Raw genomic sequence first — 144,179 nt, 5'->3', positions numbered from 1 at the left:
TGAGAACAAGTAAATCACATGATTTTTCCAACTTACAGACTTTTAAAGGTGAAACTCCAGTATGCTTTTCCCAGCTTTCTGAGGATGGGGATTAATTCTCTTTCTTAAAACACATTTGTTTTCTTGAAAATTTTATTTATTTTTCTTAAAAAAAGTTTTATATAGGAATTTCTAAAGACAGTACATCCACAGAGATGAATACAGACCTAAACAGACAATTTAAGCTGAAAAATAAGCAGGGGGTGATCTAGCCCAGGCTCAGGACTCTGTGTACAAGTGTTTGAGTGTGTTTGCATGTGTGCACCCTGTGCCATGCATGTGTGTACACTGGGTATGCCTGTGTGTATCCATGTGTTTATGTGTGTCTGTGCACGTGAGGTTGTCAACAATACATGTGTGTACAGCGTGTATATGTGTAGAGTGTGTGTGCATGTGTGCTGTGTGTGTATCTGTGTGCATGTGTGCGTGTCTGTGCCTGTGAGGCTGTGTACAATGTGTGAATGTGTGTGCATATGTGTGCATCTGTGTGCATGTGTATGCATGTGAGGTTGTATATGTGTGCACGGTATGTGGGTGTGTGCATGTGTGTATCCATGCATGTGTGTGTGCATGTGAGGTTGTGTACGTGTATGTGTGTGATGCATTATGGTTCTGTGATACCCTGCACCAGTGTCAAGGACAGACACCTGCCGTGTGCTCTTTGAGAAGGAGACAAAGAGACACCCACTGCAAATTTCCCTCCAAAAAAATCCCCGTTGTGATGAAACAACTATGTGTCTGGGAAGCTGGCGCGACGGTTCCTCACGTCAGCAGAGACTCGGGAGCTTCGGAAATCCTGCCGGGATGTCCCTTCTCCGAGGCCCACTGTGCTCGCTGGCCAAACAGTGGAGTGGTACTAGTTGGCCCTCCCAGAGGACATGGAGAGGTCAGTGACTCCATGCTGTGTGAGAAGATGAAGGAGTCATCCTGACAACCTGAGTCCCACTGACCAGCTCATCTGGAGGCTCTGAGGAAGGTTCTCTGGGACTGGCTCCAGCTGGGTGGCGAAGAAGGAGGAGCGCAACCTGGAAGCCATGAGGGGAAGAGGCAGTAAAGACCCAGGCTCTGTTGGCCAGCCTGCTTCAGAGGGAAGGGAGATAGATCCCACCTCCCGAAGAGGGTGGCAACATCGTGTGGCCGACAGGACCGCACAGAGGGTGACCTGAGCCAGTGAGAAGTCAGCACACCCGTCTGTGATCACAACGTTCCACGTTGCTGGTCAGTCACCATAGCAGGTGTGGGTGGTAAGTACCTGGGTGGCGCCGGTGGACAGTGGTTCCCAAAACGTGGTTCTCTCTAGAAAACACTCTAGAAAGCACTCTAGAAAACACGCCCTCTCCCGCTTTCAGCTAGGATGCGGAACTAGCCCAACAGCCACACAGTTTGTAACCTTCGGACTGATGCTCTGTGGGAAGGCTTCAGTGCAAAGTTCAAGACACTGAAAAACGTGGCAGACAAAACACGGAGATTTTCCCATCAGAGTCACTCCACCCTGAACCACACACACATACGAATGCCGACGTGCTTTGTTAATCCCTGTTATTCCTCTTCTGCTATGTAATGTGGCTCTTAGGAAAGGAGGAGAAAAGTTGCAGCAAAGTATTTACCCTGACTTGGTCTCAGTGGTAGCTTCTTCAAGACTGTTATGTGAGACAGTGGAATTCAATTTTCTGCATTTTAATTTAGTAAAAGTTCAAGGAAGTCTTGGAAGCCATCCCACCATCAAGGCTGATAGGAGAGGGGCAGGGGGCTCCACAGGACAGCGACTCCTGCCTCTGCAGGGATGTGGGCATCAGAGTCCGCCCACGGTGAGGGAAGGAGCGGGCGGACGGGGTGGACCCCGCAGGAGCCACAGTGAGCCTCCAGCACTCTCTCCCAGCTCACCCCCAGCTTCTAGCTTGACCCCAGCTGTTTTCACATTTTTAAAACTGGGGCTCTGCTTTGCTTTTAGGCCCTTAAAAATGTGGAGACAATATTGTGAAGAGATGTTGGGAGACGGAATTCCGAAACTTCAGAGCCTGCAGACAATGGAGTGAACACAGACGTCTCAAATACCTTCAGAAATAAGTTACCGCTCGTGTCAGTGCTGACTGACAGCTCTAATAAACCCCTCCATTTTCCGCAGACTTACATTTCATACACGCTTCCTCCCCTCTCCCGAGCAGAGCGGAGCATCTATTGTCAAATGCATAAAATAACATTAGAAATGCAAACCTGATGTAGCCAATGGTAATGTGTTATTTAAAACTTATGAACCCAAATGAGGGTTTATTTTCTCCAAATTGAAATTTATAGTTTCATTTTAGAGTGCTAACCTGCATACTGATGGGGCGGAGGCGTGCACTCATATATAAAATGGGAATGCAAAACAAAGCAGGTGAGCGCCAGGCACTGGGGGCGATTATGGAAATGCATGGACTTGAGGTGAAAGATCGGATCCTGTTACTTATACTGATGGCTACAAACTTAGAGCAGATTTTGTGCAGGTGATAGGCAGCCCCGGCTTGCCAGCATTTTATTTGCCTTCACACCACATGATTTAAATGAAAAACAACAGCAAGGAAACTGTCCCTGTCCTTACATCTTCCAGGTCATGGAACAGATCACAAGGACCAGGAGCGTCAGCTCTGCGATCTGATGGCCCCTCCGTTAGATCCCCGTGGGACTGAGGGTGCTGTCACCCTGGCAAAATTATTACAATATTTAACTCATTCCAGTTGGAAGACAAGTCAATCTGCCTACGAAACATTAAAGGGCAGAGATTCAAATCAAGCAGAATAACCTGTCTTCAGGGCGCCTATAATCCAAACAAGGATTCAGCTTTCTGTGTACCTTCAAGTGTCAGAGTGAAACGCACATGTTATTAAATACACGCACACACACACACACACACACACGCACGCAGAGCACGTAACCAGGGAGCACATCAAACAACACAAAATAAAATACACAATAAATATATAAAAATAAAAGAAATTAGAACACAAAATATGTTCAACAAAAAAAACCTAGGTAATCATTGCAATCTGAAAGACAAGGAAAATAGAAAGGTTGATTACACTAAATGTGGCAAAATAATAATGCAGCGTTCCTGAGTATTTGAAATATCTTAGCTCCTGTTCCCTAGAGAAGTCTCCCAGCCCCGGTCCTGGACACGGAGAGCCATTTCCAACATCGCTGTGCGAGCGAGACCCCCTTTGTGGTCTGCATCCTGCTTCTGAGACTGTTCTGGAAACGCGGATCCCCTGGGTCCGTATCCCTCCCTGTAGCTCTGGATGTTTCTCCGGCTGCCTGGGATCCCAGCCTGCCAGCAGCCTGGTAGAGGCTGCAGTTCTAGACATGTGGGACTAAGTTGTTCCCAGCATTCTTCGGGATCAGTGGCCTCCTGTGTCCCTCAGTGTGGAAGGTGCCATGTGGCCCACAGCAAGTTCCCCTGTGTCCCCATTCTGGAAGGGGGGTGACATGGGAACCAGGAATGGGAGAGGAAGGAAGTGTGGGACTGTAGTTCTGGGGGCGGGCCGTTCTCCCCATGCAATGTGCGCGCACACACGCGTGCACACACACACACACGTGCACACATACACACACACACACACACACACACACACCCCAGCCACAAGGAGAACAGCCATCTCAGAACCAGAAGGAGAAGGACAAGCCCAGCCTCAGGTTTGCTGTAGGAGCAGCGAGGGTTCGCCTCAGCCTGTCAGCCCCAGGAGTGCCTGCACCTGCCGCTGTGAGCTCCGACCTGTGGCGGCTTCTGAATCCCTCCAGAGAGAAGTGACTGGCTTCAGGGGCCAGGAAGAGCAGGCCAGTGCAGGAAGGTGGCATGATGGTCACCCTGTGGCATCCCGGAAGGGGTAAGGGCCACACTAGTCCTCCTGACATCAGAGCGGAGCCTGATTTCCTCGGCAATAGGACGCTAGACTCACGATACCATGTAAGCACAGTAATTAATGCCCTTTGCTTAAGACAATGGCCAAACTGTCAAAAAGACAGAAGGGAGTTGACAGGACCTTGTTAAAAAATCAAGATGCTTGTCCATCCTGGTGGGGAGACGCCACGGGGGCCCTGGTGATGTGTCGACCCGCTGGGGTAGTCTCCATTCACATGCTCCTTCCTGGGGAGCCGGTGGCCAGGCAGGTCCCTCACCCCCTGGATCCCTTCTTCTGCCATCGATTTGTGTTCTTTGCTCTTCTCCGCTGAACCAAGAAGCCCCGGGTAGCGCCAGAGTGGGACCATCTCAACTCATCATTCCCCTTACGTGGGAGAGTCAGAGCAGCTCAGGGTGCAGCTGAGGTCCGGCTGGCAAACGCCAACACTGAGACGTGCTCAGTGACAGTTGAGGCCCAAAGACCCGGGAAGACCCTGGACACGGTCACTTTGTCCATGGCCTGCCCCCGGCCCTGGTGTGGGGAGCACGAGCATGGGGCAGAGGCACCAGATTTCTGCTTCCTCTTGTCTTGTACTTTCGTTCTTGTCACGAGCAAGAATGTTTCCAACTGCTTCCTTCCTCTCTGCATCCTCACAGACGTTTTTTCTTGAAGCTCTTTAATGCTTCCCTGTGTGTTGAGATGACCTTGGGAATTTACAAATGCGACACAAGGTAGGACCTCTGCACGCATCATAGCAAAATAAACACTATTTTGACATGCCTGGAGCTACACACTCATGCACACAGATGCCCAAGTTTAATTTCAACGTTGGTCACGAGAGAACACTGGACAGCTGTGTGCTTTTGGCAACTTCCTTAACTTCTCTGTGCCATTTCCCCTGCTATCCAGTGTCATAATGCTGTTTGTTGCATTGACTGAGCTGCTTGTTAAAGGCGCGCTCAGGACGTTGGCATGTATCTTGTTTTGTACTTAAAAACTACCGGCCATAATTTCTAGTATAAATATTTGTACTACTGACTTTGTGAATTTTCCAAAGCAAGTCACTAAACAGCCATAAAATTCATACACATTTTATTTAATGCAATGAACTTACATCCGTCAGCATTTCAGCCTATTTTGAAAGTGGGAATCCTATAATTCGTTGCTCTTACTGTCCTTACAAGTGGAAATCTAATGCTTTCCTGGGGTCACTATGCTCTTGCAATCTATATCTGTTAAAAAGTACAATTTCAACATCAAATGCATAAAATCTCGTTAAGACAAGAGATCTCAGGGGGATCCCAATGAATTACACATTCATATTTGTTCCATTACAACTCAAAGCTCTGTTATAAATTCCTTTTGATCACTTTTATACATGTGTCCCAAGAATAGCTCTTAGGTTAAATGATAAAAAACTGCTTTTTTATATGTCAAAAATGGACAAATACTGCAAATTCATATGCCTTACCCTGATGTCTAATTTGTGAGATAAACACAGGTAGACCCATTTGTGAATTTTATCATCTAAATATCCAAATTCATATTTTGCGGACAGTTTAAAAGTTTGTATGTTCTAAATGAAGTGTAAACAATCCCCATATGTACATCATCACTGTGAATTGAGTAGCTGCCTCGTTTAGGGCCAAATAAAATATTTATGGTAGACCAAATACAGAAGCTGTGTAATGGCTAATTCCTATATCTGGGGACATCGCTGTCACTGCAGGCACCAGTGAACTCGCTCTGGCCTAATTTACTCTGACTTTGGATGTGTGCAAATCACAGGAAAAGGTGAATTGACTGTAAACTGAGAAAATCAGCAAAGACAGAAAATCATTGCAAATCAGAACCTTATCAATATTTCACTAGGGCAAGACCAAACTTCTTACTCCTCCAGAAACGGAAAGCTATTTTTTTGAAACCTTAACATTATGATATAAAAGTTCATTGCAATATCGTTAAATGCTAAGAATTTAGGTTAGACCTCAGAGCCCTTTGTCTAGATCTACATTGTGTGAAAGGGAAAGGTGGAAGTCTAAGGTCAGAATCTGTTCATAATTGAGATTGTTATAGCTTATTATAGTAGGTAAACCCTTAATTAGTCTGTGCTCTGCCCCTTGTCTACAATATACTATTAGAGAGTTGCCTCAGAATCTGTTGGTCACCATTTTCATCCATTCTAACCAGGGTGACCATGACCTGGAACCCACCCAACATCCCATGATTCCTTTTCCATCCTTTCCTAGACCAGAAGGAAAAGAGTGTTTCTTCATGGACTTCTTCAGTGTTCTTCCTAACATCCCCACTGGGGCAGCTCAAAAGTATAAAAACAGACAGGGACCTCCAACCTAGACCTCAATCACAGTGGATTCTCTATTTGATCTGCCTGGGGCTTTCACCAAGGAGTATACTCAACTGCATAAAGCTTTTGAGATAGAAGTCTTTGTTCTGTGATAAATTTCCCTTGGATGGAGTCAAATAAACCAAGAAAAATAAATAAAACATACCAATTAAGGTTCAAGTTAATACTTCACGTAAACTGAGAGAACATTGATAAATTTAGCCACTCACAGTGTTTGGAAGGCTTATGTTTTCCCTTGTCATTTGAGTTTTTGCCTCGAGGAAGAACAACAACAACAAAAATCCTGCCAATGTTTATAAAAGGAGGAGCTCTGCAAGGGAACTGTCTTAGAAACATCAGAAGTTTTGTTAAAATTAAAATGTTCTAGGCAGAAAGGAATGGTCAATTGAGGGAACTTAAAAATGAAAAAAATAAAATAAAATTATCTGTGACACTGGATTTTCTCTCCCTGCCCCAAACATGCACAGTTGGCTTCCTTCCCCCTCCTCAGAACATACAATATGACTCAGATTCTACTGATGACTTGTTCCCTCCTCATTCTTACTCATTCAAGCCTCCCTCAGATGCATCCAGAGTCATCGCCCCCCACCCCCAGGTCCCATGCATCCCTGAACTCCACTGAGCCCACCCAGCAATGAGAATGGATCCAGTGAAGGATATTACCTCCTCTTTCTGACATCAAAAGGTCACATTACAGACAAAAGGTTGATATCCAGGATCTATAATGAACTCCTCAAACTCAACACACACAAAACAGGCAAACATATCAAAAAATGGGCAGAAGATATGAACAGACACTTCTCCAATCCAGACATACAAATGGCTATCAGACACATGAAAAAATGTTCATCATCACTAGCCCTCAGGGAGATTCAAATTAAAACCACATTGATATATCACCTTACACCAGTTAGAATGGCCAAAATTAACAAAACAGGAAACAACATGTGTTGGAGAGGATGTGGAGAAAGGGGAACCCTCTTACACTGTTGATGGGAATGCAAGTTGGTGCAGCCTCTTTGGAGAACAGTGTGGAGATTCCTCAAGAAATTAAAAATAGAACTTCCCTATGACCCTGACATTGCACTACTGGGTATTTACCCCAAAGATACAGATATCGTGAAAAGAAGGGCCATCTGTACCCCAATGTTTATAGCAGCAATGGCCATGGTCGCCAAACTATGGAAAGAACCAAGATGCCCTTCGACGGACGAATGGATAAGGAAGATGTGGTCCATATACACTATGGAATATGATGCCTCCATCAGAAAGGATGAATACCCAACTTTTGTAGCAACATGGACGGGACTGGAAGAGATGATGCTGAGTGAAAGAAGTCAAGCAGAGAGAGTCAACTATCATATGGTTTCACTTATTTGTGGAGCATAACAAATATCACGGAGGACAAGGGGAGTTAGAGAGGAGAAGGGAGTTGGGGTAAATTGGAAGAGGAGATAAATCATGAGAGACTATGGACTCTGAAAAACAACTGAGGGGTTTGAAGTGGCAGGAGGGTGGGAGGTTGGGGTACCAGGTGGTGGGTATTATAGAGGGCACAGATTGCATGGAGCCCTGGGTGTGGTGAAAAAATAATGAATACTGTTTTTCTGAAAATAAATAGATTAATTTAATTTTTTTAAAAAGGTCACATTTTACCCCTTATCTCACTGAAAACCTTCTTCCACATTTCATACCCTTTCTCATCCTTTCCTTTGTGACATGCTCAACCCCCATGGCCTCCTGGCACCCACCTCTAGGCACACCATGTCTCTGGTCCCTGTGGGTTTCCTGTCTCCACCTGCCATGAGTGACTTCTTGCTCCCAGCCTTGGCCTTCTGTTTTTCCCACTGTACACTCTCCATGGGAGCAGAATGCAGGCTCATGGTGTTTCCCATCATCAACAAGCTCATGATTCACTAATAGGTATTTTTATCCCCATATTCTCTCTGTGGCTTTTGAGTTGTGTATCTAGATACCTGGAAATATGGTAGACATTAATTCTGCAAGCTAAACAATTCCAAGATGTTGCAGACATCCCTATTTCCAGGACCACTTCTAACTTGCCGAATTTCATTTCCAAAACGAAAATGCATGATTCCTTGTTAAAAATATTAAAAATTTCAAGGTGACAATAGTAAAGCAAAATCAACCACTAGGTCCCAAGCACATACTCTAGTCAGACACAGTTTCTGATCTTCCTTTGTGCCAGGTAGATCCTTTGACTTGCATCTAAGCTTCTGAAGAGGTAGCTAAGCCCTCCTTGTTAGGAGTCTATCTCATGATATCTATTACTGAATATGCAAATATAAAATGTTTATATTCTCCCAGTGCTCAAAAATAACATAAAGGCTACTGCCACACAAAACAGTACTGAGCCCCCTTACGACATACATCTTCTCCACTGCCTTTCATGACCAATAACAAGGACTGAGTCAGCACACCCTAGCAACTTCTTGGCCAGCAACTGAGATGCAGAACCCAGAGAGTATGTACCAGCAGGATCTAGCAGAGCAAGTGTTCCACTCTGTCCTCAGGGTCTTCTGTCAAAGAGGATAGACTCCACACTTCCATGTCATCAGGGTGCTCCCTAGGGAAAATGCTCTCCCACACAGGATTTAACACTTTGGCAGGGGTTCTTAGCCCCATCGTCTCTCAACATAGTGCTAGGATCCTGCTAGGTTGGCTCCTGGGAGAGGGCAGTGACCCACCCCAGTAAGCAGAGATGCTAGAGTTGTCATGGAAACTGATGGAATGATAGAGGAAAGAGGCAAATGTAAGGCTTAGAGTAGTGGACTAACTAGAATCGTGTGTGTGCCTGTGTGTGTTGGGGGGTGGAGAGCATCTGTCACTGAAATGTGCAAGAATAGACTTGTGAGAAAGGTACCATCAATGTTGCAGTATTTAGTGGCATTTCTGACTAAAGGCTAGATCTGACAGTGGGAGATGTTGTCAAAGAGCTGGGCTTCTTACAGCCACATGGATGAGAATATTCTGAAACAGCAGAAGCCCCATCTGATCTCCCAGACCAAGGAAGGTGAGATTACTGCAGTAAGTGTCAGTCTTGGATCCATATCAGAGAAGCCTTGCCCATAAGCAGGAATAGATATGGTTAATGGAACATGGTGACCCCAGGCATGAGGAAGATGGTCAGTCACAAGGGTGATGTTCAATCTGCACAACCGAAGGAAATGAAACCAAAAGAGCAGGTTGCTTAGCCATCTCTACAAACACCGCAATGATACCTAGCCCCGTTTTCAGATAAAAGCCAGCTTCACAGCATTAATTCACCAACTGAAGGAAGGGCCAGGTCCCCATGAGGAAGACAAAGATTGAGTGTGTGGGCCGGGGGATCAGACTAGAAGCCAGAATGACCACCCTTACTGTCATTCTCAGGGGTTCATTGGGGAGTTTGTGATGCTCCTCGCCATCCTCCAGCAAGACTATAGGTCTAGAAGTTATGGTTCCTGAAGGCAAATACTTCCCACCAGGGTCCACGACAGAGTTCTGTGGAGCCTGATTCCGTGGCTGCTTCTTCCATCCCTTCAGACTCTTCATGCTGATGGCCCAGCAGGCAAGAGAAGGTGCACCATCTGGGCAAGGATTGGGCTGCTCTTACATAACGGACCCTGGGAAACATGTTTGGCCCAAATGACAACTGGAGGATTCTCAAGTGCTCTCCTTCCCACTCTGGTCATTAGTGGGTAAGTTTAGCAGCCGCAGCCTAAGAAGGACAGGTGTCCAGAAGAGGAACTGTCAAGGGGAGGTGAATCTAGAATAGAAAGTGCAAGGGCCAATAATGAGGGTCATCTGCCGCCTTGTGGCCAGCTGCAGCAGAAGATGTTGTGGCTGACTCCACTGACCTTCCTCTTTTGAGTTCTTCCAGGATGTACAACCACCCAGAATCGTGGAGCCACTGTCCCCGTTGCGATCAACTCACTATAAAACCAGTGGACTCAATGGCACAAAGGTTAGCCTGCAATGGGCACCATGGTCCACTGCCCAAGACACTCAATATAGCCAAAGCCTCTGTTCCTTTAGTTGTGGTCACTGCTGTTGTTGCTGGTAACTTGGCGAATTCCCTCTCCAGGGACACTGCCTAACAAGAAGTACTGATCCTTCCCTGGAACAGCATAAGACAGCAAGACCCTGAGGAATTACAAAACCGTGGTGTTCTGCCCCAGCTGGGTCACCTTTGAAGAACCCTGGCAGCATAAGCTACCCCCCCAGGATCAACCAAGGCCTCTTCTGAGTCTGTCTTGTGTTTGCTCTCCCTCGCGACTCAGCCCTCTTCCCCTCACCCTCACACCTGCTGTTCCTGACAGCGCTTCTCAGTTCACTGCCTGAATGCACAGTTCAGCCTCAGAAACTTTCTCTAAGAGCCTAACCTTTGATACCTCCCGTCATTTCTTCCAGAGGAAGAACTACCTTCATGGGAGCACAGGGGATCAGAGAATTATGTCCCTTGCTCTGGAAGAAGATAGGCTACTGACCAGAAGTTCATGTTTCTCCTAGTGTATTGAGGCAGACCTAGAGAACATGCAAGAATGGGCCTCAAGGGTGTTGGGTGAGGGCGGTCAGAATGTCAGTTTGGATGGGGAGAGTTTGCTGACACAGGAAGTGTTCTTGTTACTTGGGCTTCACAATTGTGTTGAGGCCAAGATGAAGAAACCTAGTACAGTCCCATCTGGCTTCTTAAGTCTTAGGCCTATTGGTGGGTTAGAAAAAATAGCATAGAGAAGCTGCAACCTATCAGGCAGGGGGTAGGAGGCTCCAAGGGATGGGCCTGGAGGTAGGTGTATTACATGAGACCAAACACAGGCCGTCAGACTGGGGGCTCTCCTTACCTAGACAGTGAGGATCTTTGAGTAGCTCAGTGGTGGTTCTCATCCACAGGACTGGCTTGCCCGCAGGAAATGCTAACATGGAATGGGAATCCCAAGCACTAACGGGAATGATAGAATTTTCCAAAACAGAGCTTAACCATCAGTGACAAGGCGGACACAGTTCTGCGGCAGACGACAAAGTACAGTGGCAAGCAGAGTGCCTTGACCTGGAAGGGTCAGGAAAGATGCTAATAGACCATGGCATTCCTAGGGGTGAGACATATGGGCAGTCAACCACGGTATTATCTGATTTATAGAGCCAAAAAAGAAAAAGTAACAGACAGAAAGAGAGACAGACAGGCAGACAGACAGAAGGAGAGAACTGAACAAAAAGCCAGAGTCAGCTGTGCATCACATTGTGCCCATTTTATTAGAGTCAGTCCAATAGGTCTAGGTGCCCACCCTGCTTTCCTTATCTGGCCCCGGCGGACTTGTCCAGTACTCCATATTTTCTTGAATTCTGTTTACCTCACCCTGATTGGGACGCCATGACGGCATTTGGTTACCCTGGCATTAGCGAGTGACTCCTCTGTCGTGAGTTCTTGGCCTGTGTTATGTCACATAATAAAATACTCAACAAAACCTTGTGAAGAGGTCATCATTGTAACTGTCCACCCATGAGAGGTGCCCAAGTTCAGGGGTCTCCAGTGGCAACCTGACATCCAGGCTCTTCTTGGGTGTGACTCTGAATGATTTTCAGTCAGTGCTGCTTTCTTGGATTTCAATTCATTTTTCCAGACCAGGATTTGCCTATTTGTTTTAGATTTGTGGTTTTATTTGCAATGACTTAAACACTGCGGCATCCCTTTGATCCCTCTGCCACCGTAACGGCGGGTCTGTCTCGTCTTCTGCCCTCCCTGGGCTACGTTATTCCATCACATTTCCTCCTTGTAGAGAGGGACTGTAGTCTTTTCTACCTACATTTAAATTGTGCCAAAGACATGCAGTTACATATATTTGCTTTGAAGCGATAGTTAATATTTCTTTTGTGTTGTTTTATTTGCTGCGCACTGCTGGGATTATTAATGACAGCTCAGTGAGTGAAACGTTGCAGCTGAATCCCTGGCAGAGTAAAGACTTCCAAAAGATAAGCCTCATCCAAGGCCTTCCCATGGTTTTTCTGCCTTACTCTTCTCATTTGTCCCCCATGCCAGAGGGCAGCGTCCACTGCTGGATACGACCTCTGTGCAAAAAAATAAATAAATAAATAACAACAACAACAACAAAAAAAAAAAAAAAAAAAAAAACAAGCAAAACATGTCCAAAGAGATAGGAAGCAACTACCTCCACTTTGCCTCTGCAACTCATTCTTTTTTTTTTTTTTTCCCTAAGTCACTGCTTCCCTGGGCAGCGTGTCTGTTCCATGTGGACGTGCTCAGATTATCCTGTCTGCATTGCCTAATAAACACAGCCTGCCGATGAACGCCCCCAGTAATGCCGTGGACAGCTACCTGGCCCACGATGGTGAAAAGTGGACCCACGTCTGGGTCACACCTTAGGGTGTCACATACTGAGCTTAACGGAGTTGGATATGATGACTTTCTCTGGGTTAACCTTTCAAAGCTTTATTTTTATGAAGTGAATATATAAATACAAAGGGCAAAAAATACACCAGCGAGCAGGAAAGGGGGAGAGGGTTCTGTGACCACAATGGAGCTGCCCCATCCGTGGCTAATGGAAGGGTTATGGGATACCGTAATCCCTTCACTGAGCTCCTTTACTGCAGTCATGATGACTAAATTTCTTGTGTCTTATCACACTGTCACAGACTGGAAGCAGGAGAAGAGGCTCTGAAGGAAACAGCATGAAAACGAGAGAGACGGCGATCAGATTACCAGCCCCGGATCCGTGAGCTCGTCCCGATCTGACCAGAGCAGGCTCCATTCCAGACCCACAGGGGACTGAAGCCCCCAACCTCGCCGCCATCAGCCCACACACATCCCTCTCTTTCCAATCACCATGGTGTTGTTTTCTTTTTCCTCTTGCCTTTCTGTTATAAATCTTCTAATAAGAGACAACAACACTTCTGGAACATCAGGGGTGGAAACTCAGATGTGTTGATGGATTTCAGATTAGAAATCTTCCCCAGAAGAGTGAATGTCCAAAGCGCTGGAGAGGTGGAAACACAAGCTCTTGGCCCTTCAATAAGTCTGTGTGTCTCACGCAGGCCTTTCCACAGCAAACACAGTAGGTTCTTGAAGACACACAATGTGCCCTCACTGGTTCCAAGATCCTGAGCCTTCACTGGAGCTCTGGAGGGACAGACCAGACTCTGCTATGTGCTCAGTATCTCTGTATTATAGGGGATTCGCCTGTGTTGCACTTGGAAGGATAAAGATTTATTTTGCTTATCAAGGTGGTAAGAAATTGCCCAATGCCTGATTTTTACTATCAGAATTTTGGGGGTATTTTTGGTATTATACCCAAAGACTGATTGTGCTTATACCAATCATGGTAGCATTTGTTTTCAATAATGTAAATAAATCTGCATTACTTTTATGATCGACAGCTGCATCAGGCATGGGGTAGAGGTAGTCCATTGGGTGTAACCTCTTCTTGAAATGTCACAAGGAGCCACTTAGAGCATCATGGAGAACAAAGATAGCACACCTCCTACCGGCCATGTTCCTCAGCCAGGTACTGTCACTCTGAGGCAATCTTTCAGAAGCGTGGGGCCGATGCTCGATGCATCAGGTGAGGAACACCTGTTCCTTGGTCATCAGGCTTTTATAATGGACCACAAGATCAATCCGTGTAAAAAAAAATTATGAAAAGATAATCATGTACAAAGGCTAGAGAAAGAAGACTCTGAGGAAGAAATCATGCACTGGACAAGCAAGCCAGCTGCGCTGTGAAAAGAGATACGATTTGAAATGTTGTGACAGAGACCCTTGAAGAAGCAGCAAGGATGCCAAGAAGTCCTTCTAAAAACAGCGACCCGGCAGTCTGCTCAAGAAGGTGAGTGGTGCCAATGACACAGACCCTGGGGGCAGGGCTCGGTGGGCAGGGGTCCCTCGAGGAGGTCTCAGCTGTGTGCAAAACAGCAAGAAGGGCATCCCCGGGAAGAACAAGGGGGCTTTCGTTCTGTAAGTCATGTGGCAGGGACAGTCCAGTGAGGGCAAGAGCACACATGTGACCTGGGGCCCTGTATGCTTCTCGAGCATCTGTTTGACCCTGTGGTGTTTTCAAGGTGAGAAGAAAACGTTGTTGAGGGCTGAAGAACTTTCTGAAATCCACGGGGGAAGCGGCAGGAGCAGACTGATGGGGGTTCACAGCTGGAGACGAGGGATGAGGACAGGTGGCAGATACTCACGTTATCACGCTCCTGCCCAGAGCTTTCCAATTCTGACGATCACCTACATTTTAGTTGTCTTTTTAAAAAATTATTTATTTATTTATTTATTTATTTGACAGACAGAGATCACAAGTAGGCAGAGAGGCAGGCAGAGAGAGAGGAGGAAGAAGGCTCCCCGCTGAGCAGAGAGCCCGATGCGGGACTCGATCCCAGGACCCTGGGATCATGACCTGAGCCGAAGGCAGAGGCTTTAACCCACGGAGCCACCCAGGCACCCCTACATTCTAGTTGTCTTAAAAGAACTAGAACCCATTGTACCTAGGAAAGTTATTAAGCTTCAAGGAAAATTTTACATATTGGTGAAATTACAATGAATTTCATTAATATGATACAACAAAATATTAAACATTATATTAAACATTATACTCAACTTTGGGGAACTGTTATTGTTTATCTATTAACAAACATTGTCTTTGAAATGATACACATATTAGCCCTGTGTAAAGAATAGTTTACATGTTTAAGTATAAATCGTTAGTACTTGAGAAAATACCAAACATAGTATACTTTGTGGTTGCCAAACAGACCTAGAGAAACTTTACAACATGCAATGTTTATAACACTTTTTAAAAATATTATCTTGACATAGAATTTAAAAAAAAATGTCAGATTTGCAAACCTAGGAAAAATTCATGAGAACTAGGGAAGGAAAAGAAAAGAACATATGTGCATACAGACAATGTCGATAAAAGCATGCCGAGTACTTTTGCAAAATACAAAGTTAAAGAAGGTAAGTATATTTTAGATTAATTATACAACAGAAAATCTTAAGCTTTTAAAACTTTTTTTAAAATGAAGTTAAATAGTATCTATTGCAGATAATACATTATATATATGGTGATGGAAAGCAGGTAGATTTGAAAGTCACTAACTCTGTCTTTAGAGCCTCAGCTTAAATGATGATGCATTTCATCATCTGTAGAAGGGGAGTTCCATGGCTCTTCAAAGGATTGGTTGAAAAACAACAACAACACCCCCCCCCCACAAAATGTAAAGAGTAAAATATCCATGAATATTGGCTATCATTATTAATCATGGATTGTGTGTGTGTGTGTGTACATGGGTGTGGTGATATTAAAGAAAACCTTATCGTAGGCATATAGATAATTGTATAATTGGATAATTTCTCCTTCCCTATCGCCATGTTTCCTCGGAGCCACAGATTCAAAGTGTGTGAGAGAATGTGCGCGCTACTGGCTTGTCAGGACAAAGATGGTTCTTCCCGCAGGTTTGCATTTGCGTAGACCTTGGTACCTCAGTCTCAACGCTATGGATGTTCTAGACCAGACAGTTCGTTGTAGGGGAAGTTCCCTGCTTTTTGAGGTGGTTAACAGTATCACTGGCCTCTGTCCTTAGGTGCCAGTAGCATGCCATCCCCCAGTTGTGACAATCGAAACAGCCTCCAGGTATTTCCAAGTGTCCCCATCGGGCAAGCTGACCCACAGTTGAGAACCACTGATACAGACCCTCAGACAAGCTGCAGGAGGCTGAGAGCAAAGCAAGCCGATTGGTTCAGAGAACAGCTCTGGGTGGCACTAGTTCTTGAACAGAAAGGGTCCTCTGGTGCAGTTGGCTGCACCTGTCTTCACCTGCCACAGGTGCATGAGGACAAGCAGTGGCACCCACCAGGCTGGCTTCAGGTGCCAACCTTCTGTTTTAAGGTGGAATAAAAACATCCCTATACGGTTTTCAAGGGCTCTAGACATGGCTTCTACTTTTTTTTTCTTTTTAGACAACTCTGAGTCTGTGAAATAGTGTTTCTAAAAGGAGAATGAGGTGTGCTTTCGTAACAAAGGGTAGGGCAATATGGCGTGAAGCCTTTACATCTCCAGGAGAAAGCAGCAGAAGAGGGGCATCCTGCTGGTGGTGCAGGGACATTAGCCTGGATGGGAGCCCCTTGCTGGTCTCTGGGGTTTCTGGGCTACAAGAGGCACAGCTCCAGGCTTCAAGAAAATCAAGTGGGATCATTTAGTTATCCAGATACTTAAGAACCAAGCCCATGCTTTGAAAGAGTGGATAAACCTTAGATCGATTTTGTACCTGCCTTTATAAGCAAACTTTATTCAAATTCTTTCATTCCCATTGACAGTCGACCGGCTTCACTGCATGGACTATTGGTACATATCTGAGAAAACCTATAGAATGGTTAGAATCTTGGAGTTGAGAGGTTTCCTGAACTGGCCCAGAAATTTTAAAAATATTCTTAAAAGTTAGACTTTATGCAGAAAGCAATTTATTCTATAATTGATTTAAGATCAAAATATTCTCTAAAAACAAAAGACAATAGTAGCTAAATTACAAAGAAAAGGATTATTGAACTTGAACCATTTTTTAATGAGCCAGTCTCATGTGTATGCTAATATTTTAACTCTGATCATAGCAAAGATGAAAATGTAAACTTGTTACATATTATTTGTTTGACAAGAGAAATAAATGGGGAAACTGCAGTTTAGAAGATTTAAAACATCAGCGGATTTAGTTTGTAATGAAGCCTCCAGGAAATTCAATGAAACAATTCAGAAGGAAAAGTTTGTTCTTCTCAAATATCTCACAATATGGAAAAACAGAAGCAAATGTTTTGTATAAAAATATATTCTTTCACACAACGTTGTACATTCAGAGGAATATGTTTTTCATTTAAACAATTTGATACCCTTCTTTCTAAGTAATATCTGTGAAAAAACAATTTTTTTAAAGGATGAAATTTGCTGGAAGCTCTACGCATTTGTTAATGAATACAGTGAAAATATTTTATGTTGATTTTATGTTAATAGGATTCTTCTGTAATGCATAATCTTCTTTATAATTTTACCTTAAAACTAATTTTTAATTGATTTAAAGATGACTTATTTTGTAAAAAAAAATCTTGAAAGAAAACTTTAGTTTTATGGTTCTGTTTATGATACTTAATGCATTTTTATGATTTGTTTTCTTTAATAATGAAAAGAGGTAACACATAAAGAGTCTTAGAGTATCTTGTGGATTAACTTTTGTACATCTCATTTCATTTAACATATACAGTGATTCTCTGCAGTACGTAATATCAGTAAAATATCATATGAATATATGTTTCTATATATTTACTAAAATTCTCATCTTAAGGTATACATGAATCCATCCATGTATTTTAAACTTAATGTCTGATACTGATTCTTAAATATATTTTATTCATTTCACATTATGTTACTTCTAAATTTATCCCTTTTGTATTACTCTACTATTTGTCTGGACTTTCTTTAGCTAAATCTCTACTACTGAACATTCACTGGACATTATTACCAGTTTTCCCCAATACATAATTCAATATGACATTGCAGCATAAATCTTCTTTGATTATTTCAATCTAGAATTCTATATTATACAAAAAAATCACCTACTAATGTTTTATATCAGCTCTTTTCATAATTACCAAAAACTGGTAGCAATTAAGGTGTCTTTCAATAAAATGGATTAACAAATATACAGTATTTCCATTTAATAAAATACTCAGTTATAAAAAGAAATGAGCTAGCAATCCTCACAATGTGTGGATGTCTTCAATATATATTTCTAGGTGAAAGATACCAATCAGAAAAGCCTACTACTGTATGGTAACACTTGTAGAACACTCGAGGAGAGGAACTATTGTAGAGACAGTACAGAGATTAACAGTGGTCAGAAGTTCCAAGGTTGAATAAGTAAAGTGACAGGGATATTTTAGGACTGTGAAACCGTTCTGTATAAAATTATAAAGGTAGATACATTTCATTATTACTTTGTCAAAATCCATAGAACTCTACACTACAGCAAATAGACATTAATGTGTGCAAATTTTTAAAGTTCACCTAGAAGTTTGAAAAATCCTTTGTTTGAATGCATAATGTTAGCAGAATCTTACTATATTATCAATGTACAAACCTCACTGAGGGGCGGGTAGTGGAAAGGTGCTGACCTATGTCTTTTTGGAAATGAGTGGGGTCTGTAAAGCACACCACAAAAAGGAACTCTGTGTCAGCGCTATACTGTGGTTGATAAAGCTGTTTCCACAGCAGTATTTGTTAACAATTCTGAAAAAATATATGTATTCCACTGGAGTGGAACCATTACGTAAGTGGGTGGTAGAAGGCGGGAACCAGGTTTCTCAGGGTTGGAGTGAGAGCAAACAAGGGAAGGAGACTAACATCATCTAAATAATAACGGACGAGGATTGCAGACGTTAGTAGGAACCCATGGAAGAGTATGCAGATAAGGTCCCATGCAGAAATGCGTGCACGCAAGTCTACATCCGTGGCTTGCTATGCATTCGCAGGTTTCCTCGCTGAGAAGGACCGAAGCTATGACCCCGCAGGAACAAGAACAACTCACATCTGAAATTCATTTTCCTTTTTGTAACTTTTATTTATTTTTATTTATTTATTTTGGAGAGAGAGGGTTTTTTTGTTTGTTTGTTTTTGTTTTTGTTTTGTTTTGTTTTTTTAAGATTCTATTGTTTATGACAGAGAGAACACAAGCAGGGGAACTGGAGAGGAGGAAGCAGGCTCCCCGCTGAGCAAGAGGCGGATGTGGGGCTCGATCCCAGGATGCTGAGATCATGTCCTCAGCCAAAAGCAGATGCTTAACAACTGAGCCACCCAGGTGTCCCTGAAATTTGTTTTCTAAGACCATTCCCCAGTGCAAAGAATCAGGGACATTTGTTAAATTGTTGGTTCTGGGAACAGGGCAGGAAATAGACAAGATAAGCCTAGATTATCTTACATCTTCTTGTGCCAGAAAAACTAGGAAGTGCTCAAAGAAAAAAAAAAAAAAAAAAGAACTCTGCACTGATAGAGATATGTCGAAGGGACACCGAACTCCCTGCAAGCGCCAATAACTACAATGGTAGCAGCCTGAGTCAGCAAACAGATAAAGGGGCAGTAGATCATAGTCCAAAGAACAAAATAAATATCCACGAATTCATACGGATATGCACGAATAAATCAATAAATAAACACATGAATAAATAAGTGAGAAATAATAGAAAAATCTTCTGTGCAGAAAAAATTCAAATAATGTCAATATTTTACCTTAAAGAGGGTGGAGCATAACTTTTCCCACTTGAAGTGGGAGATGCACGTGATGATATCTCAGAAATGACTTAAAAAAAGGGAAGGGGAAAAAGTAACTTTACAGTGGAGACATCTGAGAAGTCCTAGCTCAGCAAGACGAGCCAGACTAACACCAACAATTTTAAGTCACGTGAATACTGTTCGCTGTGTTATGATGCCAATTCACCTGTATTGTATTCTTCCCTAAAACTGTCAACTTGGCCAACCCTGAGAAAACTCAGACAAATACCAACTGAATATTATTCTACAATACACCTGACCAGTGCTTTTCAAAACTCACAAGATTATCAAAAACAAGGGAAGTCTGAGAAATTGCCCTGACTCTAGAAAATAAATGTAATGTGGTATCTTGAATCGAATGCTAAAACAGGAAAAAGAAAGAAAGAAAGAAAGAAAGAAAGAAAGAAAAGAAAAAAAAGCCATCTGATAAAAAATGAGGACATTTAAATAATATATCATCTTTAGTTAATAATAAAACATTAATACTGGTTTGTTAATTGTGGGAAATGAAAATAAGAGGTTACCAATAGGGGGACCTGAGTGTGGGCTATATTCTGTTATTTTCCAGTAAAACTAAAACTGTTATAAAACGTAATGTTTATTTAAGTAACTCACTGGATGGACTTAACACAACATTGGAGTCTACATCAGAAAGTATCATAAATTTAAATATAGACCAACAGAAATTTTCTCACACAAAGAGCAGAAGGAAAAGATACTGAAAAGAAATAAACAAATCCTTAGTGACCTGTGGAAAAAAATAATATTTTCCTAAAATATGTGTAATTTTAGACCCAGGGAGAGGTGAAAGAAATTGGAACAAAAACAAATAAAAACTTAATGATTAAATATTCCCCAAATTTGGTGGAAAATATCAAGCCAGGCAAGAAATATCTAAACCCCAAGAAGAAGGATAAATACAAATAAAACTAAACTGAGGGACAAAATACTCAAACTACTGTGTACTGAAGATGAAGTGACCTGCTGAAACAGCCAGAGAAAAGAAAAGACACATTACCTTTAGGGGCATAACAAAACAAATGATGGCTGACTTCTTACCAAAAACAGCTGACACCAAAATTATACAATAAATTTGAAGAGTGATGAAAAAAATCTAGTCAAAACCTCACCATAAATAAAGGAAAAAGCTTTTCATGCACGCAATAGCTGAGAGATGACGTCAACAGCAGATCTGCTTTAAAAAATTGCTAAAGGAAATTCTTCATGCTACACGAGAACAAAAACAGAATAGAGCACAATAAATGGTCATTTTTGTGGACAGACATAAAAAACTATATTTAAAGACAAAATTTAGTAAAAAAAATAACATATTTAGTGAATATATATACATGACATTAGCACAAAGGACAAGAATAAAAATTATATTACACTAGCAAATTTTTATATTGCACTTGAATTGGCATATTTCATCTTTCTGTATAATGTGGTAAGTTCAGAACATATATAGTAATTTTAAAAGTAATCAGACAATGTGGCTACCTATAGTGGCATATCCAATAGAGCCATTAAAATAGAATATTTAGAAATATTACAATAATCTAAGAGAATCCAGAAATGAGGGAGAAAAAAAGAAAACAAATGAGACAACTAGAAAGTCAACAGCAAGATAATCAAAATGAACATATCAATCATTATATTAATTACAAAAAGAATAAATATTGCATTTAATGACAGAGATTACCCAATATGGCTAAAAAATAGCAGAATCCAGTAGTTTCCTGCCTAAAAGAGATGTACTTTCAATGCAATGGCAGAAATATCTTTAAAATATTAGGATTAAATATTTTTTAAAATGTATACCTTACAAGTTGTGAGCATAATTTTGCCATTGTCGATACATTTGTACCAGGAAAATTGGACTTGAGAACAAGAAGTATTACCAGAAGCAAAGAGGGAATTCTACAATAATAAATGCATGAGATTATTATGCAGTCATAACAATAGTAAATTTGATGTATACCCAAAAGCAGCATATCGGTGTACGTGAATCAAACAGTAACAGAAAAAAGAGACTATAGTTAATTCACAATCATAGTTGTATATTTATTCAGCATTTCATAGAACAAGTAGACAAGCTATTAGTCAGCATATAGATACTGAACAACACTGCCAGCTCCTTATCCTTCAGTGACAGACTTAAGACATGATAACTGACAATGGCAGAATACACATTCTTCTCAAATATACATGAAATGTCATTAAGACAAATCATATGTTGGACCATAACAATTAATATGTATAGAATATCTAGAATATTCTTGAGAACACAGTAGACAAGAAATCACAGAAGAAATTAAGAACAATTTCAAACTAAATCAAATTGAAAATATAGCATATCAAAATTTCATATATATATGAATACATAAACAAGCAAAAACTCCCACAATTAAAATCTAAAATTTCAGATCCAAGTGTTTTTTCCAGTGAATTCTTTCAATTGCTTAATTAAGATATAGAACAAATATTACTTTTTTTCCTTTCTATTCTTTTTTTTTAAGATTTTATTTATTTATTTCACAGATCACAAGTAGGCAGAGAGGCAGGCAGAGAGAGAGGAGGAAGCAGGCTCCCTGCTGAGCAGAGAGCCCAACGCGGGGCTCGATCCAGGACACTAGAATCATGACCTGAGCTGAAGGCAGAGGCTTTAACCCACTGAGCCACCCAGGCGCCCCTCCTTTTTTTTTTTTTGATAGGGAACTAGAAGGGTTGTTATCAATACAGATTAAATAGAAAAAAATAAGACTCTATCAGTAGAAAATACCTTTATGAAAATTATTTAAAATTATTAAAAATTATTTAAAAACTAAATGAATGGACATTAAATTAAATTATTAACTATGAGTTACTATATATTACAAGTTACTATTAAATTAATTAAAATTAATACACTAGAATACAAGGTCACCACAAAAAACTACATGTTTGTCTATGTGTAAGCATGAGCATTTAGAAATAAAATTAAAGCAATACAATTTATAGAAGCATCAAAATATACTAACGTAGACATAAGTTTAACTACATGTTTTCGAAGTCTAAACACTGGAATTTTAAAGTATTGTTCAGAGAAATTAAAGAAGATCTAAATAAATGGAGAGATATACTATGTTCATGGATCAGAAAACTCAGTATTTTTGAGATACCAATGTTCCCCCAAATTTACCAATCATTTCTATGTAGTTTCAGTGAAAATCTCACCAGAGTTTTGTGGAAATTTGACTAACTGATCTGAAAAATGTATATGAAAATACAAATGACTAGCATTATGAAACAAAACAATAAAAAATAGTGTCATAAATATCGACAACATTGTCAAATAAATTAGTAGAAGGTTGTTGTTTTTGGTACTGTGACTTTAAATTTAACGAATTAATGCATTGTATATATGAGAAGAAAGCATGTAAAATCATAATAAACAGTTAAAAATGAAAACTACAATGGAAGAACTAAGACCATTTAATTTCATGACTAAGACAAAACTATTGCAATGAAGTCTTATTGGTGTGAAAGAAGAGTTGCTTAGTTTAATGGAACAGATAAAACAGATTGGAAATGAACATGCGTACATATGGTCAATGGGTTTTGCCAAACATGCCAGGATACTTCAATGAGGAAAGAATTATCTTTGTACAAACAGTGCTGGAGAAGTTGTATATTCTATTCACACACACATGCACACTGAACATTAATTCTTATTTAACATGTTCACAAGGTCTTAACCCAAAATATAGACTCAAATGCATAATCTAAATCTGTAAATTATCTGGTAGAAAACACAAGAAAACTGGATAGCTGTATATTCAATGTAAAACTGTTCCTTGTCTTATAGCATGCACAAAAATTAATTCAACATGAGTTATCTACCTAAATATAAAATCCCAAACTATAATTTTTTTAGAATAAAATATAGGAAGATATTTTCATGCAAATATTACCTAGAAAGGAAACAAAAGAACCAACCATAAAAGAGAAATAAATTGATCAATCAAACTTTATCATATAAAAAAACCTGTTCTCATCAAAAGATATTTTTGAGGGAATGAAATAACTCACCAGAGATGGAGAAAGAAAATAAGCACAATACATATGTCCATATTATGTATAGGTGTTTTATAAACCAATTATAAGAAAAAAACAACAAAAAACAGGTGTATGACTTGAAGCTTCCCTTAACAAAAGAACATAAATGAAATGGCCAATAAGTTCATCAAAATATGTGCCTCACCATACTTTGCTAATGGGACTCTACCACATGTTCCCATCTCTTTGGACAATGTTTGGCAGTTGGCACTAACACGCAGCTTACAGCTATTCTACGGTCCAGCAATTCCACTCTCATGCATTCACCCAGGAGGAATGAAAGCATGTATCCGCCACAGAACTTGCTCAACCATGTTTATTTTGGCTTTATGTGTATACTCAAATACTGGAAGTAACTCAAAAAACATCAAGAGGAGAATGGATAAACAGGTTTTCTCTATTTGTGCAACACTTACACTACTTTGTAACAAAAAATACAAACTTCTGGTACATGTGTCAACATGGATAAACCTCACAAAGTTTACGTTGACTACAAGAAGCCAGACATAAGAGTACGCCATGATGATCCCATTCACATGATGCCTAAGAACAGGCAAAGCAAACCCACGTTGACAGAAATCAGAAGGGTGGTTTCCTATGGGGTGTGTCAGCATATGAGAAATTTCTGAGGACAAGGGAATGTTCTACCTTTTGACAAGGGTATGAGCTGCACAGGCCCATGCTCTTAAAAAAAAAAAAAACATTTAAATGTCCACTTACCAATATTCACTGGACTCTGTGCAAATTTCTTCTTAGTAGATACATGAATTTAATTACTTCTCCATTCTTCCCGCAATCTGGAGTATCTATGCGCCTTGTCACACTACTTGTTTCTGAAAAGATAAAAGGTGATACAAATAATACAGCTTTCTTATTTGAAAACTGTTTCTTTTTCACATGTTTTAATATTATTAGATTTCCATTTTGGTGAGAATATGATTACCACATTATATGCGTATTTCATCAACAGATTATTATCTCTGTACAGTTCAGATTTTTGTTTTAATTTGAAATCTTCACCTGGAGTTGATGCTGCTCCTCTGTTGATGTACGTAGTAAGTCTCTTACTTGTAAATTTTCTATAGTCCTTAGGTCTGGCTTTTCTCTTGTAAACAGGTTTTAGTTGAACTTTCTTTAGGTGTCCTTGCTTAATTCTTTTGTATTTATTTCAATAAATAAATGTTTTTGATCATTTGATTATTACCTTCTCCTATGGTTTGTTTTTATTAGACTCTCTTTGCTGTGTTGGCCTTTAGTGATGTCAAAGGTAAAATCTTAACTATTAAAGTCAAGAATGCCCACAGGTTGCTTTCTTTCTCCATCAACAAAAACCAAAATCGTAGCCACTGTTGTGGGAACACGTGAGGCGAGACATCAGGGACTCTCACTGGCTTCTCCCTATTCCACTCGCTACTTTTCATTAATGTTATATTAATGAGTTATTTTCATCAACATATTATATTTATATTCGCATTTTTTAAATCAAACCTGTATTTGGTGTCTTTGGACCATAATGCTGTTGGAGAATTTAGGATCTGGGCCTGTGTCTCCCAACCTCTGGATTTTAGAAAGGGATTAAAGTAACCATACAGAGACTGTCAATCATGCAGATTCAACACTAGGGAATTGAATCTGTTTCTTAAATTTTATTGGTCAAGCAATTCAAATTGCATGTAGATTTTAGTTTAGGAGGAAAGGGTGTACTATGCAAGTCGCCTATTTCCAAATCTATGAATGACCTGCAAAAATTTAGACCATATACACGCTTCCGCAGCCAGGCAAAGGCGCAGAGAAAGCAGACGACGTGCAGTCCCAGACACACAGCAAACCACCACGGTGGCCCTGCGTTCACTGCCCCGTCTGCAACTTCCACTACTTCTCCACTGCGGGAAGAAGGGTCCCACCCCGGCAGCTCGGTGTAATACGATGTCTAACGGTCTATCAGTGTGGGAGAAGAGAGGTGGGGTTCGCTAAATTTTTAAATAGAATGAATTTTTAAAAAGTGATAGTTAAAGAGAAATCCCTCCGATGTTGAAGATGAGCATCTCTCTGCTCCCTCCTTTGTGTTCTAGCTTCTCAGGGTCACAAATAGGACATCAGTGTCTTCATCCGTAGTCTCGATGCTCTGCTTTCATTCCGAGTGGAAGTGCACGTTCTTGGCAGGTTGATGACTCGGGAAATTGTTTCTCATATTTCTAGCACAGAGAAGAAGTACAGCCACTGCATGTGGTCTTCCCACTCCACTCTTTACTCCTGGAAGAGAGAGAGAGGCACCGGGGAGGTGGTGCTAGATTTTCAAGGAAAGGGGTCACACATAAATGCATGTTTGCTAACAGCGCTGGTATGTTAAATGTATTCTTGTCTATGAATAAAATAAATCACTAAGTATATATCATTAATAAAGACATATGAGACCTTTCACATTATGTCAAATTATTACATTAAAAAGCTTGAGAGAGAAAGGAGAAGCCAATAAAACTTGAATATGCTAAGTGATCATTAGAGCTGGGTGTGATCATTGAAATTTGCTTTGCAGTAATTTCATTAAAAATTCATAAGTGTTCTGGCTCCTTCCTGTCTCTGCTTGTGTTACGAGGAGTCAGTAAAGGATGCTGGGGCTGGACGCACACTGTTGACCGCAGTGCTGAGCACAGGACCCAGGTGACCAAGGTGAGGAAAGGTGTGATACGCATTAGCCCAACGCTTGCTTCGCTCTTGAGTTTCCGTCTGTTTCCTAGGAGACCGTGTGTCCCTGCCATTCAGTTTTAAACTCCTGAGCAAGATACTTTTAATTTATAACCTCATAATGCCTTATCCAGTGTTTTGTGCAATGTCGGATACTTGGCAATTATCCTGGACTGATTAATGTTACAAACTATTTCACCTCTTAGGATGATATATTTTATTAGCTATTCCGCTATTATTATTTTTTTAAATTACATGTGGGAGGAAGTAATTGTCATTAATGTCTTCTCCCTGGTGTCTTCATGAGAAATTTGAGTACCTGGAATGGAGTATGTAAACACCCAGGATATATCATTTGATGCAAGAGTCTGGAAGGATATTCTTTCACAAAGCTGTACCTTTTACCATCTCAGGGTCATTATCAATACACAAATCTGTTTTTGAAAGCTGTGCGTATTGAGTCTGGAAAATCAGTTATGGTTGGAATTCTTCAAAATCCCCTACTTTGTGTTAGGAGGAGTCTCAAGAAATTTAAAATGCATTTTGCTGAATATATTTTCTTTAAAAAAAATAATAAGTCCTGTGTGTTTTAAGGACAACTGACCATGTGTTTTCATTCACTTAAGGTTAGATTACTAAAATGCCTTGATGGCAAGAGCTCTTAGAAACCCAAAAAGCATTAAGAATTTAACCTACTGGTGATTTGAAGCTTTAGCTCAAAAAAGGATAACTCTGTCCACTAAGAGAAAACCAATTAGAATCTCTCATGACTGGGCTTTCCATAAATCTTGAATTTCAAAATGTTTTGATTCTATTACATTCTATAAATGTAATATCCATGGTCATTTTTATCTTAAGACTCTAGATCCTAGATTTCATGATGGAATAGTATACAAATGCTGATCTATTTAAATCATCCAAAATATGTTTCCTAAGAACAGTGATGTATTAAAGGAACAGGCTTATAATTGTTTATTTAATTGTAATTGTATGTCGTGGAAGACAAAGTTGCATCCATTCATAAATTTCTCAAGTGGGATTTGCAATGTTAAGGTCAAGCATTTGACAGATCAGTGCTATTAATGAAATATCAGTTCATATCCCCTATTACTCTATTTTTAACAAAGACTTTACCATAATTTATTTGTCCCAAACTTAGATTTTACTAATTTGCTTTTGCCTTGATGATACATACTGATGCAAAGTGTTTCTCGAGCAGTCAAAACATAAGGGGCATATTAAATAAAGGTGGAAAGTTATTTTAAATTTTGTCACTAATTTTACTTCCTAAGCAAGCAATGATATATAGTCAACTTACAAAGTCTTAGTAAGTAGGAGCAATATATGTTTATATATATACATATATATGTATATATATTAAATACACACACACAGACACACACACACACACATATATATATATATATATATATATATATATATATATATATATACAGGTATAATCTCCAATATTCAGTGAGCAAAAATTTAATACGAATTCCCTATCTTGTTTATTTGGATTACCTTATTTTTCAATCTCTAAAAATTCAGAGGAAACATACAGAACCCCATCAGGAAACTGTCATTCTAGGGGATACCTCCTTCAGAGGCCTCATGTAATAAACTGGAGGAAAATCAAATTGTTCCCCGACAACCATAGTTAATGTAATTTTACAGGACAAAAAAAAAAAAAAAAAAAAAAAAAAAAAAAACTTAAAAAACAAAAACAAACAAACAAAAAACAAAAAACAACAAAAAAAAGTGTCTTCAAACCAGAGTACTGACTCGGACGATTGTTGTGCAGTCATCTGCTCGTCTCTGCATCTCCACACTCATGGAAGACTGGCTCAGGCTCTTGGATTACACTTGTCTTTATCCATTATCCTCACCTCAGCTTTCACGGACGTCCTTGTTCTAGGAACTGTCATTTTTGTCCTTACTACTCTCCAAAGCCTCCGGAGGACATTTCGCCCATTGATATGGTCTGTGCTGAGCACACCACACACTCTGCATTTTCCTTTTGTTCACACAGTGTGTCTAGCAGAGTTGGCAGTCGCCCCTCAGCCAAGAACACTGCTCTGTCTTCACATTCGTGGTGGCCAGGCCGTGCCTCTAGCTCTGATCTGCATTTCAGGACATCCTTAACAACTTTGTGTCAGTGACTCCCTTCCTCTGCCCAGCAGGACTCCCAAGCATTCATATCACTGTTTTGTTTTTTTGTTTGTTTTTGTTTTTGTTTTTTTAAGAAAACTGAGAACACCTTGAAGGGGAGATGTGTCCATCCCTGCTCACTTCCCAGCCCCGGTTCATATCTGCCTTCACTTTTCCTTCTAGTACGTACACTTCTGTGTGCTTTTATACTCTCACATTTCCTTCTTTCGAATGGTTCTTCTTCCCAGTCCGTGTCCTGCTCTCCACATGTTTAACCTACATATATCATTTAAACTTCCCTCCAGGAGGAGACCTTCATACTCTTGTCTTGAGAACTTGCACAACTTCATGTCTCTATAGGATATCTGATACCTGTGTACAATTATCAGTATATAAATCTCTCCCGCATGCATAACCCCCTAAAAAAGCCCATGTGCTGCTCAAGGATAAGGGTTATTTCTTACTCACTTTTGTATTCCCTCACTTTCAAATGAAGATGATCCTGAAGTTTATTTAATTATGTACTATGAGGACCAAAACTTGGTGGTATTTAGTGAATGAATGAAGTATAGTGTCTTTTTTGAGGTCAAAGAAAGATTGACACTATTTTAGGGGCTCATTTAGCTGACATAGTGCTTAAGATTTAAACAGATTCTTGACCATTAATCACTGTATTTCCAGAAGTAAGAATGCTCTTATTTTAACCAATCTGTACTTACTCATTGACGCGCAGGTCATCTTCCTCAGGCCACTCGCTCCCTGTCTGAGTGCCGGCTATCCAAATGGGTCTCCGTTTCTACTACTCAGAAGAGGTCTTCCTCGACTTACCATGATTTTTTTTTTCTCTTTCTACAGTTTTCTTTCTACAGTTTCTAATCCAACCTCTTGATCTCTTCTCTGCAGTGACCTTAAATTCACACTCTTGCTTTTATTTCCTTCCAGGATTGTCTGTCTACTAAGTAACTCTACCGGATGAACAGAAAATCTCCAACTCAATCCATGTAAAACACAGAAGACTCCGCAGAGAAGCTGTGGACCTGCTGCTCAAGGACATAGAGCATGGGTTTGTGGAAACTTGGGCATGAGTCTTGAGATCTGAGTAAACTCCAAAATGTCTCTAAGTGTGTTGTGTCATATAAAAATGTGAGTACCATTGGCCACCCCAAGAAAGGGTGCTGCGAGTGTCCAAGCTAATAACCACACATAGTGCCTGGAGGGACCCCGATCCCTAAGTGGGTCAGCAAGTGACAGATCCTATTGGCAAGCATTCGGGTCTCTGTTGTTTGATTTCCCTTAGACCTGAAGGGTGTCACGGTCCTAGAAAGAGTTACTTGAATGTGTCCATTACAAAATGTTATACATCTGGCTTATTTTCCAGTCTGAATAAATCATAGCTACAATCTTTAACACTATATTCATTAAGAACACCATATCTATGTTTTACCAGATTGGCTAGAATTAATCTGAATCTCCCTGATGGCTAGTACTCGAGGAACCACAGAACACTCATGAAAGAGATTGAGGAAGACACAAAAAGATGGAAGACCATTCCATGCTCTTGGATCGGAAGAATAAACATTGTTAAAATGTCTATACTGCCCAGAGCAATCTATACTTTCAATGCCATTCCGATCAAAATTCCATGGTCTTTATCAAAGAGCTAGAGCAAATAATCCAAAAATTTGTATGGAATAAGAAGAGACCCCAAATCGCTAAAGAAATGTTGAAAAACAAAAATAAAACGGGGGGCATCACGATACCTGATTTCAAGCTTTACTACAAAGCTGTGATCACCAAGACAGCATGGCACTGGCATAAAAACAGACACATAGACCAGTGGAACAGAGTAGAGAGCCCAGATATGGACCCTCAACTCTATGGGCAAATAATCTTCGACAAAAGAGGAAAAAATATACAGTGGAAAATAGACCGTCTCTTACTTTCATTTATTTAAGTGTTTTAATAAAATGCATATAGGTAAGATATTTCACGCTGTGTTTTGATGTACGTATGCATAGCAATCACATAGATTTTAGAAAATCCTAGTCTAGTCAATAAGTAATGTTTTAAACCCCAACAATTCTCCCTACAATAGTAAATAAAACATCTTCTCTATAACTGAGGCCAAAAATGACTGAAGGTGATCTCAGAAGTCAGACTCTGAGACTCTATCTGGCTCTGCTCCTGACATGGGGACCCTTGACCTGTAGGTTTGAGCTGATTGAGCAGAAAGTTTCCTGTGAAAAGCACAGGATGGGTCACACCTGCAAGCACTCAGCAGCTGGTACCGGGAGGGCGGTCCCAGTGAGGGAAGAGCCAAGGTGGGTCCGGGGGCGCCTGAGCTTCTCTACAGCGCTTGAGCTGTGAATGATTAAACTTACCTGGAAAAGTTGTTGTGAGGATTCATTTGGACCATATGGGTTAAGAAGTAGTTTAGTGCCTGGAACACAATCAGCTCTCAAGAGTGGTTAACTGGGGTGCCTGGGTGGCTCAGTGGGTTGGGCTGCTGCCTTCCGCTTGGGTCATGATCTCAGGGTCATGGGATCGAGCCCCGCATCGGGCTCTCTGTTCGGCAGGGAGCTTGCTTCCTCCTCTCTCTCTCTCTGCCTGCCTCTCTGCCTGCTTGTGATCTCTCTCTGTCAAATAAATAAATAAAATCTTAAAAAAAAAAAAAAAAGAGTGGCTAACTGTTGCTCTTTCTTCATCCTGCCTAATTTTCTTAACTTCAAGGGCACTAATGCAATGATCACCACTGACCCAGCAGTGGGACCATGGCATCAGCCACAGTCAGATTTATGTATGAGTTCAATAAGCAACAGCTTTTCTCCTAAAATTTACCCAGAAGCTGCTATTTCATGCTAAGTGTCCCCTTAGAAGATTAAAAAAAAAATTGTTCCTACTTTAAAAAATAATGTTTTCATTATGGGAAATTTTTCAAAACTGGTTCTTGCTGTTTTCACCACTGGAAAACTTACAGTTTTTTGTTTGTTTGTTTGTTTGTATGTCTTACTAATTATGCCTGGTTATTAAATTTAGGGGGAAAATATCATTTAGTGGTCACTACTTCAACTATACCATGTTGACATAACTATTTCCCTATTTTTGTGTTTTTATAGTTATTGATTACTTTATATAAAAAGTAATACTATTATAAAACAAATAGAATCATTTCTTCACTTTTCCATTGAATGTATTTCTATTGGGAATTACTGATTCCACATAGATAACATGGAAATTTTTAATATGCATATATTTTGGATACATTGCTAAATTGATTTTTGAAATGTGCCAATTTTTATTCACACCAGCAGTCTCTAAAGGAGGCTCTAGTCCTGAGCCCTTCCAGTATCAAGTAGTATAATATTCATGCTTTATTAATTTGATGTGTTGAAAAATATTTTATTTTTGTTTTGATTTATTTTATTGCTAGAGATATGAAAGTATTTTTATGGTTATTTCTATTTTTCACTTTCTCTTCAGTAAAATTGCATAAAATGTATATTCATTTTATTTTCCCCATTTTATATTGGGGATTTTAGTGATAATCATATAGGTACCTAACTGCTTTTGTATATTAATGAAATTTCCCATTGCCATATTTGTTACAGAGATGGTTTCACAGTGTTTCCCTTTTAAATTTACTGTTGCCATAAATATATCTTTCCAGTCTCTAAGACACATTAGTGGTTTCCTTCCTTAGAAAATGTTTCCTCTGGGGGCATCTGCATGGCTCAGCGTCTGCGTCTGCCTTTGGCTCGGGTCGTGATCCTGGGGTCCTGGGGTGAAGCCCCACCTCTGGCTCCCTGTTCAGTATTGAGTCTGCTTCTCCCTCTCCCTTTGTCTCTCTGCCCACACTCCTGCTATCTCCTCTCTCTTTCTCAAATACATAAAATCTTTGAAAAAAAAAATAAAAGAAGAAAGAAAAGTAAAAAAAAAAAAAGAAAAGAGAAGAAAATAGAAAATGCTTCCTTGGGGCAGAAAATAGAAAAAGCTTCATAGGAGGTGAATGTTTATTTTCTTTAAAGTTTACAAAGCATGGGACAGTCCTATGTATTGTTAGTGCCTCAGCTGCATGTCCACACCGCTGAGTGTCCACACTGCTGAGTGTCCACACCGCTGAGAGTCCACACCACTGAGTGTCCACACTGCTAGTGTCCACACCGCTGTGTCCACCCCACTGAATGTCCACACCTCTGAGTGTCCACATTGCTAGTGTCCACACTGCTGAGTTTCCACACTGCTAATATACACCCCGCTAAGTGTCCACCCTGCTGAGTGTCCATCCCGCTGAGTGTCCACACCACTGAGTGTCCACACTGCTAGCATCCACATCACTGAGTGTCCACACCACTAAGTGTCCACACCACTGAATGTCCACACCTCTGAGTGTCCACACTGCTAGTGTCCACACCGCTGAGTGTCCACACTGCTGAGAGTCCACACTGCTGAGTGTCTACCTGCTGAGTGTGCACACTGCTAGTGTCCATGCTGCTGTGTGTCCACCCCACTGAATGTTCACACTGCTGAGTGTCCACACTGCTGCCTCTCTACACCACTGAGTGTCCACACCGCTGAGAGTCCACACTGCTGAGAGTCTACACCGCTGCATATCCACACTGCTGAGTATCCACACTGCTCTTCTGTAGTGGTCACTGCTTCTCCCTGAGGCTCTGGGCTCTGGTCAGTGATTCCAAGTTAGGTTTTATGTCTGTTGTTTGGCCGAGGCCTCAGTCACCGCCTGAACACCACAGATGGATTCCTTGGGATTCGATGAGTTCCAAGAAGGAGCCCCTGAACTGAAACCCATGGATTGTTCTGTGGCCCCAGAGGGTCTCTCCGACTCGGGTCTTCCCAAGGCTGTTTCCCGGAATCCAGGGCTGTGCGGTCAGACGCGCCTGCTCGACAAAACGCACCTTCTCAGCACAAGCAACCCAGTCAATAAGTTAATGGCATGAATCGATGGGAAAGATTTGAAAGAGATCTTAATTAAAGAAACAGCTGCTGATACAAATCATGTTTCCGATGAATCGACCGAGGGGGGCGGGGCGGTCGGAGCCGGGCTGGGAGCAGTGGGCAGGCGGGTCGCGGCTTTTCAGGAGCCCAGTCCCTTCCACAGTTCCCGGCATCTGTCCCCGGACAGGGAGGGACTATTGAGGATCACAGTGAGCCCAGACACATATGCATACGATGATGGAGTCCCCAGGGAGTGTATAATTATCCACCCCATGCTTACCTGTTAAACTGCGGGTCCATGACTAGAATTCTCTGTCCCTTCATTTTAAAACAGATATTTTTTACACGTTCGAGTCTATCAAAATAACCGAGTAATGAAGTAGGTCTGTAGTACGACTCAGGGAAGATCATTTTATTCTTCTCATTATTGCGTGATAAGGGTTTTCCTAATGAGCTCAACAAATGTGTCACTGAGAAGCAGCTTCATAAACCTTTGTTGTGCGCAGGAGCGTCGGCTCAGGGCTGCACCCACACGTCGGACCGAGAATAATCACCTTGTCTTCGAGAAAAGAAAATCGAAAAACTGCTCGGGTGAAAAAGAAATGTAAAGGAGACGAGAAGCGGGATGTGGGTGAGGGCGGGCGGGGGGAAGGGGCAGGGAAGGAGGAGCCCTGTCCTGGGGCGGGACACCACTGCCCCCTCAAGTCAGTGGCCGGAGTCCCCAGGCGGTTTCCTCCGAGAGGCGGCGTCCGGAGCCGTCCGTCTGTGGTGCCCGCGGCGCTCAGCACGGAGCTCAGGGTCCTCCTGGATCAATAGGCAGACGGGCCCCCTGGCATGTCTGACAGCCACCGCTCCGGCAGCTCTGTGGGCCGCCAGCGGCCGCGGACCGGAGCCACCCGCCGCCCGCCGCAGCTCAGAACGATGCTTCTTCTCCTGCCCTGGGCTCCCTGGCTGTGGGGAAGGAGCGGGACAGGTCTCAGCCCCCGTGTCCTCAGGCAGCACTGGATGGGAGGTTGGGGGGGCCTGGCGGTGGGTACTGAGGAGGACACGGACTGCACGGAGCCCTGGGTGTGGGGCATAAACCATGAATTCTGGAGCACTGAAAATATTTTTTTTAAAAATGCAAAAAAAAAAAGAGTTAGGAGTACAGAGATATTTTTCTTTCTCTCTCTCTTTCTTTCTTTCTTTCTTTCTTTCTTTCTTTTTTTTAAATATTTTGCTGTTAATTCCGAGATGGACCGAAGTTCATGTCTTCATGCAGTAGCAAAAGAGAAGGCCCACTGAGCAAGCGCCCACGGCTTCTGTTCTTACATCACAGCAGAGAGACCGAGAGAAGCCTGCTCTCCATCTCGCTTGGTAAATCCACGCGCAGCTCAGAGCCTGTGTCTGCAGACTGACCGTGGGAGGTGAACCTGACTGGCCTGCTGTGCTAGAAGGAGGCAATCCTGTCCTGAAGGGAAAGCACACACTCGATCCACACATCAGACATGTGTTGTGTATTGAGGAATCTCATCTGCTCAGGGGATCTCTTCTTCCGAGCTCCCGGGCTTGGGTGCCAGCCCGTGAGAAGCTCATGGGCCCCCAGCTCCGCAGGACGTACCAGCCATGGCAGCCCCATTACACGGCACACATGGACCCGTGAACACTCACCCTGGATTCCCAAGCCATTACCAGGGTCGTTGCCACGGACGGGGGCGTGACCCGCATCCCCCAACACACTCCTGTCCGACGTCCCTCAGTCGGAGCAGCCGGTGGAATCTACGAGAACACAGGGCTGGGGCCGGTTCACGCCACCCCGATCTCCTTTTCCTCCGTTGCTTCCCGTTATGGAAAATCACTCTCGCTCCCAAATGACGTTTGAGTACACGGGTAACAAAGTCCTCATGTGAATGTATAAATTCCGATCTGTTAGGCTCAGACGTGAGGCAGGGAGATGAGCTTGATGAATGTCTCCATGTGGGCTCCCTATGTGATATTACGCCAATAAATCATGGAGCTTGAAGGTCACAACATCCGTTCTACCGAACCCCCGCGTGTTCAGCTCGGCTCCGGACTGTGAGCAGTGAGCGCAGTGCCTCGACGCGGGGACACGCCGCCACAGGGCTGGAGACGGATGCAGAGCCCTCCCCGCCACAAGGGAGAGGCCTCCTGCCCTCCCTGCCTTTACTCACAGACCCCCAACTCGAGAGGAGAACGACAGGGTGGCAGAGATCACATGGTATTTGGGGGTGGCCTTGCTTAAGAGGAACAACCACTCTCTAATCACCCATAAGCCTCGCCCAGATTTTACATTTAAAAATTGGGTCTCATAATATTAGCATTGCGCTTACTGCTTTCAACATTCAGCTTGAATAAGTATCTCCAAAGAGGGAAGAGTTGCAGGAGTAACAAGTCCTCTCTGGGCATGTCAGCCTGTGAGGAGGGAGGGGGAGCTTTTGTACCGGAGGGGCCCGCCCTGCTGGGAGGTTCAGGCACATACAGGTGAGTGTTTCCCTTTTTCCTTTTAACTTCTTCCCCCGCGAATCTGCAGGAACTGAGGGTAAATGCCAGGGCTGGCCTGTGGACCCGTCAGCCGCACCTGCCCGGTGAGGGATGTTTCTAGAGTACAAAGCAAGGAAAGCTCTGCCCCTGGAACACTGAGCCCTGTTCTCATTTCCAGTTCTGCCACGGACATGTGATGTGGATTTGGGCAAATCATTCCATTCCTCAGAGCCCGAGAGTCCCAGCACTTAAAAGGTGGCGAATGGTAATAATCACCATCGACGTGCTCCGTAAGGAACGTGCATTTACTCTTATATTCGTGAAAAATTAACAGCCATAATTTAGACGTGTGTGTACATCAGCACACACACACCATGTTGAACTCTTCCCAAGAAACGTATCATTTAAATGCGAATCGCTATTCCTATTTTGTAAATAATACGAGGATCAATAACGGCGTCATAAGGGAAAAAATATCTCCCCCACACGTTTCATAACTTGCGATAATTAAGGTGTGTATATAATTTGCGCCTACATTGGATGATTCTTTTTCTTATGACTTCTATTATAAAATGCCAACTGTTACTTGGAACAGTTTAATTGGATGATTTACTTCCGACCACTTGGGTCTTCAAAGTGCTGCTGAAGAGAAGAGCCGCGGGGTCGGGCGGAAAGGAGCGAGAAGGAGGTCGCAGAGACAGTGGCGGGGAGCTGCGCCCACAGGCTGCACGAGATGTGTCTCCCAGGTGGGGGTCCTTTGGTTGGGAAGAGTAATAGGCACATTTTCCAAAATTCCACTCTGTGAGGCCATCCTGCCTGGGGCGATTCATCGACGGTTCGGTGTCGAAAGCAAAGGGCGTTCAACGTCCGGAGTCTGAGATGTGTCTCCACTCTCAGAGGGCAGGAACACACACTGGGATTGTGTGTGATCAATCAATCAATCATAGATCAATAAAATAATTCACAGGAGAGAACTCACCATCAGTTTCATTTATATCAAGCCATATAACCAGCTTGACTGCTCACCGCGGCGGGATCCAGGGTACATTGGCTGTGTTGACAAGGGAGCTCAATTCTTACGAAGCCTGAGCCAAAAGAGAACCTGCACGGACGTGAGACGGAACTGGTCCTTCCTCATCAAACATTTTCTTGTAATGGCATCTTCGTGGGCCCTGTTCTCTCTGATTTCATAGATCAGATCCGAGGCCATCCCCGTGTCTCCTGCGCAGACAGCTGTTGCGAATTCCTCTCCCTCTTCCCCGAGGGGAGCACCGGGTGGGCAGTGTTCTCGGGCAGGGAGTGACTCATTCTGAGGCAGAACGTGGGCATCTCTGGGGGAGCAGAGAGCTGCCCCACCGAGGACTCAAACACACTCACACATACCTTAAGAAGAGCCCTCGGACACGCCCCGCCGTCCCTAGAACCCTCGCCCCTCCTGCACTCACATCTTACAGGGGTCATCACGTGCCTCAAGGGCTCAGGTTGCAAAACTAATAAGCAGCAACACCTGAGAGCCAGGCTCCCGGGACTGCAGCCAGACCCCCCTGCGCCAGACTTTCAGCAGGTGCCCGAGGCCCGGTCATAACCCTTCCCGCAGCAAGCGACACACTGCCCACAGCGGAGGTGGTGGTTTGGGCCCCGGGCTTTGTTCCTTAAAGCCCCGCGTGGGACTGGTGATCATCAGCTCTGTTTCAGGTGAGGACACCAAAGCTGAGGGGAGGGGACAGGGTCAAGGCCACTGAGGCCTCCTTCCGCTGGGCCTGGGCCGCACTACCATTTTTAACAAGGAGTGCTCAGTTCCGTTAATGGGCTCAGTAAATTCATCACAGTTTTTAAGAAATCTAAAGAAGCACTAAATCCCAGTAGAAGGTGTGGATTCAGTTAAAATGCACACTCGCACACAAGTAACACACAGACACACACATATACAAAATGCCCCCAATAAAAGAGTGCATTGGGTTTATTGATTTATTTAGTCTTTATTTCCTCTCCATTTCAATCCACAAAAATAAACATTCATGTCCGTCCATGTTTGAAAGTGCATTTCTTCCCTTTGCATATCTTTCAAGACCCTGAAGAAACAGTTCAAGGGTGTTTTTAATGTTTTTATTACGTAAATAAAATGGAGAATTGAATGTTACACTGCAGGGATCCTGGTCCAGGCTTTGGCCCCCCACTCTTTGACCTTGGCACAAGTTTGCCAGGTGGCCGCCACAGGGTTTCTCTGGCCCAGTGTGGGCAGCGTGGGAGGGCCGGGGTGGGGGCGGGGTCAGCCCCACGCTCCGATCCTGAGAGACACCTAGGAGCTCCGTGCCGGCATCTCCTTGTGTCTGGCAGGTCGGCAACATGGGAGGAATGGCTCCTGTTCTGGGTCTGCTTCTCCTTCTAGGAACATCCCACAGGTGCCTTCGCAGGTGACACCCCCACGCTCCTGGCCCCTGTAGCATCTGGCTTTGGCCCTGGGTTAGATGTCAGGAAGGGTTTCAGTGCACGTGCGGTCAAATTCCTGTCACTGGCAGCCCGTCACCTCCCACTCCATCCTATTCTATTCTGACACTTGCCATTGAAGTCAGGAATCAAAAGCCTCAACCCAGGGCAACAGAAAGGAGGAGTATTTTAATGTATCAACTCCTGGCTGTCCCTGGATAGAGTCCTGGGTCTGTCTGGGGACACTGTGTGTACCTGCCTCCTCCAGCCCCTGTTTGCATGGACACCTGCTGCTCAGGCCCTTGGTGACTGTTCCCCCAGGTCCTGTAGTTCACAATCACCGGATGGTCTTCACAGTCTGACATTCAGAGTAATTCTGAGCATCCAACGCCTTCAAAACCTCGAACAGTTCGTTGCTACTTTTCTGAAGCCTTTTCTCTGGGGTGCATTTCTATACCGAGTGTGCCGGAGCGGGGTGAAGTGCCAATAAGGCAATGTCTCATTAAGGAAGAAGTCACCCTTTCTTAATCACACATACAGCGGTCGCACCCAACAAGAGGAAGTCCCCTTCGGCGTACTGTCTGACCCCTGCACCAGTTCTGAGCACGGCAAGTAGAGAGGAGGGAGAAATCAAGTTTGGGAAAGCGCGGTCCACCCAGTGACTTCTCATGAATCTGGTGACTCCGCTGACTGATCGTATAAGTGAATTTTCAGAAGAAGGGGATCATTGTCCATGTTCAGACCGAGAAGTGGCAAATGGATTGTTGCTACCTTGACTGAAATGATGTCCTGAAGTATGTTCAAATGCACCTGTTAAACTCATGTGCTGAGAAGACAGCAGGACGGGGCAAGTTATAAAAGCGATGCGTCTGTTTTTAAACAAACGTCCTACAAAATAAAATAAGGCATCTGGGTATTTACTGGTATCTGTGATCAATGATTTCCCAGGAGTGTGTCCAATAAGGGCTCTATCCGTCTGAAGATTGTAAACTCCTTGTAGCCAAGGCTCCTCAGGGTTCAGTCATCCCGGTGCGGTTGGGGTGAGCTCTGGATGCGCAACTGAGCCGTCCAGGGGAAAGGGGGCGAGGCCTTCCCCCCCGCCCCCGCCATCCCCAGAGAGGGGCCACCCAGGGACCAGCCCGAGCATTGCAGGTGACAGTTCCCCGCGTTTTTAGTCATCATTCCATATGCGACCCCATCCACGTGCTGGGGTGCTGGTAAGCAACAGGTAGAAGATGCTGATGTGCGACCTGGTCCGCAGAAACGTCTCACTCAGAAAGACGGCCGGAAGTGGGGACACACTTCTGTGCCTTTGAAATAACTCATTCTGGAGGAGAACAAAACGAACCCCTCCAAATGAGGCCCACGGCATCTTATCAGAAGCTCCTAACGTTTTCAACCAATCAAATACGAAGTCCTGACTTTCTTCATTCACAAAAGCCCCTGGAAACCTCCTCGGGACCCAGATGGCGTCGACGCCTCCCCGCGCAGAAGAGACCGGGCGCCCTGAGCCGGCAGCGGCGAGGCCCAGCGCTCTCCAGGAGCGCGCATGAGGGCGGCTCGCGCGTGAAGCCCGGGATGAAAACCGGGACGAAAACCGGGACGGGTCCGGCTCACTCGGGGCCCTGCGGCCTGTGTGGACGCCGCCTCCGCGGACCCCAGGGCGGTCCAGCCGCTGATGCGACCACCGCTCGCCACCGGTGGCGTCCGGCCACGGCCTTTCCCCCCTGATGGCTCCAGCGGGGTGCTCGGGTCCACTGGGCACGGCGCCCCGGCCGAGGGGTCGCGGGCGGCCCGGCTCCGGCAACGCGGACCGCGCGCACTGAGAAGGGCTTTCAGGCTGGCCTCCGCGTCCCAGGCCCAGTCCCCTGCGGGTGCGGAGCTCAGGCCGGGTCCGGGGAGCTCCCGGGTCTCTGCTCACCTTTCGACTTCCTTCCTGCTCTGCAAAGACAGGCCCTGGAGGGAAGGGGCTGCTCAGCAGTGCCCACGCTGGGAGAGCGGCCGCAGCGGGTCCTGGACGCAGCGGGTGGTGTCCGCAGCCGCCAGCCCTTCTCGGGCAAGAGGGCGGAACGACAGGCCTGGCGCGGGAGAGCCCAGCCGCGGTCCCTGGGGCCTCCGCATCCGTCCGCAGGTGCGCGGTGTCCGCCTGGCCACTCGCCCTCCCCGCACACCTGCGCGGCCGCGGCACCTGCGCGTCCGCGCGTGTCTTCCAGGAGCCCCGGGGCTCGGCGGAGCTTGCACGAGGCTGCCGCCCTGGCTTCTTCGGTGGGGAAGGGCTTTCCCGGTTACCCGTTCTTCGAGCGATGGCGTCCACAAACGGCCCGCGTCCCTCCGGGAAGCCCGGCCAGCCTCCCTCCCACAGCCACCTCTGATGAACTGGAGGTAATCAAGTGCCTGGCGTAATCCTGATAAAACTCCGGGGACGGGGCTCTGAGCGAGGGATGCGCAGACTTTTTTTTTTTTTTTTAATTTTTTTTTTTTTTTCCAGACAGCCAGATTATTCAAAATTATGGCCATCGGATGCGGGTGAGGAAGAAAAATGATGATATGCTTTACAGAAACCACTTAAATGCCACACGTCTCGATAATGTAATGTATCCACAACTGTTTCTGTTTAAAGCTAATAAAAGTAAACATAAGACATCCCCGTGCTTTCCTATCAAATTTATTACTTTGAGCGACAAAATGACAAAATGATTAGCAGTTAATAAGGCCTTGGCTTAAAAGATTGACTGACATTGCATTACTCATTTAATTTCCGCTTCTCTGAGCTTTTTTTCCTCTTCCTTCCAGCACGGAGGGAATTAATATTATCACATCAAAGGCTTTCCTTTAAATGGGGAGAAAAATCATTTAAAAGGACACAGGCTGTGATTATTCAGACTGGGTTATTTGCACCTTGCATATATAACAATATCACGGAACAACTTCATTTCACTCCAATCGCTGCCAGTCACTAATAGAAGAAATTTGCTCCCCTTCGATCAGCACCATTGTGTGCCGCCGGCGGGGGGAGGGGCGCGAACGCGAGATCTGATAAGAAGCACATGAACCCGAGCAAGGGCCGGGCCTCCTGACAGAAGACGGATTTCTGGACTAATGCTCAGTATGTAAATTCTCCTCTCGGCTTCTTCCCTTTGCTTCCTTCCAATCGGTTCCTACTCCATTCCTCACTTTTTCGTGGAGAACGGGTCGCCCAAATGCCAACCTTCCCTGGGCTTCAGGATGGAATTTCGGGGCGCAGTTTCGTATTTTACTCCCTGCCTTGCTGAGCCTTGGCAGACAAATTATACCAGGGCTGATTTAGTGCCCAAAGAAGTATGTCATATTCTCATAGAATCGTTGTATCGGTGGCTGAGACTGCAAGTGACCCAACGCTTGGCCCAAGGGCCAGCCAGTGATCTATGAGCATTTAGGTCTTGACAGATGGAAAGACTGCCCTCTCTAACTGCAATTGTGTTAGCGCACGCATGACAAACAGCTCGCTTGTCAAATGGTATTCTTTCTTCCAGAGAAATGAGGGGGGTGTGTGCTGACCAGTGGGCGGAGGGGCGCTTTGAGAGGGCAGGGAAGCGGTGACTGGGACCCAGAAGATGAGGCATCCATCACCAAAGTCAGGAGGCAGAACTTGGTTACCAAGGCTCCAGGTGGATCAAATCCTGGGGGTCCTGGGGGAGGATGGGGAGGCCAGCAATCAAGGGAGATTGGAACAGAGTGCCCCCATGTCGAAAGGCTGGAAGACAAGCCTTGTTAATTCAGGAAACCGCAGAGTGGAATTAGTACAGGCTCTGGTGGAAAGCAGTGCTGCCGTATTGTGCCGGTGAGATAAATTTCCCCTCGCCGTCCGACACACCGGCCACTGACAGGACACTGCTGTGCGTGGTTCATTAAAATGTCCAGCTCACAGGAAATTTTAAAAATTTATAACGCTTCCTATGGATGGTGGGGTCAAGTTCAATGGGCAGGAAAAAAAACAGTAAAATAGCTTGGGGAATTATTCATAGATTACTATTCCAACAAGTTAGCATTTTAAACAAAAATTAAGACCACGGTAATGTCTTCTGAATTATAATCCTAAATCACAGAGGTAGACCAAATTTCTTCCCTTCTTGGTGCAGATCTCTCTGCTTGATGTGACCGTGTTGATAAGACGGCCCGTGTGGTGCCAGAAGCACGCTTTTAACCAGAATTTATTCAAATAACGGTGGAGAAAGCGATGTAACATCTGGTCATTACTGGGATGGTAGAGTATGCCCTCAGAGTGGTTCTAGAGCCTCAGCTTAAAAAGAGATGGTTTAAAATGTCCTGACCAGATTTTCCTAGTGTCTTTGGGCTTACTGATCCTGCCGTAAGGTCAAATAAATATCGCCTTCCTGTGGGAGTCTGCAGCTTTCTCAGGGACTGCCTTGCTTAGGTGTGTGAACACTTCCCATAATGTATAAGCTCTAATTAACTATGGTGGTTTAGTTAGTACAAAACTTTGTTTAAAGCCTCAACTACCATGCCCATGTCTTGATTCAGGGTCTTGTAATCACTGGTGAACAGAGGTATTAAACAGGAGTTAGTCAATCTCACTGAGGAGTAGAGACATGGCCATTGGGACCCCAGGAGTCACAGAAGAAAGGTAAGTCTCAGTTTATAAACATTCTGTTCCTGTAGACTCCCCTTGAGTTAATATCCAAAATTTATGAGAAATATCTATAAATCAATAGAAAACATAGTAACCTAATTTAAAAAAAAAATGGGCAAAGAACATGAACAAACATTTCTCCAAGAAGACATACAAAAATGGCCAAAGATAATGGAAAGTTGCTCATCATCACTCAGCAATGAAAATCAAAACGGCAGTGAGATATCACCTCCCACATGTTGGAATGATTATTATTGAAAAAAGAAAGAAAGAGAACAAAAGAGAATCAAAGTTGGCAGGGATGTGGAGAAAAGATACCCTTGTGAACTGTTGGTGGGAATGTAACATGGCGCAGTCTTATGGAAAACGGCATGGCGGGTCCTCAGAAAATTCACAGGAGAACTACAGTACGGTCCCGTACACCCGTGGTATATAAGCCAAAACACACTTCTGGACGTTGATCCAAAATAATGGAAACCAGGCTCTTGAGATATCTGTACTGTCAGCCCATGGCAGTGCTCTGCAGTCGTGAATCAGCCAGTCACAGAAGCAGTGCACACACGCAGTGCAGGATTCCACTTGCACGAGGAAGTGATGCTGACCAAACTCACTGGAGCAGAGGGGAATTATGGTTTCCAGGGGCTGGGGAGCCCCATGGACAGTTGCTGTTTGGTTGCCAAAAAGTTTCAGTTATGCGAGGTGAGTAAGTTCAAGTGTCCATCAATAGATAAATGGATAAAATATATTATAAGTTCCAATATATGATATTTTAATAGCATCGTATGGTGACAGATGGTGACTAAGGTTATCATCGTGAGCATTGAGTAACATACAGAATTGTTGGATCAATACATTGTACACCTAAACCCAATAATGCTGTATGTTAACTATGCTTCGATTAAGAATAAAAAAGCCAAGGGGGGTGGGTAGAGAAACTTTCCCAAATGATAAATCCTTACATGCACAGGGAAAGACCACCCACCTGTCAGGCGCATAATTCCCTGGCCCTCAGTCTGTTCTCAGGTGAGCAGGTTGTAGAGAACCCCCTTCTCCCAGGGCTGAGAGCAGCTGGAAGGGGTGGCCTCTGTCACCTGGGCATTGTTTTCTGAGGACAGAGGAGTCCAGGCTGAGTCCCACGCACTGCCTGGAGCAGACGGCTTCGTTCCCAACATCTAACAGATAGATAAGTCTATATAATTCAAGGGTCAAGCTTTGCTCTGGATGGTCTGGACCTTTGGATGTGGCGAAGTTTCAAATGGCTTAAAATATATCTGGTTTTGGTTTGCTTATGATGTGAGGAAGCTTCTTAATTACCCATTGTAGGGTGATGAAAAGAGTTGCTGTCTTTAAAGGGTGATATGACTTGGAAGTAGAGAAGCAGCTGTGGAGAAGAAGGAAAGTTCTCTGCCGCCGTCCACTCTGAGCTGTGGGTCTGTGTGTCACCTTGGCTGTTCTCTTCTGAATAGAACATCACCTCTAAATGGCCAAATTCAACAGTCACGGGGACACACGTGTAAAGTTCACTGTACCCAGGACTGACGTGGAAAATACTTGGAAATTGAGAGTTAGGGGAAGAAGGACCAAACCCCCAGCAAGTCTGGCTGGTGTTCTGGAAACTCCTGCACCTGACAGTTGTGGAAGGAGGGGCAGATGACCGGTGTGGACGCCCCGAGGTGCTGGGTGAGATGGAAGGGTCCCTGGAACCAACCCAGCAGTGGGGGCTGTCCTGCAGATGGGCGCTGAAGTCCCCTGGAAGCTGGGGCTGAGCCCCAGGCTGGGGCCTCTTGAAGTGTCCCTCTGAGGGGCAGAGGAAGATGGGCAGACCGGACCCTGCTGGGGACAAACAAAAGGGCACGGTGGTTGTAGCCCGGGAGTGGGGCGTCGGGGTGCTTGGCTTGTTTGTTTTTAATAGGAGCTACTTAGGGAGTCTTAGATTCTTGGGGCAAGTGGCCTAGGAGTGACAGGGAGGCTGAAGGATGAGACCCCGGCAGGAGGATGGTCACAGCAAGGCAGGGGGCCCTGGGGCAGCAGCCTGCCCGGGCAGCGCCTCCCTCCTTCCCTCCCCTGGGGCGCAGCGGGACCTGCGGAGCCGGGTTCTTCGGGCTCTTCGGGATGGGGGCTGCTCGGGAGCTCCTGGGGGGAGGGAGGCGCGAGACAGTGCTGCCCTCCCAGGGCCCTGGAGTCCAGCTGACCAGGGAGACGGCGGGAGTGAGGACGAGCCGCGGAGGGAGGGCGGGGGTCCCAGGAGCGGAGACGGTCCAGGAATCCCCGTGAGCGTGGGTGCGGGTCACCGGGTGCTCTGTGACGGAGCCCCGTGCCCAGGGCGCGGCGGCTGGAAAGCCGGCCTGGAGAAGGCTGTCCTCCAACCGTCCGCGCCTGACAACGCAGCGACAGCCCTTTACTTAGTTTCTAAAGCAGTGATAAAACGGATTACGCGTGGGGCTGCCGTGTTCAATCCCACGGAAGGAACAGGCAGCCGTAAGTAAAACAACAGAACCAAACACTCACAAAGAAGGTAGATCCTGGGAGAAGGCGTCGAGGCACCGGGGACGGGGTCTCAAGGTTCCCGTCGGACGGCCAGGAAGGTCACCATCAATTCACGACGTGTAGTCCCGGCGGCGGCCCCGCATGCAGGGTGACAGCTGCTGGGTGAGTGGAGGCTGCCTGAAGAAATGCTCTGTGGCCAGGTAAACGCACCTGTCATCTTCAGTGTCACCGGCTGCTGCGGAGCTTCAGCCGTACAGACGCCCCGAGACGTTTGCTGGCGGTTTCACCAGTGTCGGTCGAGGGTCTTTTTCACTCTAGTAAATTCCACAATACCGACTTCCCCTGTTCCATGAGCTAATTGTTCTTGCCTGCCTTCCCAGGAATGCAAATCAGCCTCGGAGAACGGGCACATTCTCCCGCAACCTCCAATTTTCCCACCGGACCCACCGGGCATTTCTCGGTCTTTTAAGCTGTCATTTGTGGTCCCTGGGTATCCAGTGTGTTCAGTGAATTAGCCCTCTCTTGTGCTGACCTGGAGCTGCGTGACCTGCCTGTCCTGGCTTGGCATTTCCACCCCCGGGCCCCATCCATTACCCGCACGCAGCCGGGTCCCGGGGCCGTGAGTCACGGGGGAGCGGGGCAGCCGGGCTGGCCTTTCTCCCTTCTCCGAGCTGGATGCGGCCGCTTTGCGCTCGCGGCCTGTAGGTCGGCTCAGCGCACAGAGCGGCTGGTTTGGGTCCACAATGTGGGCTTTGGTGCGACCATTCCTCCTTTTCTCTGAATCTACCACAGGCCCCGAGAGAGCTTTAAGCTCCAAATACTGGATATTTCCAAAAATGTCCAACGGTCACAAATGTCCAATGACGCCACCTCACGTCGGTCGGGAACGCATTTATTCTTACTGTAGGTGAGCGGGGTGGGCGGGGGACAGGGAGGAGGGACAGCTCTGGCACCCAGCTCCCTGCGGGGCCCCCGTGGCGCCTGCCCGGGACGTTCTCTTCCACTGTTTCTTCCTCCGGCCCTGTGGTTGCTTCCAACTTTATCTTCATTTCCAGTCCAGTGTGCCTTGTGGGCTGTATCTCCTACATCTCCTCTCAGGCACAGGCTGAAAGATCTTGGCTTGACAAGAAGACCCTCCCTGAGGCCTTGTTCTGGACCAGCCTCTTCGCCAGGACTCCGATAGAGCGTCCCGTGCTTCTGAGGCAGGTGATGCTATTACCGCATTTTACAGATGGGGACATCGAGGCTGGAAGAGATCAGCTCCTTGCTCAAGAGCCCCCCGGCAGCGGGGGCTGGCGCAACGTCCCCTCACCTGGCCGAACCGTCCTTTACAGAGATGGTCCTTCTGGACACCACCGCAGCACGCGGCTTGAAGCACGGGGGACTGTCAGCTCTTCACCACCTGTGGCTTGATCCACAGCCAAAATGCTCTGATTTTGATCTTGGTCCGTCCCATCAAAATGTCTTTTCATTCTGTACCGATTCATTCAATTACCATGTATTAATTTGTGACGGTGCATCCGTTGAGAACACGGAGTGAAAGTGAACATGTTACTCCCGTTGCGTAATCACCCTCCTGTCTCTAGGCTCACACGGAGGGAAGAAGCGTCCCGTATGTTACTGCAGGATGGTCCACACAGGAAGGTGTGCCGTCTGCGTCACCGAGGCAGGTGGAAGGACACGCGGGAATAGGGAGAGAGAACGGACAGAGTCGAGAGAGAAGTCCTTTACCGAGGCTGGGTTTTGGATGCGGACCTTATGGAACAGGATTCTTACAGGATCTTGAGGAAGAACGTACATTAGGAAGTAAAGTGGCCCATGGGAAGGGCTCTGAAGTCTCTGTGTCATTGGGTCCAGGTTCGCTGCACGTTGGAGCAGAGACACATGCTGACGCAGGGAGGCAAGCAGGGCAGCCGCACTGGCCAGGACGAGGAGAGTGGGCTTGTCATGGCGGCGGTGGGAGGTCACGGAGCTGTGCACGTGGGCTTGATATGATCAGACTGGCTTTCTAGAAGGGTTTCTCTGGGGGTTCCGAAGCACCGTCACAGTGGAGGCAGGGCAGCCACCCCCCCCCATGCATGGACCTGCACCAGCTGTGGGCACAGACATTTGCTTGTGCTCACATGTACGCAGCACACACACAGCCTCATGCGTGTGCATGTACACATGCACACAATGCTGCTGCACATGTATGTGCACAGGCATGTGTGCACGCAGGCCTCGGTGTCCTCAGTAATGCAGAAGGGAAAGGGTCAGAAGGGCCCCAGAGTTGCCATGATTTTCAAACGGAAGGGATTTCAAAATCCCTTCACTGGCAGATGCCCAAGAGAATGAGTTTTAAGAAGTAAAGGGCAGGAAGTGGGCAGAGCACAGCTTCTCCGCTGTCTGCTCCCTGGGGCTCGAGGGACAGATGCTCATTTTTGCCACTGATTCACCAAACAGAGACACACCAGGTCTCTGTTTCAAACAACTACATCTGGTTTCTTTTTTGTCATTTTGTCCACATGAAATTACCATCCAGCTTAAGATATTCAGAGGACATAAGCCCTAAAGTCCTTTTTTTTCAAAAGTAATAAACTCCTGTAGATCCAGGGAAGGGACGCTGCCTCCCCCTCGCGTCTCGTTGCTTGAGCGATGCTGTGGGCCCATAATTGTACCTTGTTTTAAATTCATATGTATTCATTTCATAAAAATAGTCTATATTTTATACTGATAAATTTATCAATAGAAAAAAGATACCATGCAAAGATATAAAAAATTACCTGCCAAAATAATGATTTATGCTGGTTTTGAAGCTTCCCCTCTATTATTCATGTGCATAGACTTTTTTTTTTTCATTTTGACATTTACTTCCCATTATAAAAATATGTTCCTCTATGCCAATATCTTCATTTCAATAGCAGGTGTGGACTGGAGTCCTGGCTCTGTGGCTGACAGCCTCTTCAGGATGCAGCCATGTCAGGTCACGTGCTCGCCGACACCGACAGATCAGAGAGGTCGGGCAGGTCTGCAGCCACCGAGTGAGGGAACACAGTCCCCCAGAACCTCGAAGCCTGGTAGGCAGAAAACAATACAAGAAAGTCTTTGCCAATGGCCGATGGGAAACAGGGCTGCTTTCTGTTGACTTGGGTCATGCTTTCTTGAAAGATCAAAGGCATCGTGCTGTCATTAATATTAAATTGGAAGAATAAATTATTTGAGCTTTGAAAAATGAGCTGGGAAGAGGACAGCAGGCAAAACAGAACCTCAAGGAGACAGTCTCTTTCCCTCATTCCTGTTTTCCCACCTGGGGCTTCCACAGTTAGCTCTAAGTCCAGAGAGGGGAGAGCATGGAGAATGGAGAATGCTGATCTGGGGTCGGGCCAGTCATGGGGATGGGCCAGTGGGTCCATTCAGGAGCAGGAGAAGCACGGAGAGAGGACAACAGAAGGGGTTGGGATCAGCATCGGGAAGGAAAAACCTCAATTTTGAACCGGGAGTAGCTCCTGTCCACTGCAGGGAGAGAGGGTCAGGATGGAGCTCTCCTGGGACTGCACACACCTGCTAAACAGAAACTCGTCTCTGGGTTTTGTTTTCTTGCTGGCACGCCATCACCTGACCTCTGCAGGCGCCCAAGCTCAGGCGACATCTTCAGCTCCATCTTGCAGGTGTTCGTGTGCTGAAGGGGTCCATCTCAATATTCGGACCCAAGTGTGGAGGAAACAGATTTTGTCTAGAAACTGGTCTGATTTCTACCTTGAATCATGTTTGCCCTTGAAAGGGCAGAAACCTAAGCCTGAGTCAGAAGGCACCGCACCAGACACATGCCACCGTGCGTATGCTTGTTCAGGGGATAGGGTGCGGTTCCTTAGACTAAGGGACGGGGATTGTCTTGTGCTTGAGCTTCTGTCTCCCTGGATGGTGTTAGGGGAGGGGCACCCCAGTCCTTGCAGGTTGTTGGCACAGGTCCCCTCCCACCAGACCCTTCTTCAGGGACTCATCGTGTCTTGCTTCTGGTGGAGATGTTCCATGAGACCCAGGTCAGTAGGGTTCCAGTTCCTTCACCGCGAAGCTCTCCCCAGAAAATATACGTGATTCAGAGGGAGCCCCATTATGTCTCCCACTCCTCAGCATGCGCTGTGTACACGGGTCTTGCAGCCAGCCTCCTCCCCACACGCACCCCGGGTCCTCTTCTCGGACGTGCTCTGGTCCGCTGACCGGACCCGCCCTGCCTGTCGCCCTCCCTACCCTCACCCGCCCCCCCTTTCTCTTCTTTTCTCTCTTTCTTTTATGTCTGCTTTAAACGGTGTCTTCTTAAGAGAAGATAAATCCAAATCCATTTTATTTACCTTTTTGTGTTAAACCTTATTTATTTATTTACTATTTCTCTATTTATTTGTTTATTTATAAATTTTATTTTAGTTTTTCAGGGTTCCAAGAGTCATTGTTGATGCACCACACCCAGTGCTCCATGCAACACATGCCCTCCTGAATACCCACCACCAGACTCACCCATTGTATTTTGAAAGGCCAGAGGAAAAATGGGCAATGCCATATAACATATTCTATCCTGGGCGTCCGTCACATGTGTACTCATGTAGCTACCAGAGTCCTCGCTGTGCAAATGCCTCTTCCGCTCTTCCTTGCCACCCATGGCCCCACTTTCATTCTCTCGAGGTCTCTTGCTCAATGCCCACATCCTGAGTTACCCTTAGGTAAGGGAAGTTCCTCACAGACCAGTAGGTTGCTTCTGGGTAGCGTGTCAGTCTTGTAATTAAACTGCTTTTGTCGAGGGGTGCCACGTCTCCATGTCCCGTATGATAGACCTAGAGTAGCTGCGTCCTGCTGTCCAGCTCACTGCCGCATTCCCCAGGTGAGCATCATGAGTTTCATGTGGTAGAAGTTTGGAAAATATTCATCTAAATAAAAAGATAAGGACAGTCCGGTGACTCAACTCTGTGAATTTACCTTTATCATTGTTAAGTCCTCTCTACCCTGTATTTCTGACATGGCTTTAAAGTCTAAATTATGTCTGATCCCGAAATATCCACAGGTTTCAGGAACATGACCTCCATATGCTCCTCTGAGTCACTGGTGATGGCAGGACACAAAGGTGCCAAAGATACAAGTTTACAACTCGCACCTTTAGAGGCGGCTGTTCACTCAGGAATGGAAGGACCAACCAGGTCCTTTTGCAGGCTATTTTATTTATTTTTCTGTTTGCTTCTCTACTTACTTTATTCCAGCTTTATTGAGGTGTAACCAGTATGCAAAAAACGACCCATAAATATTGTATTTTATGCCATCTGGTGAGGTTGGACAGGTTAATATACTTGTCCTAGCATCACCAAGGTAAGGTAATTAGATAATCTGTCACCTCCAAACGTTTCCAAGCAACCCTTTGTGTTGTGTTGTGTTGTGTTGTGTTGAGCTTTAACCACTTAACACGAGCTCTGATGAACCACTTATCAAATTTTAAATTCACTATACCTTACTGGTTACTGTACACAGGACACAGCGCAGCAGATCCCAGGATCTTGGCCCTCCCATGTCACTGCAACTGTATGCTCCTTGGCAGCTGTTCCTGTATCTCTTTCCCCTCGGACCCTGCAACCACCTTTCTCCTGTCTACTTCTGTGTGTTTGGCTACTGTATGTCTCTCATACGAGGGAACCCTGGAGCATCTGTCCTTCTGTGTCTGACTCATTTCATTTACCACGATGTCCTACAGGTCCACCCATGTTGTAACTAGGATTTTCTTTGTTTTAAAAGGGTATTATATGTACCTGATGAATCAATAAATTCTACTCTTGACACAAATAATACACTATATGTTAACTAACTTGAATTTAAAAAGGAAAAATATTCCATTGTGGGCATAGACCGCATTCTAAGTCCTGTGACAGCTGCTGACAAAGGCAAGGGCTACAGGATATTGACAATGATCAATAACTGTATGGATCCACAGATCACAATAAAACCCATAACACCGACAGAGTTATAGTTAAAAATAATAGATTTTAATGAATTTTAAGGATTTTGATAAAGACACACAGAAAACATATGTGCAGCCTCAAACAGTCACCTCTTCATATGCGTGTGAAACAGTTTAACTTGTTTCCCCCCCAAGCTATGAACAGGCTAGTCATTGACTTTGAAGGCCTGCCAACTCCGCCGTTAGCCACAGGCCTGGGTTACTGCAGCACCAACCCTAGGACCTTCCCACCTCCCAGGAGTGTCAATAGACTCTAGCTCGGGGTGTGTGACGGTGAGATTTTGTGTTGACTTGGCTGAACTCAGAGGACCCAAGTATTTAATCAAACACTAGTCGAGATGTCGTTGTGAACATATTTTGTAGAAGTGGTCAGTGTCTACACAGGGTGGTTTCAGGGAGAGGAGGTTACCTTCCATAATGTGGGTGGGCCTTTTCCAATGTGTTGAACAACTTCAGAGAAAACCAACTTTCATGGAGATTAATGAATGCAGACCCTGACTGAGTTTCCCTCCTGCAGGTCTCCTAGCAGATTTTGGATACACCAGCTGCCAGAGTTGCATGAGCTAATTCCTTAAAATAAATTCTTGTTTCGGTCTCTGTCTGTCTATCGATCTATCGTCTGTCATCTCTCTGTCTCTGTCCCTGTGTATTTGTATCAATATCTATATGCACACATGTCCCGTTTGTTCTGTTTTTCTGAGGAACCCTTACTGATCTATCAAAAAACTAATCCAAATATTTCTTTTTCCACAGAGCATGTCAAAAACCCACATCACCTTCTTTTTCCTGGACTGAGAGTTTGTATTTCTCTCCTCTTTATTTCGTTTCATTGTATCCTTTAATTCTATTTGATACTAGACTACTTTGGGTTATATTGTATATAATACTCTACAAAGGAATGTGACACTTTCGTCATATCTGTGGTACGGTATCATATCATCATGTCGTGTGTGCGCACGATGTCTCTCTCCGCGAAGGACTGGAAGGAGCAGGACCAGGAAATACGTGTGTTAGCTTCTGTCGCACCCAGTTGAGCTCTTCTTGGCACCTGGCAGTGGCTCCAAAATTCTTGCTTAAAGGACCCAGGGTGAGGTTCGCATAACGGCCTGAGTCGGATGAGGGATAGATGATGATTTGGTCAAATAGACAGGTGATAGATGGATGGATGGACAGACAGGTAGACAGATAAATACACACACAGGTAGAGGATAGACAGACAGCTGGGTAGACAGATAGACTCATACCAGGACGATTCCAGAACCAGCATCAACCTTCAGTCCTTGTTCTGTTTTGTGTCATCTGATATCTCCACTCCAATGCACATCTAGAATCATTTGCTCTTTATCTTTCTTTTCAATTACAAGATACACTTCTTTGGAGAATAACCAGATGTTGGACGTGCATGTGAGTCCATTAGGAAACCATCAGAGCTCCCGCACTCCGACGTGCACAGCCAGAACACGCCCCGCCCACCTTCACCCACGCCCCGCCCACCTTCACCCATCCCCGGTCCGGGACGCCGAGGGAAGACCAGTCCCAGACAGCACTTTTTTTTTTTAAACCTTTGAACAAAAACACAAAAATGCATAACACTGTACTAGTCATATACTTTCTCAGCACAAGCTCACAAATCTGTTTCCAGTGTGATCTGATATTTGACTTCTTGAAAGAAATGTATAAATAACTAATTGACTAGGCATAGATATTTGTCTTTTGTCTTGACATATGCAAAGCAATATTTTCTAAAGTAGTAAAAGGCCAGGCTAAAAGTTGAACTATAAGGATGTGACACTTGAGCAAAGATGCCAAAATAGTGCGTGACCATAAAGAAGGTTAACTGCCCCCCCCAACCAGGAGGCTTTGCCTTCAGGGACCACCAGCCACTGCCTGGGAGTCCCTGCCGGACGGCCAGCGACTTACATTCCCTTAGAGACCTGTGGGCATCCAACTGCAGGGCCCGATGTGTAACAAACACAAGACTTACCTGGGGGTTGAAGGCTCTCAGATGGTGCCAGACAGCCCCTCATCCAGCGGGGGTGTTTCTCTGCGATCCCACCTTCCTGTCTCCCAGGTGAGGACGGAGCCCCATCCTACCCACAGGACAACTGGGCCGGGGAAGAAAAGAAGCACTCTTCCCACGATAGCGGACACACGGGTTGCACCCGCAAAACTTCAGCCCCTGACAGAAGGACTCTTCATTCCCTGAGAAGCGTCTCCTGGCCAGCCTACGGCAGGCCCTCCAGGCTGGGCTTTGGGGAGCCGCCCACAAGGAGAAGGAGAAGATGAAGTCTTCTGGCAGCTCCCCTGGGCGAGGGCTGCAGGTCCTCCACTCGCTGGCCCCGGGGAGCCTGGAAGGCGGGTGTTGTGTGGCCGACCCCCCCCAGCGGGCTCTGGATCGAATTCCTTACGGTTCGCGCACCGTGGCCCATGACAGACCCATGCTCAGGACAGGTGGGAATCCCAGTCAGAAAGAGGGAACGGCTTCCCGGTGTGGCCGCCCAGCGTCCTCGCCAGCTGCTCACCGGCAGAGACTGGAGGTGAGCCCTGGGCGCAGGGAGGGCCGAGCGGGCCTACAGAGCAGGTGCAGGGTGGCGGTCAGCTCCGAGTTCCGTGCGGTATGTTCGGGAACATCATCCCGTCTGCGTCTGTTAACACATCACCCCCCAGATTCCTCACATCCCTTACTGCAGCGTCTTTGGATGTAAAACTCCCGCGAGGGTTCTGTCCCGAGTTCAAAGGCCAGGGCGCCAGGCCGGCACAGCAAGGCACGATCACCATCAAGGAGCTTCGCGCGGAGTGTCCTGATGACAGTAAGTCCCTGCCCTCCACTTGCCGTCCGCCAGCAGCACCTTCCTGCCCATCTTGAGTTCATGTCCCCACTGGCTGCCTTGAGGGGCTGAGCTCATTGTAAAGCCTTTGGTAAGGATGCGATATCAGATCGGTTCCCTCGGTATTCTCAGTGGTTCTGCCAGTGTGTGTCCTGTCCTGGCTCGTATTTCCTTACCCAGCAAGGCCCCTTACAGAGAGAGTAGACCCTGGGCATAGCAGAGGGTCTGCTAACCAGGGTCATATGTTAAAAGCAAATGCTCTTAGTTATGCCTTATTGGAAAAAGTTAACTTCCAGTGTTTCCTCTTACAAGGTTTCATGCTTCAGTCCCCTGCGACGTCTTACGCCCTGGTTTAACTACAGTAACTACTTGCTTCTGAGTGCTGGCACTGCTCTGTGTCCCCAGTCGATGGGTGTTTGCGACAATATGGGAGGAACTAGGTCTTCCTTCTGCCAGGCTTGTTCTGCTCTTGCTGGAAGCCAAGTGATTCCGTCCAGAAAGCTCCGGCCTCTGCCCAAGAAGCTCAGATCTGTGGCTGTGGGTGGGACCTCCTGCCTCAGCCCTCGGCCCTGGGAGGGCAGGCATGGCGGGACCTCGTTGATAGCCCCGGGGACTGGCGGAGCTCTCATTCACCGGGAGGCCAGAACAGGTGCGCCCACAGCCGGAAGGGGTGCGAACGGCTGGCGAGGGCGTCAGGTGGCCCAGCTACAGCGGGGTGGGGGGGCCACAGGCAGGGGGCAGGGCACAGAGAGGTTTGATCTGCAGAGATCAGGGCGGAAATGCCTGTCCCTGGGGTGAAGACTCTTGATTCCATTTTGTGCAGTCCCGAGAATGGCCCTGAAGCCTTCTCCAGCTGTTCGTAAATAAAACGCAGCTCATTAGGAGGAGAAAGGGCTGCGGGTTAAGAGCAAAGATCCCTAGGGCATGTGGTAGAAACATGTGGGTTTTACCCCAGGAGACTTACACAGGCCGTTTCAAGATGATGCATCAAAGTTATCAGACAAGTTTAAATTAAGTTTCACATCCAAGCAGCATTTTTTAAAAAACAAACATCATGTGTGTCTACTAGATGCCTGCCCAGATGCCCGCCCCGCCACCCGCCCCTTTGAGCCGGGGAGAGAAGCGTTGCAAACTTCAGGATGATTTCCATGAAAACACCCAGCGGTTAAAAGGAAGAAGAAAGAAGGAAAGCCAGCCAGTAAGCCAGCCAAGGTAGGAATGAAGGAGTAAGTGCACAACAGCAGAAAGTTCCGCAGAATGGAAGCTGATTTCCCAGTGAGGACAAGTCAAGGGGATGGTCTTGGTTGTTTGTTTTTCCAGCTTTGTGTTTTCCTGGGGAGGGTCTGGCTTTTCTTCCAGATTCCTGGCTTTTATCTGTGAATGTGAAAGGGAGGGAAAGGACTGCTCTTCACCGGGCTCTAAAGATAATGGTGGTGGGGGGTTGATTCCTCCTCCAAAGTGAGTAGTGCCTTGGTTTTAGCAGCAGAGCGAAAAGAAAGAAGGTGCTTTGCAACAGAACAGTTGCTTTGGGTGGGCTTCCTGTGAGGGAGGGGCACAGGCGGCCAGTTCCCGATCCTCCTCTGTCTTCTCTGGTCCCTGTTATGCGACAAAGACAGAGCAGGCACCCCCACCCCTTCCGCTAAGGTCTGAGCTGCTGGGCCCAGTGCCCCCGTCCCTAGAGGCCACCCAGCACCTCCCACACCCACTGGGTCACCTCCCCACCCAGCTGTCTCCTGAGCCCTGCCGTTCAGGGCAAAGAAGAAATCCGGAGCTGCTGAATGATGATACCGGTAGTGAATTTTTAAAAAACAGATAAATAAATAAATAAATAAAAATAAGTGCCAGCAACAACATCCAAATAAAAGGTGGGGGGCGGGTGTGGGAGAAAGCAGTCCCTGAAGAATGTGGAAGATAAATAGGGCCCACACTTTGTTTCATTGTCAGTAGCACTCTGGGGTTATTTGAAGCTCTTATTTATGCTCTGTAAGCAGAACAATACTGGAGAAGAAATGATTAAATACCAGCTCTGTGAGCAGCAGACGTCTCATTGTGGCGTTGGGCTCACCGCTGGGTGGTTCTGATAAAGGCAATCTGAGTTGATAGCTGATACAGTTTGCCAGGAGTCATCTGGGGCTGCTGACAGCTCCGGCGCTTTAATAAAATCATTAGAATGTAAATGTTTTTATTGCGGAATAAAGAGCCTCCAGCGAAGTTGACACTGCTCTCCCTCCGCTGAATGGGAGTGCCGATTAGCATTCAAATGATATCATGATAGGCTGGTTATCTTTATTAAAATTTTTCAAATCGAGTCTTCATTTTGCATGATTGAGTTTTAAACAAATGCAATATCCAGTCGGCTGTTGAGCTAGCCTGAACACTCCTGAAATAATTAAAGTGCTCCTTTTATTTTTTTAAACATGTGTTTCATAAGAAATGAATTGGATTTGCTATTTTAATATGACAATATCTAGTTAGCTTTGCATAAAAACAGGGATGTTATAGCATAATTATTGAAAGTGTACAGCTTTTAAACATATGTTTCATAAAGCTGAATTCAATTTTCGGAAATATGACAATACCAGTCATTTGGTGAAGTGTAAAATCAAGAGATGGCTTGATTGCTGAGATCAATCCTGTGAAAGTCTTCGAAACTGATCGCGGCCCGCGGAGCACAGACATGGTGTTTCAGAAACGGGAGGGTCTTCTTCCTGAACATTGACACCTGCCCCAGCTCCGACCGTGGAAGGAGCCTCAGTGCGCGCTTGGATGATGGGCGCTCGACCATGCAGGCAGCGACTACCCAGGACAAACTCAACCCTCGTTAACAGAAAGCTCCGTGAGTCTTGGGCGGCCGTGAGTGCAACCTCAGGTCCCCCAGTGGGATCCATCAGAGGAAGGCTGGCCAGGGACATCCTTCCCTACACATCTAGTGATGCTTCTCCCTGAGTCTGGGGTTCCTTCCTCTGCACTGACCATTCTCAAAAGCCCCCTTGGGTTACGGACTCAACAACTGTTAGCAGGACAGCTGTGGGTGATTCTCCACTACGAGGACGTGAGAAAATCAATGTGACAAATATTCCTTTAAAGTATGTCCCTGGAGAGGCTGAGGTACTGATTCCAAAAGGGAGATGGTTGCAGCATCGATTTCCTTGAAGGGGTGACTTTTGAAGAAGGGGCCAAGTGTGGGCCATGTGGTTCACAGAGGGAAGGGGGCATGCTGCTCCCACTTCGGTGCAGGATGTTTTTGTTAATTGCTTTTTTGCTAAGGTTTAAAATAAAAAAGGTTTGCAAAAAAATGACAGAATATTTTGTCAACCTATATTACTGTATTAGCAGACACTTAAATTTTGTAACAATATCTTCCTAATCAGGGTACAAATTCTGAATCAGATAGGCTTAATTGATACATAGACTCGTATTTGCTAGTGTGCTTAATAAAGCAAAGGTCAGTGTGCACGTAATAAGCTAAGAGTGCAGGAGATCTGATGTTGGATTCTAAACTGGCAAATGTACCACAGAGAAAGCTGCCATTTCAGAGCAGAGTCCGCAGCGGGGAACACTGGGCATTTGGGGCAAATTGAAACGAGTATTTACATTTTCTTATGACATCACTGTCATAGAGAAGATGTGCTGTGGCCAACATGGACAAATTACACGGTGTTCTGGATTTGTCGGCATTGCCAAAGAGTTCTTAATGTCGTTGCAGGGGACAGAACTGTGACAGGACAGAGTCACGTGCTCCCAGGACCGCTCCTTACTGCTGCCCAAACGGCGTCTCTTCGGTCAGTTTGTATTCCTGCTTCAGAGAGAGAAAGCAGAGAGACTGGCCAGGAGTCACAGAAGAGTCTCCGAGGACAAAGTCCTTGGTGGCCGTTCCCCCACCCTCCCCTCGCGAAAGGGTACTGAAACATATTAGCAACTCAAATGTAGACTGCGAATCAGAAATCTGATGATGCGATAAAGTGAAAAATGACCCTGCTCCTGCGACACAGGCGGGGATTGAGACAGAAACCTCACCTTTCCAAAGCAGGCTGCGGCGTGAGTTGCAAAAAAGACAACCTGGAGCAAAACAATAGCAAAGTCACCTTAGATCTCCTGAGCCCGAAGCCCTCATCAGCAGGGTGCCCGGACCACAGACCCATCTGTAAGTGACTATGCAAGGAGAAATGGTTCCTAAAGGGAGGCCAGCAACAGCTAAGTTTGTAAGTTCCCACCACTTTCTGCCAAGATACCCTATGGGTAAGTCCAGTTCTTTAACCTTTATGTGACCCTCCCTAAAACACCCCCTTCAGGGACACCCCAAGCTCCTCGTGTTCTAAATGTCTCTTGCTGCGGCGAGTAACTCACCTAACATAACTGACTGTAGGTGGCCTTCTACGGATGGCTGCTGGCACCAATCCATTTTGGAAACCTTAATTCTTCCCATTTTCTCAGAGTTTTAGAAGAGGGAAAATCCACCAGTGAGTTGGAATCTGAAAGCCCTCCACAGTTGAAGGACATCTTGGTCCTTCAAGATAGATGGGTAAAGAAGATGTGGTTCATATCTACGACAGAATGTTACACAGCCATCAAGAAAGATGAACCCCTACCATGTGCACCGACATGGATGGGACCGGAACGGATGATACGAGTGAGATAGTCAATCGGAGAAAGACAAGTATATGGTGTCGCTCATATGTGAAACAAGGAATAGTCCTGAGGATCATAGAGGGAGTGAGGGAAAACGGAGTGAGAAGAAATCAGCGAGGCAGACAAACCGTGACACACGCTTAACTCTAGGAAACAAACTGGAGGCCGCTGGGGGGAGCCTGGGGGAGCGGCGTTAAGGCGGGAGCATGACGTGAAGAGCGCTGGGTAGCCAGTGCGACTGCAGTCACTGAACGCTGCATCACAGAGTAATGTCGCATTCTATGTTAGCTAATTCAACTTAAATAAATTTAAATTAAATAAACTAATTAATTGAAACAATGAAAAAATAAAAATAAAAAAATAAAAGTCCTCCTCCAATACCTGAGAGAAGAGAATTGCCCTCAGGCATGCCATAGCGTTGACCCGCAGCACAGAAGATGGTAGACGGCTGAGTGGGGTGTCCCCAATACCGGTGCACAGGGGTTACTCTCTTCATGTGCTCTTCACCCTCTTGATCAAGCCCCTTCTGAGAGCCACGTCCTGGGTCACAACAGATGCCTAAGATGTGAAGAAGACCCCGCTGCCATGGCCGCAGAGCAGACATTAGTCGCCGGGCGTTGGAGTCACTACTACCTACAGGTGTAGCAAAGAGAAAGTGAGGGCAACCTAGATGCTAGCCTGGGGCAGAGAATCTACTGAACTGGGCAGCTAATGAGTAAAGAGGGAGAGAGAAAGATGAGTCATGTTGTGGAATTGCTTGGCTTCCCTACCGGTGATTTCCCTAACAGACCATGTCTTCAAGTAGGACGTTTAATCGGTGTCGACCCACTTTGCACACCATGCTCCACCTGAAGACCCGAGCAGGCTTTCATGTACTTACCTTCTAATAGATTTTTTTCTTATTTCTTTTTCATATAACTTGACTTTTATCTGGCCCTATATCCGGAGCTGAGTTTCATGACTTTTTGAGTAATATTGAACACCGGCAGTGCAACTAATAGTTTGTGTTTAAATTAGAGGGCTTGAATCACAAACGTGTCGGTGTGGTTTACTTCAGAACAGTGGCTATTTGGGGCTTTTTCCATCTTTATATCAGAAGTTTTATTTTTTTTTTTCAAGTACAAAATAAAGACGGGAATGACCACAGGAGGAAGTGTGCCTTTATGCCTCTTACCTGCCTTGGAGGTCTGTGTTCTCTACCATTGAAATCTCCCACTTTGGTGACTCTGGTCTTTACCAGCTAAACCTGTGATTCTTAGGTGTGTGTGTATGTTTTAATTGTGTTGCCTTAAATTGTTCACTTTCAGAATAGAACAAAGTGCTGGGTGAAAATGCTTTGTTGCCGAAGGTTGGAGCAGGATCAATGGGTGCTGTGGGGCTCCTGGAGGATCACAGTCCGGGGGTGTCAGTGACTTAGCCCAACAGAAGACAAAAAGACAGAGACGGACTAAGAGCACAGAGGACTGCAGAGCCAGGAACCTCTGCTCCAGCAGGAAGGGGACCATTCCCTTCAGACTCTTCTAGTCACACAAAGGCCAAGTGATCTCAGAAAGATCCACTGCTACCTCAACAGGGTCCGAGCTCTCCGCATCGTCTACGGATACGGATCGTTCTCCTACAACTGCACGGTTCCGGGACACCCTGGAGGACGGCACGCCGCATGCTGGTGCACAAAGCACCATCGCCCCCTCCTCCAGGAGGGGCCTGAGGAATTGGCCCAGAGAGCAGTGCATTGGGCTAGGAAGACAAGATTCCAGCCAACGTTTAGAGTTTATGATGATTTGAAGTATGAACTCCAAATGTGCCTCTTGGGTTTTATTTTAGCTGATGCGAGTGATGTGGCGTTCCTCTTTTAGCCCGAGAACGGGGAAGGACAGGAGCCACTCAGGTGTGTACCCACCTCTGAAGGCGGAAAACATTCTGGGTCTCCCATCCTCCTTTTCCTTCTTCCTTCCTTCCTTCCTTTCTTTCTCTCTCTCTTTTTAAGATTTTTTATTGTTAACTAATCTCTACACCTAACACGGGGTTTGACCTCACAAACCCAAGATCACGAGTCCATGCCCGACACGCTGAAGATGGCCAAGCGCCCTTGGTGCTTCCTATCGTAAGGGAAGATAATGTGTAACTCAATGCAAGGTCTCATTTGGGGTTTTGGTTCTTTTGTTTTTGTTTTGTTTTCCTGTTACCTCACATACATGTGAGTCTAAAATCAGCAAGTACAAGCATTGGTGTGGTGCACACGTTCCGCCGCATTTCTAGGTTTTGCAGGAAATTGGAAAAGCCCATTTCTCCTACCTGAGCCCGTGCCTACTCCACATGGGTATCAGATTTTCCGTATTGATGTTATCAAGCGTTGGCAGCCTCAGCGGCAGCAACACTAAACAAACTGTCCGGGGAAGGAGGGAGTAGTTTTCTTCTTTTTCCTTTTTCTCCCCCCCCCCCTTAGCGGCTGGACTTAGAAAAGAAGACAGGCATGAAATTTGTGGGTAGAAGTGTTTCAACAATGGCAAGAACTACTGCTTGTGTAATCCAGTTTCAACAGGGGGTTTCTCTTTATCTTAATAACTAGTGAGATGGGTGGACCTCAAATTTCATTTCAGTTTGGAAACACGCCCAGCATTTTGGAGATGTTTATTCCAAACTCAGCCAACGCTAGAAACCTCTCCAAGCTCTAAAATCTTTCTGGGAATTGCACCAACGCAGATTTTTTGCTGAGATTTCTAATCCTTCCGGCTTCTGGAACAGCCTCCCCACCAAATCCTCTAGCTATTCAGTGTCTAATCCAGACCAGAAGAAAGAGCACGGGCTTTTCTGGAGAAGACAAATAATGCAGCCCTGCGGATCTGCGTCTGCATTTCAGATCAAGTTTCAAGGAAGTCCTGACTGTATCCGAATCGTGCCTCCCCTTCTGACAACTTGGGAAAGCTCTTCTGCTGGTGTTTGTGCGCCTTAATCTCAGAGTCTTGGGAAAGAGTAAGTCCCGACAGGGCCGGGTTCTCCCGAGGGAGGGCCATGTGAGTAGGTGGGGATTTTAACATGCGGGTCGCTAGTTTTGCAAAGTGTTTCTTCGTCTTCTGCAGTCTCTTCCGACTCCGTAGATGAGCAGTTCTACGGAGCCTTCTTCATTCCCGAGAGACACTCTCTTTGTCGTGTGGAAAGGGATATTAAGAAGGAACCCTCAGGGGCAGTCGCTTCCCACAGCGGCCAAGTGCGTGCTTCCTTGCTGTATCTGTGCTTGGTTTTAAGGTGTTTTCCAGTCTTTGCGGACAATTGTGTCCAAAGACCCAGGAATGTCGAAAGCACAAAGCTGTACAAGGACAAATAAAGATATGGTTGATGTAATGAGGAGCAGCATGGAAACAAAACACATTGCGCAAGGCGGGGGTGAGTCACTGGATGGCAGACACAGGGCTGGAGGCCCAGCCGTAGTCCAGCAGCAGGTGGGCAGTACGGGCCATGCAGTCCGGGATGGGCGAAAAAAGACAGCTCTGAATGAACGGGGGTGGCTGGCGGGGAGGGGGCAGGGGGCCCGGAGGGCTGCCCATCTCCCCATGGGATTTGGGGACCTGGGAGCTCAGGGTTTGCAGGGGACATTCAAACCATGGGTGCTCCTGGGGGCTTCTGGAGCTTCCACACTGGCCAGCTTCACCATGGGTGGACTCTTCGGTCCCCAGAACTGCCTGTGACCCCTGGGGAGTCGAAGGAGCGGCCAGACGTCGAGGAAGCAGGGTCTCCGTAGGAAAGACACCAAAGGGAATGCAGGTGGGCAAGGAAGACAGGAGGCCCCTTGGCCTCAGCCAGCACCGTGCTGGTGACGACGGGTCCAGGAAACCCCGGACAAGCTGCCTAGTCACTTGGGACTTACAGAAACCAACAAATCAAGAGCCCAGATTTAGGACAATCCTCTGATTCATCCGTGTTTAAGAAGGGGCATCTAAATTTTGAGAGTCTGTAAGTTTTGTTTAAATGATACAAATGGGACACCTGGGGGCTCAGTGGGTTACGCAACGGCCTTCGGCTCAGGTCATGATCCTGGAGTCGCGGGATCAAGTCCCGCATCGGGCTCTGCTCATCGGGGAGCCGGCTTCTCCCTCTGCCCCTCGCCCCTTTCATGCTCTCTCTCTCTCTCTCTCAGATAAATAAAATCTCTAAAATAAATAAATAAATAAATACATAAATAAATGATATAAATGGATTTTGTTGTTTGTTTCTTCAGTCCGTCAGTGTGCACCCCCGGAAAGCCTTCTTCTGCCCGGGGTCATCACCCAGCGCAATAAGGACCAATCCAGCTGGACAGAGCGGCTCCTCTGTTCTGGAGGGCAAGCGAACCCACCGTCCCAGGAGAGTGACACAGGGGGCTCTAGCACCCTAAGAGGGTCCCCAGTGGGCACCTGGTTGAGGCAAGGGTGGGGGAAACAGGGGGTGACGGCCCACAGGCTACGTCTGGAGCCACACAGGATTTTCCCTGAATTTTAATCTCTCGTGGATTCTGTTTATTCCCCAGAGCATCCTGTAAGTGCAAAAGACAGTCAGACTTCACAGATACCCCAGAGATTATGGTCATAACTCACCTGATGTGCTGTAGGTCTCTCCTTTTTACTGGGGTAAACACATACATAAAGTGAATTTCCACATTTTATTCATCCTTAAGGGTGCCGTTTGGTCACACGGGTGCTTTCCCACCACACATCTCCTTCCGCAGAACTGTCCCCACCGAGCACAGACAAATCCCCAGCGCCCCCCCAACCCCTTGTGCTTCTGTCCCTGTGAGTCTGACTCGGCTGGGACCTCCTGTGGCTGGAAGCCTGCAGGATTTGTCCTTTTCCGACAGACCTCTTGCTCTCCTGCGTCTTCGGGGATCACTCATATGATCCCACGGCTATGATTTATTTTCCCGCTTCAGGCCCAGCAACTTCCCATAGCATGCATGGACCACGTCACTTTATCCCTCTGCCCGTCAGTGGGCGCTTGGGGCGCTCCCACCTTCTGGCTGCTGGGAAAGCACAAGTTCACACCCACAGGAAACCTGCACCTGCCACCCTGTCCTCTGAACGGGCACCACCATCCTGAGCTTACTCTTTATCGCTCCTAAATATGTTATGGAAATTGTCAACTTATGTGTGTGTTCAGAGCTATACATAATATTTTATGTTTTATTTTTATTTATTTATTTATTTTTAAAAGACTTTATTTATTTATTTGACAGACAGAGATCACAAGTAGGCAGAGGGGCAGGCAGAGAGAGAGAGGAGAAATCAGGCTCCCCAAGGAACGGAGAGCCTGATGGGGGTCTCGATCCCAGGACCCTGGGATCATGACCTGAGCCGAATGCAGAGGCTTTAACCCACTGAGCCACCCAGGCGCCCCAATATTTTATGTTTTAAAATTAGGTCCCTATCTACACTGTGCAGTTTTGCAAGAGATTCAGTATGCATATTTCTACTGTACAGTATGAGAAAGAGTGAAAAGAAAACCAGGATTTTTGCAATAGTTGAGGTATCATTTTCACTGATTATGCCAATAATTATTTTAGTTTTTATCTCCTTTCAAGTACCTTAGTTAGTTTAGACTTAGTTAGACTCGTGCACTTAAAAGCAATTGTCAATAGAACTTTTAAAAATGTGTGTATGTATATATTTTTATTTCATTTTATTTCTTGTATTCTTTTTTTTAATTTATTTATTTTCAGAAAAACAGTATTCATTATTTCTTGTATTCTTTTAAATTTTTTTGGAAGGGGCAACTGGGGGTCCATGCAGGAGACAGACTCTGGAAGAAGGAACGGAAGAGGGCCACAGGCTGGGACGCCTTGCTTTAATTAACGTCATCCTAGATGCAGTCCAATTCAAGGCTTGCTTTGGTAGGGCTTTATTTCTCCTATGAAAACCCTGCTGGTGGCTGGACGCAGGGGGCGGCTCTTTATGCCCGCAAGGGGTGAGGCCAGCAGCATCCGCCCTCCCCAGCTATCGCCCCCGGGCGTGCTTATCCTGCAGGGAGAAGCGGGAAGAGCCAGCTGGGTGGCTTGCCTCTGGCCACAAGTGGATGGTTAAGACGCAGCCCAGATCACAGCTCACCCGGGGTACTGGACAGTACGCAGGTCGGGAGAGTGGGCATGCCTTCGGGAACAAATGTGGCAGCAGCAAGGTGGTCCCGTCCATGCTCCCTTCACTGGCCTTCCCTCGGACACAGGAGTCCAGCCAGCATAAGTCAGAGCTGGGGGGGTCACTCTGGGGGACTCTGGTCCTGCTGGGACCCCTGTGTCTCCACAGTCTCTGAGCAGGTGCACATCTCTCCACAGCACCCTTCCTGCCTACCTGTCCAGAACCCTCCCTGCCGGACAGCCCAACTTCCATCTTCCCACATCTGTCTTTTCCTTCTGTTCTCCTTCCTGCTTCTGGAAGGTCCAAAGGTGAGGAGTGCGGGCATTGGGCAAGGGGGAGGCCTTGTGGCCCTTTTCTAGACAGCCATAGGCCCGATTCCACGGGAAATGTCGTACACACAGCGGGACCTCTCCCGGGACTGCCCACCCCCCTGGGAGACGCTGAGGGCCTGAGAGCCACATGGGCTCTTGACCAGACTTCGCTCAGAGACCGTCCCATGTATAAACACGTCACCTGGGTGCACAGAGTCAGCCACACACTGACCTGCTTGGCACGGCTCCCATGAGGAGCTCCCTTGGAGTCCCAAACACTCTGCTTCCCAGAAGTCTGCTCTGCCACTCAACCGTCTGGCGGCCAGCGTCAACCACAACGACACACGGACAAAAAAAGAAAAATTTTCTGTTTCATGTTAAAAAGTATAAATATGATATTATTGATTCAGAAAGGAAATGTGCTGAGCGAGAACTCAAAGTGCAGCTGAAGCGAACCCCAGGGACAGCTTACGGGATGGGATATGAGCACGGCTGTAGAATGAAAACAGATGCTGTTTTTCACGAAGAAGAAGAAGAAGAAGAAGAAAGTTTGCATTTTTGGTCACAGCAGCAGCAGGCTAACACCTGGACCAAAGATTTCAACGTGAAAATGTGCGGTTATGTCTGTTCTTGAGAACAGGGCAGAGCGAGGAGAAAGGTAGCGCCCACAGCGTGAAGAAGCAGGACGCCCGTGCAGCCCCGCTCCGTTGGGAGAGGCAGCAAGCGCCTCCTGCAGCCCGGGGTGCATCTGGCGATTGGAACCGGGGAGCCCTCGGACCAGTGGTCAGCACATCCCCTCCGTCTCTGTGCAGAGAGCTCCTGCAGGCACACACACACTTCCTGCCTCTCCTTCCCTGCATACTGAAACCCTCCCATGCTCTGTCAAGTCAACCAGGCACTTTCTTCCCCCGTAAGTTTGAAAGATTCTTTGCCTTCACTCATCTCTCACGGCTGTCATCAGCACTTGGAGCGCTCCGCCCGCAACTCACAACGCGCTTACTCAGGTCTTTTATCCTCCCCACGTCACAGCCGTTTGATACTGAGAGTAATTTTGCAAAGAAAAGCATCCCAGGGGAGAGCTTTAGGAGATGCCTGTGTTTTTAACCTTGCTTCCAGAAAGAATTAGATGCAAACACTTCCACTTAGTTCATTTGCTTCTCAAGTGGAAGGATCGGGTCTGATGTGAGCTTGGTAGAATGGAACACTTACGAGATGGACTCGAGAAGCCCTGCTTGGCTCCCAGAGGCTCGGGCTGTACTGACCAGATGGTGACCAGATTTAAAGCAGTTGTAGTCTCCTGGTCAATGACTAAATTTCCTGTGCATATTTGCTGTCCATTAGCATACAGAATTCATACTAGAGCAGTGTCTTGGAACATGTGAAGCAAAGTTGGCGTCATTTTGGAGGGTCCCTGTTTGGTCTGTGTAAGGGGTGCCCAGCATTTGCCAGTAAAACCAGGCCCGGTCTTGGGCGGTTGTCTTTGTCTCGCCGGTGTGGGCATGCCTGCTCTACAGGATGTCAGCAAGGGGAGCAAAATGGGGGAAAAATCAGGAATCCATCTCAGTCTTCCTTCATGCTGAAGAGGGGAAGGCGGAAGGCCACAGGTCTCTTGACTGGGAGGAGAAAGACCGCTCTTTCCCATCTCGCCCATCAGCCTTTTTAACGTCCCCCACCCCCGCTGTCCAGAGTTGTCCACTCTCACGGTGGAAAAGAAAGACCACGAGCCCCTGTATCACGTTAACCCGCAACGCCAATGGAACTGATGGGCCTTAGCATCCTGTGATCCACTACAACCCAAGTGTGCATCCCAGACCCAGGGAAGGATTTCAAGGGGGCGACAATCGTCTTGGAAGCTCCCAAACGGGCCGTCCGTTTGAGGACACGTACTTCATTATAATGTAAAAAACAACCACCAAAAATAATCATATGAAATCTCAACAATGATAATTAAAATAGCATTCTGCACTCAGTCGAGTAGACCAGGTCCGGACACTTCCAGATTACTCTGCAAGTAACACAGCCATCTCGTCGGAACGCCTGGGTGGCCCAGTCATTGGGCATCTGCCTTCTGCCCAGGTCATGATCTCAGGGTGCTGGGATTGAGTCCCGAATCAGGCTTCCTGCTCAGCGGGGAGCCTGCCTCTCCCTCTGCCCTTCCTCCTGCTTGTGTGCATTCTCACGCTCTCTCTCTCTCTCTCTCTCTCTCAGATAAATAAATAAAATCTTAAGAAAAAAAAAAAGACAACCATCTTGTGCATCAGTGCTCTCAGAGAAGTCCTCTAGAACATCTGAATATCTGAGTAACCTAAATAATGGGACTGATGCAAAGGGCTGAAAAGGATCCCAGAAGAAACAGGTGGCTGCACGGGGACAGGCCAGCATCCTCGTGCACATTAGTCCACCATGCACTCCACGGACCAGCACATGCTCCAAGGTGGCTGCTGCCGCCCTTTCTTGCCCTTTCTTACCGAAGGTGCGGCTGCGGGTCAGGAGTGAGGCCTGCACCCGGCTGGTCCAGAGCGAGAGCCGGACTTCGGCCTCACTGTGATCATCTGAACGCCCGTCTCACCCGTGAAAGAGTGATGCTGCTTTCGTTTGGCTGAAAAGCCTTCGTGTTGCCACCCACCTCCTCCTTGAAAACTCAAGTCTCCAAAAGCAGCACACGGGACCCGAGACATGAGGTAAAGGGCCGATGAGTCGTGCCTGAAGCTGTCGTGTGGCCATGGCCGCAGGGTCTCCAGAGACAAGCCTCGGGCCGAAGGTCTGGCCCTGCCACCTGGGTCTCGGGGCTCCTGCAGCAGGCACAGCCCCCTTGCTCCGACACCTCGAGGGCTGTGAGCCCGGCATCCCCCAAACCAAAGGGCACAGGCCCTGGTTACCGTAGCCATTCGCCCCAGAGCCAGAAAGATGGATTTTGTAGCAAACAGAATAAAAACCATGAGATACCGGGACTCTTAAGTTTTCCTTTTCTTAGCTCTTCACATGCCAAGTCTGACGGAGGCCCAGCCTTCCGGCGGGAGTGTGTTTGCCCCATTCCCCTTGGCTCCGGGGGCTTTGCGGACACAGGACACTGTTCATCACCGTCCCCAGCTCCCGCCTTGCTGGCCTCCCAGGGAGGGCGCCTGAACGGTGCCAGGCTGCCGCGGGGGTTCCTTCTGCTCCACCAGGAGTGAGAAGCCAGGATGGGACCACGGGCATGCACGGAGGCCGGGGCTGTGCAGGAGCTGACTGGCCATTAACCAGCCGGCCTCACGCGCCTCCCCCTGCAAAGACGGGGGTCCCGGCTTTCAATGGGGGATTCGTGGTCCAGCTCACAAAGGCACAGGCATAGAAAAGATCTGCCCCCCCCCTCCGTGGGTCCAGCGCTCAGTGGGCCACATTCGGCACAGACTGACCTTTGGGGAAGTGCTCGTTTGACCCAACTTCAGAAGTGACCACAATAGGCCGGCACAAAGGGGACCGTAAATGGGCAGAAGAACGCAGTGGAGTAGACGCGCTCCCGCTGCGCTGGGGGGCTCCAGGGTGGGCCGATCCGTGCGGGAAGAGCGCGCGGGCCCAAGATGAATCGCGCCCGCATGCAGATGCCGCGCGCCGGGCGGGAAGATAAATGCGGCGAAGCCCTGTCGGACCCGCGGTGTGGCCCGTGTGGCAGTCCGGGGTCAGTAATTGAACTCCGCTCTAATTATCCTGGGGAGATAATATTAACTTACAGTCCGGTGTGAGCGAGCGGCTCCATAACTCATCACTCGATGGGCCGCTCGTCGCCTTGCGTTATTGAAATATGACGGCTCCATTTTTAGCCTGTCATGAGGACAACTGATGGGCTTATTTTCCTTCTCTGGCCTCTCGGGGGATGACGGAATGGTAAGCAAACATTCCTGCTGCCGGAGAGCCGCACTTCATCACGGCTCGCTCTCGAAGCGCCTGGCACAGGGGCTGCGCTTTCCCGGAGCAGAGGCTGCCTCGCCTGTGCCTTGTGCCTTGTGCCTTGTGCCAGGACCAGGGCGGCTGGGGCCGGGCGGGCAGTGGGGGGCGGGGGCAGGCGGGGGCGGGGGCAGGGGGTTAGGGCACCAGGCGGGGGAGGGGGCAGCGGGGGGGCCGGGGGCAGCCAGCGCCCTCCTTGCGCTGCGCCCCAGAGCCCGGCCTCCTCCCTGCCGGGATCCTCAGCGTCCAGGCCTCTTTAATTTACTGTAGTCGCGGCCGAGCGAGCGTCGGGAAGGAGCGGAGACTTACTAGAAACTGCACCGTCGTGTCTCTGCTGCATTTCCGGATCGGGCCTCGGGGCTCCAGGCTCCGCTCCCTGCGAGCGCCCGCGCTGCCGCCGGGTCTTCCCACGCGGGTGCCCGCCCTTTCCACCAGGCTCCCCGCGCGGGGACCTTATCTTTGTTTTCTTCTCACATTTGTGTTTGCGTCCTAGGAGGCTTCTTCAGGAATTATGGACAGATACAGGGTTAAAGGCCTCTCCCCTAAACCTTAAGATAAAGTGCCATAAAATTAAAAATAAACCCTGTCTCCGCGTTTTTTCGAAATGAGGGTGAAGGTATGTTTTAGGGATTCGGAAAGCCAGGTATCATTCGCTCCTGAAACAGAAGGACCGCTGCGGAGGGAGCTGGAGCCCCTTTCAGGTGGCAGGGGAGCCGGGCGACAGCGAAGGCCCTGGCATGACCTGCCCCCTCCCCCACCAAGAGAAGCGCAGGACCCTGTGGGCGGGGGTCCCGCTGCAGAGGCGGCAGCCGGAATGGGAACCCAGCGGGTCGGAGGCGGCAGCCCAGCCCCTCCCGCAGCTGCCTCGGAGATTCATGGAGGTTTGGGTTCTCAGGGAGACGGTGGTCAGAAGCCCTCCACCCTCCCTCTGGGGAAGCGTATATGCATTTCCACAGTTTGCTATTTTAATTGAGAACAGAAAGCCAGGGCAGAATCCGCGATGGGGGGTGGCGGGTGTGGGGGAGGAAGTCTGTCTAAAACCGTCCTCACCCAGTCCTGCCGCTCCCGGTGCTCAAACAGGCCTGGGAGGGCAGAAGGGTCTGCACCCTTGTCCCTCGGCAGAAGTCAGCCGCCTCCAGAGGGACGCGTCTCTCGCTTACATTGTTTGGTCTTGAAGGAGGCTCCAGGAGAGCTTCCCAGTGCGAACAATACGGTCCACAGTGATCCCAGGACCCGGGATGAGACACCGAATCACCGGATTTCTGCCCTCTGGTCCCAGCCGCGGGACCCAGTGCAGAAGGAGCTTGGCATTGTCCGTGTGTTTGTTCCTGGGGAGGCAGAGAGCGCACACCAGCTTATTAACATCTGCCTAGACCCTTGAAGGCGTCAATCCGGTCCCAGGGTCACCATGGTGAGAGTCTCGCTCCTCTCAGGACAGGTGATCAGAAGCTCGTCACTCACTCGTCATCACCGACTGCGTGTTTTCTAATGCGGAAACGGAGGGCTTTCCATCTGTTTCTTTCTGGGCTTTTGGTCAGTCACCTGAACACAGAGATAAACACACAGAGAAGGCACCTGGGCCTTGGAGATAATGACCGCTCAGAGACCTACGCTTCATTGCGGAAAACGAACTGAAATACTGGTACTAACACGGACAACCCGTTCAGATCAGCAGAGTTCACAGACACTGAGGATGCTGGCCTTTCCGAGCAGGCGCCCACGGACTGCGGCAACAGGGCGTTTATTATACGAGTCAGCACCCCCCAGGGCCGCGGGACCGGCATCATCCTGGACATCCGGGGACCCACAGGACAGGCCCGAGGACGGACTTGGGCAAATCCCCTCAGAGGAACTGCCAATCCCAAGCAGCACAGCCCACAGTCATCCCGAAACTCTGTTGACACAAATTCGTTTTCAGTTTCTTAAATATCATTGTAAAACACCCACTTTCTTTAGAGATGTCCCAGTCAGCTCGGAAGACAAAACAGCACTTTAAAAAGACATTCAGTCCGTATTTACCTGAAGAGTCATGACAGCCTAGTAAAGCATTCCTGTCTGTGAAGTGTTATAGATTTTAAGGGTCCTGGTAATTTATGTTTAAAATGTTCTTCCTACACATTTGCAGTATATAATGGGAGGTTCCTATGACATTTATAAAGGAACAGCTACGATCTGCTAGCTAAATGGTATGCAACGTTCTATAAATTATGGTCTGAAATTTGCTCTAATGTTCAAGTATTTCTGTGACAGATTTTTCTCCAAGAAAAATTGGACAGAAATGTGCAAAGGTATAATCCGTTATAACTGTGTTAAAAGCATGACTAGAACATTACTCTCAGAGTACCCAGGGTAGCAATAGGAGGGTATTTATTTGGTGGTTTAACCTACTAAGACTAGACATTTTTATTTATATAGACTGTAGTTGAACACTGGAGGCATCTTAGTAGATAATATGAGGCCATATCCTTCTAATTGCATTAAAGATAATAATGGTTAACTTAAGTCACACACCCCCACACTCTAAAGACCCTTGGTTCTAGCTGGGGTCAGATCATCTGGGATAAAATAATTTCTCAGCTTCCTTGCAGCCCAAAGTGACCCTGTGACTAAGGGTTGGTGAGTCATGCAAATGTCCTATGGCAGCCTGGGTAGGGGGGCAGGAGGGTAATGTCCTTTAGAGAAAGTGGTGTCTGTCCTTGGCAACTCCTTACCTCGCCCCTTCAGCTTGCCTCCTGATGTGTGACCTCACAGACTAGAACACTGCTGGGACTTGTGGGCCCACACCCAAGGGGTGCGAGATTGTAGTGGCTGAAGCCCTGATACCAACCTTGAGATAAGACAGGGTGAGCTACGTGCTGTAAAGAGTCAGAGCACAGAGCTTTTGGGTGTGTAGGCCATGGGGTCTCTGTGGAAACTACTCAGTTCTCCTGCTGTTGGGTAAAAGCAGCCATCTACAGTTATTAAGCATTGGGTGTACCTGTGTTCCAATAAAACTTTATTGACAAAAACAGGAAGGAGACTGGATTTGCCCCACAGGCCATATTTTGCTTGTTCTGTCTGGTAAGACATTAAAATCTCTTATAATTTCTTTGTCAAAAGAAAAATCTCTCACTTGGCATGATACCCCCCTGCTTCATTCATGTTTTCTCAAATGGCAGGATTTCCTCCTCTTTTAAAGCTGAAAAATAGTCCCTTATTTTGTAATATTCCCTTATTTTATAAAATATATATTCCATTAATTTATATATATTTATAATCCACTGTTTATATATAAGTCCATAATTTCCATTGTTCCACAGATAGGCACTAAAGTTGTTTCTAAAGTTGTTGGCTCTCGTGAACTATGTTATGATGAGCCTGGGGGTACAGAGATCTCATCAGGATACCAGTTTCATTTCCTTGAGATAGAGACCCAGGAGTGGAATAAGACAAATACAGAAAGAGAAATACTGCATGGCCTCACTTGATAGGAAATTTCATAAAGTTGACCTCATGGAACCAGAACGTAGAATGATAGTGACCAGGGGCGGGAGACGGAGGAACTAAGGATCCTTGGCTCAAAAGGGGAAAAGTCTTAGTGATGCAAGTTGAATGACTTCTAGAGATTGAGTATACTGCATGGTGAGTCTAGCTATAATACTGTTTTGTGTGCATGAAATATGCTAGGACCGTAAGTCTCAGCTGTCCATACCACACATGGAATTAGGTAACTATGAGAAGAGACACAGACGTCCATTAGCTTGATGGTAATTGACATTGCATAACATATAAGCATATTGAAACATCACCACGAACAGCTTAAATATGTCCAGTTTTTATTTTAAAAAGCCTCTCTTCGGGTTGAAACTTATATTGTGGGTCTTTATTAGGCATCGTCAAACCTGGTCTGCACTGGCACCCGGCCCCACATAGCCGTGTCTGCTCAGTCCCCTTCCTTTCTCCTCCCACTCGGCTTGGTCCTCTGCTCTCTAACAGCACACGTGCCTCCTCCACCTCTCTCTCCTCTCCATCCACACCACGGCCTGCGTCATACACCTTCCTTCTCGCACGATCTCTGTACCCAATCAGGAGCAACCCTGGATTACAGGAGTCCAAAAAGGCTGTGGAAAGGAAAATTAATCCAGCACAGAAAGTCCCCACAAACTCACCCATATCTGGCCTTTTCCCTTGAGGGCTATGTTTCCAAACTTTTGTATTGCTATTTAGAAGGATTCAAAAGAAGAGCAAAATACTGCCACCTGAGGAAAACGAGCACCAAGACCTTGAAGCATGGTGTGTCACCCCGGACAGGGACTGGGCTTTAGGAGACGATTACCATGTTCCTTCCTCTTACCATACTGAGCAGAACATTCGAAGTGTATGAAGTAAGGCACCCAGGAATGGTGCCCACTCTAAGATATTTGGATCCATCCATATAGTGCAATCTCAAAGGCACCACATTTTCTCTCCTTTCTTCTGTCAAAAGGTACATAGAAGTGGGACTGGTCATGGTTCATTGGGTATCAGTCCTCTGCTTCTGATTTATTGGCAACTTTTGCTTGGATAGGAAAAATAGGGATGTGCAAACAAGCAGTGATGTTTGTTGATAATTGTAAAAATGCTCTTTCCTCTGTTTTCAATTCTTTCATAACCAAAGTTTTGCCAAAGTTCTCTTCTATAAGAGTCCAGGAGGAATATCTCATGTTTTAGGGCATGATTAAGAGTGGAGGGCCCTGCTAGAGCCTCCAGGAGGACAGGAGCTGGCTCTCCTCCGTCACTGTATCCACGGCAGGTATGGTGAGAGCTGTCTGTCCAGTGAATAAATACATGGGCTGACAAAACAGTTCCACCAGTTTGCTGACCTTATCATACATGAGAAAGGAGTGAAAAGAGTACTGGGTGAAGTTGACTGATTAGGCTTCCACTGGAGCTGATTTAGTGATGTCTAAGTGTCTAAGTGATAAGCTGTTTCCAAATACAAATGGGGGAATCAGAATGTGAGTTCAAGCTGTACGGATGTGAATGATTTAGACACAGACAGGAGGGACTAAGGGAGAAAATAAATGAGTCTCGGGCACTGTTGACTGCCTTCCTAGGTTCTCTGAGGCAGAATCAGAGCAAGACTTTGGGAGGCAATCCCAGAATGAGCCACTTGGGAAGTTTGGAAAGGAGAAAAAGGAGGAGGTATCAGTCAATAGATTGCCACAGGAGGAAGAGGACTCAGTTCTGCCCCAGGGGCCTGGGGAGCCCAGTTCAAAAATGGACCCCTTGGGAGAGATTTAGGGCTTACCTTCCAACTCCCTCCCATCACTGGATGAGGGCTGGTCCTGGCTCTTGACAGGTTAATTCCCTATGACCTGCAGACAGAGAAAGCCCTCAGGTGGACAGCGCCCATGGTAGGAACAGCGTCATTTACAAGAGCAACGGGTGTGCGGGCTTCATGGGCAAAGGCATCCATGTGCTCTGCTATCACTGTAAACGGAAATGAAACCCAATTTTTTGGAGGATTTGCTTTTTGAAAGAATATAGGGAAATGGCTTTTACAATGTAAGGGGGATATTTTTCATTATTTTTAAATTAAGACACATGTCATCCTGGGGACAATCATTCTTTTAGTCTCCATGGATTACCTAAAATTCAGATTCCACAGGATCAAAGGTACTTGACAGAATTGAAAAAAAAATCAACAAAATCTAGAGGAAGTTTGCAAAATTCAAAGTTTATATCACAGAAAGTATACAATATAAAAATCACTAGGTATGGAAAAATTCAGGGAAAAAATGACCCATCATCAGAAGGGGAAAGAAAAAAAATAAAATCAATAGCCTACCCACGGAAGACAGAGATGTTGGAAACTATTATTCTCACGTCAGGCACTCCCAGGGTAAGAGACAGAATGGGTCGGCAGAGAAATGTAAGCTATTGTGTCAAGGAAGAAAATGCTTTATGAGGACCTGGAAATCAACATTAGGCCAAATAGAATTAATCATTCATTCATCCGACAGACATTCACCCCGAGTGGATTCTTTGCAGAACACTGTTCTGGAGTGTGGGATACGGGGCTGTTGGACAGTTCACATTCTGGTGGAAGACGTAGAATATATAATTACATAAATATAAGGCATAATGTCAGGCAATAATTACATGTGCTGTAGGAAAAATAAACAGGCTGCCGGGATGGAAGTTTTCAAGGGACGCTGTTCCAGATAGCGATTTCCCGGAGGCAGAATCAAGCCTCACCGCCCCCACCCCGCGCCCAGGACCAGCAGGCCTCTAGGGAAGACTGATGTCAGAATGCAGGCAGATCGAGCCACAGCCAGAGTTGGGGACAGCCAGTGGGGCTCCTGGGTGACCTTGGACATACTGGAGCAGGAATTCCGGGTGACCGCGGCCGTGCTGGAGTGGGGATTTCAGGCCGTGGGACAGGGGAGACCCTCCTTCCCGTCCACATCTCGACATGTGCTCACTCCTGGCTCCAAGGGAGAAGAACTCTTCACCAAGGTAAAGCCAAGGCAACCAGCGACTGAGACTTCTGCCCCGCGGACTTCTCCAGGACCAGATGCACAGATACACGCACAGACGAGAACCTGTAATCACATAGATAACACTGGGCTGCTAGGGTGGGCGCTCCTCTCCCCTGTCCCCGGTCGAGCCAGGAAAAACTTGGGATGAGTGAACAGAGTTGAACAATGATTCTCTTCTCCCTCAGTGACAGTGAAAACGGACAGAGGGACGTGAGTGGACACATCTTCTTATCCCTGAGGACAAGAGTCAGACTCTTTTATCAAGGTATAGCTTCACTAGTTTACAAGGGTCAAGGTCATTAACTTTTATATCAGTTTAATTTTCCTTTTTCAGAAAACATAGATGTAGGTCTTTGAAAGGAAATACAATCTTATGGTCAAAAGATGTGTTTAATTTCAAGTCTTTTGGAGCAGTGGGCTCGGCTCAGAAGGACTCTCCCTACTCTCAGGAGACCTGGACTTTCTTCCCCTGTCCCCCGTCATGTCCCCTCTCCAGGGGGGAACCGCAGCCACACACAAGCACACACTGTGCAAGAGGCAAGATCAGATCCTGGCGATGAAGGCTGGTGCCTCATGTGAAGTGTCAAAAGGGCGTGGGGGTCTGAGACACCACAAAGGGATCTGCAAAAGGGTAGACAGAAAAGAGAGCAGAAGGTGGGTGTGCTCGTGCACGCGCACATACACAGGCACACACGCTCACACCCACACCAGCGCTGAGGATGGAGAAGTGCAGGGAAGGGAACTGTGCCCAGAGTTACCACTTGTAATCCACTCTCCTCTGCTTTCCTCATCCGCCTCCTTCACCACCTGTATCCGTTTTAGGAACTATTACTCGGAAATAACACAAAGCGGGGCTGATGGTGTCCCCAGAGTCGGAGTCATCTGTCCAGGGGAAGGAAGGGGAGACTTTGTTTGGAGGGGTGGCTTCCTTCTCGGTCCCAGCCAGCGCACCATCCCACCCCTGATGGGAGACATGCCTTGGTCCTTTTCCAGAGATTCTCCAAATACTTGTTTCTTCTCAGGTCCTTGAACTGTTATAAAGCATAACTGGGAGTCAGCCTCCCGTAGCGGGTTCCAATCTTATGTTGATTAAAATTAAAAAAAAAAAAAAAAAGGATCTTGGCTGGGGTCTAGAGAAATATAAACATGAAAACACAAACTATCCATGGTCCAAAAGGGTTTTTGTCCCCAAATAGGAATAAAATAATAAAATTAAAATATTTCTTTCTACAATCACAAGATTTTCCTGAGTTTAATTCTATGTATATATTTTATAACTTCTTAAAAATTACTTTTTCTACTTGGGTGCTCATTTGTGTGTCAATACTTGTTTCTCAGGAATTACATTAACTGCTACTAATCTATTTTCTGAACCATCGAGAGTTGATGTTTAAACATTGCAAAATGCGTACAGATCACCATAGGTCTTTAAAGTGACAAGTTGTTTTTAGAGATATGTTTCATTAACACATCTACATGCACATGGTGATTAAAGAAATCGATATGGCACACACACACACACACATGTGTGCACACAAAAATAACAGAAAACCTAGTACCGAACACCTGCAGAGGAAAGCCTGCCGGCCGGGAGCCTGCATGGAGCAGAGGAGTGAAATGCATCACATGCGTTTCACATCATTACTTCAGCCACCCGCGGTAGGACGTACATGCACAGCAGCGCAAGGCACAATCATGTATTACGTCACGATTTGGATCTGCTGCCAGTCTGGTCCCTTACCGGGATAAAACACTAGTGCCTCACCCACACCTTTGTTGTGTGCGATTTCTCGGTCATCGCATGTGGGGGACAGACACCACCTGTGGTCAGCGCAGTGAGCAGCGTCTCCCCTACTCTCACCGGCTGAATCGGTTTTATCTCTTTGGGGGAAAGCAACTCCATTTACACTGACCGACTGGTATGTATAAAAGCCTAATGTCAAGAAACCCATTTGCTCTTTAATAAAAGTTATCATAACGTCTGAAACGCCTGATTTATGGGGAGCCTGTCGTCACCTCGACGGCCTGCCACTTTCTTCTTGCCATTAGAAACCCAAGACAGGTCATGACATTTACGCTGTGCCGGAGTAATAACGCGGCTCAGCTCAGACCTGCTCGTGGACGGCTCGCCGTTTGTCTCATTTAAATAATGAACGTGGTTGGTGGAAACCGCAGTCTGTGACCCTAACACACAAAGGAAATGACAAACACACCAGGGTGAATAACGAGCTGAACACTGACAGGTACCACGACCTGCTTGCTGCAAAACGGCCAGCCTTATATTTACTTATTTAACCTTCACAAAGCTGATGTGATAAAAGTCCGGATGGTTAAGAGACAGAAGAACGAAAATATTTTGCTGAGCATGCTCTGATAAGGGACGCTGCTTCTGCTGCTGGTGGTGGCAGCAGGGGTGCCCTTCTGTTTGGGTGTTGCTCTACATGGCCCCCCAAATGTCAGCCCTACTCAGCATGCAGGACGTCATCCCAATGTCACCATCGCTTTGGAACTTACAACACTCCCAGCGCAGCCAGGCCATGCTGCTGCCTGTACAGGATTCCCTTGCGGCCACCCAAGGGCCCCGCTGACCGCTGATGGGGCGCTGGTCAGAGGCGACTGCAGCAGCAGGTGGCGGGGAGGCTGGGCGTGTGCCGGCCGGGGACAGGCTCTCAGGAGGGATGAGACCAACTCCTTTCATGGGTAAAGGGATTGGGATGAAAGCCATGAGAGTGGGTACAGAGGAACCGAAAGTTCTTCTCACACATTTTTGGAACGAGGGTGAAGGCATAGGATCGTGTTCTTAGGAAAGGTTTGGAATGCTGGAAGCGAAGAAGGCTGACGCCATACCTTGCAGGCACTGAACAGGTTTTAGGATGGAACCGCCCTGGGACCTGTGGGCCACATGGCTCACTCACCCGCGACCCCATTCTCCCAGCTTCCACGGCTGAGGGTCCGGCTGCTGCTCAGCCCGGGCCACCCCTGCCAGACGGCCTGCAAGGCTGGGGCCTGGCCAAGGAGGGAACCCAGAGTTCCATGAATTTGGGGGGAGCAGCTCCCGTCCGACGACCCTGGGGTGGGTTTAGCTGCCCTCCCTCGTCCCCCGTGCCTGGCAGGCCACTTTGTACCACCAGCACAAAGCAGCTGGCCTTGGTGGCCTTAACATCTGCATGGCACTGACGTGAACCCCACTTCCCCTCTGGGGACAGGCTGACTGTCCTGCAGAGTGAACATCACGGGTTGGCCTGCAGTGGTCACCTGGTCACCTTCTCCTAACAGCGCCAGTCCCATGGCTGGGAGCTGGCTTCTCACTGCGGAGCTTCACTTTTCCATGTAGAGACTAATAATGACACTGACTTCCCATGAGTTGTTCTAAGGAGCCAGTGAAATGGAAGACATCCCATCCGGTGAAGCAAGGGAGTGCTCCCAGGTGACCAGAAGCCCCTCTCCTTTCCAGAGGCTCCCTCCTGCCTGCCTCCTCCTCCAAATCAGCTTTTACACCCGCCCCCGGGCTGCTGCATCTGCCGGCTCCCTTCGCTGGCGTCAGTGACCAGCACCAGAAGCTCAGCTCCTACATCCCCACTCACCTGGATGGTTTTCTTGGATGATCTAGTCACTCTCCAGAGTCAAAATGTCTACAATGTGCTCTGCAACCATAATTCTCTCCTTAAAAAATCTTCCTCCTGGCATTGCCACGTTGGCTCATGGGCTCGGCCTCCTCCCAGCCATCTGCTTAGCACCACAGCGAGGTTCGCTTTAGCCCATGTGGGTTGGCCGGGATCAGCTAAAACGGCTGAGGAGGAAGAAAGACAAAGGCAGAGAAGAGATCTTTAGGGCTTCGTGGAGGCCGTTGTCATATCTGCCTCGGTGAGCCACCGGCACGAACCTGAGACATTTTTGGCAAGGAGACACACAGCTCCAGGTGAGCTGTGCACAGCAACCGCAGGGCGCGCCGGCACCTCACGCAGTCGGAAGACTCTGGTGAGGCCAACCCTCGGGTCTGATTGCTCCCTGCAGGGGACTCGCTCCTTGTTAGCCCTGGATCAACTGTTTCCTATCTAACCAGTGACTGTCAGTGGGAATGGGACCTACATGCTTAGTGACTTCTGCCTGCATCAGTGTTAAATCATCTTGGGGTTATCAAGGATAATAATATCTGTGTCGTATGCCCAGCCCACCCTGCTTTATGGATATTTTAGAATTTTTAAAATAATGTCACTCTGGTCCAAACCATGAGATTATAAAACAAAGAAGAGTGTGATAAAATATGGCTAATTACTAGGTGATTCTCCAAATACACGTAATCAGAGGTTAGTCCTCTTGCAAACTAACAGCAAGCTGCCGCTCTTTGCTGTTGCGATTGTAGAGATGGCAGCATGTATTTAATCGTAGGGTCGAGGGTGTTGTCCGGCTTGGGTGAGTGACTCGGCATTTACGCTTCTCAGTTAACGCACTTGCCCTCAAGGGTAACCATACCATATATGACACAAAGCAGAGGAAGCCTGTGAACCGGTCCTGAGGTCGCAGTGGTAAGCACACAGTGCATGAGAGCTAATATTATTAGTCACGGTGGGCGTAAGACAGAGCAACAGTACGATCCAATGGTGTCGCACAATCCAAGGTGCTAGTGCCCGCGGGTGTAGTGCACTGGCATCTGTCGGAACAGCCTCGTCCTCACGAGACCACACACGTGTGATTCTAGAGGGTCTGTCCTACCCGCATCGCTCATGCTTGCCAAACGTGGGCTGCACGGGCGAGCACAGGAATGGCACTTTCCGCACGACGTCGTAACTTTTGGAGATGTCCCATTAACACTTTTCACAAGCTAAATGTCCTCAGTCAGTGTAACACCCTCTAGACTGGATTTTGTTTTTCATTTTAGAAACTTATTGGTTAATAACCCATTTCCTGATTTTTTTTTTTTTTTGGTCACTTGACATGAGGGGACTGAACAACGGACAGCAATGATGTCCTACCACGCTGTTACATGGCACATTAGTCCCCCTCTGAACCCAGAAAACTATGCAGAAGAGAAGAAAGGGGGGGAAATTAGGATTCATCTTAACATTGCTTTTTGCCAATCTATTCTAATATTTGAAAAGTTTCTGGCAGAATCCTTGAAAAATTTACATACATTCTGAGCGCTTGTCTGTCAGATACTAGTAACCCTACGTGGTAGAGATGGCGAGATGATTAAACGTCAAATATCAAGGTTAATTATGGGAACTCTGACGAAACCCTAAACTGTGTGTGCAGAGGGGCGGGAAGACAGTCTTTTCTGACATTATAATGGCTTGGAAGCCTTTACGCTGTCAATCACGGGCCATGAGTGGCCTGGAACTCATTTACCGTTAGTGGCTGTGCTAGGGAAGCAGCTAGCGGACACAGGGTTTTCAAATGTAAATCTCTCTGGCATTTCAGACACGATGTAGGTTTTGTTTTCCATCCTCATGTATGGAAAGCCATCAGTATCTGTTGCTACAACAGGCTCTATCCGCTGGCTTTGTTAACACTGTGATCGTTGCAAATGTGACGAAGGGCTTGCTGGGGTCCGGGTGGTGCTTGTGACCTATATGTGCGAGAAATTAGCATATGCCAAACACGCCCTGCCTGCTGTCAGGGTGCCGGGCTCAGGTCTCCCTCATGCAGGGTGATGATAGGACCGTCTTAGTCACCCCGCTACTACTGTCAGTTCTAAAAATAGCTCAGCATCCTCTCCTGGCCTAGCAGTGAGAGTTCTCGGGATCGCTTGAGAAAGTAAGTGGCTATTTTTCTGTGTGTAAAACTGCCAGTCAGCCAGGCAGCCACGCACCCAAGCCTACTCACCAACGTTCTCTTGAAATCCGACTCCCCTTGGACTTGTTTCAGAAATGCTGAAAAACCTGAAATGACGCCTATTTCTTTACGCGGGCATATTGGAACTTTAAAACTTCAAGTGAGATGTCAGGTAGCCCCCTTGAGGCGCACATTCTTATGTCCAACATATATTCTTATGACTATTTAATTTTCGGGGTGGATTCTTCCTTCCTGGTAATGGAGTGACTTTAATCATTAGCTTCACGAGGAGCCACCTGGAGGTCTCCTGGAAGGCGGGAGCCGAAGCTGACATTGATGGGCGTCCTGGCGGGGTCGTGTCTGAGCGCTACTTCACAGGGGGGTTTGTGAAGCAGGCGTGAAGCTGTCGTTGGGATACCCGTGCATTCTAAAGCGAAAAAGTCGGTAGGAGGACAAGTCATCTCACCACCACACTGGTGCAAGAGTCCTACGTCCCAGCAGCTCCTGACCTCCGGGTAAAGTCGGTGACTCAGGATGCGGTCCTCCTACTTCTAAAGGGACCCTCAAGCCAAGAAGAAAGGGCAGCGGTCAGGTGGCCCACAGTGACACAAATGTTCCCAGAGCCAGGCTTCCCGAGGCGCAGCGGCAAGGCTCTGTGCAGAAGTACCTGCCCGGGCTCCCCGTGTCCTCCGGGAGGCACAGGCTCGCCCGCCCAGCCTGGTAATCAGGCCACCTTCCGGGGCGATCCCCCTTCACTGCTCGGCAGTTGGCTTGCCTCCGCATGGGTGGCCATGGAAGGAAATAAAAACTCAACGTGAAGACAGCTTCCGAAGCCGCCAATGAATATCTTTACATTTTAAGGAGAATCGCTCCAACTGCGTGTGAAGAGACACTGTGGGCAGGACTTTCAGAAGATGCTGGAGGTGGGGCGGGGGGACGCGTCTCAGACGCTCCAGGTTAACACACCCATCGGTCACTTGAACAGCAGTCCGGGAAAACTCCGGGAGCCGTGTTTTAGAGAGCGGGTTTCATTCGGAGCGAATGACATAGTACTCAATGGCCTCCTGTTTCGAAGTTTGTAGCATTTTTACACACGAGCTCCCTGGCTTGACAAAGAAAGTGATTCCCTTGTCAGCGTGCGGTGTGTTCCTGTCCTGGGCCCAGGGGAGTCACTGAGAAGTGAGGGTCGAGCCAGGGCGGTGATCCCGACCTTGTCCCTCAGAGCCGTCTGATGGTGTCACCTCAGGTCACATCTCTGGTCTGAACCAGAGGTCTGAACGGTCCCCTCCAAACAAATGCCGTCATGTGAAATAATAACAGTCACGTCAGCTTGCAGGAAGCTCTCACACCTGTGGGCTGGGCAGGATGCTCTGTTAGCACCTGTCGCTTCGCGGTGGGGCGCACCCCAGGCCCGTGGCAGGGAAGCCAGGGGAATGTAAACAAACGTGGGCCTGTGGGTGTGTGGGGCCCGTTGTCACACGCATAGGTGTGTGCAGACTGCGTGCCCGCACATACACACGTGAACACACACGCACACGCGGATTTTAAAACGAAATGTCTTCCAGCTCATCTTGGGATCAAGGAGCACGTCTCGCTGTTAGCTTGTGGCACGTGTGGGATTGCCATTTGATGGCTTATGCTCGGGTGACGGTTTTATAAGGACCGCGCTAATCATGTCTTTATTCCAGGGCCCCGAGGCATCCCAGCGGGCTGCGGATCAGGACGTGCGCCGGCTCAGTGTGAAGAACTCTCCCCTTGGCCTGGACGGCGCACCTGCCCCGCAGGGGGATGAGCGCGGCGACCCGCCCCCACAGCCCTTCTAAACTCTCTCATGGGCTTGGAAATACTTCACCTGTCAAAGACTTCTCTGCAATTTCACGATACTTTCAACTAGAATTTTGAGTGAAGGAAGAGGAAACTAGATTTACGATGTGCGGTAATTGGGCCCAGCTTTCCGCCCAGTCCTGGCGAGTAATAAGCAGCCTCCGCCCTTGCGCAGCGAGGCCCAGGACACAGTCCAGACCTCCCTGCCACCCACTCCCCCCACCTGACCTGCCGTTCACCTTTCACCCCCAGGCTCCCCTTCCGGAGGCGAGGGCTGACCACACGGTCCGAATACCAAGTCGATCCACGGAACCCCAGGGCCGTCTCTAACAGTGGTTGCATATTTGTGAAGAGCGCCCTGTTCTGGTGAGGTCCATGTACTTTAGACCAAAAAGTAGTGTTACTATAAAAAAACACCCAAACATAATTTTTCATCTTTTAATATATTTTTTTCTCAGACCATCTCAATAAATGAAGTCACTTTTTCAAAATCCTGTTTGCCAACGTTGGAGTTTTATTTATTTTCTGTTGCTAAAATTTATTTATTTTATTTATTTATGCATTTCAAAGATGTCTTATTTTGTTGGACGGACCAAAAAAATATTAAAAACAACTATCCCCCAACTATCGTTGATGAATATCATTTTATAAATAAATCTGGTATCATTTTTATTTATTTTTTCGATCACTAATAATAACTCCCAGAGAATTTCCTTTTATGGTAGCTATTAAGAGCAATGAGGGGGAAAAAAAAAGTTGAAAAGGAGGGGCCCTTTTCCGGAGAATTCTTATGTCAACTACATGCCGTCTCTATGCATTACTTTAGGTGAATCCCTGGCTGAAGACCTTGGAAGATTTCATGTCTTTTAAAATTCTCGTATCTCTTTACTTTAATAAGGGGTCGTTTTTCTTTTATCGTTTTTGGCTTGGGAGAGAGAGAAAAGGAAAGGGAGGGAGAGAAGACAGGGAGGCAGGCAGGGGTGGGGCTTGCGGGAAGGGGAGAGGAAGGTGGAGATCTGGGAGGGCAGCAGCAGGAAGGAAGGGGAAGGGGAAGGGAGAGAAAGCAGGGCAGCAGGGGAGGGGAGGGGAGAGAGAGACAGGGGAGGAGAGGAGAGGAAGGGGAGGGGGAGGAGGAAGAGGAGGGGGAGGGGTGCCTAGAAGGGGGGCTGGGGGAAGGAAGGAAGGGCAGGGAGGGGGCGGGAGGGGCAAGAAGGGAGCCCGGAAAGGGTCCGGACAGTCAGGCGTAGGTCGGTGGCCCTGCTCTTGGTTGTCCAGAAAGGAGCGACACCACAGGCCTCCGCGCTGCAGGCCCGTGACACGTGCCCAGACCCCTGGGAAACTCCGCTGGTGACCGTGGACGTGGGCTTGGGGGCCGTCTGGGCAGGCGGGCCGGGCTGGGGCGGCGGCCGCCCAGACGGCCCGTGCCCTCGTCCCAGGGCTCCGAAGGGAGAGCCGGCAGGTCTCAGACGTCGCAGGGACTCAGGTGTCTGCGGCAGGGCCCTGGGCTCTGCGAGACTCGCCATCTCCCTACGTCCCGGGACTCCGCTCTGCCGGGAGCGCCTGCCGTCCCCCAGGGCTGTGCCGGGACCCAGGGCCTCCCACATGCCAGGACTGCTAGAAATAAGTCACCCTGAGCAAATTACCTCGCCACTCAATTTTTAAAATATTTTTAAATGCAGTAAAGTTAACGCGCACCGTCAGGCTGGTTCAGGCTCCCGTTGGGTCCCTGGGCTTCTGGGCTGGGAAACTGCCTCCGCGGGGACCCTCGGAGCCTCAGCTCCGCGCTCCCCTTGCTGTGGACAAGACTGGTGGCGGGGTCTTCCCATGGGACAAGCAGACCCTCGCATGGAAAAGCTCATGGAAGTGCTCACACCTCCCGCTCCACTTCCCTCTGCTTCCTTCTGTCCTGCAGCTCTGCTTCTCCTCCTCTCCGCTTCTGTCTGGGTCTCTTCTTCCTTTCCCTACAGAAAGAGGGGACATCGTCTGTGGGCAAGGCCCTAGAGCGCTGGCCACAGGCAAAGGACAGGCGTCCCCGTGCCCCTCAGCGGGTTGACAGTGCGCCCCTCCCCGGGGCCACGGCAGCCTCCCCGAGCCCACGCAGCCAGCCGGCGGCCCTCGCCTCCAGCCGTCAGTACTGACCCTAGAACTGTCCCTGTGACGGTGCTCCTCCTGCCTCTGCGTCTTCTCAATCACAGATGCCGCAGGTCTTTCATTTCGAACATACTTCCTCGGGCAAGTCCGTGTCTGGGAGGCGGACGGGAGGTTGCGTGTGCACCCGCGGCAGTGAGCTCTCCTTCTGATGGGTCTAGGTGCACAGTTGTGCATCACTGCCCGGGGCCCGGGGTCTGACACTGGGTGCCCGGAGACCCTCGTTGGGGGCATTGGAAGCGCCTGCCCCCCATCTCCATCCCCTCCACACCCCTCTCCATCCCCGCCCCCTCCCTAAGCCCCAGTCCCACCTGGGCACCGAGGCCAGCTTCCTCCAGCTCATGGAAATAGGTCAATGGAGGGACGGGGGTGGGTAGAGGGGTTGATGGAGAACCGCTGCAAAATGTATCCTTTACCTGTTTGCCTAGAGACTAGCTCTGTAACATCGTAACCCCAAAGAGGTACCACAGGCCCCAGGTGGGAGATAAGCCAAGAGCAAATGCACGGAGACCTGTGGACGTGCCTTTGGTCCTCGCCCGCACCCGAGGACTGTCCCATCGCCAGGAGGCCCAAGAGGTCAGATTCTCATCCGTGCACTTACTCATACTGTAGCCTTTAGTAAAGGGCTTCCTTCTAAGGTTTCAGAGCTGAGTAAAATGAGGCACATGGAGATACAGGGGTTTCCTATTTTAAAAAAGATAGCTATCTATTGTTTTGCCAACATGTTGTTTGATTTTTCCTGGAACCAAACTTAAGTTTGTGATCTTGGTGTGAATTGGACAGTGTCATGAAATGATCAATTATTCGAATTTGATGTTTTAGAGCAGACGTTTGCAGAAATAAGGGGCAGAGGGAATGAGGTAGAGACATGTTGCTTTTGATAACTTGACACAGTCACAAAATCTGAAGAATAAAGCTGAATGACTAGCACACCCATTAAGTCGTCTCTCTCAAACACGGACCCTTTCTGTTGAACTCTGGACAGGGCGGGTCCTGTTCACACCTTCTGTGTTCGGGGGACATGTTTATGCCTCCAGTGTGGCTGCATTTGGAGAAGGGATCTCTAGGAAAGCAGTTAAGGTCAGACGAGATCGTAAGGGTGGGCCCTGATCTGATGGGGCAGATCTGAGCGGCCCAGATGGGGCCCCTCAGCCACACGTGGAGGCCAGGCAGAGGGAGGACACAGCAGGAAGGGCAGCAGAAGTGAGCTCCTGCAGGGAGCCGACTCTGCTGGAGCCATGAGCTTGGACTTCCAGCTTCCAGAATGGTTGGAAAGCAAGTGTCCAGTGTGTGAGCCTTCAGTCTACGGCCCTCTGTTATGAGGGCCTCAGCAGACTAACCTAAGGAACAAAGAGCTTGCATTCTCTTTATCAGGTCTCTTTCCCGTTGTCCCCACTGGAAGACATTTCTGGTGCCCCTGTGGGTTGATGAGCCCCCATGTCAAGCACACAGCCTGCCCGCCCCCACCGAGGCAACTCCCCGGGTGTCGGTCAGAAGCAGAGTGTTCTGGGACTGCAGGATAATGCCCAGTAAGCTCCCCGTGGCCCCGTCTGATCTCCGGCAGACGCTCTTCTAGCTCATGGGGCTTTTGGTTCTGTTTCTGCTGGAAGTCACTCCTTTGGTCTCCTCCCTATGAGGGTGGACACTCCACGCCCCTCCCAAGGACTTTTCCTGAGAGCATCCCCATTCAGAGGGCCCCTGCTGTTATCACCGTGTTTCAGCTCACTGTGAAAATTCATCCTGAGACACTCATCGGTCTTACCTTACATGTTTCTTAAAAATCCCACAATGAGCAGATCTGTCCTTGAACTTGGCTCTTCCACCGACTACAAGCCCCCCGAGTCAGTTACTGAACATCATCTCTGAGTGGAGTGGAGAGCGTCTCTGTCCCATCAAAGGTCTGCAGGTTCAAGGGCATCTGACAGACCCCACCTAAGTCGTGTGCCCACAGCAGCAGGGGCTCCCGAAAGGTCACATCATGATCGCACCCTCCTTCCCACCATTTCTGTCTTCCCTGAAGAAGCCCCATGTTTGCAGCGTCTGTATCGAGAGCGTCCGCATCAAGCCTTAGCGAGCTGGTCCCGTTGGATGCAATGTGGCGGCCATTTGGGCCACACGACTGGTTCTTGCCTTGAATGTGCTCCTGCTTTAAAGGTGGACCATTACCACCAGGAAATAACTTACACACGAAAAAATCAACGAATCATGGGGATGACATGAGATCCTTCTCTCTGAGCCACAGGGAACGTGAGTGGATGGCAGGCCCTGCGCTCGGCACGGGGACCTACGGTAGAAGCAGAAACCAAGACAGCTCTGAGAACAGTCTGCACGACCCTTCCTGGTGGGGAGAAGACTTTCCTTTCTGTTTTCAACTTTCCTACTTACAGGATCTCAGTCACAATTCTCCGAGGGCACCTCTCTGCACCTGGCGCAGTAGGACCAACGCATCAGAAAGTGAAAGAAGGAGGCAGCTGGCATTTAGTAGTCTTTGTTTTGTTGTTGTTTGTATTTTTTTTCCTTTCAAAATAAATATTTGTGACTGTGCACGCGAGAGGCCATGAGTGGCGTTCCCCATGATGATTAGCAAGAAGATGAGCAGGGTGCCCTGTTGGCGGACTCCAGTTTCCCTTGCGGGTCCCTCCCACAAGGATCACGTGGGGAGGAGGGGGAGGCTGCAGACTGAGCCCTGTGCAAACCCTCGCCCGCATGCTGACAGAACAGCGGACGGACCTTCCAGATACCAAGAGAATACAGAGCTGTGCGAAGGACACTCCAGCACCTGTCGGGGGCCCGGGAAAACCATGCAGAGGTGAACTCAACCTTGAGCAGTCGCACACACGGGCAGCCGTCTATCGTCATGCGCGCTCAACGAGAGCACAAAAGAAGGCACGCAGCTGCAGGTATGTGCCCTACTGCTGGGTGGTGGGAGCTGACCCACATGGCCCTGGGAAAGGAGGCTGGGAGGGTTTCACCCCATTCGGAGCCCAACTCTTGCATACCAGTAGGAACTTCACAACCATGTGTCCAAACCTAGGTAGGAGCCTGAAGTCACTGTCACCTAGTAGGGGGTCCGTACAGACACCCTTGCTTCTGCGATGTAATAAAGATCTCATCACAGGGGTGAGAGCTGCTTCTGTCGATGACCCTGTGCGTGTCTTGTCCGGAGGGCGGTCTGTGATCCTTGCTTGAATTTACACTGTATTGTAGATCCTCTGAGCTCTGGGATCCACCAGCATGGTCTTTCTGTTGCCATGGCTTACAGCCATTAGCTAACTAGATTGAAATGCAATGTGTAATGTGCCTTTTACTGATTTCACAAGCACGTATTCTTTTATACATGGTCGTGACCTAGAATGTCACACCAGATACACAGCCATCGCCCTTGTGACTGTAGAGAAAGCTCAAAACCTGGTGCCCACCTGCCTTTGAGAGCATCCAGCATGGTACCAGCATCATTGAGCCCAATCATTTGGAGGTGGAGACACCGAGTGGCTTGGGGGGGACATTCAGCACTTGCAGGTCATGTAGGCACAGGGCTGGTGTCACAGGAAGAGCTCAGGAGGGGTAGCTCTTATCACTTATAGACGAGCTGGCACCGGAGCAGCTGGTGGAACCTGCCTTGAATGTATTTCATCTGTGTTTCCATGCCCGTTGCGGTGACACTGAAGCTGCACACCCGGAGGTTACAGTTCTGGGGCTTGCGTCCGACCCTCGTAGGACGCAGGCACAAACAGTCCAAGACACGTTATTGGTCCCCTGTTCTTCGTCATGTTTACATGTTCTGTCTCTTACACAGCCTGCAAGAAGGCCCAGTTGTGCAGACGAAAACCGAGAGTCTCCCTAGTGACCGAGCGGGTACAGCTGTGGGATGCTCCACGCTTCTGCATCTCGTTTCAGAGCAAGCAGTGTGGGGAAGGCTGGCGTCACCTTCACACTCCAGGAGGAGTCAGCATGTGGCGATGCTGACCCCAAAGCCATGGATGGGGAAGGCTGAAACATTACGGAGACGTATCTGCACCTGTTTCTCCCACGCTTTGGTCTTGACGTGTGGCAGCCTTACCAGAAAATGGAATAGTATCTGCAAATGCACAGAGAGAAGGGTAACGGGGCCAAGCGGGAGGCGATGTCTACCCCAGCCTGGAGGCAGGACGCGTGCCCTGAGCATCTGCGTGGTGCTCTGTGATGGTCTGACCGGGGTGAGAGAAGCAGGGACGTTGACGGAGCGTTCTTGATCACTGGCTGATTTCTTCCAGAACTGAGGTGCTCAGAATCCAAGAGCATCTTCTACTTGGCATTGAAGGTACCACACGTGAAAGTGAGATAGGCCACCTCCAGGGAGAAGAATGTATGCAGGAAGCAGTATAGTTGCACGGGACATGCACAAGTGGGCCCCTAAGGCTGAGCCGTGTATGAAGGACACTGGCCGGGAGCAAGGAGTCAAAGACTGTGGGGTTGTGGAAGGGTGTGGTGAGATCTGCTCCTCCCCACAGTGGGTTTACACCATGCTGACACAAATGAACTGCATTTGACTTTGAGCATTAGAAGGGGCGATGGCTGGGCGTGGTGGACTGGAAGGCCAGCTCCGTGCTCCAGCCCTGGACCAGTGTGCGGGGGACCTGCTGAGCTAAAGACTGCATCCCAGTGCCTTGATGGTTTCATCGGATGGTTTCTTATCTATGTGCAGCCGGCACCGCTGTCCCGATGGAGTCAGGGGTCACTTGGAGGAACAGAGGAATGCTCCTGTTCCAGACGTGAGTGCATCCAGTGTGGACAACCCTTTCACAGAGGTGTCGGGCTGCAAGTCCCACACCTAGCATCGGAGTGTCTGCGTGGGTGCCGAGAGAAAGGCTGTTTGACAAGGTGCCGACTATCCCCTCTGCTAGTCGGAGGTTTTTGCTATCACAGGGGGACACGGATGATGACATGGCCAAGATAACATAAAGCAGTTCCCTTCCTGGACCATAAATCTCCATGAGAAGTAGGGAGAGGGGACGTGTTCACTGAATTTCATCACAGTGCTGTTTCTTTCTCTTCCTTTTTAAAGTCCCCTGTTTCTTGTATGATCAAGGCACTGTTGCATGACCTTGGAACCTGCCAGGAATCAGTATGTTGCTGTAAAATGATTTCAGCTTCAAAACATTTGACCAAGGATGACGTTCATCGTTTAACCTGCTATACAAAGATGTTCCCAAAGAATGACACGTCACGCTTGGCCCACCTTCTGGCCAATATCCTTAATGTATATAGGAAAAGAAAGACCAAAGTCTGATGACACTGGAGGTGATCACTCTGAAATATTTGCTAGTACCTTTGTTCCACAATAAGGACCAAAGTATAATTAAGTGTTAGCATCCATAAATAAATGAGGGCTTCATGCACTAAAATATCTACGCTACGTGTATCTCTTAACTCACTGTGCTTTCCACAAGACGTTGTTTAAAAACAAGCATACGGCCTGGTATACAGTAGGCACTCGATAAACCTCTGCTGATTTTGAGTAAGTAATATTGCACACACTCAATTCCTTTCAGATTGCCTTCTTGGCAAACAAAATATATTTTTAGTTTTACTGCCCTGCTGTAGAAACAGGACACACCTACCCATCCACAGGTAACTCTTCCAGCTTTCCTGCCCCATCAAACAGATTTTGTCAATCACAACGTTCAAGATCCTCATTCCTTACTGATGCCCAGATATGCCCAATTGTCCCCAAACTAAGGGAATGAACAAGTCTACTGTTGATAATCTATAAATCTTGACTAACTTATTTCTGACCTTGTTCCTTGTTTTCAACCTATTAGAGTCTTCTTCAGGAGGACATGTTCACATATAAATCAGCTTGTTAAATTAACACATTTCCTCGGAGCACAACTGGACCCTTCGCTTGGACAGGACTCTAAGGGAGCTGGGTGTGCGAGGGACCTTTGTCACTCTTGCAGGCTCAGGGAGGACAAGGGGGACCTGCTTCCTGCAAGCGTGAAGAATAAGGGGAACTCTGAGCTCTGTGGGAAAACGGGATTTTGGGGGATCCGCTCCAAGTACGGGGGTAATTTAAGGAGCAAGCCCTCTTGCAGTGGCAGAGAACAAATTTTGAGAGATAAAATCATATTGAAAGGTCATTGGAATATAAAACAAGGAAATGACTCTATTTTTTGAATGGTTCAAATTTTTGAAGGCAGAGTGATCAATTAGAGATGATTGACAGGTCCCAAATCTAAGACACCCTATCTTTTTGAGTCATGCTGTGTAATCATGGGGAATATTGATCATCTATATTTCCGTTTTCTGACCTTCAACGTTTGCTTGTTGATGATCTTTTTCTTAGCACCTGAGCTAGCAAAAATGAACATGTGCAGAAACAGCCCGAAGTTATATTCCCCTCACGCACGTCACACGGAGATCGCTGAGATAGCATGTGAAGCCAAGATTGAAACCTGATTGGAAAAATAGTATGAAAAATACCACATCTGCCCAAAGCCCCTTAAAATGCCAAACATTTCCCCAAGACCCTATAATTGAAAAATAAAGCAAGAAAAATCATCTGCTGTGATGTGTTTAGAAGTGAAACACTTGCAAGTCCTGCGCCCTACTGTGTCTGCGGCCGTGTGTGCCTCCGTCAGACACCAGGGAGGTGGGACACTCATTGGGATTAAGGGAACGCAGCCGTTCAAGCGCCGTCTCCTCCTGGCTTGTCACACACCTGCTATTCCAGGCCGCTTTCAGCACTGACAGGAGGGCAGGATGGTCGGCGTCCTTGAAGAGCCCCCAGAAAGGAAGAGCTTGGGATTGCCTGTTGAGCCCAGCCTGCAGTGAAATGCCAAGAGAAATGGGAGCAGGAGAACACAGGTGTTCCCGGAAAATCCACGTCTACTCAAGAAGGAGCACGAGCTGATTCTTGGGTAAACATTCAACAAGGAGAGCGGCAGGTGGGCTCTCAGCTGACCCTGAGTCTTCCCCTCCCACCTGGATCCACTCCAGAGAGACCACATGTGAGTTGAGTCCTGGCCCCTTGCCTCTCAGGTGTTTATTGGAAGGAAAACTGACCCCGTGTTGCCATCGCACCCTGGAGACAAGTCTCCCAGTCAAGTCATATCCATATCCCTTCTGCCGGTCAACTAACTTGAGGGCGTGCTCTCAGAGGCATTTCTGACCAGCAGTACGGCTGATAGTGTGGTCCACGTTGCAGGTCGAGTCACTGCTTGCAAAGGTGTGTTGACGTTCTAACTCCCAGGGTCCGTGAATATGACTTATTTGAAAACAAGTTCTTGCGGATGATTGAGTTAAGGTGAGGTCATGAAGGTGAGCCCCTGATCCCGTGCGACTGCTGTCCTGAAAAAAATGAGGCATTTTGAGACACACACATACACACCCACACACACAGGTGCCACGTGAAGATTAGAGTCAGATTGCCACAGCCCATGAATGCCCGATTGCCTGGAAAGGCCCCTGAAACTGTAGGGGGGCTGGTGAGGTCCTCCCTGGAGTCTTCAGAGGGGCAGCCTGAAGACAGTGGACACATCTCTGCTGCTTGAAGGAGCCAGTGTGTGGGTGCGGTACTCTGATGGAGGGACCGTAGCTAAGGAAGTCTCGCCGTAGAAGGAGATCCTTCCCCACATTGGAGGCACCACTCCTGTGACGCACTCCAACTTCCCACGCAGCCTCCACGGCGGAGACAGACGTTGGCATCAGTCCTGGTGTATGGACTCCATCTCAGGGAGTGCGGCAAAAAGGCTGATTTCGCCAGAAAGTCTGGGCTGGATGGTGGCGTTTGCCCGGTCCTCCCTCGTCTCCAGACACAGCTCCTGAAGCTCTCGCCGCCCTCCCTCCTCCCCAGTGATCCACCAGTGCACATGGGAAGCTGAGCCAAAGGCTTGTGACTCACAGCGTGAGACAATCCCCATGGTTAATTCTAGCGTATAGTCACCCCAACTTTCGGAAATGCGGCTTATGGTTTATAACCGTTCATTGTCTGTCCAGCATCTTCACCATGGGGTTGAGCAGAAGAGGTAACTGAGATTCCTGGCCATCTTAACAGTGTGTACTGCATTGTGTCTTATTCACACACTGTTTTCTCCAAGTGAAGGACACATGCCTTCCTCTCTTCCCCGGGATTTGTCGAAGAGGCAGATGACGGGCAAACTGGAAGATCTCACCGCCTTCATAATTAAGGAGTACCGGGTTGTAAAGTTGTGTTTCCAAATATACATTTTCAGACTCACGCATTTCAGACTAGGTGTGCAAGAGAAGAAGCCATTCATGTGCACTCCTGCGTGCTGTCCTGGCCTAGGAAGTGCACGTAATACCACGGTAAAGAGGACACATGGGTGTTCGTGTGCAGGCATTTCCGGGAGCAGTGAGCTAATGATACCTTTGTGATCTGGAGCTGCCTCCAAGGTTCTAGTGCAGGGATGGGGCCTGGCAGAGTGAAGATGGACAAACCCCAGTGCTGTCTGTGCAAGCACATTGAGTGGTTCACAAAAAAATTATTGATGAATGCAGAATGCATGTCTCCAACAGTTTCTGAGTGCTGTATTTGTCACGCACGGTAGAAGCACCTAGAGAAAGCCCCTGGCAGGGCAGTTAGGATGAAAAATTGGCTTCACTGATTGCTTTCCCTGTTACTTAATCAAAATAACTAAATTCAATTTTCTTAAAACATGCTGCGTGCGGTTGATCACCACTCTCATATTTTGAAAACGTTTATGAGCTCAAACACGGACTAAGAGCAAATTCGATCTGATATGACCTATGGTTGGCTGAGAAAAGACACAGAAAGCATGTCTTCTTCCCCGACTGTTACAGCAAACCCTGATAACAGATGACAATATTTGTGGGGTGAGGGATCCCCTCCAGGGCCGGGTCCTGCCAGCCTCAAAGGCTCACTCACTCTGTTTGCATTAATCCCTCTCTCCCTGCCCTCCCTGCTATCTATCCTTAGATTATAGGCATAATGCCAAAACACCTGGCCAATTCCAAGGATGCTCACAGAGGAGGGAAGGTGCCCCAACGACGTTCAGCTGGTTGTTTTGGCATTGTCTAGTTTCTGTTCTAAAGTGTACCAGGTGACATGTTCATCATTGAGGTGTGCACCTTGGACCTTTGCCTGCATTTCAGAGCCTGTGTTGATCTGGAACCCTGGCTGCTGCTCAGAGAAGCAGATGATGAGTGTGGATGAGCAAAGAGCCACCCACACCTAGCATGCCAGCACCAAGAGAGTCAGACTGATGGACTTCTCTGCTTTCAAACCATTTAAGTAATTGTCACAGGTATTTTATTTTCTACTGAATACCAATACATAGCTTTAAATTGTGTTTGTAAGTAGCTGCTGTTTGATGGGTCTCTTAGTGGAGCTCAGCTAAGATTTTAAACTGGGAGATTCTTTTCCAATTTTATTTTAAAATGGGGCCCTGGGAACAATAAGGATCCTCCCCCAGTACCCTGTCTCATAAAGGCGACAACTGTGTTACATGTATATTTACTGTCTTGTTAATTTTGGCCATGCTAACTGGTGTAAGGTGGTATCTCAATATAGATTTGATTTGAATCTCCCTGATGACTAGCGATGATGAACATTTTTTTCACGTGTCTGATAGCCATTTGTATGTCTTCATTGGAGAACTGTCTGTTCATGTCTTCTGCCCATTTTTTGACATGATTATCTGTTTTGTGTGTTTTGAGTTTGAGGAGTTCTTTATAGATCTTGGATATCAGCCCTTTGTCTGTGGTGTCATTTGCAAATATCTTCTCCCATTCCATGGGTTGACTCTTTGTTTTGTTGACTGTTTCCTTTGCTGTGCAGAAGCTTTTGACCTTGATGAAATCCCAAAAGTTCATTTTCACTTTTGTTTCCTTTGTCTTTGGAGACATGACTTGAAAGAAGTTTCTGTGGCTGATGTCGAAGAGGTTACTTCCTTTTCCTCCTCTAGGGTTTTGATAGATTCCTGCTTCACGTTGAGGTATTTTATCCATTTTGAGTTTATCTTTGTGTATGGTGTAAGAGAATGGTCAAGTTTCATTCTTCTACACATAGCTGCCCAGTTTTCCCAGCACCATTTATTGAAGAGACTCTCTTTTTTCCACTGGATATTTTTTCCTGCTTTGTCGAAGATTAGTTGACCGTAAAGTTGAGGGTCCATAACTGTGCTCTCTACTCTCTTCCACCGGTCTGTGTGCCTGTTTTTGTCCCAGTACCATGCTTCTTAGTGATCATAGCTTTGTAGTAAAGCTTGAAATCAGGCAATGTGATGCCCCCAGTTTTATTTTTCTTTTTCAACATTTCCTTAACAAGTTGGAGTCTCTTCTGATTCCATATGAATTTTAGGATTGTTTGCTCCAGCTCTTTGAAAAATTACAGTGGAATTTTGATAGTAATTGCATTGAAGTATAGATTGCTCTAGACAGTATAGGAATTTTACCAATGTTTATTCTTCTGATCCATGAGCATGGAATGATCTTCCATCTTTTTGTGCTTCAATTTCTTTCATGAGTGTTCTATCGTTTCTCGAGTACAGATCCTTTACCTCTTTGGTTAGGTTTATTCCTAGGTATCTTATGCCTCTTGGTGCAATTGTAAATGGAATCAATTCTCTAATTTCCCTTTCTGTGTTTTCATTGTTAGTGTGTAAGAAAGCAAATGATTTCTGTACATTAATTTTGTATCCTGCCACAATTGCTATATGAGTTGTAGTAGCTTGGGGGGTGGAGTCTTTTGTGTTTTCCATATAAAGTATCATGTCATCATGGAGAAAGGGGAACCCTCTTACACTGTTGGTGGGAAAGCAAGTTGGTGCAGCCACTATGGAAAACAGTGTGGTAATTCCCTAAGAAATTGAAAATAGAGCTTCCCTATGATCCTGCAATTGCACTACTGGGTATTTACCCCAAAGACACAGATGCAGTGAAAAGAAGGGCCATCTGTACCCCAATGTTCATAGCAGCAATGGCCACAGTAGCCAAACTGTGGAAAGAGCCAAGATGCCCTTCAACAGATGAATGGATAAAGAATATTTGGTCCATATACACTATGGAGTATGATGCCTCCATCAGAAAGGATGAATACCCAACTTCTGTGTCAACATGGACAGGACTGGAGGAGATTATGCTGAGTGAACTAAGTCAAGCAGAGAGATCAATTATCATATGGTTTCACTTCCTTGTGGAGCATAAGGAATAACATGGAGGACATGGGGAGATGGAGAGGAGAAGGGAGTTGGGAAAAATTGGAGGGGGAGATGAACCAGAGAGACTGTGGACTCTGAGAAACTAACTGAGGGTTTTGGAGGGGAGTGGGGGTGGGAAGTTTGGTGAGGCTGGTGGTGGGTATTATGGAGGCATGTATTGCATGGAGCACTGGGTATGGTGCATAAACAACAAATTCTGGAGGAGGGGGTTTGGGAGAAGGGGGTGGGATTATGGACATTGGGGAGGGTATGTGCTTTGGTGAGTGCTGTGAAGTGTGTAAACCTGGTGATTCACAGACCTGTACCCCTGGGGATAAAAATATATGTTTATAAAAAATAAAAAGTTGAAAAAAATAAAAAAATAAATAAAATTTTAAAAAATGTAACGTGCATTTAAACAAATTTATAATGGTGTATACATGGATAAAGTGTGTGTATGTGTGTGTGTGTGTGTGTGTGTGTGTGTTTCCTCTCTTCATATTTGTCTCTCAATTTCCCTCTGCCCTTCCTTTGTCTACATTAACCCAGCTCCCCTAACCTCAAACTCATCTACCTGTACTTGTTCCTTAGGCTGCATGAGTTACCATCATGTTTTCAGGAATTCATTTCATCACAATTTTGTAGGTCATAAGTCTGGGCACAGCTTAGCTGTGAAGTCTCCTGAGACCAGATCCAGTTGTGCGTAGCTACATTCTCATCTGGACTCTCAACTGGGGAAAGACCTGCTTCTAAGATACTCTGGTTATTGGCAGAATCTGTTTCCTTTCAGCTGTAGAATTTAGAGCAGTTGCTTCTTCAAACAGAGTAAAGAAAGAGTCTCTGTGGCTTCAGATCTCTCACTATAGGACCTGCTTGAAAGTATTTACTCTTTGAGGTTAGGCCCACACAAGATGATCACTTTTTGATTAACTTAAAGTCAACAGATTAGAGACCATCATTAAACAGTCTCTTTGCCTTTGCCATGTAAGTAAGGTAGTCAACAAGAAGTGATAGCCAGTCACTTTTGCCATGTTCAGTTGATGGAAGTAAGACCCATACTCACTTGGAGGAAGGAGATTGTGTAGAGTGTTGAGTGGCTCACTGCAGACTCCATCTGCCTGTCCCGAGGTATCAGTAGAGTCCCTCTACAGGTATGTAAACACATGGGCTCACACGCCGACAGCACCCACAGGAAGTGTCATCACTTTCCACATGATGCAAGAGCTTCAGATGGTTTCAGACACCCCCAAAACGTTTGACCCCCATGCAGGAAGGCTCAAGGGAAGGGATCTAGTAACCCCTGTCAGGGCTTCAGCTATGACCAACAAGAATTGGTGCGTAAATGTCCCAGCTCACACGATCTTTTGTTTGTTCCACTGTCTTCCAGGTTCTGGCAGAACTGAACCCATTTTCCGGTGTGTCCTGAATTGCCTATTCCCTTTCTTGTGTGATTTGCACGTTCCCCTATGGGGCTTTTCTTGGATCGTCTACCAAATAAAGTGCTTGCCCTCGGTGGGCTCAGCTCTGCAGCTGGGAAGTCCATGTAACATAGTTGTCACCTTTATGAGACAGGGCACTGGGAAAGAATCCTTATCGTTCCTAGGGCCCCAGCTTAAATGGTTTAAACAACATAAATGCATTGTCTCACAGTTCCAGAGGTCATAAATCCAAGCTCAAGCTATGCACAGGGCCAGTTCCTTCTAAATCTGTGAGGGACGGTCAGCTCCAGACACCCCTCCTGGCCTCTGGAGTCTGCTGACCTTCTCTGTTGCTCCTTGCTCAGATGCCTCTTTGCCTTAATTTCATATAGTGTTTTCCCTGGGTGTCTCTCTTTGTGTAAAAATGCCTCCCCTTAAAAAAAAAAAAAGTAACTTCTTCAATAAATAAGTTAAAAGAAAATTTGAAAACACGGAGCTGCCTTTCTCTAGCTGTGACAAGGAAACTAGTGTCAGGCCAGCCCTCCCCTCTGCAAACAGCAGACCACAGAATCAATATCCAGGTCCCCTTTCTGCTCAGGAAAACTCCCTTAAAATCTCTCCAAGTCACCAAGGTCATTGCTTGCTTGCTTTCCTCAGACATGGGCCCACAACCGTCCCAGAAGCACAGCTGGCAGCACCACAAGGAACAGGATTACCAAAAACACAGAAATGTTTTCCCAGTGATTACATGCAGTCAAATTGCTGTATTTTATAATCTTCTAGCATTATTGTTTCTGTTTTTGTGGTACCAACTCCTACACAATAGAGTTCATATCTTTCACTTTGTTTTATTATTTTTAGAAATGCTATGAAATTTTGAGACACAATTCCATGATTGCAAAGTTAAATCTATAAAACAAGTTGTATCCTTGCCCATTCTGCATTATTTCTGCACTCATTTAAAAACAGCCCTATTTATAGGTTATAATTTATCTATTTGTTATTTATTCTTTTTTATCTTTATTTTTAATTTTTTTTATAAACATATAATGTATTTTTATCCCCAGGGGTACAGGTCTGTGAATCGCCAAGTTTACACACTTCACAGCACTCACCATAGCACATACCCTCCCCAATGTCCATAACCCCACCCCCCTCTCACAACCCCCCTCCCCCCAGCAACCCTCAGTTTTTTTGTGTGATATTAAGAGTCACTTATGGTTTGTCTCCCTCCCAATCCCATCTTGTTCCCTTTATTCTTCCCCTACCCCCCTTAACCCCCACATTGCATCTCCACTTCCTCATATCAGAGAGATCATATGATAGTTGTCTTTCTCCACTTGACTTATTTCCCTAAACATGATACCCTCTAGTTCCATCCACGTCATCGTGAATGGCAAGATTTCATTTCTTTTGATGGCTGCATAATATTCCATTGTGTATATATACCACATCTTCTTTATCCATTCATCTGTTGATGGACATCTAGGTTCTTTCCATAGTTTGGCTATTGTGGACATTGCTGCTATAAACATTCAGGTGCACGTGCCCCTTTGGATTACTATGTTTGTATCTTTAGGGTAAATACCCAGTAATGCAATTGCTGGTTTATAGGGTAGTTCTATTTTCAACTTTTTGAGGAACCTCCATGCTGTTTTCCAGAGTGGTTGCACCAGCTTGCATTCCCACCAACAGTGTAGGAGGGTTCCCCTATCTCCGCATCCTCACCAGCATCTGTCATTTCCTGACTTGTTGATTTTAGCCATTCTGACTGGTGTGAGGTGATATCTCATTGTGGTTTTGATTTGTATTTCCCTGATGCCGAGTGATGTGGAGCACTTTTTCATGTGTCTGTTGGCCATCTGGATGTCTTCTTTGCAGAAATGTCTGTTCATGTTTTCTGCCCATTTCTTGATTAGATTATTTGTTTTTTGGGTGTTGAGTTTGCTAAGTTCTTTATAGATTTTGGACACTAGCCCTTTATCGGACATGTCATTTGCAAATATCTTCTCCCATTCTGTCAGTTGTCTTTTGGTTTTGTTAACTGTTTCCTTTGCTGTGCAAAAGCTTTTGATCTTGATGAAATCCCAATAGTTCATTTTTGTCCTTGCTTCCCTTGCCTTTGGCGATGTTCCTAGGAAGATGTCGCTACGGTTGAGGTCGAAGAGGTTGCTGCCTGTGTTCTCCTCAAGGATTTCGATGGATTCCTTTCTCACATTGAGGTTCTTCATCCATTTTGAGTCTATTTTCATATGTGGTGTAAGGAAGTGGTCCAATTTCATTTTTCTGCATGTGGCCATCCAATTTTCCCAACACCGTTTATTGAAGAGGCTGTCTTTTTTCCACTGAGCATTCTTTCCTGCTTTGTCAAAGATTAGTTGACCATAGAGTTGATGGTCTATTTCTGGGCTCTCTATCCTGTTCCATTGATCTAGGTGTCTGGTTTTTTTTGCCAGTACCATGCTGTCTTGATGATGACAGCTTTGTAATAGATCTTGAAGTCTGGAATTGTGATTCCACCAACTTTGGCTTTCTTTTTCATTATTCCTTTGGCTATTTGAGGTCTTTTCTGGTTCCATATAAATTTTAGGATTATTTGTTCCATTTCTTTGAAAAAAAAATGTGTGGGATTTTGATAGGGATTGCATTAAATGTATATATTGCTTTAGGTAGCATAGACATTTTCCCAATATTTGTTCTTCCAATCCAGGAGCATGGAACATTTTTCCATTTCTTTGTGTCTTCCTCAATTTCTTTCAGGAGTACTTTATAGTTTTCTGAGTACAGATTCTTAGCTTCTTTGGTTAGGTTTATTCCTAGGTATCTTATGGTTTTGGATGCAATTATAAATGGGATTGACTCCTTAATTTCTCTTTCTTCTGTCTTGTTTTTGGTGTAGAGAAATGCAACTGATTTCTGTGCATTGATTTTATATCCTGACACTTTACTAAATTCCTGTACAAGTTCTAGCAGTTTTGGAGTGGAGTCTTTGGGGTTTGATATAGTATCATATCATCTGCAAAGAGTGATAGTTTGACTTCTTCTTTGCAGATTTGGATGCCTTTAATTTATTTTTGTTGTCTGATTGCTGGGGTTAGGACTTCTAGAACTATGTTGAATAGCAGCGGTGATAATGGACATCCCTGCCATGTTCCTGACCTTAGCAGAAAAGCTTTCAGTTTTTCTCCATTGAGAATGATATTTGCAGTGGGTTTTTCATAGATGGCTTTGATGATATTGAGGTATGTGCCCTCAATCCCTACACTTTGAAGAATTTTGATCAGTACAGGATGCTGTACTTTGTCAAATGCTTTTCAGCATCTATTGAAAGTATCATATGGTCCTTGTTCTTTATTTTATTAACGTGTTGTATCACATTGGTTGATTTGCGGATGTTGAACCAACCTTGCAGCCCTGGAATAAATCCCACTTGGTCGTGGTGAATGATCCTTTTAATGTACTGTTGAATCATATTAGCTAGTATTTTGGTGAGAATTTTCGTGTCCGTTTTCATTAAGGATATCGGTCTGTAATTCTTGTTTTTGATGGGATCCTTGTCTGGTTTTGGGATCAAGGTGATGCTGGCCTCATAAAATGAGTTTGGAAGTTTTCCTTCCATTTCTATTTTTTGGAACAGTTTCAGGAGAATAAGAATTAGGTCTTCTTTAAATGTTTGGTATATTTATTATTTATTCTATAACCTAAGAAGATGGATGCATGCATATGTCCTCATGTGTTATATGTACGCGTGCAAATGGATGTTCTTATGGCTATCTATCCCTCATCCATCCATCATCCATTATCTATGTATGTATCATCTATTATCTATCTATCCATCCTTTATCATTCTGCCTGTCCATCCACTCATCCTTCCATCTGTCCATCCCATTATCTGTGTATGTGTCATCTATCTATCGTCTATCTATCCACATTATCTGTCTGTCCATCCATCCGTCTGTATATCCATCCATCATCTAGGTATTATCTATCTGTTCATCATCTATTGATTATGTCCCTCCATTATCTATCTACTATATCTACTATCTATTTACATATTATGTATCTATCATCTATCATGTTTATTATCTGTCCATCTAACCATTGTCTATTATCCATCTCTCTCTATCGTCTCTCCATCATCATCTACCATCTCTCCATCTATCTGTACCTATTGATATCATCTGTTTGTGAAACAGCTATTACAGATGTTGTGCCACAAGGAGGAAAAGACTGTAACTTCTGACAGAATGGAACCGAACAAGATGGCATTCTCTCTGAGGAGGCATTTTTCAGGTGATGCTGTAAAATGAGCCCTCAAGTCCCCGTAGGTAAGGTGAGCAAACACTGGATCCCAGGGAGTGTGGGAGTTTGGAATTTGAGAGGAGATAACAGAAGAAAAGAACAACACGGAGACAGAAACCTAGAGTTGATATGGGGTCCCTGTGAGTGTCTGGGGGTCAGCCAGCCTATGAGCTGTTTGCCAGATGAGTATGTGGCTAGTGAACAATGGCTCCTAAGAGCTTCAAAGGAAACATCACAGAGCTGCAGCCCAAGGGGGACAGGCAGACAGGGACTCAGACACATGGCTGGATGCACCCAAGTCTCTCCCACAGGAGCTATGGGGTTTGACTCCTGGGTTTGTTGTCAAACTCCTGGATGTTTACCAATCTAATAGTGAGAAAAGATTCCCAACATAGTTTTGATTTATGTTTCTCTAATTATGAGATAAGTTAAGGTCTCACCATATGAGTGAGCATTACCTGCATTTATTTATTTATTTGTTTGTTTGTTTATTTATTTATTACTATGATCTGTTTATTCATATGTCTAAGCCGTTTGTCCACAAGGATCATTTTCCTATACTTTTAGGAGCTTCTTTTTTTTAATGGATTACAGATACTAACTTTTTATTATGATTACGAATATTTTTCCTGGCTATTTATTTACTTACTTTTTTTTTTTTAGCCTACTTATAATGCTTGTTACAAAAATGTTTTTACAAGAGGTGTTTTTTTTTTTTTTCTTGTCTTTAAATGTATCACCCACTTTCAGGTTTTACCAGAATCCCCCAGGTCTTCTTGTACTGCTCATGTGGTTTCTTTCTTTTTCTTTTTTTTTGGGGGGGGGGTTATAAATCTCAAACAAATTCAGAATTTACCCTGGTGTATGGTGAGATGAGTTGATCTGACCTAACCCTCGCTGCTCAGCCAGCCCATTGCTCTCACCACTTACTAAGAAGTCTACTCTTCCCTGCTGGGAAACACCACTCTCACCAGGTTATGGGAGTCCACACCCAGGTGCATCCATTTCTGGGCATTGACTGTGTCACTGACGTGTTCATATCTTCATGAGCAACAACTGTTTTCACACACTGGTTCTATCATGTGTTAACCTACATCCTAATCCTGTCAGCCTTCTTTATGATTGTTCTTCCAACTATCATTCCTCGTGTCTTCTTCCAAGTGTATTTTAAAGTCAATTTGCTTAGTTCTAGAAAAAGGAAGCCAAGGGTGTCATAGTTGGAATTACATCAACTTACAAATAACTTGGGGAGAACGGACACTTACGATCCTGCAACTTCTCGTCCAGGAGCTTGTATAACTTTAGATTGTTTGAGTGTCCTTGTGTGTTTTTTAAGTACAGTTCTCTGTAGCCTCTTTTCAATGTAGAAGACAGAAGAGCCATTTTATAGATAAATCATATCATGTCATTTCTATGCGGAAAACATCCCAATAATGAATACTTACTCTCACTCAGAGCAAAAGGAAACTCTTGCAACAGCTCCGATGCTGAGTCACCCGTCAGGTCTGGCCTCCTTGCCTGCTATTCCTCCCTCCCTCCCAGCACGTATCTCTGGCCTCCGTGTGCCCACTCTTCTATGATGGTCTTCCTACCCCATCTGCTTAGAATCATCCTCCCCAGATACAGAAACCCCTAGCAAACATTTACTAAAGCTGTCTTCTCAGTGAGACTTCCCTGACCGTCTACATAACCAGGAAGCTCCCCTTTGCCTGGAACTCCCCTTCTCCCATTTATGCCTTATTATTTTCCTTACTTCTGGTGACTTGATAAATACATAACTGTCATGTTCATTGATGATCCAGTGACTCATGTAGAACTGAATGTGTTCTCGCCAATGACCCCCAAGCCCTAGAGTGCTGCCTGGCATAGTAGATAGTCAGCAAATGCCGGACAAACAATCTAGTGAACACTTAACACTGAGGACAGCTCTGGTTGAGTCGTCTGTTCCTGAAATTCTGTTGGAAGCACAGACGAGGCAGGTAGACGACCTGCCAAAACCAGGCGACTCTGAAGGGCAGGATGGCACACGGCCTTGTCTCCAGCCACTGTGCTCTCTTACCTTCTCCCCTGCCTCTCCCTGTCCTGGGTCCAGACAGGTATTGGAGGTTAGAGAAGATTAGCATTTCCAAGCCGGAACATGGCGAATTCCCTGCCCTTTTGTCACTGAGCACTCTGTCACTGAGCAGTGTCACAGTCTTATCTGATAAATGGCAACAGTCTGCAAATAAATCCAGACCCAGACATAATAATCAGAAACTATTTTATCACTAAGGAAGGAAACTGTAGTCTCACCGAAGTTTAATTTTCTTTTGTCCTGTGAGAAGTTCAGCTACACCTCACCTCCACTCACACACACACACACATACACACACTCACATGCATGCACACTCATACTACATACGCTCACACACACTCATGCCATGCAAACACTCACATGCACACACACTAATACTGCATGCACGGGCATACACTCATACCACACACTTCCTCACACACTTGCACACATGCTAATACTATAGACATACTCACACACACTCATTCCCCCCCGCACACACACTAATACTATACATGCTCACACACACATACACACTCATACCACACACATGGTCACACACAGATGCACACATGCTAATACTACACACACACACACGTGCATACACACTCATTCCACACACTCACAGGCACATGCACACACACTAATACTGCACACTCACACACACTCACATACACTCATACCACACATATGCTCACATGCTAATATACACACTTGCTCACACAAGTGCATACACACTCATACCACACACACTCACACAATGTACACACACTCATGTCAAACACTTGCACACACACTAATGCTACGCACACACATGCACACACACTCATACCACACACTCACATGCATATTCACACACACAAGTACTATACTCTTGTTTACACACATGAACAAACACACTCATACCACATACACATGCACCAGACTCATTTTAGGCCAACCTAAGCATCCTGCATGGTGGGACAAGTTTTCTATTTGCTCATCTCCCCTTGCCTTCATCTTCCTGAAAAAAAAAGAGAAAGCTTCTTCTTTGACATCAGTATATCCACTAATTTAGAATTTGATATATTTGAGCTTTATTTGAGCTAGTGCTCTGAAAATTTCTTTTTCAGGGTGCAAGTAAGCTGCCAGTATTATGGACACCATTAGGTAAACAGAAAGTAAAGAAAGAGATAATATGTGAACAGTAGAAAAGATGTAGATTTCTGAAATCACTGATTTTTATAGGAATATCACAGATGTTGAGAAATACAATTTGTGATGGAAGAGGCTGAACTTAAAGAGACCACTTTGTGGAGGTTTTTCGTCTGTGCCTGGTGGTTGGAAATAATGAGAAATGTGTGCACCAGTTCAAATTACCTGACACAAGCTGGTTGGCTGATGCGATCAGGTTGGTTCACTTCAAAGTCCCAGAGGCTGTCTTCATAACAAAAACCAGAGGCAGAATTCACATAGGAAACGATGCACTATCCTCACCATAAATTTTTATTATGGGGTATGAAAGACTACAAAGTACAATATGCTTGACCTCTTAATAATCTGTACTCACCGACAACTGAAGCTTCACATGAATTATCCCAGAAGATGGGCCCCAGCTCACCGAACCGTCCTTCTCTGCCTTTCCCTACAGCTTCCCCGACTTCCTTCAGTGTGGGGAGGGATCCAGAGGCAGTGACTGCAGGGCGGACAACACTTGTTCCACTTTCCTCTTGGCTGTCCTCAGCTCTCTCTGGGTCCCTCTAAAAGAGGGTTTTATAAGTTGCTTTCCATGGAGTTGTGTGTCGTCCTCTTGTGTACTGCTGGCTGTATATCCAAGCATGGCTGCAGGAACCATATTCTTGACTAGCAGGGCCGCATATATCGTTCGTGATTTGGGACTGGGGCCCGGGGGCACCTGGGAGGCTCAGTTGGTTAGGCATCTAACTCTTGGTTTCAGCTCAGGTTATGATCATGGGATCGAGGCCCATGTTGGGCTCTGTGCTCAGCAAGGAGTCTTCGTGGGATTCTCTCTCTCTCTCCCTCTGCCTTTTCCCCCACGTGTGCTCTCTTTCTCTCTCAAATAAATAAAATCTTTTAAAAAAGAATGGGAATCCTTTTCCAGGGCCCCCAGTCTTTGTGGTCCTTCATACATGATTTATAATTTAGAACCGAGGGTCTGTTTCCAGACCGCCCTCTCCTTTGTGAAGTCATGTGTATTTTTCTCTTGCATCAAAGGAAAGAAAAGCAGGCTCCATTTCCAGCTGCAGCCCGCTCTCCGACTGCCTCCTGCTCAGTACAGATACTGCAGGTAAGCCTCAGGCTACGCGCATAACCGTAAGGGAAGGTGTCTGCGTGGGAGACCAATAATAAAAATAACTTCATCCGTAGAGTTGTTGGTACTCAGTCAAAATATGGCTGTTGCCCAATGACACCCTGGAAACTGGTAGGAACGATATCTTTAAGATGACTGTCTTTTTTTTTTTTTTCTGTCTTATAAGAAAAGAGAAACGTTACTAACCTCAGAACTACCCAATAGCCACAGAACTAAAATTCCCAGGTGATGCATAGTTGACCACCACTCCCGTATTTCAGTACAGCTGAACTCCTCATCTGCAGGCCTTACTATTCTCATTACTCTTTCCAAAATAAAGAATAAACGTGTCAGTCACAGGGGCAAGCTCCTTGGAGCACACTTTCTTTGTTTGAGGAGAGCTGTTTCATGCCTCCTCTTAGTTTTGAGCCAACAGCCATGAGACAGGTCAGAGGCTACAAGGGATTTTGTAGAAGCCCGACGAACCTCCACACCAATGTTCCCCAGAACACACAGCCCAAATGCTGGTGAGGGAGGAGGCACTGTCAGTCACCAGGGGCCAAAGAGCTTTGTGGGAAGACAGGGACCAGCGCCCGAGTTCCCTGCCTCTGTGGTTGGGCATTTATAGCCATCCTGGTGGGCTGTCAAGGTGCCCATCTGGACTGCAATGCAGAAAGGACCCCAGCCCTGGAGCTTCCCAGTAGAAAACCCAGGAGTGACCCATCATCACTACTGAAGAAGACTGTGGGAGCGAGACAGGCCCTTTGAACAACCTGAGACTCAGGCCGGGAGAGGCTCCATCCTCTACAGTCTTACTCTCATAGGGTAAGACATGCTGGGCACCAAGGGCTCTGACCCACAGACCGAGTGTGGGGCTCCATGGGGTCCTTTCCTGGGTCCTGAAAACCTGGGTGGCATGAGCCAGTCTCCTGCACAGGCTGCTAAGGTGGGGTCAGCTGAGATGTTAGGAAGAACACGCTTGCAGGCGATGCCCACTCTGGACACCTTCTCTCTTCCCCAGAATATTCTGAGGGGGTCATTCATACAAGCCGAGTAAATCTCTGTCGGCCATTCTGGGGTGGAACCTGGCTCCTCACCAGAGACGGCCCCTCACTCACGTGAACGCGGCCCTCCGTTCACCCACAGAATGACGTAGAGCCCTCTTGCCTGAGTCGCGGGCCTGACTCCTCGGGCTCCTCCTCGCTGTGCCTGTGTAGACCAGTGCTGGGGTTTCGAGTTCATAATGGGAATCATGTTTTCATGAAACACCCCTTCAATTGTTCCTTCTAGCTTTCGTGGAAAGTGTTCTCAGCACCATATGTCTCCCATTTTCCAGTTTGCCTTTTCTGACAGATGTCCTGTTTGATGTGCTGTGAGCCTCAATGAGAAACATGCAGGTGACCAAGGTAAGCTACATGCCCAGGACACAGATGTGAGCTTTCAGAGCCCAGGTAAATGGGCTAAGTTTCACACATGTGGGAGGTCGACAAACTGCATTTAATTGGTTCTTTTGCTCAATCACACACCTATATTTGGTGACTAAATTTGCCTCGTGGATCTAACACTAATGCAATACATTTTTTTTTTTTATCACCCCCTAATAGGAAATGAAAACCCAGCAATGCTATATTACACAGCCTGGCACATCCATGCTTTGATTTTGACATGTTTTTTTGCAAACACATGGTTTTCATGAATGAATGCATATAATGGAGATCAGGAGAGCTGGCGTGGGGGGCAGGCTGCTCTCCCCACTCTGGGAGCACGTGTCTCGTACCCTGGGGTCAGATCGCTTCAGATGAAGGACGCCCTAGGTTTCAGGGAAGACCCATTTATCTTCCTAAAGGCTATCTTTAACCAGATTATTCAGGGTTTTAAATCACCAAATGGAACTTTCCCTAGAGTTAGGGTAGAGAGAACTTTATCGTTTCCTTATGAAGATTTGTGGATGCCGTCAACTCATTGTGGTTCACTCAGGATGGAGTCTGGTCAAAGGAGCTACAATTTTGTTTTTCTTAATGCTCTCCTAGCTCTGGGTGAGTAAGTCTGGGACTTCCTTGTATTCTCCTGTAGAACACAATTACTGCTTGTCAGGTGTCACAGCGCAGGCGGTATCAAAATCGGGGAATATTTTCCTTTTTGTTTTGTTCTCTTTAATTTTGCTGACAATGAATCATCATGTCTGTCTTGCTTGATCATTATGACTTCTAGACACTGTGACCAACACGAGGAAGTGAGGCCCAGAGATGTGAACCTACTGGTAAATCAGGTATTGAAACCCACTTCTCCAGATCTGGTGTATTTTATTTTATTTTATTTTATTTTATTTTATTTTATTTTATTTTATTTTATTCATTTACACAAGCAAACACAAGCAGGGAGAGCAGCAGGCAGAGGGAGAGGGAGAAACAGGTTCCCCACTGAGAAAGGAGCCTGATGTGGGGCTCGATCCCAGGGCCCTGGGATCAAGACTTGGGCCAAAGGCAAACATTTAACTGACTGAGCCATGCAGGCTCTCTGAGATCTTGTATCTTTCTACAAGTTGGTCTTTTTGGGAAAATTATTCATCTTCTAAGCTTCTTTTTAATGTTTCCTATTTGATCAATATTTTCTAGTGCTGTTGAAAATACACCTAAAATATACCTTACTCCCAACAAGCAGGATTTTGAGACTAAAGAGGCTGAAAATCTTGACCACAGGCAGCTGAGCACCAATGCTGGCAGGCTCTGGCTTCTTCATCCACTTGGTGGACGTGGTGCAAATGCCAACAAGTCACGTCGTCCCTACACAACGCCAGCCTCAGGAGGGGGCCTCTGCGGCACTTGCAGAGGGACCGTGGACTCCACTGAGTTCGTGGCCATATTACTGGATTTCTACTTGGCCAACAAACCATACCTCTTCTGCTCTTCTACTCTTGACCTTTTCCTTTTTTTCTGGCAGCCTCTCCTATCTGATCAATGAGTCCCCCTCCCCCTCCCTCTTACCCATTACTCTCCGCTTTCCCTTTGAAGTGCACTAGCAAACATTGGTTCCCTGGGATAGCACTTAGATCTTCTGTTGAAGCCAGTGATGGAAAGTATTAGCTTAAGTCAAAGAGAGTACAAGTATTTGCAGAGAGGGAAATTGCTCAGAGAGCTAGATTAATCCATAATGAATGTAACTGATTCATTGATTTAAATTAAAGCAACTTAAATCTTTAAAATTTCCCCACCCATGAAAGAAACTTATTCTTCCCTCTAAATATTCACATAATATATTCTCAGAAATTATAGTTTATAGATTGTTTGTTCTTCATTTGGGGCTTCAGTGTCCTAGGACTGATTGGCTTAGAGAAGCAAAGGTCGTAGGATGAGGTCATAGCATGAACAGAACATAGCATGGGCCAGCCCTACACCGGGACCCAGGAGGAGAGCAGTTTCCAGGCCGGCCCCTTACCCAGCTCTATCCAAGGTAAGGCCAGGCGTATGGGCTTTTGCAACTGGGCATGTGTCTGTCAACCTACCTCATTCTCTACTTAACCTACACATTTGCTGAGCTCCCAAACCATTCTCATCACTGAGCTAGGTTAAAATGTGCAGAAATTTGACTTGTAGGAGTGAATGGAGTAAGAGCCAGATCAAAGAGATGGGACAGGAGGGCAATAGCCAGACTCCTGTCTTCCAAGACAAGTAGGAAAATAAAATCACGTTGTGTCCTTTACTGCCTCTAAATACAGATAAAGTACCACTAGTTCTTGTGGTTTGGGATTCTGCCTCTAGTGCTTCATTTTTAGTGAAGGAAAACATTTTCATCAATGAGCTAGCAATTTGGATTCTCTAATCTTATTTATCTCACAAAATAGCTAGTTCCCTCCTCATGCCTCTCCCAAGAATTAGACTTCACACTCTTCGGAGGACTGCTACAAACGTGGTTTAGTAGCTCAGATGAGTTTGTGTTCTAGAGGAGCCGGTTAAGAGCACGTGACGCATTCTCTCTGCTGTCTGCAGCGGAGAACACACCGCAGGCGTGGCAGCTTGATTTGAATTCGGTTCTAGTGTTTACTATGCCCTGTGATATTGAACGTCGTGAACTTGTTCAGTTTCTCAGTCTTGCTGCTCCTTAAACTGGGAAGAATAATGTTACGCGATAGCTCGTTGCAAGAACTAAGTAAAAGAATAAATGTGAAGCTTTCAGCAGAATTCCTGGTGTCCGCGTGATGAATGGAGCTGCCACCACGATCATTGTCATAATTGCTAAATTACACACGAGGCAATTCCTTTCTTTCTTTTCTTTTCCTTTTGTTTTTGGTGTGCAGAGGAGAATCTTGAAGAAGGGATGGGGAAAACAGGGTTCCCACTTGCTCTGGGGCCAAGAATGTTGTACTATGTCCATGTTTACTCTTCTCAACTGTAAGAAATATTGTTTTTACAAAGCAGAGTCTAAAGGAAGAAAATAAGCCTCCCATAGAACACGTAAGTCTGATTTCAAGTCAAAGATGCTAGGAAGAAAGAGCTTTCTCTGGCTTTTTTTCTGAAACATAACAGTATCTACTCGTAGGTGACCATTAAATGTCAATATCATTAATTTTCAATAAAATAACTTGTTAAATCTGATGTCATTAAGGATTCCCAGGTATGTGTTTAGGACCTTCCTCTTGAGCCCTCTGAGGTCAGCTGGGGTGGTCAGTGCCCCTCGTGCAGGAGTATCCCTGAGTCTAGGTGCACTCCAGGACCTCACTCCACACACGCTCCCAGGGAGCACTATGAGGTCTAGGACACAGAGGCTGGGAAATATTAGGACACCCCTCTTTTTGCTCTTTGCTGACCTTAAGCACTACGTACTTATCAGCCTTTCTAAGATTTCACAGGAAAATGTCAGACTATCTTCTCTATAATTTCTTGTGAGAAGAGAACATGAACTTAAATTAAAGGGTTTTTCCCTTTCTCGCTTCATGTTCACACTTGCTTGAGTTTCTAGAAGTCTTTGGAGCTCAGGTGCATTCATGTTCACACTTGCTTGAGTTTCTAGAAGTCATTGGAGCTCAGGTGCATGTTCATTCTCCCCGTCCTTTCATGCAACATTTTACATCTAGAATCTCTTCCCCCCAGCGGTGAGTTGTGACTCAGGAAAAATGGAGTTTAGTTTATAACAAGGGCCGGTGATGGCTCTCGTGACCTTCTACTACATCTCATTAGAGCCCAAGACTCTACAGGTATGATGCGTCATGCCACAATCCTGCACCCGGTGCTCATGGGCCAGAGGGCCATGTCCAAACCCAGCCATGCTGCCCTCACAGGTGTCCACAGGGAACCACAACGGACCTACTGCTCAGGGCGGGCTGAGCAGAGAGAAGTCTGCCGTTTTGACATTCGAGTTGACCTACGATTCCGTAAAATGGTGAAAGAAAATTTCAGACCTGTTGGCCAACAAGCAAATATCTGGTAAATTGAAACAATTATTACACTATCTCAGGAAGTCAATAAATTTGACAATGACAACGGCAGAAAACCTCAGCACATCCCCCACATCCAACCTGCCGCTGGGATCCTCGGTCTTTTCCACTGGCTCAGCGGAGGAGCGGTCGGAGATGCGGACACCTGTGAGGGCAGCATGGCTGGGTTTGGACATGGCGCTTTGGACTCAAGATGACCCAAAGATTCCCCATATGGAGCTCGTCCAGAGACCTTGACTTTGGAAGTAGTGCCAACAGATAATGTCAACAGACCTCCAAGTATCATTTTATCTACACAAAATATACAATGTGATGTGGTCATTCGCCTCGTAGGTGGTGGAGCTCCCGCCAAGAAAGGCCTGCGGTAGTTTTTCTGGGAAGCACACAACAGAGGAGCTAACAAGTCTTATGGGGAGTTAAAGGGAGGAGTCCTTAGCCTCTCTCCAGCTGAGGCGAGGGCCTGGATTCTGGATGGGCTTTTGGCATTTGAAAGACAGACTCACAATTACACACAAACGGTGAAGCCAGAAGCACAACATCTATCTGTAAGTCAAGATTTTTTACCTTTAAGTATAGTGGCCAACCTGCGTTGAAATGGACGCGTACGGAACTCACATCTGTGTAAACACGGGGTGGGATCCGCACAGATCATCGTAACCTTGAATTTCACAGCTGGCTCATTTTAAAGCCGGAGTCTTTACGAGGCACCTTGTTTCTGCTGTGTCCTGCTGGGGTGTGTGTGTGAGTGTTCGTGTGTGTGTGTCTCTGGATAAAGTAGGCTTGTCTGTCTCCAGCTTGCTGTGCCCCAGAAAATACAAAGCGAGAGAAGGTTAGAAGGGTCTTGGGTCACTCCCTACAGACACTCCAGCTTAATGAACAATTGTTCTCTAATTGATCAGGTGTTGAATGCCTAAAAAACTCCTCTGCACCTAACAACTTCCTCTGTGCAAAATACATTTACCCTTTTATGCTATATTGGCATTTCTTTTGAGGTGGCTGTCCAGACACCTGGTGCCTCGCAGGGCTCCTCCAGGCCAGCTGTGATCAGCAATCCTGCTTGTCAGCCCTTCTGTGCGGGAAGGCACGGGCGGCACCCAAGGGTAAATGCTCTCTTGTCTGCGGTTTTGATTTCTACACCCTTTTTTGGGGGGGGGGGTTCACTTCATTCATCCGGAAGGCCAGTTTCAAAATAGAGTGACTACTTTCCTATTTTCTATGGACTCAGAATATAATGTTTTTTTAATGTTTCTGGGAAAATTGGCACGCTAGTGTTCCAAAGGGATTCGTTGATGGGGCTAACCTGGTCTGGTGATAAATCCATCCTGTGTGGCCTCTGGGTTCAGAATCCCGGCTTCAAACCCCAGTTCTAAAAATGAGGACAGAAATAGTATAGTGACCACAATAGTAACAACTCTATAGTAAGGCTGCTTTCAGGCTCAAATCGAATGGTCTATATAAATTGCTTAACACAGTATCTGTCTCACAGAAAATGCCCAGAAATAAGGGGGAAACGCAACAAATGTTAAAAGGGATGATTTATTACTTCTCCTGATCCAGTTAACTCCGGCTCCAGCTACATTCGCTGGGGCGGCCGTGAACCCGGGGTGTGTCTCTTGAGAGAAACTTCCACTTTCCTGGAGGGACTTGAGGGGCCTGAGGCTGATGGGATTTTCTAGAAAGAGTCTCTCCCCAAGTCTGTCCCTCCTATGTGGAGAGGCAGAGGCACGTCGTTCCTCTGAGAGTCTCTGGGATCAGCCAGAAATTGGGGAGCTCTGCTGGAGTCTGGGGCGTAGCACATGGCCAGCGGTCAATGCCGGATCTGTGAGATAACACACCCGCACATTTGGGACAGAGATTTTCTGGAAGGACAGGCTGGAAACTTACTTAATATACTTTTTACATTAGAAAGATGAGAAGTTAAGGGTCCAGAGGAGCTTGGTAACCCAGCTCAGGACTCCTTCCAACCCACAGAGTCCGAGCTGAACTTCACTTCGGGCACGAGCTGGGGCCACAGTCCTGCTCTGAGTGTCCCTCACACCTTCGGGAAATCTGCTCTTTCTGAGCTAACATGACCTATCTATTGAAATGTTGGGGAATAGCCAAAACACTTTTTTGATTGGTAAAACCTCGAATTGTAGCTGTCAGGGAGGCGATCGTAGGGTCAAGGACAGGCGAGGTGCTGACATGGAGTAAAAAAAAAAAAAAGCAGCCCAGGGCCAAAGATCTGTTCAGTGGGAGGATGTTTCCCACCGGTGCTGGATCTGGAAGCATTTTACTCCCCTGTGAAATCTAGGAAGACTTTAAAACCTCACCGGGAAAGAGAAGCTTAGTGAACCAGGAGAGCAAAACAGGAATTTAGTAGAAAGAAAAGGAGCCATTGTTAGCCTAGAGCATCGGCTGAGGCCAGGGAAGCCTTCTCCAGGTTGCTGGGAGTGGTTGGACAACCACTCCCCCAGCACCCGCGAGAGCACATCACCTGTGGCTGTTTGAAGAGCATTGGCGACCTTCGGAGCCTGACGAGCGCTGACAGGAGGAGCGCCGAGAGGTGTGGACGGAGCCTACGGAGCAGGTGGCGCTGGAGCAGCACAGACCGCGCGGGGAAAGGGAGGGTTCCGCCAGAACGCAAGCAGTCACCCTCCTTCTCTGACCAGAATAACGCTTGGCTGACCGTTTCACCAGTTTCTTAGAGAAAAGATGCTTACCGTCCATGCACTCACTGCCTCACCCTGCCCAAGAGCCCCCACAAATGCTGGTGAGAGCAAACACCACTCTCCCAGGACCGGTCTGAGTCAACCGTGAAATAAGCTGTCCTCTGGGTCGTTCTTCACATGACTATGCAGAGCCTCAAGTAGGCTTTTCATTGTTCGCATAAGGGCCTGCATGTAAAACCTGCTTCCGTTTCCCAGAGAAACCCCTGGATGGAGTAGGCAACTGTGGACATGAGGCTGGTGCCTGCCTCCCTGGAGTGCCTCATGCTCTGCAGACATTCCCGTCATTCAGTTACAAAACTTTCTTCAACTGTTTCCATTAGAAGGAGGAAGAGGAAGAGGAGGAGGAAAAAGAGGAGGAGGAACAGGAGGGGAAGAAGGAGAAGCAGGGGAAGAAACCCAGCTTGCTTGCTCAGTGAGCAATGTTTCTGTAGCAGAACTAAAATATGAACATATTTAAAATGTGAGTAGGTAATAAACAAGACGAAAATCCAGGGCACCTCAAGGAAGGACTTGATGCATAGATCTACTGGTTGGAAAGTTGGTTTGGACACAGCAGATGTGTGCCACCAGGAGCACGTGTGGCTGCTACATTTGATGTGTTTGAAGAGAGCAAGTACAGCCAGGGCAGAATGTAAGAATTTGGGTTTCCATAGCCAGAGTCACCTTTGGGCCAAGGCAAGGTTAACACATAGAGAAGACCTTTTCAGATAACAAGGCTTCAGGGGTCGGGGGTGGTCGGGGGCGGTGTCTGCTGCTGCTGACTTCATTTCTGGGCCTCTAGAAGAGGGGTCCATGGGCACTTGTTGACTAGGGAGACATGGGAATGCTGGTAGCCATAAGGTTAGAGTGGGGGTTCTGAGGGGGAGGACAAGCAGAAACGTAAATGTGCTAGTTCTCTTGTCCGGGAGTGGGTCAGATGCAAAGACATCAAGAGAGCGTGAGTCTGAAAGGGAGGTGAGTCCAGGGGACGTGAGACCCAGATGAAAATCCAAGACCCGTCAGGAAGAGGAAGCCAAACCAGACAACTGGAGGCAGAGCAACAACACGGACCTACGCTCTCGCCCTACAGGAACAGAAAATAAAGTGTAATTTGGGTCTTACTGGGAAGGAACACCTGAATCCAGAAGACCTCACGTTTCTGACAGGTATGTGAAAAGTGTTTCTCCTCTCAATGCATCATACACACCTATGAACACATGGAGCCACATCCTCACACACAGATGCACACACATACACATCACACACTCACCCAGCAGCAGGCACTCACACGTCACATTGTCACGGGCCATAACATGGCATCACCATCACAAACAAAGCGCACGATGGCAGGCCTCCCTGTTCTAAGGACTATCTCTGTGGCCCTTCACAGCTCCCCCCGGTAGAGGTCTATTAACAGGTTGACAGCCCCCATGGGTGCGTGCACACTGAGCTCAGGTTAGTGGCTTTCCACGTGATCTCCTTTACCATCATGGAAATCTCATCTGATTCTCAAATCACATGTCACCCACTAGGTAGCACGTGATGCCCTAAACTCCAGATGTTAACTCTGCAGATGCCAATGATGTGTCACAGTGTGTGATCTAGAGGAGCTCAGTGTTAGAGTAACTCAGCCATGAGTGCGTTAGCCACGTGGCATCACTGTGCTCTAACCAACTCTGGAGTCAGCTTCCTAGAAAGGCCTATACAAGCATGTAAGCACAACACCCTCCTTCTGTGATTGGACCCAGGCCTTTCCCAATGCCCCATGCTCAGTTTTATGCACCAAAACATGAGCAATGATTAATGAGTTGGCAAGAATTCTAGAAGGTTATGGGAACTATACATATTTAGTTTAATGATGAGATGGTTGACAGCCAACCTGAGAATGACGTTCAGGAACAGGAGGGAGCATTCCTCTGAGGATGGTGACCAGCTGCTCTGTCTTCCATGGGCAAGAGGGAGACAGGAGCGGAAATGAATTTAAACTGCATCATAAGGTAATAATTTGAGATACAAAGAACTTCCTGCGGCTGGAATGGGTTGCCATGGAAAGGGACGGAATCTCCTTTCCTCAAGGTCTTTAAAAATAAGTTCTGTCCAACTTTGTTAAGGTTTGGGTGTTCTTCTGAACTCAGAGCTTGGGATCTAGCCCAGAAGCTCACTGCATGCATGCACGTCCATCTGAATTCTTAAATGGTGTTCTCTTCCCTTTCCCTCTCTTGCTCTCATGCTACCCCCAACCCCATGTCTTTTCTTTGTTTTTCACTTTTTATTTACAAAACTGAAATTTGTTCCTTTGGTGTCCATCTCTGAGTTTTGACAAATGCATACAATCACATAAACACTACCACAAGCACAATATGGAACAGTTCTTCCGATTTTACCTGCTTTCTCCCCTACCAATTGTAGTTTCCCTTTTCTCTGTACTTATGGGTAAAGATTAAAAATCTGAAAGAGATCAGCATGAAGCTGCGCTCTCCAAGCCCATTGTTAAAAAATAGACAGTATAATGATGTAGAGAGAAAGAGATAGAAAGACAAGGAGACACAGAGAGGGAGGGAGAGAGAGAGAGAGAGAATTCCATCCTTTCATTTTCTCCGGACTCAGAACAGTAAGGTGTCAATGACTTAGAAAATTGTGGGAGAGTCTGCTTAACCTATGCTCTGCGACAGAAATTAGTAAAGTGACCTGAAATGGAAATGAAATGAAATGAAAAAGGAAATTGGGAGCATTGTCTTCCTAATGGAATGAATTGAAGTTAAATTTCTTAGACAACAGGACAGAGCTACACATGGACAGTAGAGTGGTATGTGCATTTTGAGATCTATGGGGTTTTCTTTGCCACATGCTTTCTGAGACTTCTTCTCTCCTCCTAGTGAGTTGAGGTACCCCACGCCTTAAAAGAACAACAGGTACAACCTGAAATAAAGATGTCAAATGACCTTTGAAATGGATTTTTATAGTCAAGCCTCTTGGGAGGTAAGACTTTGGGTTGCTGGAATCAGGAACTCATTGACCGACTCCCACGGAGCCTGGAATTCACACAGTGAGACGCAGAGTGGGAAGAGGTATAGCAGAGCTATTGGGAGAGAAGAAATCACCCTGTTTGGTCAAAGGTTGGGGCTGACGGGAGAGGGTTGAGAGAAGAAATGCAGCCGTGGGTTGTTCCCTCTGGCCGTCCTACACTATCTGCAGGGGTCTACAGGACCCATGCTCGTAAACAATGAAACAAACAAACAAACAAAAAACCAGGAACCTGAGCACAGCCAAAGGCGACATCTTTGTGCCTTGACTGTAGGAATGCAGCGAGGGGGCATGTGAGAGCTCTTCAGAGCATCCAAGGCAAGCGGCTCCAGGCAGCTGCAGCAGAGGAGGCCGAGGGAGCAGTGGCTGGAGGACTCCGTCTTGTACGCACCCAGCTGGCAGGCTGGCTCGATTCCGGCCGCTCCCGCGTCTCCCGGAGGATCACAAGGAGGCCCAGGGGTGTGGGGACTGGACAAGGTCGTTTACTATACTGGCTGGTCTTTTTCGGTGCAAAACAAGTGAAACCCTAGGAGACCATGGCTCTCGGAGCAACCGCCCTGAGGCTGCCCGAGAAGCAGGAAGCAGGGGAAGCGAGGGGAGAGCTCAGAGAAGCGCGGGTGTGTGGCCCGGCTCGCTCGGTCCGCGCGCGCCAATCTCCTCTTGCGCCAAAAGGTCTGAGGCGAGAGATGAATGGCATTCTTAGGTCTGGAGCAAGACACACTGGAGCTTCTGATCCGTGAGGGAGCTCACCCAACTTAGGAGAGCCACGGAGCTCACGCCCACAGAAGCAAAGTTCACTTAGGCAAGGTTAATCACATGCGTGATACGGTGCAGTCGGTTTCCGGGATCGGATCTTTGGCTGGGTCTTTATGATACGGCTCAAAACCCACGTCTACAGCCGCAGCCGCTGTCATTCAAATGGCCTTTGATTCCTTCCCATCCTCTCTCCCTCCCTTCTTCCTCCCTGCCTTCCTCTCCCGGAAGGTGAGTGGTGAGTTCTTCCGAACAGTGTACACGGCCACTCCCCTCTGTCTCCTCCACCTTCTTGCCCCCACAGGACACCTGCCCACCCTTTCCTTACTATACACGTCCAAGCATAGCCCATTCTGCCAGAATCAGGAGAAAAATATGTATGCACACACACGCACATACCTGAAACACGCATATATGGAAGCAGACATATGCGAAGACATGTGTCCTACATGTGTTTTATCAGACTTAGTGTTCAGAAGCAGGAACGTAGATGTGGAGGAATGAAGCCTTTCTTTGCGGGACACCCTTTTCTCAGTGTGGTGCTCACGGTTACAAATTATCCTTCACACACCCCGACCTGGCCCTCTGCTCTCAAAGCCCACATCTTTGGAGTGGTCAGGAGTGGAGCACGCCCCCGGGCCGCTGTGGGAAGGTGTGGGCAGTGCTCCGTGCTCCTGTGAGGAGCTGCCCTGGAGGCTCCTGGGTCCAGAGCCGCCTGCATGGCCCAAACTCGCCACTCACACTGGGATTTCCCTGGTCAGACTCCTCCGTTTACTTTGGCTCAGCCTTGTTGCTCTGGAGTTATGCTTCCTTGAATCACACAGGGTCGATTTCTGCACAGAAGATGCTAAGAAGCCCTCCACTCCACTCCCCTCCCCGCCAATGGCATTTTGTATCTTTGCAGCTGCTGGGAAAAGGACTCTGGTTTCAGTAGGTGAGTGGTGGAGACGGAGTTCCCAGATCAGGTTTTAGATTCCTTCGGGGCTTGGATGTGGAGTGAAAAAGATCCTCCTGCTGGGGAGAAGCCTCGTTTCTAAGGCCGCCCTCCCTGTGCGCGTGAATAGGGAACATGAGAAGGGAGAGAGGAGGGTCAGTCAGTGTGCGGGAAATGTGCGTCTTTCCTCACCTGCTTTTAACAAGTCTTCGCTTCGCTGAAATATTTTTTTATTAAATTTTAATCAGAAGCACAAAAACAGATTGTTTATCATAGGAAAGACTGAGGTTATTGTGAGCTTTCCTTGCCCGGCCAGCCATAGGGAGTGCAGCTTTTCAGCAATGCACGCGCGGGCTTCCTCCCTGAGCACACAGCCCAGGACGGCCGGTGAGCACCAGACGTGGGGTCCGAGCGGACGGACTCCTCCCCGGTGTCTGCACCACGTCCTCCGGTCACAGAGAGTCGGTTTGCTAATGGTTATATCTGCTCAACGTTTGACGGAGGAGGGGCATGATGATGACTCTGTTTTTGCAGTGGCCTCTCATGTTTTAGTCTTCTCGGGACGGTTTTATATGGTCACCCTGAATTTCTCGGAGTAGGTCAGACTAAACCACGTGCATCATGGGCTCCTGGCCTTGGGGGTCTCGTGACATAACATCCTGGTTTGTTTTTAGCAAAGGTGAACATAGCATCCAACACATATTGGTCAAGTTCACCTTCTAAATGGGAGTTTAAGGAGACATCCAGGCCTGTGCAGTGGACCTGTTCCTCTGCGTTCAACAGAGGCCCCGCAAGCTTGTTGAGCTTCTCTTCCAAGACGCGCTGGAATAGCCAAGGGATGACAGGAGCCAGGGTGCACCTGAAGAGCGGTCAAAAATAGTTCCACGGGAAAAGACTTGCTGTCCTCGTCCAAGAGAAAATGCTGTTTTATAACATTTTGTAAATGTAAAATTTTATTTTCTACTTTATAATATCTATTGTATAATATTTTTATAATGACATAATGAGCAATTATTTTACATAATTTACTCAGTGGAGGGAAGATGATCGATGCTAATCAGATTTCATTGACTTTGAAAGCCTCCCTCTACCCTGAACTGCAACGGACAGACTTCCAAAGCCAGCTTTCTGCTTCCTGCCTAGACTCAAGAGCTTCTTTTCAAAAAGATTAAGGCAAATACAATAAAAAGGAAAGGTTTTATGGGCAAGGAAAGGATGAGAAGAAAATGGTCCACACGTTAAAATGCAGTCAGGACCAGCCCGTATGTTAATTCTCCACAGTTATTAGAATAGGAATAAACTACTACAATTTTCACATACATTTTAATGTGTTTGGTGATTTTTAGTGGTCCTTCAGAACATGGCGATCACCCAATATCCACTATTAACTGTTGGCAGCTCTGCTGGGATACGGCAGATGATGGGTGGGAAGTGCTCCCATAGCCTGGTCTTCGGCCTCAGCTTGAACTTCCGTCCATTTCAGGAAAGGAGGGTGTGTGGTTCCACTAGATCCCGGGCACAGGCCGGCTGGAGACGCAATACAATCCACTCCACCTGCCCGAGTAATCTACCCCCTACCCGACACACCCACACACCCACAGCTTCCACCAGTGACACACGTGCACTCCCCCATAGACACATGCACGTCCGCACATGCACAGTGCCGTCTGCACACCCCATGCACTGAATGGAGCTGATCAGAGCTTTGTTCACCAGGAGCCCAAGTCGAATGCGTTCTTAGGCTCAGGTCTCACTCCTGACGCTTTGGATAACAGTGCAAACAAGGCTTCGGTTGATACACTTGGTTTTTGAAAAGGGTATTTAAAATACTTTCTGAGACTCAATTCTGAACAGTTGGTTCTGGAAACCTGAGGGGGTGTAGATTTGAGCGGTGCCTACTTTGCTGAGTTCTGGAACTCTGAGGGCCGTGCGGAGAGGAATCCAAACCATGGTCTCTGCCAACAGCACCCTGGCCTGTCCTGCAGTCACGTGCTCCCTGGAAATGGCCAAACTGAGAGCTTGCATAATCATCGTTAAATTATTTATTAGACATCTCTTTTGTGTTAAAAATCTTTACACACGTTATCTGTAAACCTGACAACTTTGCAAGATAGATATTGATATCTACATAGTAGCGAATAAATTATGTCTCAGTGAAACTAAGTAACAATCCCAAGACCACATAGCTGGAAAGTGTTAATTCTGGACTCAGAACTACATCTGTGTGACTCTCCCATCCACCTGTGCTTCTATTACCCCAGTGGAAACCAGCAACCTCACACATATGCTGCACACAACATGTCCAACAGAACTTCTGAAGGCACCCCCAAGCCCCTCAATGGCCTCTCGCACACACTCGCACATCCGACAGGACTTCTGGAGGGCCCATCACACAGTAACCCAACTTGGTAAATTCTGATTCAGAATGTTTCAAGTACTATTTCATTATTCAGAAAAGAAAGAGGTAGAACGATGTAGATTTTTATCTTCTAAAAGGTTCATTTTGGAAACATGGAGGGCCAGACATGATACTGTTAATTTAAGGGTTTCTTTTCTTTTTTCTTTATTGTCATTCCTTAAATTGTAGCTGTAAAATTGGTCAAATTCCATACTACTGTGCTTAGGAACTCTCTGAGGTTGAAAGAAAAGAAAAAGAGACTTTATAATGCTCTTAATTATGATCTTAATACTTTTTTGATTTGTGCAAAAGACTTTATAGCTAAACTTATCCAAATGTAATTTGATAATAAGACTTGAGATCCATTGTTCACATGTTTGTAACTTTAATAGCCTGAAATAGTTGGTAAATTGCCCAAAAAGGGGGAAATGCTTTTAAGCTGAATGGCAGGAGGATAGAGTCAGACCATTTATATTCATGTTATCTTTTTCCTTCCGGACTCACTTCAAGATGTGTGAATTGGGTAAATGCCAAGATACTTCTAAATTCAGAGACTTTTTTTTTTTTTTAAATAAAAGTAGCTCATATTTGGATTGGGTTTAGCATGGAATTCTCAGCCTAATCCTATGCCTGCTTTTATAATCTGTTAGAGAGAACACTCACTTCATTTTCCTGACTCATGGTCATCAGTCTATGCTTCTCCATATTCCTAAGACATTATTTTACATCCTCTCTAAAGCCTTGTAAAGTAAAGCAAATGAAAACAAACAAGCCACACCGACTGTATTTGGGATCATCTTGTTTCCTTGAAAGTCACATCCAGAAGTGGTCATTCTGAGCAGTTGCACGGTTCAGGTCTGGGAAACCCAGCACAGTCAGGTGTAAGGCAATCTCCTGGCCCCAGCGCCATGTCCGTCAGCACCTTTTCAGGACACTCACTGAAGCTGGAGGACATGCTAACAATACCTATTTTCTGCAGGACAGGCATCGTGGAAGGACTGGCTGGCGGGGGCGGGGGTTCTCTTGCTCTCTCCTGTCGGTGATGAGAAGTCCCACAGGAGACATCGAAGAGGGAAATGAGCCCCAGGGGCTATATCAGTGACCGACTGTCACCAAATGAAAATCAGTTAAAATGTATCAGTCTTGAGTAAATATCCACTCTCTGAAATTTATTTAAACTAGCTCATTTTCTGTTCTTGACTTTGAATAGACAGACAAAAAGGAAGAAAAAGAAGTAACCATATCTTAAAGGAGAATAAACAAACCAAGTTGTATTTTAGTCCAGTTGAAAGTCACAGTCTCCGACACTTGGGGTGACTCCGAGGTCCTTGCTCGGGTGCCTTTGAAGTACTGCATGATGTTATGAAGCCACCCTACTATAGCCTGCCATTCCCACCTCCCTATAACCCAAGCCCCTGAAATTCTAAGTTAAAAAGATACAGGATCACATTTCATTGTTATGGGGATTATTGTAATCAAATTCCTTTGAGCTTTGAGCTTTCTTTCATGCAGCCGCCAAAACCCACTCCTACTCATGTGCCCATGGCCATGGGCAGCCTTCTTTGTGCCTCCATGGAATGTCCCAGTCCTTGTGATTGTTGCGTGAAGGGCTTACCTGGGGAGAAGCCGGTGGGGATGCACAAGGACAGACTGTCCCCCAAAAGGAGAAGTACAGATGTAGCGGGCTGTCCCGAAAGTCGTCTGACCCCTGACTCTCGTTGCAGAGTAGGGAATGAGCTGGTGACCCTCTCCAATCCACCTGCCACTGTAAAATTGGCACGTCTGGGAAATGAGAGTAGTATGTGGAACTTTACTCTAAAATCAACCAGGTCACAATGTGTGCCCTCTGTCGAGGGATGTGTATACACCGAAATCTTCAAGGAATATTATCTTTCCTGGTAACCTATCCTAATGAGTCGTAACTCAGTGTCAGACAGCCGTTCCCCAGACCCAATGTCCATTCTTCATGCTGTCATTTAAGACTTTTCCTTTCGTTCTGCCTTTGGTAAAATGTACGGACACTTGCTGGCCCCTGTCCCAGGTGGGAGTGGTTGTTTGTATTAACTGTAGTTACTGAATCACTCCAGTCCTTTCTTCCACATGCTCAATAACTCTTACGCCTTTCATGGTTCCCCACAGATCATGTGTCCATCTTCCAAAATGGCGCTGGGCTGGACCAGGAAGGTGCTCTCTAAGTCTGGGGAAGAGAGCTAAACAGCATCTAACCAGCGATCACCAAACACCTCCTGGTCATCCACGTGGTTCCAGGCACTGGGTTAGGAGTTTTAAGAGAGTACAAATAATAATAATGCAGACTCTGACCCAGGTTCTCAGCAGTTTGTTAGTGGTTGGAGATTGTGTGGGCAGCAGAGGCTGGTTTCCTGCCACAAGAGAACACTTGGAACTCTCAGTGCTCTGGAGCGGGGATCAGCAGGCTCCACGCTACGCCTTCACCCTCCCACCATCCCAGCAGGTACTTGCTGGGACTCCTCTGACACCATAGAGTTCCACGGAGCTGGCGGAGGTCATGGAACTCATCTCTTTGGTCCATGTGTTATTGCCAAAGGGCCTGCAAGGGTGGGCCTAGGACCAGGGCAGGGAGAGGGAATGGAGCCCTCGTCATGAAAGGGTCAGCGGTAAGGGAGCACTGACCATGAAGGTTGACTGTGGTAGGAAGGCCACACAGCAGGTGTCCCGGAGAGAGAGTGCAGGGGACAGTTTGATTTTTAATGAATATGTAAACAACCCATGCCATACTTGCCTCCACAGCTGTTCGCATCCCACTGTGACTGGAGAACTGACAGGCATTTGCATCTCTCATTCATTCATGATCTCAAGGACCTCGGAAGTGACTGTTTACTTATAATGCGTGCCTTGATGTCCTCACAGAGCAATGTTCCCACACTTTAGGTTTAGCATGAGGTAGAAGGCTTGGGAATCCAAGGTTAGTGAGAAGGGGGCAGAGCCAAAGGTGTGGACAGCCCAGGATCAACCAGGGTCAGCCCGCGGAGTTAGGGGACAGTGCTGGTCCCTCGGCACAAAGCCTCGGCAGGACAGCAGCAAGTGAGACGGAGCCACAGCTGTCACTGCACACCTCTTCCAGGCAGACATCCGGTTTTGCAGAACACACCTGAAACCCCAAAAGCTTTTACTTATGAACCAGATAGTGACTGACCGGGCTGTGGTTGAGGACTCAGATCTGTGTACCTGGCAGGTGCAGCTGTCTCAGGACACTTCATACTTGTGCAGGGACCGGCGTGCGCCCCCAGACTTGCCAGCACCCTCGAGGGTGGGGCTGTTTGCAGTTGTTCTGAGAAGCTCTGCATGTGAAGCACTTCCTGCGGAGAGCACCCTTCTCAGAAGCTGGGAGGCACACTGAGTCCCACAGAGCCCTGCACTTGTCGGTGGCAGGCGACAGGGGGCCCCCACGGCTCCGGGCTCTGGACCCTGCAGTGTATCTCCAAGACACACAGAAGAACTAGGATTCCAGAACTCAGAGCTGATGACCGCCAACTGTCTCACATGATCCTGGTCTGCTCTTAGGTTATCTGTGCCCTTACAGCCTCAGAGATGGGATTTTTAAGTAGTCTGCTTGACACTGCTCCACAAAACTTTGCAAATACCCACAAAGACACAAACAAAGATACATGAAACCTATCACTATTAAAAATGACTATTTGCAGGTGCGCCTGAGGGGCTCAGACAGTTGGGCATACCACTCCTGGTTTTGGCTCCGGTCATGATCTCGGCGTTGAGGGATTGAGCCCCCATCAGACTCTGCTCAGTGTGGACCCTGTTTGGGATCCTGTCTCTCCCTCTGCCCCTCTCCAAGCTGGCATGTGCTCTCGCTTGCTCTCTTTCAAAATAAATAAATATATAACATCTTAAAAAATGATTATTGACAATCTCTGGGTGGTAGTTTGACCCTTCACACAAACCATGCCCCCCAAATAAAAAACAAAACAAAACAAAACAACGCCCGAGATGAAGATCTATCTGTAAATGACTTTAAACATGTCCCCCAGAGAAACGGAAGCCAAGAGAGTGCTCTCTTTCCGGAGGGTCGAGCCTTGATTCTCCATCCGTCACATCACGCAGCAGCAAGATAAAGAAACCAAACGATGGGCATGAAAGTAGCTGTTGGTATAGACCAGGGAGTCCCAGTGGTGGTGTTTGGGATGACGGCGGCGGCTGCCTGTTCCCCAAAGCAGGCGATGCTGGATGCCTGTATGGCTTTTCTCAAGCCACAGAGGGGTCTGTGCCCGGTTCGGCTCTATCTCTCCAGGTGGCTCTGAGAGAGGGTCACCCACGGAGAGCCTTCTCAGAGACAGTGGGACACCGCGATGTGCTGAGAGCTTCGTGCTCTGGACACAGGCACTGCCTTCCTTAGCTGAGCAAGCATTTGGCAAATTAAATAATAAACTATGTCTCATTCTGTTTGCCAAAGTGTGGTGGTGATGAGGGCTGCATCCGTGTGCTTGGGCCGCTGCGGAAAAGCACTACCGGCTGGGTGACGTGAACCCCAGAACCTGATGCTGTCCCAGGTCTGGAGGCCGGAAGCTACAGAGCCACATGTCAGCAGGGCTGGTGCCCTGTGAGGCTGGAGGGCAGTCAGCCCTATGCCTCTCCCGGCTTCCAGCTTCTGGTGTTTTGCCCACAACCTTCGGTGCTCCTTGGTGTTTAGATGTATCTCCCCGTCTCTGTTTTGATGCCTCCCTGTGTGCGTGTCTGTGTGCAAATCCCCCCTTTTTATAACGATGCTGTTTCTCCAGGATTGGGACCCACTATGACTTCCTCTTAAGGAATTACAAGTGCAACAGTCCTATTTGCAAAGAAGGTCATATTCTGAGCGACTGGTGCTAAGAACTTCAACAAAGGGGGCACCTGGGTGGTTCAATGGGTTAAGCTTCTGCCTTCGGCTCGGGTCATGATCTCAGAGACCTGGGATTGAGTCCCGCATCGGGCTCTCTGCTCTGTGAGGAGCCTGCTTCCTCCTCTCTCTGCCTGCCTCTCTGCCTGCTTGTGATCTCTCTCTGTCAAATAAGTGAATAAAATCTTAAAAAAAAAAAAAAAAAAGAACTTCCACAAATGAGTTTTGGAAGGACAAAATTCAGCCCATACTAGGAGGCTTCACCTTTATTGTGAGGATAAAAAGAGCTAATCTGAGGCACCAAGCATGGTAAGGGCAGGTGAGAGCCCCCTGAAACTGGGGCCCGTGGGGAGCCCGTTCCGATCCTCTTGTCTTCACACTGACCCACTTCTCTGACTTGGATGGACCGTCATTGGTAACTGAGGACACCAAGTTATTTATTAATTATTGAATTGCTCAAACAAAAGGCTGAATTATAGATGTGTGCCCAAATTGGTTTCTGAAAAATAGAAAATATATCTTTCCTTTAATGCATATGTGAAACATCCACAACAAGTCGCCCAAACACGTGGTCTTGCAGGAACCCTCAGTGAATCTGAAAGAACAGGAACCTTGCAGATCTTCTCTGTCCCAGGGACGTGGTAGGACGATCCTTTTTATTAAGCAAATTTGCAGCTAATCGGAGAGTTGTAAACTATGCTTCCAAATAGCCACATGATAGATTAAAAACATTTAAAGGCCTTAAAGCTCATGGCTGGTGAATAACCAGGGGACACTGTTGAGAAAAAAGAAGGGGTTATTTATAGTGAAGGAAGGCAGGGGTTGGGCTTGTGGTGTGCAGCGTGGAGCCCCATGTCCCAGGATGAGGGCTCCGGGATACGACGCTCCTGCCCCATGTGGAGGCGAAGCTGCATGCGAATGGGGGACGTTCCGGCCTCAATTTTACTACAAAATAAAAAGAAGCAGCTGGATTTGTTTCAGAGATTTCTGCAGGGCTCTGGGTCTCTCGAGATGCCTGGATCTCTCAGAACCTGCCTGGGTTAAGCATTCCACTTTGGCTGTGGAATGAACCCCACAACAAAGTCGGGAGTACCTATGAGCCACTCGTTTTTCCATTGACTTGGGAGCTGTGCGTATTCAAGGAAGGATGTGTTGTCCCCATAAAGAGAACATGATGATCTGATGTAGTCTCATGTCTGGCCAGAGTCAAACTAATAAATATTGAGTGGTTTCGGATACAGAGAAAAGGAGATGTTCCAGAAGGACTTTGTTTTCAAACTCGAATGAAGGGGCTTTCCCTGAAAGAGGCTGAGCAAGTCTGTCCCAATCTTGTAGGAACCCGGAATTTAGATCGCATCACAGAAGGAAAGTCAGGAAAAGGATACCTGTGTCAGATAAATTAATCATTTCTATCAAAATACTGACTAAAGTTGAAAGCACCATGAAGGATGTTCCCTGTTGACATATTCAAAGAAAAAACAATATCCATTTCCCTGATTTTTTATTGAATTTTTACGTTATTAAACTGTGACTCTGTATCATTTTGCAGCTCATCAAACATCCTGTGCCGTAGCAAGTGAGACCACGCGTGTGCTCCGCCGGCAACGCAGGTTACCACGGGGACATTCAGTTGAAAAATAATTTCGGGTGCCTTAGATGCCATGTCTGTATCCAACCCTGCCCCAGGGGGGTGCTGCAGCTCACCCCGCCCCACGCACAGGCAAGCGCATGCAGAAACCCCACACGGGGAGCCTCCCTGCCTCCCTGGACATAGATTTGGAGGGATGGGGAACACGCTGTAAAGAAAAGGGTAAAAATAACACGCCAAAAAAATAAGAATAAAAAAGATAAACGGGTACTTAGCAGCTGACATAGAGCATTGATCTAGTTTGTGTTTACAATGTGTTAAGTACTAACACATGAGAAAAATATTAAAGCAAGGTATTTATTAGAAGACCTATAAAGAGAAGAGCAAGTTGTGCACTCAGAACTAACTACAAGCAATCGAGGGTCCCTGGGCTGCCCAGAATAACATGAAAGAAACATAATCGTGGCATGAAACAAACGTCGATGATATAAAGGAAGGCTAAAAGTTCACGGACAAAAAGGAAATATTCCTCTGATGTGGATGAGAAAATGCGCAGACGGTCCTGCCCAAAGCCCCGATAGGATCTGCACAATGTGCTCGCCACACACACCACACGCCGGAGGGAGAGAGCTGGCTTTCAGCGAGCCTCGGAGGAAATAAAGCAGAAGCAGGGAGCCCCGAGCGGGTGGCCAGCCTCACCTCGAGACCAGGGTGACCCGGCCGTACTGACTTGGGCCACAAGAGCTCACCAGCAAGTTTGAGGGGCCTTCTGCTGCCTCTTAGGTGTATTCCTTTTGCGAATCATTAGGAATGAGGATGGAAAGAATGAGCGATTTGTGATTGAGAGAGGGAAGCCCTATTGGGATAAAAGGATCTGAAATATATTCTTTTCTGAAGAGTTTCTTTTTCAAAGACAATTTGGGGCTTGGAGAAGGAATTTTGAGACTACAGCTATGCACTGCATTTCTGGTACTGTTGTTTTCTGCTAATGAGTTTGGGCCATCGTGTCTTTTTTTTTTTTTAAGACTTTATTTATTTATTTGACAGACGGAGATCACAAGTAGGCAGAGAGGCAGGCAGAGAGAGGAGGAAGCAGGCTCCCTGCTGAGCAGCGAGCCTGATGTGGGGCTCGATTCCAGGACCCTGGGATCATGACCTGAGCTGAAGGCAGAGGCTTTAACCCACTGAGCCACCCGGGCGACCCCAGTTTGGGCCACCATATCAAGAGACCACAGGCTCTGTCCTGGAAGTGGGATTCTGAGATCAACGGAGTCCTCCAGGCCTGGGATCTGGTGAGGGCTTTTCCCAAAGGCAGATGATGCCTTCTTGCTGTGCCTGCCCGGGGGGACCACAGTGCTCCGCTGTCTCTATTTCTAAGGGCATCAGTTCCACTGCGGCCCCAGGCTCTCGCCCTCATTTAACCCTAATCACCTCGCGAAGGCCCCACCTTCACACGCCGTGCACTGCGGGGAGTGCAGTTCAGCCCGTAGCACTACTATTCCAGACGGGGGGAAATGTAGACAAAACGAGTTTTTATCCTGTTCACTGGTTGATCTCGGTCAAGGATCGAATCCTGGGCTGTCTTCGCCGGCGCGGGGCTTGGCCGTCGACTCCCTGCCATCCAAGTCCTGCCGATGACTGTGTCATAAATGAACCCGAGGGGAGCGCGACCGTGGCCCTTCCGTGACATCCGTGTCGGGGGACGGGCTATTTTCTCGGCAGCCACGGCGCCAGGAGCGTGGCAGAAGCCAGGTGGCCAGTGAAGCCTGAACTCCCCCCACTCCGGGTTGCACAGAAGTGTTCTGACCCCCGACAGTCATGCTGTCCAACACAACAGCTCTTGGCTGCACAAGGCTCTTGAGCCCTGGACATGGGGCCGGTCCACGTGAGGTGTCCTGTACGTGTAGCATGAGAAAGGCGTGAAGGATTTCAAGGATATAGTGGGAAAAGTATGTAAAATAACCCATTAATTAGGATCTGTATCAATCGCATGTGGAAATGATGATATATTAGCTTTACAAAGTTACATGAATACATTATTAAACTTCACGTTACCCATTTATTTTTATATTTTTATGGGTCTACGAGAAAAATTAAAATGACACACGTGGCTCACATTTGCAGGAGTGTACTGGTACACAGCTCTGCTCCAAAGCAATGGATGCTATTTTTAGCAGGAAAACCGCCTTTAGAAGTCTGCTTCTTGAATGGGTTCCTGAGTCAGACAAAGTGGCCAAAATTCTTATTTTCTGTTTTTTGACAGAATTGTTTAATCTTGATAAATCTAAAGGTAGCTATTCCAGAGCACTTCAAGGATCCGTTTGATTCTATTAAATTGGATTTCATCACCTTGGCCCTTGAGTAATTGAGGAACAGTATCCCTGCACGTGGACGAGGCCTAGAGCACGTGCGGTTCCTGCTCTGCTCCGCTCGACCCGACCCCGGCATCCAGGCCTCCCGCTGGCCTCCCCTCGCTGCGTAGAAGTAAACAGGCCTCTCACTGGAGAATCGGGACTGGAAGCCACCAACTGTGGCATATGGTCCCCACTCCCTCTGCCCCGAGGCCTGGCCCATGAGCCAGCTCCTCTTGGGGCTCCAAGTGGGGCCATGAAGCTTCTGCCATAAGAGAGGGAGGTTGTCAGTGGGCCCCGGGCCCCCGGCACCCCTGCGTGGTATGTTTGTGCCCACGCTGAGCTCAGAGATCAGCGCTGACCTGACCTGGGTCAGCCAGGGCATCTGCAGTCGGGGGCATCGGCTGAGGTCGGCAGACGGTGCCCACATCCCTGCGGCTGAGAGGAGAAAAGGAACAGGCTGCGCCGAAGCGGGGGCCACCGCTGGGGGCTCGGGGGCCGCGGCCGCAGAGCTGTGGACCGTGGAGGGGCCACAGTTTTAGAGGCCTGGGGGTTGCTCTCTCCCGGAGACTGAGGCCGGGGGAGGGGCCCGACGCCAGCGGAGCCCGGGGGGTGAGGACAGAGGGCGTGATGGAGAGCGGCCGATGACGGAGGAGCGGCGGCCTTCTTCTCAAACCACACCAACCGCTTTGAAGACACATTTTGAATGGTTTCGCTTTGTTCATGCAAATTAGATTAACCACACAATGAGGAATGTTCTGGCCATTTATATTCGTTGGAGGGACCCTTTATTACTGATACGCGGGTTCTGGCCTAAGCTATGCCCAGGCTCCTTGAAGTGAAATATGCTCTGAATTAGGGTTCCGTCCCCCAGTCTGGAAACTCGTGGTAATTCAGTTCTGCGTGCGGCACAGAGGGGAGTCCCGGGTGGCCCTCGCCCCCCTGTGGAGTCCGCTCCCTGGCTCGGGCTCCCCCTGCCAGGCCACCGACCTTCACAGAGATGCTCATCAGCCTTGTCAACATGTGTGCAGCCCAGCTTCTTGGGGACTCAACACTCCCTATTATCCACGTCTTTAATTCTGCCCAGCCTTTTGCATTGCTAATACCCGAGTTTAAATTTGAAAATAGAGGGTATTTTAGCAAAGATCTAGATCATGTGTACCGATTAGTACAGCAGCTTAACTGTTGCTGAAAGGAGATGACATTGCCTCTCAAACCGCTTCCAGCGGTGAGTCTAATCCTAGAGCGTCTTCACGAGTTCGTCGGCCGCAGACCTGGGCCACAAGAGCGGGAGAGCTGTGGTCTCCACCTTCTGGAGATGAGTCACCTGCCTGCGTAGCATGCAGGCACGGCGTGGCACAGGCACGGGTTCTGTGCGTGCATTCCTCACACGTGCACACGCATGCTGGCCTGCTGACACGCTCCGACACACAGACGCTCACACCCACACTCACTCCTGCACACCTTCGCACACACCTCGCTCACCGGGGGAGAAGCAGGATAGGCTGCACACGTGGTTTCAAGCGGAGACTGAAGGTGGTCGGAACGATGTGATTTTAACTGAGCACATGTGGCTAGGGCAGGCCGTCTCCCTAGATAGATGTGCCCAGTGTAGACCTACAGAAGGAACTCTCCACAGAACGCACCTGAGGCTGCCCTGCTCAGAGGCCCCAGAGCACGCTTTGAGCCCTGGAGAGCATAGACTGTGTGGAGACTTCGGGTTTTCCATTGGTTACCAGCACTGTGGCTTTGCCCGCAAGTTGAACGAATACACCCAAACGTCTAAAATCAATTCAGAATGCTCAAATAATACCTGGGTTTCACGTTCCTAAAATCCTGATGCTATATTTTATTCTGATACTTTTTTTCTGGAGCAAAGTTAGCCCAAGGGAGAGAAGGCAGATAGTGCACTTCCCCACCCCTTACACTCTACAGCGGCGGGCGCATTGGAATGATTGCTCCGTATGTTACGAAGCCCTCAAAGACAAGCCATTCATCTTTGCCACCAGCACGCTGTCACCTCCACGCAGCAGATGCTGAATGAGCCTCGTGGGCTCAGATATGTCACCCACTGTAGTGATCGAGCCTGGGTGTCCATAACACAAATAAACAGTGTCAGGCCGTGTGTCCCATGGAAGCCAAGAATGCAAATCAGGTTTTTCCTGGCGATCCTCTCAGTCTAACGTGCTTAGCCTGGTTGAACTGGTTGAGCCTGGAGAACGTTTCATGCAACCAGACCTCTTCTCAGGTCAAGAATGTCTTCTACCGGGCTTGCATGATTTTAGGGCATGGACCGAGTATTTTACCCTCAAAATTCACTTTGAAATTCCCTAATGTGTGGAAAAAATAATAAAAGTGAGTAATTTCTAAATGCTAATTTGTCTTTTTTTTTAGAGTTGGCCATAGTGCTTAGGTCTCCTGAGGTTTCCCCGGCCCTAGGATGTTGACTCAGAGCAGAAATTCGGGGTCCTGCACCTGAGGTGGGGAAATGGTTAGGAAGAGTAGGTCCCACGGGGTCTGGCCATCCCATCTCCTGGGGTCGTGGTTTGCTGTGGGCCCTGTAGAAGTGCAGATGTGTATATGCAAAGCTGTTTCCCAACTACTCCAGGGTCAGCCCCATCACAGCCCCGAAGTGAATGCCAGTCCACCGGGAGGCCAGCACAGCCTCAGGGGAAGCACTAACCTCTGGAGCGCCCAAGACGCCAAGCAACAGGACAGAAAGATCAACAAGAAAATGGTGAAAACAGAAAAACCATTCCTAAATACAAGAGTCCAAGTACAGGGGGAAAAAAAAGTATAGCTTGGTAATAATTATTCAAAAAGATGTAGAGCCTCACGAGTGACCCAAAACATACAGACGAAAGTAGCCCAGACACAGAGGTCCCTTCATGCTGAGCAAAGCTGGAGTCAGCACTGTGCCCTCGGGGGACGAGCCAGTGGGAAGGCAGAACCCGTGTGTCTGCGCAGCTGAGAAGCTGGGAGACCATGTCGGGATCGACCTTGGCCGGAACCACCGCCGCATGCCATGAATTCACCCTTTGGCTCAGAGCCCCCCCTGCCCCGGAATCTATTGTCTGTCTCGCCCGCTGTCCATATGGGCCTCGTGACGTGTGCACAAAGATGTCACAGTAAGGAGGGCCGCCGCTTACACCACTCACACTAGCCAAGAAAGAGGAGAAGAAAAGATCCTAACTGCTGATCAATAAAGGAAATTAAGTAAGTTAGAATCCATTTTCACCCCAGATGACCTCTATGGGACCTCTGGGGCAAGAGATGTGCGGGCTGGGGAGGGCAGGCGTCTAAAGCACTAATGCGTCTTTAAAAACGAAATCAATTAGAATGGCAGGCGTCAAGAAAATTTAAACATTTCAAGTTCCTATTTTCAGAACGACTTAAGAATGTATCAGTTCCGTGACGCCGGAATGTTATACAAAATGAACCACAAACAACGTAGGATGGGTTGGGGAAGAGAGGTTTGGGATTGCGTACTCATTATGTAACAGGAAAAGTTCAAGACATTTAAAAATGAAAAAAGAGAAGGAAATTTTATTCAGAGTTTTAAAAAATAAAAGTAATAAAAATAAATAAGAACCCAAGTTGGATGCAAACAATGTGATTTCAATAGGCTGTCTTGCGTGGCTGACCTGCTCTCCACCCGGCGCCTGCTGCGTCTGCCCTGGTCTTAGGCGATGGGAAGTGCACGTTGTTACTTGGACAAGCAAGACGGCAACACAACACAAGACGCCCGTCTGTCTGAGGACCCTGCCCTGTAGCAACTGTGAAGATGTCTTCCTGACATGTTCCCTGTGACTATAAAGTTCTTAGAGATCAGCGTGTGTAAAAACCTTCCGGAACAAGAACAGACATAGTGTCACCCCGCCTCCTGCAACCCCGTTCCAAGAGTTTCCGTTAAGCCCGTTAACCGTTTCTGTCTCTCAGTCGCTGGGGCATTGCTCTTCGTGTTTTGTAATGGGAACGATCAGCGGTGATGAACCCCACTATTATGTGTGAAATTCGGTTTGGGGAACCTTGTGCCTCACATTAATCATGAACCCTCTCCTAGAACGCCTTGGAGACCCAGCTCCATGTTTTATTTAAACCTCCTCATGGACGCATCTTCTCTGTGGAACCTTCCAGCGGGCCCCGGCGGGGAGCGGTGCTGCTTGCCAAGGCTTCGGACTCAAGTGCAGACGACGGGGCACACTTCGTTCCTGTAGGTTCCTTCCAAAGAAAGGGCACTTACAGAGGATCTCAGGTGCCTTACACCAGGCTGGGTCCTCCCTCAGGAGTCACCATAGAATTTTTACCATAACCAGCGCAGATGTAAAACACGGCGGCGTTCAAAAGACCCCAAATAGGACTCAGGTGGGTTTCAGAGTTAGCGCCCTTTCCCTGTTGGCTGAGCCACTGCTACCATTTGGTTCTGCTCTGTAACGTTTACTCTTCCTTCCATGTTCTCAAGTTACATGGGTTTCTTCTTTCTCTGTTTGGTTTTGACAAAGCTAGGGACACAGGCTCTCCTTTCTTCTCCTTCCGTTGGGCTGTGGAGGGCGTTCTCCATCCACATCCCTGTGTGGACAAGACATGTTCTCTGCCTCAGCTCCTGTCACGAAGCTTGGCACAAGTGAGTGGACACCAGTCTGTCCCGGATTGGCAGCGTGTCGCTCTCAGACACCTTCAACTCTACCAGAAGGAGAATGCAATTCTGAGCTGGGCCAGTCCTTTTACCCATAACCGACCCCAGCTGGGAGCGGTGAAGGACATCGTTCAGTGAAGCTTCTGATTCCTCCTGGAGTTCTGCTGGCGTGCTGGCCCTTGGCTCTCTGGGACATTCATCCCGATGAGAGAGGACTCTGTGTTCTCCGCATCAGCTCCAAATCTTAAGTTCCTTTCTCAAAGAACAACTTCTCTGTAAAATATTTGCTAAAATTGCACCTTCACGAGGAGTGGTTTCTTTCTGTGATGTTATTACATCATCTGCACTTTTTCTAGGAAGAGCCTTCTTTCATCAGCGACAAGCAATAAAATGTGTGTAATGCGGGATTGGAATTATGGTCAAGTGTACAGACTGTAACATTGTGTTCCACTAGCGCGCATTTACAGTCATCTTTGTCACAAATTCCCAGAGACGAAGCACACTGGGAAAAAAGGGTGGACGGTGCGTACGTGGGTTGTGGCCAGAAACCATCGGGGCAGAGCAATGGCCGAGTAAAATCCATCGAGTATTTTGGTGACTGGAAGACATCAGTTCTGCTGACTTGGCAATATGGCCTTTTGAACTATTTCTGTTTTAGTAATTTGAACCTCTGTGACTAGTAGTTATCAGGAATTGTGTGATGGGCTCTAGGACCCCCTCATATCTAACTACTGGGAGGGGGGATTCCATGCAGTAACAGTTTACCAACATTGGCTCAAGGACCCTCACGGATTCCTAGGGAGATGGCACCGTCCAGCTGATTAACAGAAGTGCCAGGAGCTGAGAGACTCAAAGCCATCCTGCATGGTGAGCAGCAAAGACAGGACTATATGGGAGAGGAGAAATGGGTGTGCAAACGTCCACCCCCAGAAGGGGGGGTGTGTGGCCGTGCACCTTCTCCCTCCAGGAGCCGGCTTCCACCTCTGGACCTAAAGCTGGGATGAAGGAATCTGTATTTGCCTCACAATCCTGCAGGAATGAAAAATTAGGACATAATGTCTGCAACCCTGCACCATATAAAGAAAGGTAGGAAATTGTGTCTTTAACCTCTGTGCTGTGTAAAGAAAGGGAACATAAGAACTTTAATTAATTTAACTTTAATTAACTTTAATTTAACTTTAATTTGAGTCATTGCTCTGTTCAGTGGCTTTAGAAAACCCACGCCTTCCAAAATATGTTTGGTTTAGTTCACAACCAGCACGAGTGAAATGTCACAAACGGAAGATTTAGAGCCAGAAATTTTGCTCCAATTGTAGTAAATTAATCAAAGTAACATTTTACTTACTTAGTCTAAATACACATTTGTGTTAAGACTTTAAGACAATTTTGAATTATTTTTTTGGAGGGGAGGTGCAGTGATGTATAAAAATCATGACCCAGATTCTGTCCCGTTAGATCTCGTGCGTCTAATTTGTACAGCGGAACGTCCAATAAATAAAACATTCAAGAATATTTTGTAGAAAATGTGCCCTTCACTCCATTGATTTCTATCAGATCTATCTAAAACTTTTCAGGCTTGACCTTTTCTTCTTCGAAGACAAAATATTCTCCCAAAGTGACAACATTAAAATGTTTTCATGTAGAAAACCCCTCGGTAAGGTGTGTGTCACCAGGAAATAATGGATGATGGTCTTCTCCCGATAAAAGCGAGATGCAGCCTGTTGTCCCTGGCGTGATCAATGATGGGGTGGCCAGGGAAGATGTGGTCCTTATTCCCGGGGGAGTGCTGAGGCTTGTCCCCACCGTGACCAAGGGGGCCCGGTCCCCAGTTCCTGGAAAGCACATGTTCTCTGCATTAGTATATGCCTCCGACTTCCACCAATTATCCCTGAAGTTTTTCTGGGACTTTGTTTTGTCCGCAGGATCATGAATTTTCAGTCTTAGCCACTCACATGCAACATTACACGTGAAGCAGAAAGACAGACTACAGTTTAGAAACCCTGGAAGGGCTGTGGTCTGTGATTGTCTGTCAGGACTTAAAAGAGACAAAGAGGGAAATATGTCACTCCATTTTCTGGTTTATTATAGATTATATCAACATTAAACACGTGCAGGATATTTACAGGGGTGAGGCTAAGAAGAGGCACAGGAGCTCCGCATTTAAAGTGTGTGATGGGATTTAGTAATTAAAATAAATACATTAATAACAATTTTTTAAAAAGCCAAAATTATTGCAAAGTTCCCACAATGAGTAAAACAGGAGATTGTAAAGAAAGGCAGGTTCAGTGTGGCCGACGCCTCCTTTTACGCCCGTCTGCAGTGTGGTTCAGCATAGCTTGGCAACACCGCAGACAAGTGTTGGTACAGTCCCTGAGACATGCGGTAGAGCCACTGTCCACCTCCAGTCGTGGCAGAGAAAAGAGAACGACCCAGAGAAACTGTCCTGGACGCCTGATCTGCGACAGGGATTATAAAGAACAGACGTCTTCACTGACATCGGTATCACTACAAGGGCACACACATGTGCCTGCATGTTTATACGCCCGTGCATTACCGTATCAGTCACGTATATTATTTCTTCCAGTTTCTGATATAATTTTGCAGGTAAAGGCTAATTTATGCACGTATTTATGCAGTGTCTTTCAAATGTGGACTTTGTTTCTCCTGTCCTGGACTCCACAGCGCATGGAGAGCCTCCTCGTTATGCCCGGGCCACTACCCTAGGAATCAGAGATGGTAATCCTCAGGCTCAGACACAGAGAAGAAGGAGGGTAGGTGATGACAGGCGCATGCTGACCGAGCCAGACCCGCGGGCAGCTCGGCCCAGGTGTCCTCAAGTCCAGGCAGAAGCACCTAGGAATGTGATTTTCAGAAGTTAAAACAACAGTGGTGAATCGTTGAATTATATGATATATACAGGAATCTCCACCTAAGAGGCAAACGTGCATTTTCTGAATGAGTGGCAATATCACAGCCTCCTCAGGACAAGTGAGGAAGAGGCTAGACCCAAGTAGGAGCCGATTGCGTCGAGGCCCAGCACCTGTGGTCCTGTCACAGAACCATGCGGAACTCCTAGATCTCCTAGAAATAGGACAGAATGACCTCTATATGTTTAAAAAAATGTGTATCATTGCATTAAAATTCTCTGAAGCCTGTGATGGAACCCCAGTCTAGAGAACTTGACTAAAGATAAAAGGAGAGAGAGTAGAACACATTGTGGTTAGGAATGTAACAGACACACTCGCAAAACGGAAGTAGGCCGCACACATTTGTGGCACAGATCACAAGAATGACATCGTGCGTGAGAGAGCGCGGCTCTGATGGGACGTTCCAGTCTGGAGGCATCTGCTGCAAATCTCGTTCCGCTAAAATCCTGTATCTGATAAGTTTCAAGTTTGCTCCGCTGACAATTTTATTTCCCAGGAAGTAGAAAGAGAATCAAAGGCAACTGCCATTCCAGAATTAATGTTGAGCAGCAGGGGCTGGCTGTTGGCTCAAGAGCAAGAAGCAGATCCCAAGGGAAGCAGCTATACCGCCATGGAGTTCGCAAAAAAACCCAAGAGGAGGACCAGCAGATCTAATGGCTTCCAGAAGTACGGTTCCACTGTGCAATGTGTCTGTAGTCAACAGGGAGAGGAGAGACAGTTACGTGTCCCTAGGTAGGAAGTGTTTCTGGGCCCTGAACGGATGTGCCCAGACCCTGAGCAGGTGCGAAGGGGGCACCGCATCTCAGCAACATCACAGTGAGACTTCACGTACAATCTGGCTTGACTGACATGATCCTGAGACATGGAAACAGCAGTGGACAAGTTGGGTTTTGGCCACGTGGAGTCCAAGACCCAAACCAAGTGTCATTGTATTTCTGCATATGACTGTCCCACCACCATCCAAGGGCCCCTCTCTTGGGAGTTAGTAAATGTGAAAAAAAATTCAAAACATAAAGTTCAGTAGATCTGCAGGTCATTACCATTTTTAATATTTAATTTTGCAAATTTCTATAGCTTTTCCATAAAGCTCACTTTTATTAGAACATTGAAAGTAGGAATAACTACCTTGGTTAGAAAAATTAAAAAAAAAATACTTTTTAATAAAGTCGTGTCATCCCCATCAGTCAGCACCTGGGAAGGAAGACGTGATACCCAGTGACGAAAGGAGACACCTGTCACCCGGTGTCCTGGACTTGAATTCGGGTAGCTTCTAATTCTTTCTCACCTGTTTTTTGTTTTGTTTTGTTTTGCTTTTAAATGCCCCCAGAGACAACACCAAACCCTGTACTTGCCATAGAAATCAAGAAATGATGTAAGCAAATGCTTAGAGCGGCACATTTCTCGGCACACACGTACTAGGTCCTTACTGTTAATGCTGTGGATGTGAGTTTGTTTGAAAGGCAAAGGGAAGTTCGCTGCCGGGGGCGGGAGCAGGTGCCGCCAGCCGGTGGGGACAGCCCAGACTGCAGGTGCATCTGTGCCCCGCCCCCGACACTGGGCCAGGGAGGGCTCCTGCCTGTCCTCCCCCAGGCTGGGCCACTCAGGGAGCAGAGGGAGCACCTGGGGGCGTTCCAGAATACCTTGCAAATAAAACAATCAAGGTGCTGCTAACTTGGTAACAGACATTTTGAAAATGACTCCAGTGGATTGGCTGTGTTGAGAAAAACACTGTTTATTCTATATACTTTTTTTTTTTTTAACTATTTGGGCATTGTGTCATATCTTCTTTAAAAATAATGTATATATTTGTTCTCTACAGGACAGAAATATTGTATAAGTTATTAACTCAACAAATGAGTCATATCCCATGATTTCATGCCACTGAGGGGCTTGATTTATTTGTGACTATGTCTACTTAAGTGAAAAACTTTCACCCAAATAATAAAACTTTTTGAATTATTGTTTCATTAAATAGGGTCTTTATATCATCCAGTTAGCAGACTTGCTCCATACTTAAAAGTGGGGCCTCGTGACGTCTCACCCCACCATTTTACGTCAAGCATGCTCCTGGCCAACAGAAGGAGGCAGGGGACCCTGAGCAGATACTCCTGTCCCCGGCCAGAGAAGACTAAGAAAGTGCTTCTCAGGAGGGTGACTCCTCCCTACTCTGGTATCAGGGGACATTTGGAAATGTCCAGACACACTTGGATGTCACTCCTGGGGTAGAAGAGAGGTTCTCTTGGCACCTGGTGTGTAGAATCCTGGGATGCTTCCAGACACGGGGCGACGAGCCACAACCAAGACTGTTCTGACCCAGAATGTGAAGAGGCCAGGGATGAGGAACCCGGTGAGAGGGAATGGTTTCCGGAGGAGGGGCAGGCGACTGCAGACAGAGTCTCAGGTATTTGTGGACTGTCTTCCCTGGTGGTGAGGGAGGGTCGTGAAGGCGGGAAGAAGGCAGGCTCTCCGCCGTCCGCCATCTTCTCATCTCCCCTTCCAGCTCACCGTGTCTTTCTCTTCACAAAGTGCTTTCACAGACTTAGTGAAAATTTCCCCTTTCTTTGTCTCTGTAGTAGACAAAGACATTTTGTAAACTCGGTTTACATGATGAGTTCTGTAAGCTCATCATTTTGGGACTAAAACCACTTTGTCACTTTAACAACGAGGCAAATGCAGTAGAGTCGCAGTTTGTGGGATGCGTTTGGATCTGGAACACGTGGGATGCTTTTGCACATGGACAGCTGTGCACACGCCCTCTCCCACGTTTGACCATGGCTGGGGACCCCAGCTCTTTATTTGCTGTCCTCTGACTGGTCTTCCTTTTGGAAAATCTCAAAGAATTCCTTTCTACTCTGGGGTTTTGATGGAAACCTTTGTTTTCTTGCGTTCTGTGCATTTTCTGTTCGTTTGTATTATGATTATTTTCATTCGTGTGTATTTTCCACAACCAGCTCCATTACTCATGTCACCTTCGGGCAAAATGGGAAAGCAGACCCTTTTAAATAGCAGCACCCATTCGTTTGTTAAGTTGCAGAGAGAAATGATGTGTATGTGTATTTCTGTACACGGGCACACAAAATACACATGCGTGTCCACACGTGTGCATAAGCATACACACACACGGACACACATATCCTGAAGACCCTAACTTGTAAATTTAAAAAATGTATTTTCCTCGTATTTAAAAGATGTCTCACTAGAAGAAATAACACATCAGTCTAGCTGGCATTTACAGTATTTTAGGAAATGCTTTCATGGGTCTCAAATCAGGGGTGAGAATCTGTGATGGAACACTCTGGGGCTCTGGGGCCAGCTACCAGGAGAATGACGAACAAATAATCTTGGTTGGGGTGAGAGACAGACTTTATGCTTGATCAGGAATGACAGAGGGCAGTGATGGAGCCTGTCCTTCTTGTGCACCTTGACCCTCTTTGTTGTCTCTGGTCTCCGTGTGAGACTCCATTCAGCTCCCTATCTCCTGCGGCGCATGTCTGGTCCCTTATGGGAATGAGCCTAGGGATGCCCAAGCTGGTTACTTGCTCCCCTGCAGTTGAGATCTTCACTTTAAAAGGTTCCTCAGAAACATCGAATTTAAGAGCTGGGAGAGCTCATGGATACCAGCGCCCTGGGCTTATAGGTGAGGAACTTGATGTCTAGGGAAATGGAGTGACTTGCCCAAGGACCCACCACTGGTCAAGGGTAGAACCAAGTCTTAAGCCAAGAAAGACTGGACATGAGTCCAGTGTTCTTTTCACCACAGCTTTCAGGGAAGAAGCCAGGTGGTGGGTATTAGAGAGGGCACGGATTACATGGAGCACTGGGTGTGGTGAAAAAATAATGATACTGTTTTTCTGAAAATAAATAAATCAATTTAAAAAAAAAAAGGCATCTTTCTCCAGTCATTTAAGATTTCAGTTGTACATGTTTTCCTCCTACTTTCTGGTCTTCACAAACTTGCGTGAACCTGATGACATGCACGCACAATTTTCTAAGTGATCCCGTGTAGGGGAGCCAGTCTTCTCTGAATTCCTGCACATCATCTCATTGCATAGGTGACCACACACATCTATTTTACGTGCTGTCTTCCCCAAAAGAGCCTTTCAAAACCTGAGCATTTCTTAAGCTTCTCTTGTTTTCACCATAATTTCTAGATACACCAACAATTAAAAATACATAAATACAACAATCAGCAGTGGTCCATGAATCCAGAATTAATATAACTTTCACTTGAAATCTCAATTAATAGCATCCTAATTTTTTGATTATTTGCTGATTTTTTTAAAGATTTTATTTATTTATTTGACAGAGAGAGAGATCACAAGTTGGCAGAGAGGCAGGCAGAGAGAGAGAGAGAGAAGGATGCAGGCTCCCCGCTGAGCGGAGAGCCCGATGTGGGCCCAGATCCCAGGACCCTGGGACCATGACTTGAGCTGAAGGCAGAGGCTTTAACCCACTGAGCCACCCAGATGCCCAATTATTTGCTGATTTAAAGTGGGAACTTACCATCTACATTTGTGACCATAATTTAGTTGATTTTGAATGAAGAATTCTGGCAATGGCTAATAATAAAACTTACAGCTCTCTCCAGCTCATGCACTAACATTTTAAGACCTGCAGACTCTTTTCTGAGATTAACAATTTCTCTCTCTCTCTCTCTCTTTTTTTATTTTATTTATTTATTTGACAGACAGAGATCACAAGCAAGCAGTGAGACAGGCAGAGAGAGAGGAGGAAGCAGGCTCCCTGCTGAGCAGAGAGCCCGATGTGGGACTCGATCCCAGGACTCTGGGATCATAATCTGAGCCAAAAGCAGAGGCTTTAACCCCTGAGTCACCCAGGCGCCCCCAACACTTTCTCTTTTAAGAAGATATTCCTTTTCATGGAAATTATTATTATTATTTTTAATTATGTTACACACCCAACGTGAAGACCAACACAGGACTTGAACTCAAGATCCTGAGATCAAGACCTGAGGTGAGATCAAGAGCTTGACCAAACGAGCCGCCCAGGCATCCCTGGAAATTCAAACGATTGTTGACAGTTTGTATCATTTCATACATGTGATAAAGTTTGTTTTGTAAAAGGGAGGTATCATTATCGAAATTTAATACTTGAAAGACACCAGATATTTTTCTACATTTCAGTACACACACACACACACACACACACATACACACACACATGATTTTTTTTTAGGTTGAAGTTGTTTTGTATATTTTGAGAAAATATCTTCTCGGTTGAAGTCTAGTCTTCATCAACCCACCACTAAAATGATTCCATGTAAAAATAAAATAAAATAGAATGATTCCATGTGTCCCTGGGCATCTAATGGAGCATTGCATAGACCTGGGTCTTAGCACAATGCACTGACTCAGTTATAAGAATCTTACATAGAATTGAGGCCTGAATGACAACACTGGAAGGGATTTAGCCCAATAAGGATTTTAGAAAGAAGCCCAGGGACTATTCTATATCAGAGCATCATATGCTAATAAATACAGTAAGTAACTTTGTTACAGAGATACATAGGAAATCAGTTGGCAATACAGAGACATCGGAAATGCGCCTTCCAGTTAACAGGGACAAAGACGTTAAAAGGTCAGGGCCAGGGTTGATCTAGCCTTTCAGAAAAGAAAATATCTACAAAATTCAAGATACGTTATTAATAAAGCACTAAGTCACGATTAGTACCATTCCCACTTCACTTGACTCTAAACCATCATGTCCTCATTACGTTAACCGCATCCCCGTATCTTGGGGTAAATAAAAGTCACTCCCGCATCACACACATGTCCTGCTGAGCACAGCCCGCACTCAGAACCATCCAG

The sequence above is a fragment of the Mustela nivalis genome (genome assembly GCF_964662115.1).
Source record: "Mustela nivalis genome assembly, chromosome: 3".
In the NCBI taxonomy this organism is placed as follows: Eukaryota; Metazoa; Chordata; class Mammalia; order Carnivora; family Mustelidae; genus Mustela; species Mustela nivalis.
The sequence above is the reverse complement of the archived record's forward strand: the minus strand, read 5'-3'. Positions refer to the sequence as shown.